The 144,179-nt window shown below is 33.2% G+C and overlaps 20 protein-coding genes and 5 pseudogenes across 25 annotated transcripts, besides 9 other annotated features; 12 read left to right on the forward strand and 13 right to left on the reverse strand.

Annotated features, from left to right (window-relative positions):
• Positions 1-816: 816 nt before the first annotated feature.
• TVAGG3_0488020 (regulation of choline O-acetyltransferase protein) lies at positions 817-1,308 on the forward strand (the record flags this gene model as incomplete). The annotated part of the gene is made up of 1 exon (XM_051236076.1): positions 817-1,308. One exon carries the CDS (start codon positions 817-819, stop codon positions 1,306-1,308), a length of 492 nt encoding a protein of 163 aa, XP_051093900.1.
• A 9,581-nt stretch (positions 1,309-10,889) lies between these two features.
• TVAGG3_0488030 (regulation of choline O-acetyltransferase protein) lies at positions 10,890-11,381 on the forward strand (the record flags this gene model as incomplete). The annotated part of the gene is made up of 1 exon (XM_051236077.1): positions 10,890-11,381. One exon carries the CDS (start codon positions 10,890-10,892, stop codon positions 11,379-11,381), a length of 492 nt encoding a protein of 163 aa, XP_051093901.1.
• Positions 11,382-20,963: 9,582 nt separating this feature from the next.
• TVAGG3_0488040 (regulation of choline O-acetyltransferase protein) lies at positions 20,964-21,449 on the forward strand (the record flags this gene model as incomplete). Its single annotated transcript, XM_051236078.1, has 1 exon — positions 20,964-21,449. One exon carries the CDS (start codon positions 20,964-20,966, stop codon positions 21,447-21,449), a length of 486 nt encoding a protein of 161 aa, XP_051093902.1.
• A 3,851-nt stretch (positions 21,450-25,300) lies between these two features.
• Positions 25,301-49,674: a mobile genetic element.
• Positions 27,570-28,556, forward strand: TVAGG3_0488060 (protein of unknown function, DUF4106 family; the record flags this gene model as incomplete). The annotated part of the gene is made up of 1 exon (XM_051236079.1): positions 27,570-28,556. A coding segment is annotated over one exon (987 nt), but the record flags the coding sequence as incomplete, so codon positions are not given.
• Positions 33,508-34,314, forward strand: TVAGG3_0488070 (uncharacterized protein; the record flags this gene model as incomplete). The annotated part of the gene is made up of 1 exon (XM_051236080.1): positions 33,508-34,314. A coding segment is annotated over one exon (807 nt), but the record flags the coding sequence as incomplete, so codon positions are not given.
• TVAGG3_0488080 lies at positions 34,779-35,197 on the forward strand (annotated as a pseudogene). The gene has a single exon. A coding segment is annotated over exon 1 (419 nt).
• On the reverse strand, positions 35,214-35,500 carry TVAGG3_0488090 (annotated as a pseudogene). Its single transcript has one exon. A coding segment is annotated over exon 1 (287 nt).
• Positions 36,540-36,686, reverse strand: TVAGG3_0488100 (uncharacterized protein; the record flags this gene model as incomplete). The annotated part of the gene is made up of 1 exon (XM_051236081.1): positions 36,540-36,686. The coding sequence occupies one exon, from the start codon at positions 36,684-36,686 to the stop codon at positions 36,540-36,542; it is 147 nt and encodes a 48-aa protein (XP_051093905.1).
• On the reverse strand, positions 37,035-37,490 carry TVAGG3_0488110 (uncharacterized protein; the record flags this gene model as incomplete). Its single annotated transcript, XM_051236082.1, has 1 exon — positions 37,035-37,490. The coding sequence occupies one exon, from the start codon at positions 37,488-37,490 to the stop codon at positions 37,035-37,037; it is 456 nt and encodes a 151-aa protein (XP_051093906.1).
• On the reverse strand, positions 37,951-38,100 carry TVAGG3_0488120 (KilA, N-terminal/APSES-type HTH, DNA-binding family; the record flags this gene model as incomplete). The annotated part of the gene is made up of 1 exon (XM_051236083.1): positions 37,951-38,100. One exon carries the CDS (start codon positions 38,098-38,100, stop codon positions 37,951-37,953), a length of 150 nt encoding a protein of 49 aa, XP_051093907.1.
• Positions 38,867-39,424, reverse strand: TVAGG3_0488130 (organellar and viral DNA polymerase type B; the record flags this gene model as incomplete). Its single annotated transcript, XM_001286004.2, has 1 exon — positions 38,867-39,424. One exon carries the CDS (start codon positions 39,422-39,424, stop codon positions 38,867-38,869), a length of 558 nt encoding a protein of 185 aa, XP_001286005.2.
• Positions 39,467-39,781, reverse strand: TVAGG3_0488140 (organellar and viral DNA polymerase type B; the record flags this gene model as incomplete). The annotated part of the gene is made up of 1 exon (XM_051236084.1): positions 39,467-39,781. A coding segment is annotated over one exon (315 nt), but the record flags the coding sequence as incomplete, so codon positions are not given.
• Positions 40,163-40,825, reverse strand: TVAGG3_0488150 (uncharacterized protein; the record flags this gene model as incomplete). The annotated part of the gene is made up of 1 exon (XM_051236085.1): positions 40,163-40,825. The coding sequence occupies one exon, from the start codon at positions 40,823-40,825 to the stop codon at positions 40,163-40,165; it is 663 nt and encodes a 220-aa protein (XP_051093909.1).
• On the forward strand, positions 41,282-41,554 carry TVAGG3_0488160 (annotated as a pseudogene). Its single transcript has one exon. A coding segment is annotated over exon 1 (273 nt).
• TVAGG3_0488170 (His-Me finger endonucleases family) lies at positions 41,949-42,533 on the reverse strand (the record flags this gene model as incomplete). The annotated part of the gene is made up of 1 exon (XM_051236086.1): positions 41,949-42,533. The coding sequence occupies one exon, from the start codon at positions 42,531-42,533 to the stop codon at positions 41,949-41,951; it is 585 nt and encodes a 194-aa protein (XP_051093910.1).
• Positions 43,464-43,865, reverse strand: TVAGG3_0488180 (uncharacterized protein; the record flags this gene model as incomplete). The annotated part of the gene is made up of 1 exon (XM_051236087.1): positions 43,464-43,865. One exon carries the CDS (start codon positions 43,863-43,865, stop codon positions 43,464-43,466), a length of 402 nt encoding a protein of 133 aa, XP_051093911.1.
• Positions 47,503-47,799, reverse strand: TVAGG3_0488190 (uncharacterized protein; the record flags this gene model as incomplete). Its single annotated transcript, XM_051236088.1, has 1 exon — positions 47,503-47,799. A coding segment is annotated over one exon (297 nt), but the record flags the coding sequence as incomplete, so codon positions are not given.
• A 315-nt stretch (positions 49,675-49,989) lies between the features above and the next one.
• TVAGG3_0488200 (regulation of choline O-acetyltransferase protein) lies at positions 49,990-52,466 on the forward strand (the record flags this gene model as incomplete). Its single annotated transcript, XM_001291419.2, has 1 exon — positions 50,045-51,964. The coding sequence occupies one exon, from the start codon at positions 50,045-50,047 to the stop codon at positions 51,962-51,964; it is 1,920 nt and encodes a 639-aa protein (XP_001291420.2).
• Positions 52,467-55,430: 2,964 nt separating this feature from the next.
• On the forward strand, positions 55,431-55,922 carry TVAGG3_0488210 (regulation of choline O-acetyltransferase protein; the record flags this gene model as incomplete). The annotated part of the gene is made up of 1 exon (XM_051236089.1): positions 55,431-55,922. The coding sequence occupies one exon, from the start codon at positions 55,431-55,433 to the stop codon at positions 55,920-55,922; it is 492 nt and encodes a 163-aa protein (XP_051093913.1).
• Positions 55,923-64,503: 8,581 nt separating this feature from the next.
• TVAGG3_0488220 (regulation of choline O-acetyltransferase protein) lies at positions 64,504-64,995 on the forward strand (the record flags this gene model as incomplete). Its single annotated transcript, XM_051236090.1, has 1 exon — positions 64,504-64,995. One exon carries the CDS (start codon positions 64,504-64,506, stop codon positions 64,993-64,995), a length of 492 nt encoding a protein of 163 aa, XP_051093914.1.
• A 12,457-nt stretch (positions 64,996-77,452) lies between these two features.
• On the forward strand, positions 77,453-79,577 carry TVAGG3_0488230 (regulation of choline O-acetyltransferase protein; the record flags this gene model as incomplete). Its single annotated transcript, XM_051236091.1, has 1 exon — positions 78,943-79,434. One exon carries the CDS (start codon positions 78,943-78,945, stop codon positions 79,432-79,434), a length of 492 nt encoding a protein of 163 aa, XP_051093915.1.
• A 6,971-nt stretch (positions 79,578-86,548) lies between these two features.
• Positions 86,549-86,983: a mobile genetic element.
• Positions 86,984-99,205: 12,222 nt separating this feature from the next.
• On the reverse strand, positions 99,206-105,448 carry TVAGG3_0488250 (annotated as a pseudogene). Its single transcript has one exon — positions 99,206-101,861. A coding segment is annotated over exon 1 (2,656 nt).
• A 47-nt stretch (positions 105,449-105,495) lies between these two features.
• Positions 105,496-108,953: a mobile genetic element.
• Positions 108,954-112,590: 3,637 nt separating this feature from the next.
• Positions 112,591-113,332: a mobile genetic element.
• Positions 113,333-114,100: 768 nt separating this feature from the next.
• Positions 114,101-114,533: a mobile genetic element.
• A 2,219-nt stretch (positions 114,534-116,752) lies between these two features.
• Positions 116,753-117,185: a mobile genetic element.
• Positions 117,186-120,105: 2,920 nt separating this feature from the next.
• TVAGG3_0488300 (uncharacterized protein) lies at positions 120,106-120,387 on the reverse strand (the record flags this gene model as incomplete). The annotated part of the gene is made up of 1 exon (XM_051236092.1): positions 120,106-120,387. The coding sequence occupies one exon, from the start codon at positions 120,385-120,387 to the stop codon at positions 120,106-120,108; it is 282 nt and encodes a 93-aa protein (XP_051093916.1).
• A 3,439-nt stretch (positions 120,388-123,826) lies between these two features.
• TVAGG3_0488310 lies at positions 123,827-130,082 on the reverse strand (annotated as a pseudogene). The gene has a single exon: positions 123,827-126,483. A coding segment is annotated over exon 1 (2,657 nt).
• A 40-nt stretch (positions 130,083-130,122) lies between these two features.
• Positions 130,123-134,774: a mobile genetic element.
• Positions 133,982-134,263, forward strand: TVAGG3_0488330 (uncharacterized protein; the record flags this gene model as incomplete). Its single annotated transcript, XM_051236093.1, has 1 exon — positions 133,982-134,263. One exon carries the CDS (start codon positions 133,982-133,984, stop codon positions 134,261-134,263), a length of 282 nt encoding a protein of 93 aa, XP_051093917.1.
• Positions 134,775-138,546: 3,772 nt separating the features above from the next.
• Positions 138,547-139,352: a mobile genetic element.
• Positions 139,353-140,056: 704 nt separating this feature from the next.
• Positions 140,057-140,490: a mobile genetic element.
• The last annotated feature ends 3,689 nt before the right edge of the window (positions 140,491-144,179 follow it).

The raw sequence follows: 144,179 nt of genomic DNA on the forward strand, positions 1-144,179 counted from the left end.
CATGCACTTGGTGTTACTGATTCAATGTTTTCTTGGTATCATCCTTATGAGAACTCACAACCATATAACAATCCAACATGTCAACTTACAATACACAAGAAGTCTTTCACATTCTTAACAACTCCTTATTCTCACATCTTCGCGAAGAAACGATATGGTGTTGAAACATTCTCAAATGGAACTCACAGTTGTCCATCAGGTATCGAAATTGAAGACGGTGGCGGTTACGGAACAGCCGGTTCCCACCTTGAAGGACGTGCTTTCTATTCAGAGTTAATGACAGGAAGTTCGATGTCTGATGCATCAGGTCCATTTGAGAGACTTACAGATGCAGTGATGGCAATATTACAAGATACAGGAAATTACAAGTGTGATTGGAGATATGCACAACCACTTGTTTGGGGTAATCCAGAATCAACAATTGGTGGCCAACCAATCAATGACTTTGCAACAGGTCCTCCATCTAAAGTTTTCCCCGATCACTACATGAAGAAACCAAATGGTGACAATCTTGGTGCCACAGGCTTCAACTTCAAGACATGGGGAAGTTGGCTTCCATTAAAAGCTGATTCTGAAATTTCATGTCCAAGCCAATTCATTAACTATCAACAATATTGTGGTCCAGCACGTTATGAGTTTTATAATCCGTTGAAAGCAGATTTTCAATACAACAAATATATTTTTGACTTCATCAATGTAACATATCCTTCCAATAGTTGCCCAGATGGTCAAGCAATTTTACCTGGAGCATCTGAGTATGGAAATGTATACGATGTTTGTGGAACATATAAATGCAACAAATATGATAGTTACACGATGAATGTAACTACATTTGAAAAAACAACCACAATCACATGCAATAAGAGCAATGTCGGTCAAGCATTCTATTATTATATTCCTGCCAGCTATGGTTATGTGTTAAGAGCAGCATATTGTGTCCATCCAGAAATATTCTGCAGAACAGTTAAACTTCATGAAATGAATTTTGTTGCTGATCCATTCGATCCAAATTCAGTCCAACTTCAAGATCCATATAAAACACCAACTCCAACACCAAAGCCAACACCGAATACACAATCTTCAGGAGACTCAACATCAAGCACAAATGGATCAGGTGAATCAGGCAACAATGACTCCAAATCAAATAATGGAAAGAAAGGAATCTCATCTAAGGTGTGGATCATCGTTGGCGTCATTATCGGTGTAGTTGTTATTATCGCCCTTATTGTCACTATTATTGTTTGCAAAGCCAAAGGCAGTAAGGAAACAGCAAGCGATGACAAAATTAATAAGGATTTCTTAGTATAAATTTAATAATTTTTTTTGACATGCAAGCTTTATCTCCCAATTTTCTATAATAAAAAGTTAATATTTTATAAATCTCTGCTTAGTTCCTAACATGGCTATTATACTCTTTTGCCATTAGAATAAAGATATGTTGATATTATCGGAGCGTTTAAAGAATAAAAATTTTAAGTCTTCAATTTTGGTTTGGTTTAAGTGCTTCTATCTCTCAATCTAAAAAAGATTGTAGCTATATATACTCGCATGGACTCATGCATAGAATTAGTATATTTTCACTGAATGAAAACAAATCTATCTCCAGGAAAAAACCGAAAATTAGAGATTACAAAATTTTTTATGAACGACTAATGAAAGTCTCTAAATTTTAATTTTTATAGTATATTGCTCTAAACAATGTTTGTAAAATTTATTGATATGTAATGATTTCATGATATTGTGATATCAATGTGTTTTGAATTAAAATTTGCTTGAAAACTAATAATCTGGACAAAAGAATTGTGAAACAAAGTTTATTAATATTTTATAGAAGGATTATATAATAGAAATTGGTTATACTTACATTTTTGGTCAATCAATTTTGAAAACAAGAAGATTTTAACGATGCTAAAATATTAAAGCTTATAAGATATTGTGCTTATTTATGATTCTTTTTTGGATGTAATTCATGAATAAAAAAATTGATATCATTCTTTTTATTTTTTCTTTAATCATTGGAGTAAATTAAGGGTTTCGTTTTGCTAAAATTGTCACTTTTATAGCATATTTGTTTTTGGATGTTTTGCGAAACCAAAAAAAAACTATGATATACAATGTGTGTGTAAAGAAAATACTTTATTTACTAGTTAAAAAATCATTTGGTATTGATCAAGTTATTTTTTCTGGATAAGATATTATATGGATAATTGGATAGAAAATACAATTATATAATCTTGTACCTGGTTTAATTAAGCTAATTGTCATCAGAAACTTGTAATTTTTATGAATTTCAGATTTTCTTTTCATTACTGCTTTTCTTAATAGGTCAAGTTCTTATTTACGTTATAAAGTATGATATTTACAAATATCAAGTTATCATGCTTTTTGAGAAATTATGAGAAACAAACAAAAATGAAAAAGATAGGAATAGCAATGAATAGTGATGTGGGTATAGAAAATGTAAGAGATATGAATGCAAAGCAATCAGTATTTAGGACATTGACCATAGATTTCGAAAAAAAAATGCTGCATATTGAGCAAAAACTATGATTATATTATAAGGCTGTCATTTAAAGCATAATGAAACTATTCCCTTTTCATTTTAATCGAATAAGATAGTAAAGATTTTTGAATTAGCTAGAAACTGATGAGATGTTTTCACAAATCAGATTTTTAATCTCTATAATGCATAATTCACTCAATATCTCAATTTTGATATTGCGAGATATTTTTGCTATCGGTTTCGCAATTTTGACACAATAGCAAGAGGGTTCTATAAGCATTATTATCAACGTAGAATCTGAATATCATATCAGAAAATGTCGCAAATCTGACATTTACCCGACCAAATAGCAAAAATAATTGAATACTTTTCGCCAAAACTTTAAAAATCGATAAAAATATGAAATATAGATATTAAAGAGACTTTTTATATAATATTCATAAAGATTTTCCAAAAATATGATACCGCAAAATTAAAAAAGTGACGTCTTGAGTGGAGTCAAAGGTCGAAATTGCTAGCTAAATGTTTTTTTAGCGAAATTGCGTATTGTACGTTTTTTCGCAAAACGAAACCCTTATTTTGAATGATTAATAAATTTTATACATCAAGGTTTTCAAAAGATTACAAAACCGCATGATCAAATTTTATATATTATGCCAATACTAATATTTAATCCAATTTTTCCATAAAATTTTCCATACGATAGAGATGCATTTTTTAAAGAATGACAGCACAAAAATGATGGCTCTAAGTAACAAAAAGTTTCAAGTAGCAGCGCACTCAGTATTTTTAAAGTGTTGTTTCATTTAATTAACAAGAAGTTCAAAGACGACTTACGATTTATATCAAATTGCAAATATTTTATCGAAAAATCTCATACATGCTTAAGTTTGTTTGTAATTTGTGATTTTATGTGAACACATATGTTATTTGCATCTAGAAATTCCTTGATTAATCAGAAAATATTAATAACTCTATCTTTCATTTAACACACGCACCTAATATTCCTTTTAGGTTCAATAAACTAATCACATTAAAATGTTCTTTATATAATATTTTTTCATTAATCCATCTGTATACTTTGATATCTTCTTGATAAATTTAAATGTTTCAATGTTAAAAATAAAATTATTTTCATAATTAGATTCTACACGAGATCTGGACGCAAATAGCAAGATTGCTCACATAAGTTATATTATTTAATGATTTACGCTATGTAAAGAAATAATGTAAAGAAATTCACACGGTTGATTGATTAGTGTTAACCATTCATGCTATATAATATCGAATACAGATTAAAAGGTACATGTGAAGTACTTCACTATTTCAGCATCATTTTTCGTCTTCATTTAATCTTAAAAATGAAAACCATTATTTGTTACCAATTATTGTATTATATGGGTGTTTAATTTATACCATAAGGGTTTCGTTTTGCGAAAAAAACGTACAATACGCAATTTCGCTAAAAAAACATTTAGCTAGCAATTTCGACCTTTGACTCCACTCAAGACGTCACTTTTTTAATTTTGCGGTATCATATTTTTGGAAAATCTTTATGAATATTATATAAAAAGTCTCTTTAATATCTATATTTCATATTTTTATCGATTTTTAAAGTTTTGGCGAAAAGTATTCAATTTTTTTGCTATTTGGTCGGGTAAATGTCAGATTTGCGACATTTTCTGATATGATATTCGGATTCTACGTTGATAATAATGCATATAGAATAAGGGTTTCGTTTTTGCTAAAATTGTCACTTTTATAGCATATTTGTTTTTGGATGTTTTGCGAAACCAAAAAAAAAAAAAACTATGATATACAATGTGTGTGTAAAGAAAATACTTTATTTACTAGTTAAAAAATCATTTGGTATTGATCAAGTTATTTTTTCTGGATAAGATATTATATGGATAATTGGATAGAAAATACAATTATATAATCTTGTACCTGGTTTAATTAAGCTAATTGTCATCAGAAACTTGTAATTTTTATGAATTTCAGATTTTCTTTTCATTACTGCTTTTCTTAATAGGTCAAGTTCTTATTTACGTTATAAAGTATGATATTTACAAATATCAAGTTATCATGTTTTTTGAGAAATTATGAGAAACAAACAAAAATGAAAAAGATAGGAATAGCAATGAATAGTGATGTGGGTATAGAAAATGTAAGAGATATGAATGCAAAGCAATCAGTATTTAGGACATTGACCATAGATTTCGAAAAAAAAATGCTGCATATTGAGCAAAAACTATGATTATATTATAAGGCTGTCATTTAAAGCATAATGAAACTATTCCCTTTTCATTTTAATCGAATAAGATAGTAAAGATTTTTGAATTAGCTAGAAACTGATGAGATGTTTTCACAAATCAGATTTTTAATCTCTATAATGCATAATTCACTCAATATCTCAATTTTGATATTGCGAGATATTTTTGCTATCGGTTTCGCAATTTTGACACAATAGCAAGAGGGTTCTATAAGCATTATTATCAACGTAGAATCTGAATATCATATCAGAAAATGTCGCAAATCTGACATTTACCCGACAAATAGCAAAAATAATTGAATACTTTTCGCCAAAACTTTAAAAATCGATAAAAATATGAAATATAGATATTAAAGAGACTTTTTATATAATATTCATAAAGATTTTCCAAAAATATGATACCGCAAAATTAAAAAAGTGACGTCTTGAGTGGAGTCAAAGGTCGAAATTGCTAGCTAAATGTTTTTAGCGAAATTGCGTATGTACGTTTTTTCGCAAAACGAAACCCTTAAGTAAATACTTATATTACTTCTTTTGCAATATGTAAAGATGATATATAATTAACCATTAAAAATTGTCATTTTTATCGGATAATTGAAATTTAAAAATAAACAAATTATAACACAAATCAATAATATATTTAATTGACAAATTATCAAGAATAATTGAATGATTATTTTTTGAAGTTTAATTGAAATTATTCAATTAAATCAATTATTTCAATTTTTTTCAAATGTTTTTCTGTTTGTTCTAGCGAATTCACACGCATTTCAATGTATGCATAATGAAAATGAGTACTGGCTTGTTCCCAAAATAGATCTTGCTTCAATAAAGCATCAAAAGAGAAAATTAACAGAATCTTCATGGCGAAACATTCGTATTAAAATCGTCACAGACTTTATCACATGGGAACTCGATGATGAATTTAAATGTAAGACCGTTGGGCAAACAATTTCATGGGAGCGTGGGACACATCTATGTACGGAAGATGATTTTTTAAATGCTTCACGAAGAGCGAATCTTTTAAGGACATTGGATAATGTTAGAATATATATAGAGAAGTTACTCAAAGTGATACCCGTTACAGGATCGATTACTATGGATTCGGCTGGTTCATATACTTTTACGTATTCTCCATTGAAAAGTTATACAGGCTATGATTTAATATTACCAGTCGTTCTTAAGAATTTCGGTGGTGATAGTCCTCTTGCAATGGCTGGTCCAACTGGTTATGAAAGAACATACAAGCGTCCAATTAGTGGAATTATATACTTAAATACAAAGAAAATTCCAGATAATACACAAAGTGAGTCAACATGGCAACGTTGGTACTTCCAAGTTTTAATTCACGAAATTTGTCATGCACTTGGTGTTACTGATTCAATGTTTTCTTCGTATCATCCATATGAGAACTCACAACCATATAGCAATCCAACATGTCAACTTACAATACACAAGAAGTCTTTCACATTCTTAACAACTCCTTATTCTCACATCTTCGCGAAGAAACGATATGGTGTTGAAACATTCTCAAATGGAACTCACAGTTGTCCATCAGGTATCGAAATTGAAGACGGTGGTGGTGAAGGCACATCTGGTTCCCACCTTGAAGGACGTGTTTTTTACTCAGATTTAATGACGGGAACTGTGATGTCTGATGCATCAGGGCCATTTCAACGACTTACAGATGCAGTGATGGCAATATTACAAGATACAGGAAATTACAAGTGTGATTGGAAATATGCACAACCACTTGTATGGGGTAATCCAGAATCAACAATTGGTGGCCAACCAATCAATGACTTTGCAACAGGTGTTCCGTCTAAAGTTTTCCCGATCACTACATGAAGAAACCAACCGTGACAATCTTGGTGGAACGGGTTTTGACTTCAAAACATGGGGGAGTTCGTCGAGTGTTGTGAAAGACTCTGAGATTTCATGTCCAAGTAATGACATTAAATATCAGCAATATTGTGGTCCGGCTCGTTATGAATTTTATAATCCATCAAAAGCTGATTTGCCTGCAAAGAGATATCTTTATGACTATATAAATGTTGCATATCCCCAAGATAGCTGTCCTGATGGTCAAGCAATTTTGCCTGGAGCCACTCAATTTAGCAATGTTTTTGAATTATGTGCTCCATACAAATGTAATAAATATGATAGCTTTACACTGAACGTAACAAACTCTCGGAAAAAAACTACTATAGAATGTAATAAGAGCAATGTTGGTGCAGCTTTTTCTTACGAAGTGCCTTCCTCATTTATTTCATATCCAAGAACAGCATATTGTGTTCATCCAGAAATATTCTGCAGATCAGTTAAACTTAATGAAATGAATTTTGTTGCAGATCCATTCGATCCAAACACAGTCCAACTTCAAGATCCATATAAAACGCCATCTCCAACACCAAATACACCTGCGCTGAGCTCCCAAATAGAACCAACACCTGATCCAAATGAACCAAGTGAATCCGATGATTCTAAGTCAGATTCAGGTAAGAAAGGACTCTCAACCAAGATGTGGATCATCATTGGTGCATCGGTTGGGGCTGTTATTCTGATAATCCTTATTGTAACCATTATTGTGTGCAAGGTCAAAGTAGTAAAGAGACGTCCAGTGATCATGATCAAGATTTATTTGTTTGAATATCTTTTTTTGACCTTTTATTTAATTTATGATGCGTTAACTAAAATGAATTATGATTTATAATAAAATATCAATTATTTATGTCAAAACAAAATATCCATCTCGAGTTTTTCCATCTCATTACATGAAGAAACCAACCGGTGACAATCTTGGTGAATCAGGTTTTGACTTCAAGACATGGGAGTCTTCACCAGCTCTTATGAAAGACTCTGAAAATTCATGTCCAAGCAAACGTTTGCAGGAATCATATTAATCACTTTGAACGGCGTGTGGGCAATTTTAACGACATTTTTTACGCGATACGAGCGTAAGTCCATAGAATGTGTTTTGAGGGAAACTATAAAAATCCAAAATAGAGGTAAGTGCGCCATTATTACCTGCGAAGTTACATGGAATAAATCGAAGAGTAAGTACAAGATGATCTTGCATCTTTCCAAGTAAATGAAATTTTAAAAATTAAGATGATAATATTCATTTATAGTATGTGTATGATGTTTTTCAAAAATTTCTTCAAATAAAATGCAGAGAGAGGGTCAAAGTTGCTATTTTGTCACTTTTCCACAAGAATATAATGGGGACAAAGTTATCATATAGTTGATCTCATTCACTGAGGTGAGAGATGGCGTGTAGTGTAATGGGATAAACAGTGGATTGCTGCTCTAAGTCCTAGGTTCGAGACACCATTGGCTTCATTTTTCTCTTTTTTATTGAGTAAACTATTCAATTTTTGTGTTTCTCATTCAAATTTCAGAATTTTTTTTTGCAGATTTCACGCTAGCATTCGAAGTTACCTTTTGTAACAACCACCACTGCCTACGAAAGACGAAAGTGTGTCACGATTTCACCCGGAAATCCGACGGTTGTTTAAGAGTAAGCACTTTTGGTCGTATATTAATTTAACTAATATGAATTTGGATTGTGCTTTCCTTATTGATGTAATGATATTTTCACTAATAAAAAATGAAATATACACAAGAAAAAAATTATTCAAAAATTATCATTGCATTTTATTTGAAGAAATTTTGAAAAAACATCATACACATACTATAAATGAATATTATCATCTTAATTTTAATAAATTTCATTTACTTGGAAAGATGCAAGATCATCTTGTACTTACTCTTCGATTTATTCCATGTAACTTCGCAGGTAATAATGGCGCACTTACCTCTATTTTGGATTTTTATAGTTTCCCTCAAAACACATTCTATGGACTTACGCTCGTATCGCGTTAAAAAATGTCGTTAAAATTGAACCGCGCCCACTTTGAACAAATCCGATTTATGCATTGAACTACACTACATAGAGATAAAATTAATAATTTTCATTTGAAATGTTGGTTATATGTCTAATTATATGGTATATAACATTTAACTCAACTTATGATAAAATAATGTTTTAAGATTAAGAAAATTTCTAACTATTTGCCCAAAGGTATGCACTACATAAACTATATCGACAAAATAATGATTTCAAATGAACATTAAATTTAAATGAATAAGAGAGAAAAAATAAGTGAAATGTGATTAAAAATACTATACTACATAGTTGCTGACTGCGTAAGGAAGTGAGATGTACTTATCAATAGCACATCGTCAAGACAAGAGTGACTGATTTGACAGAATGTAACTTTTATGACAACGATCAATTAATTTTTAATAATTTGTATACCAATATAGTAAATTTACTATTTAATCAACAACCGATTATCATAAATACAATTTTTTGTTTAAATTGAACAATTGAATTATGCAAATTTATAAAAAAAGGTTTGTTTGTTCCATTTATATTAAAATTTTTACCTTCAAAAAAATTGAATGATATTCGTCTAAAAAGATAATTTAATGAAATCGAATATTAATATGAACTCGGATATAATTTACGATACATCCCATTTGAAATTCAAAGGTTGTAAAAATTGTTGTTCGATATATTCAAGCAAATATTGTTTAATATATTGAATTGAACAAGCCATAACACTTCCGCATTTTTTGAAGGTATGCAACAAATTCAATTTTATAATGTTTTTGTTGCTTTTTTTAGCCAATTCTCATGAATTTAGATGCATGCATAATGAGAATGAAGATTGGCTCGTTCCAAAAATAGATCCTTCTTCAATAAAGCATCAAAAGAGAAAATTGCAAGAATCTTCATGGCAAAACATTCGTATTAAAATTGTTACAGATTTCATCACAGGTGAACTCGATGATGATCTTAAATGTAAAAGTATCGGACAACAAATTTCATGGAGATACGGCACAATTACATGTACAGAAGAAGATTTTTTAAATGCGTCACGAAAAGCGAATCTTTTAAGGACATTGGATAATGTTAGAATATATTTAGAGAAGTTGCTTAAAGTAATACCTGTTTCAGGCCCAATTACAATGGAGACTTCTTCATCGAACTCTTTTACATACTCTCCAAAGAAAAGTTATACAGGCTATGATTTAATATTACCAGTTGTTCTTAGGAATTTCGGTAGTGATAGTCCTCTTGCAATGGCTGGCCCTACTGATTATGATTCTGTCTATAGTCGTCCAATCAGTGGCATTGTATACTTAAATACGAAGCAAATACCAGACAATACTCAAAGCGAATCAACATGGCAACGTTGGTTCTTCCAAGTTTTAATTCATGAAATTTGTCATGCACTTGGTGTTACTGATTCAATGTTTTCTTGGTATCATCCTTATGAGAACTCACAACCATATAACAATCCAACATGTCAACTTACAATACACAAGAAGTCTTTCACATTCTTAACAACTCCTTATTCTCACATCTTCGCGAAGAAACGATATGGTGTTGAAACATTCTCAAATGGAACTCACAGTTGTCCATCAGGTATCGAAATTGAAGACGGTGGCGGTTACGGAACAGCCGGTTCCCACCTTGAAGGACGTGCTTTCTATTCAGAGTTAATGACAGGAAGTTCGATGTCTGATGCATCAGGTCCATTTGAGAGACTTACAGATGCAGTGATGGCAATATTACAAGATACAGGAAATTACAAGTGTGATTGGAGATATGCACAACCACTTGTTTGGGGTAATCCAGAATCAACAATTGGTGGCCAACCAATCAATGACTTTGCAACAGGTCCTCCATCTAAAGTTTTCCCCGATCACTACATGAAGAAACCAAATGGTGACAATCTTGGTGCCACAGGCTTCAACTTCAAGACATGGGGAAGTTGGCTTCCATTAAAAGCTGATTCTGAAATTTCATGTCCAAGCCAATTCATTAACTATCAACAATATTGTGGTCCAGCACGTTATGAGTTTTATAATCCGTTGAAAGCAGATTTTCAATACAACAAATATATTTTTGACTTCATCAATGTAACATATCCTTCCAATAGTTGCCCAGATGGTCAAGCAATTTTACCTGGAGCATCTGAGTATGGAAATGTATACGATGTTTGTGGAACATATAAATGCAACAAATATGATAGTTACACGATGAATGTAACTACATTTGAAAAAACAACCACAATCACATGCAATAAGAGCAATGTCGGTCAAGCATTCTATTATTATATTCCTGCCAGCTATGGTTATGTGTTAAGAGCAGCATATTGTGTCCATCCAGAAATATTCTGCAGAACAGTTAAACTTCATGAAATGAATTTTGTTGCTGATCCATTCGATCCAAATTCAGTCCAACTTCAAGATCCATATAAAACACCAACTCCAACACCAAAGCCAACACCGAATACACAATCTTCAGGAGACTCAACATCAAGCACAAATGGATCAGGTGAATCAGGCAACAATGACTCCAAATCAAATAATGGAAAGAAAGGAATCTCATCTAAGGTGTGGATCATCGTTGGCGTCATTATCGGTGTAGTTGTTATTATCGCCCTTATTGTCACTATTATTGTTTGCAAAGCCAAAGGCAGTAAGGAAACAGCAAGCGATGACAAAATTAATAAGGATTTCTTAGTATAAATTTAATAATTTTTTTTTGACATGCAAGCTTTATCTCCCAATTTTCTATAATAAAAAGTTAATATTTTATAAATCTCTGCTTAGTTCCTAACATGGCTATTATACTCTTTTGCCATTAGAATAAAGATATGTTGATATTATCGGAGCGTTTAAAGAATAAAAATTTTAAGTCTTCAATTTTGGTTTGGTTTAAGTGCTTCTATCTCTCAATCTAAAAAAGATTGTAGCTATATATACTCGCATGGACTCATGCATAGAATTAGTATATTTTCACTGAATGAAAACAAATCTATCTCCAGGAAAAAACCGAAAATTAGAGATTACAAAATTTTTTATGAACGACTAATGAAAGTCTCTAAATTTTAATTTTTATAGTATATTGCTCTAAACAATGTTTGTAAAATTTATTGATATGTAATGATTTCATGATATTGTGATATCAATGTGTTTTGAATTAAAATTTGCTTGAAAACTAATAATCTGGACAAAAGAATTGTGAAACAAAGTTTATTAATATTTTATAGAAGGATTATATAATAGAAATTGGTTATACTTACATTTTTGGTCAATCAATTTTGAAAACAAGAAGATTTTAACGATGCTAAAATATTAAAGCTTATAAGATATTGTGCTTATTTATGATTCTTTTTTGGATGTAATTCATGAATAAAAAAATTGATATCATTCTTTTTATTTTTTCTTTAATCATTGGAGTAAATTAAGGGTTTCGTTTTGCTAAAATTGTCACTTTTATAGCATATTTGTTTTTGGATGTTTTGCGAAACCAAAAAAAAACTATGATATACAATGTGTGTGTAAAGAAAATACTTTATTTACTAGTTAAAAAATCATTTGGTATTGATCAAGTTATTTTTTCTGGATAAGATATTATATGGATAATTGGATAGAAAATACAATTATATAATCTTGTACCTGGTTTAATTAAGCTAATTGTCATCAGAAACTTGTAATTTTTATGAATTTCAGATTTTCTTTTCATTACTGCTTTTCTTAATAGGTCAAGTTCTTATTTACGTTATAAAGTATGATATTTACAAATATCAAGTTATCATGCTTTTTGAGAAATATGAAAACAAACAAAAATGAAAAAGATAGATAGGAGCAATGAATAGTGATGTGGGTATAGAAAATGTAAGAGATATGAATGCAAAGCAATCAGTATTTAGGACATTGACCATAGATTTCGAAAAAAAATGCTGCATATTGAGCAAAAACTATGATATATATTATAAGGCTGTCATTTAAAGCATAATGAAACTATTCCCTTTTCATTTTAATCGAATAAGATAGTAAAGATTTTGAATTTAGCTAGAAACTGATGAGATGTTTCACAAATCAGATTTTTAATCTCTATAATGCATAATTCACTCAATATCTCAATTTTGATATTGCGAGATATTTTTGCTATCGGTTTCGCAATTTTGACACAATAGCAAGAGGGTTCTATAAGCATTATTATCAACGTAGAATCTGAATATCATATCAGAAAATGTCGCAAATCTGACATTTACCCGACCAAATAGCAAAAATAATTGAATACTTTTCGCCAAAACTTTAAAAATCGATAAAAATATGAAATATAGATATTAAAGAGACTTTTTATATAATATTCATAAAGATTTTCCAAAAATATGATACCGCAAAATTAAAAAAGTGACGTCTTGAGTGGAGTCAAAGGTCGAAATTGCTAGCTAAATGTTTTTTTAGCGAAATTGCGTATTGTACGTTTTTTTCGCAAAACGAAACCCTTATTTTGAATGATTAATAAATTTTATACATCAAGGTTTTCAAAAGATTACAAAACCGCATGATCAAATTTTATATATTATGCCAATACTAATATTTAATCCAATTTTTCCATAAAATTTTCCATACGATAGAGATGCATTTTTTAAAGAATGACAGCACAAAAATGATGGCTCTAAGTAACAAAAAGTTTCAAGTAGCAGCGCACTCAGTATTTTTAAAGTGTTGTTTCATTTAATTAACAAGAAGTTCAAAGACGACTTACGATTTATATCAAATTGCAAATATTTTATCGAAAAATCTCATACATGCTTAAGTTTGTTTGTAATTTGTGATTTTATGTGAACACATATGTTATTTGCATCTAGAAATTCCTTGATTAATCAGAAAATATTAATAACTCTATCTTTCATTTAACACACGCACCTAATATTCCTTTTAGGTTCAATAAACTAATCACATTAAAATGTTCTTTATATAATATTTTTTCATTAATCCATCTGTATACTTTGATATCTTCTTGATAAATTTAAATGTTTCAATGTTAAAAATAAAATTATTTTCATAATTAGATTCTACACGAGATCTGGACGCAAATAGCAAGATTGCTCACATAAGTTATATTATTTAATGATTTACGCTATGTAAAGAAATAATGTAAAGAAATTCACACGGTTGATTGATTAGTGTTAACCATTCATGCTATATAATATCGAATACAGATTAAAAGGTACATGTGAAGTACTTCACTATTTCAGCATCATTTTTCGTCTTCATTTAATCTTAAAAATGAAAACCATTATTTGTTACCAATTATTGTATTATATGGGTGTTTAATTTATACCATAAGGGTTTCGTTTTGCGAAAAAACGTACAATACGCAATTTCGCTAAAAAAACATTTAGCTAGCAATTTCGACCTTTGACTCCACTCAAGACGTCACTTTTTTAATTTTGCGGTATCATATTTTTGGAAAATCTTTATGAATATTATATAAAAAGTCTCTTTAATATCTATATTTCATATTTTTATCGATTTTTAAAGTTTTGGCGAAAAGTATTCAATTATTTTTGCTATTTGGTCGGGTAAATGTCAGATTTGCGACATTTTCTGATATGATATTCGGATTCTACGTTGATAATAATGCATATAGAATAAGGGTTTCGTTTTGCTAAAATTGTCACTTTTATAGCATATTTGTTTTTGGATGTTTTGCGAAACCAAAAAAAAAAAAAACTATGATATACAATGTGTGTGTAAAGAAAATACTTTATTTACTAGTTAAAAAATCATTTGGTATTGATCAAGTTATTTTTTCTGGATAAGATATTATATGGATAATTGGATAGAAAATACAATTATATAATCTTGTACCTGGTTTAATTAAGCTAATTGTCATCAGAAACTTGTAATTTTTATGAATTTCAGATTTTCTTTTCATTACTGCTTTTCTTAATAGGTCAAGTTCTTATTTACGTTATAAAGTATGATATTTACAAATATCAAGTTATCATGTTTTTTGAGAAATTATGAGAAACAAACAAAAATGAAAAAGATAGGAATAGCAATGAATAGTGATGTGGGTATAGAAAATGTAAGAGATATGAATGCAAAGCAATCAGTATTTAGGACATTGACCATAGATTTCGAAAAAAAAATGCTGCATATTGAGCAAAAACTATGATTATATTATAAGGCTGTCATTTAAAGCATAATGAAACTATTCCCTTTTCATTTTAATCGAATAAGATAGTAAAGATTTTTGAATTAGCTAGAAACTGATGAGATGTTTTCACAAATCAGATTTTTAATCTCTATAATGCATAATTCACTCAATATCTCAATTTTGATATTGCGAGATATTTTTGCTATCGGTTTCGCAATTTTGACACAATAGCAAGAGGGTTCTATAAGCATTATTATCAACGTAGAATCTGAATATCATATCAGAAAATGTCGCAAATCTGACATTTACCCGACCAAATAGCAAAAATAATTGAATACTTTTCGCCAAAACTTTAAAAATCGATAAAAATATGAAATATAGATATTAAAGAGACTTTTTATATAATATTCATAAAGATTTTCCAAAAATATGATACCGCAAAATTAAAAAAGTGACGTCTTGAGTGGAGTCAAAGGTCGAAATTGCTAGCTAAATGTTTTTTTAGCGAAATTGCGTATTGTACGTTTTTTTCGCAAAACGAAACCCTTAAGTAAATACTTATATTACTTCTTTTGCAATATGTAAAGATGATATATAATTAACCATTAAAAATTGTCATTTTTATCGGATAATTGAAATTTAAAAATAAACAAATTATAACACAAATCAATAATATATTTAATTGACAAATTATCAAGAATAATTGAATGATTATTTTTTGAAGTTTAATTGAAATTATTCAATTAAATCAATTATTTCAATTTTTTTCAAATGTTTTTCTTGTTTGTTCTAGCGAATTCACACGCATTTCAATGTATGCATAATGAAAATGAGTACTGGCTTGTTCCCAAAATAGATCTTGCTTCAATAAAGCATCAAAAGAGAAAATTAACAGAATCTTCATGGCGAAACATTCGTATTAAAATCGTCACAGACTTTATCACATGGGAACTCGATGATGAATTTAAATGTAAGACCGTTGGGCAAACAATTTCATGGGAGCGTGGGACACATCTATGTACGGAAGATGATTTTTTAAATGCTTCACGAAGAGCGAATCTTTTAAGGACATTGGATAATGTTAGAATATATATAGAGAAGTTACTCAAAGTGATACCCGTTACAGGATCGATTACTATGGATTCGGCTGGTTCATATACTTTTACGTATTCTCCATTGAAAAGTTATACAGGCTATGATTTAATATTACCAGTCGTTCTTAAGAATTTCGGTGGTGATAGTCCTCTTGCAATGGCTGGTCCAACTGGTTATGAAAGAACATACAAGCGTCCAATTAGTGGAATTATATACTTAAATACAAAGAAAATTCCAGATAATACACAAAGTGAGTCAACATGGCAACGTTGGTACTTCCAAGTTTTAATTCATGAAATTTGTCATGCACTTGGTGTTACTGGTTCAATGTTTTCTTGGTATCATCCTTATGAGAACTCACAACCATATAACAATCCAACATGTCAACTTACAATACACAAGAAGTCTTTCACATTCTTAACAACTCCTTATTCTCACATCTTCGCGAAGAAACGATATGGTGTTGAAACATTCTCAAATGGAACTCACAGTTGTCCATCAGGTATCGAAATTGAAGACGGTGGTGGTGAAGGCACATCTGGTTCCCACCTTGAAGGACGTGTTTTTTACTCAGATTTAATGACGGGAACTGTGATGTCTGATGCATCAGGGCCATTTCAACGACTTACAGATGCAGTGATGGCAATATTACAAGATACAGGAAATTACAAGTGTGATTGGAAATATGCACAACCACTTGTATGGGGTAATCCAGAATCAACAATTGGTGGCCAACCAATCAATGACTTTGCAACAGGTGTTCCGTCTAAAGTTTTCCCGATCACTACATGAAGAAACCAACCGGTGACAATCTTGGTGGAACGGGTTTTGACTTCAAAACATGGGGGAGTTCGTCGAGTGTTGTGAAAGACTCTGAGATTTCATGTCCAAGTAATGACATTAAATATCAGCAATATTGTGGTCCGGCTCGTTATGAATTTTATAATCCATCAAAAGCTGATTTGCCTGCAAAGAGATATCTTTATGACTATATAAATGTTGCATATCCCCAAGATAGCTGTCCTGATGGTCAAGCAATTTTGCCTGGAGCCACTCAATTTAGCAATGTTTTTGAATTATGTGCTCCATACAAATGTAATAAATATGATAGCTTTACACTGAACGTAACAACTCTCGGAAAAACAACTATTATAGAATGTAATAAGAGCAATGTTGGTGCAGCTTTTTCTTACGAAGTGCCTTCCTCATTTATTTCATATCCAAGAACAGCATATTGTGTTCATCCAGAAATATTCTGCAGATCAGTTAAACTTAATGAAATGAATTTTGTTGCAGATCCATTCGATCCAAACACAGTCCAACTTCAAGATCCATATAAAACGCCATCTCCAACACCAAATACACCTGCGCTGAGCTCCCAAATAGAACCAACACCTGATCCAAATGAACCAAGTGAATCCGATGATTCTAAGTCAGATTCAGGTAAGAAAGGACTCTCAACCAAGATGTGGATCATCATTGGTGCATCGGTTGGGGCTGTTATTCTGATAATCCTTATTGTAACCATTATTGTGTGCAAGGTCAAAGGTAGTAAAGAGACGTCCAGTGATCATGATCAAGATTTATTTGTTTGAATTATCTTTTTTTGACCTTTTATTAATTTATGATGCGTTAACTAAAATGAATTATGATTTATAATAAAATATCAATTATTTATGTCAAAACAAAATATCCATCTCGAGTTTTTCCATCTCATTACATGAAGAAACCAACCGGTGACAATCTTGGTGAATCAGGTTTTGACTTCAAGACATGGGAGTCTTCACCAGCTCTTATGAAAGACTCTGAAAATTCATGTCCAAGCAAACGTTTGCAGGAATCATATTAATCACTTTGAACGGCGTGTGGGCAATTTTAACGACATTTTTTAACGCGATACGAGCGTAAGTCCATAGAATGTGTTTTGAGGGAAACTATAAAAATCCAAAATAGAGGTAAGTGCGCCATTATTACCTGAAGTTACATGGAATAAATCGAAGAGTAAGTACAAGATGATCTTGCATCTTTCCAAGTAAATGAAATTTATTAAAATTAAGATGATAATATTCATTTATAGTATGTGTATGATGTTTTTTCAAAATTTCTTCAAATAAAATGCAGAGAGAGGGTCAAAGTTGCTATTTGTCACTTTTCCACAAGAATATAATGGGGACAAAGTTATCATATAGTTGATCTCATTCACTGAGGTGAGAGATGCGTGTAGTGTAATGGGATAAACAGTGGGATTGCTGCTCTAAGTCCTAGGTTCGAGACACATTGGCTTCATTTTTCTCTTTTTTATTGACGTAAACTATTCAATTTTTGTGTTCTCCATTCAAATTTCAGAATTTTTTTTGCAGATTTCACGCTACATTCGAAGTTACCTTTTGTAACAACCACTGCCTACGAAAGACGAAAGTGTGTCACGATTTCACCCGGAAATCCGACGGTTGTTTAAGAGTAAGCACTTTTGGTCGTATATTAATTTAACTAATATGAATTTGGATTGTGCTTTCCTTATTGATGTAATGATATTTTCACTAATAAAAAATGAAATATACACAAGAAAAAAATTATTCAAAAATTATCATTGCATTTTATTTGAAGAAATTTTGAAAAAACATCATACACATACTATAAATGAATATTATCATCTTAATTTTAATAAATTTCATTTACTTGGAAAGATGCAAGATCATCTTGTACTTACTCTTCGATTTATTCCATGTAACTTCGCAGGTAATAATGGCGCACTTACCTCTATTTTGGATTTTTATAGTTTCCCTCAAAACACATTCTATGGACTTACGCTCGTATCGCGTTAAAAAATGTCGTTAAAATTGAACCGCGCCCACTTTGAACAAATCCGATTTATGCATTGAACTACACTACATAGAGATAAAATTAATAATTTTCATTTGAAATGTTGGTTATATGTCTAATTATATGGTATATAACATTTAACTCAACTTATGATAAAATAATGTTTTAAGATTAAGAAAATTTCTAACTATTTGCCCAAAGGTATGCACTACATAAACTATATCGACAAAATAATGATTTCAAATGAACATTAAATTTAAATGAATAAGAGAGAAAAAATAAGTGAAATGTGATTAAAAATACTATACTACATAGTTGCTGACTGCGTAAGGAAGTGAGATGTACTTATCAATAGCACATCGTCAAGACAAGAGTGACTGATTTGACAGAATGTAACTTTTATGACAACGATCAATTAATTTTTAATAATTTGTATACCAATATAGTAAATTTACTATTTAATCAACAACCGATTATCATAAATACAATTTTTTGTTTAAATTGAACAATTGAATTATGCAAATTTATAAAAAAAGGTTTGTTTGTTCCATTTATATTAAAATTTTTACCTTCAAAAAAATTGAATGATATTCGTCTAAAAAGATAATTTAATGAAATCGAATATTAATATGAACTCGGATATAATTTACGATACATCCCATTTGAAATTCAAAGGTTGTAAAAATTGTTGTTCGATATATTCAAGCAAATATTGTTTAATATATTGAATTGAACAAGCCATAACACTTCCGCATTTTTTGAAGGTATGCAACAAATTCAATTTTATAATGTTTTTGTTGCTTTTTTTAGCCAATTCTCATGAATTTAGATGCATGCATAATGAGAATGAAGATTGGCTCGTTCCAAAAATAGATCCTTCTTCAATAAAGCATCAAAAGAGAAAATTGCAAGAATCTTCATGGCAAAACATTCGTATTAAAATTGTTACAGATTTCATCACAGGTGAACTCGATGATGATCTTAAATGTAAAAGTATCGGACAACAAATTTCATGGAGATACGGCACAATTACATGTACAGAAGAAGATTTTTTAAATGCGTCACGAAAAGCGAATCTTTTAAGGACATTGGATAATGTTAGAATATATTTAGAGAAGTTGCTTAAAGTAATACCTGTTTCAGGCCCAATTACAATGGAGACTTCTTCATCGAACTCTTTTACATACTCTCCAAAGAAAAGTTATACAGGCTATGATTTAATATTACCAGTTGTTCTTAGGAATTTCGGTAGTGATAGTCCTCTTGCAATGGCTGGCCCTACTGATTATGATTCTGTCTATAGTCGTCCAATCAGTGGCATTGTATACTTAAATACGAAGCAAATACCAGACAATACTCAAAGCGAATCAACATGGCAACGTTGGTTCTTCCAAGTTTTAATTCATGAAATTTGTCATGCACTTGGTGTTACTGATTCAATGTTTTCTTGGTATCATCCTTATGAGAACTCACAACCATATAACAATCCAACATGTCAACTTACAATACACAAGAAGTCTTTCACATTCTTAACAACTCCTTATTCTCACATCTTCGCGAAGAAACGATATGGTGTTGAAACATTCTCAAATGGAACTCACAGTTGTCCATCAGGTATCGAAATTGAAGACGGTGGCGGTTACGGAACAGCCGGTTCCCACCTTGAAGGACGTGCTTTCTATTCAGAGTTAATGACAGGAAGTTCGATGTCTGATGCATCAGGTCCATTTGAGAGACTTACAGATGCAGTGATGGCAATATTACAAGATACAGGAAATTACAAGTGTGATTGGAGATATGCACAACCACTTGTTTGGGGTAATCCAGAATCAACAATTGGTGGCCAACCAATCAATGACTTTGCAACAGGTCCTCCATCTAAAGTTTTCCCCGATCACTACATGAAGAAACCAAATGGTGACAATCTTGGTGCCACAGGCTTCAACTTCAAGACATGGGGAAGTTGGCTTCCATTAAAAGCTGATTCTGAAATTTCATGTCCAAGCCAATTCATTAACTATCAACAATATTGTGGTCCAGCACGTTATGAGTTTTATAATCCGTTGAAAGCAGATTTTCAATACAACAAATATATTTTTGACTTCATCAATGTAACATATCCTTCCAATAGTTGCCCAGATGGTCAAGCAATTTTACCTGGAGCATCTGAGTATGGAAATGTATACGATGTTTGTGGAACATATAAATGCAACAAATATGATAGTTACACGATGAATGTAACTACATTTGAAAAAACAACCACAATCACATGCAATAAGAGCAATGTCGGTCAAGCATTCTATTATTATATTCCTGCCAGCTATGGTTATGTGTTAAGAGCAGCATATTGTGTCCATCCAGAAATATTCTGCAGAACAGTTAAACTTCATGAAATGAATTTTGTTGCTGATCCATTCGATCCAAATTCAGTCCAACTTCAAGATCCATATAAAACACCAACTCCAACACCAAAGCCAACACCGAATACACAATCTTCAGGAGACTCAACATCAAGCACAAATGGATCAGGTGAATCAGGCAACAATGACTCCAAATCAAATAATGGAAAGAAAGGAATCTCATCTAAGGTGTGGATCATCGTTGGCGTCATTATCGGTGTAGTTGTTATTATCGCCCTTATTGTCACTATTATTGTTTGCAAAGCCAAAGGCAGTAAGGAAACAGCAAGCGATGACAAAATTAATAAGGTTTTTTAATATAAATTTAATAATTTTTTTTTGACATGCAAGCTTTATCTCCCAATTTTCTATAATAAAAAGTTAATATTTTATAAATCTCTGCTTAGTTCCTAACATGGCTATTATACTCTTTTGCCATTAGAATAAAGATATGTTGATATTATCGGAGCGTTTAAAGAATAAAAATTTTAAGTCTTCAATTTTGGTTTGGTTTAAGTGCTTCTATCTCTCAATCTAAAAAAGATTGTAGCTATATATACTCGCATGGACTCATGCATAGAATTAGTATATTTTCACTGAATGAAAACAAATCTATCTCCAGGAAAAAACCGAAAATTAGAGATTACAAAATTTTTTATGAACGACTAATGAAAGTCTCTAAATTTTAATTTTTATAGTATATTGCTCTAAACAATGTTTGTAAAATTTATTGATATGTAATGATTTCATGATATTGTGATATCAATGTGTTTTGAATTAAAATTTGCTTGAAAACTAATAATCTGGACAAAAGAATTGTGAAACAAAGTTTATTAATATTTTATAGAAGGATTATATAATAGAAATTGGTTATACTTACATTTTTGGTCAATCAATTTTGAAAACAAGAAGATTTTAACGATGCTAAAATATTAAAGCTTATAAGATATTGTGCTTATTTATGATTCTTTTTTGGATGTAATTCATGAATAAAAAAATTGATATCATTCTTTTTATTTTTTCTTTAATCATTGGAGTAAATTAAGGGTTTCGTTTTGCTAAAATTGTCACTTTTATAGCATATTTGTTTTTGGATGTTTTGCGAAACCAAAAAAAAACTATGATATACAATGTGTGTGTAAAGAAAATACTTTATTTACTAGTTAAAAAATCATTTGGTATTGATCAAGTTATTTTTTCTGGATAAGATATTATATGGATAATTGGATAGAAAATACAATTATATAATCTTGTACCTGGTTTAATTAAGCTAATTGTCATCAGAAACTTGTAATTTTTATGAATTTCAGATTTTCTTTTCATTACTGCTTTTCTTAATAGGTCAAGTTCTTATTTACGTTATAAAGTATGATATTTACAAATATCAAGTTATCATGCTTTTTGAGAAATTATGAGAAACAAACAAAAATGAAAAAGATAGGAATAGCAATGAATAGTGATGTGGGTATAGAAAATGTAAGAGATATGAATGCAAAGCAATCAGTATTTAGGACATTGACCATAGATTTCGAAAAAAAAATGCTGCATATTGAGCAAAAACTATGATTATATTATAAGGCTGTCATTTAAAGCATAATGAAACTATTCCCTTTTCATTTTAATCGAATAAGATAGTAAAGATTTTTGAATTAGCTAGAAACTGATGAGATGTTTTCACAAATCAGATTTTTAATCTCTATAATGCATAATTCACTCAATATCTCAATTTTGATATTGCGAGATATTTTTGCTATCGGTTTCGCAATTTTGACACAATAGCAAGAGGGTTCTATAAGCATTATTATCAACGTAGAATCTGAATATCATATCAGAAAATGTCGCAAATCTGACATTTACCCGACCAAATAGCAAAAATAATTGAATACTTTTCGCCAAAACTTTAAAAATCGATAAAAATATGAAATATAGATATTAAAGAGACTTTTTATATAATATTCATAAAGATTTTCCAAAAATATGATACCGCAAAATTAAAAAAGTGACGTCTTGAGTGGAGTCAAAGGTCGAAATTGCTAGCTAAATGTTTTTTTAGCGAAATTGCGTATTGTACGTTTTTTTCGCAAAACGAAACCCTTATTTTGAATGATTAATAAATTTTATACATCAAGGTTTTCAAAAGATTACAAAACCGCATGATCAAATTTTATATATTATGCCAATACTAATATTTAATCCAATTTTTCCATAAAATTTTCCATACGATAGAGATGCATTTTTTAAAGAATGACAGCACAAAAATGATGGCTCTAAGTAACAAAAAGTTTCAAGTAGCAGCGCACTCAGTATTTTTAAAGTGTTGTTTCATTTAATTAACAAGAAGTTCAAAGACGACTTACGATTTATATCAAATTGCAAATATTTTATCGAAAAATCTCATACATGCTTAAGTTTGTTTGTAATTTGTGATTTTATGTGAACACATATGTTATTTGCATCTAGAAATTCCTTGATTAATCAGAAAATATTAATAACTCTATCTTTCATTTAACACACGCACCTAATATTCCTTTTAGGTTCAATAAACTAATCACATTAAAATGTTCTTTATATAATATTTTTTCATTAATCCATCTGTATACTTTGATATCTTCTTGATAAATTTAAATGTTTCAATGTTAAAAATAAAATTATTTTCATAATTAGATTCTACACGAGATCTGGACGCAAATAGCAAGATTGCTCACATATATTATATTATTTAATGATTTACGCTATGTAAAGAAATAATGTAAAGAAATTCACACGGTTGATTGATTAGTGTTAACCATTCATGCTATATAATATCGAATACAGATTAAAAGGTACATGTGAAGTACTTCACTATTTCAGCATCATTTTTCGTCTTCATTTAATCTTAAAAATGAAAACCATTATTTGTTACCAATTATTGTATTATATGGGTGTTTAATTTATACCATAAGGGTTTCGTTTTGCGAAAAAAACGTACAATACGCAATTTCGCTAAAAAAACATTTAGCTAGCAATTTCGACCTTTGACTCCACTCAAGACGTCACTTTTTTAATTTTGCGGTATCATATTTTTGGAAAATCTTTATGAATATTATATAAAAAGTCTCTTTAATATCTATATTTCATATTTTTATCGATTTTTAAAGTTTTGGCGAAAAGTATTCAATTATTTTTGCTATTTGGTCGGGTAAATGTCAGATTTGCGACATTTTCTGATATGATATTCGGATTCTACGTTGATAATAATGCATATAGAATAAGGGTTTCGTTTTGCTAAAATTGTCACTTTTATAGCATATTTGTTTTTGGATGTTTTGCGAAACCAAAAAAAAAAAAAAACTATGATATACAATGTGTGTGTAAAGAAAATACTTTATTTACTAGTTAAAAAATCATTTGGTATTGATCAAGTTATTTTTTCTGGATAAGATATTATATGGATAATTGGATAGAAAATACAATTATATAATCTTGTACCTGGTTTAATTAAGCTAATTGTCATCAGAAACTTGTAATTTTTATGAATTTCAGATTTTCTTTTCATTACTGCTTTTCTTAATAGGTCAAGTTCTTATTTACGTTATAAAGTATGATATTTACAAATATCAAGTTATCATGTTTTTTGAGAAATTATGAGAAACAAACAAAAATGAAAAAGATAGGAATAGCAATGAATAGTGATGTGGGTATAGAAAATGTAAGAGATATGAATGCAAAGCAATCAGTATTTAGGACATTGACCATAGATTTCGAAAAAAAAATGCTGCATATTGAGCAAAAACTATGATTATATTATAAGGCTGTCATTTAAAGCATAATGAAACTATTCCCTTTTCATTTTAATCGAATAAGATAGTAAAGATTTTTGAATTAGCTAGAAACTGATGAGATGTTTTCACAAATCAGATTTTTAATCTCTATAATGCATAATTCACTCAATATCTCAATTTTGATATTGCGAGATATTTTTGCTATCGGTTTCGCAATTTTGACACAATAGCAAGAGGGTTCTATAAGCATTATTATCAACGTAGAATCTGAATATCATATCAGAAAATGTCGCAAATCTGACATTTACCCGACCAAATAGCAAAAATAATTGAATACTTTTCGCCAAAACTTTAAAAATCGATAAAAATATGAAATATAGATATTAAAGAGACTTTTTATATAATATTAAAAAAAAAAAAAAAAAAAAAAAAAAAAGGGAGTGGGGCTTCCAGGCACTTCGTGCCTTCTAGCCCTGAAGATGTTTAGTATAAATGAAGTCTTAGAGGACAAACATGACTATGAGTTTTGATATGACAAGATAGAATATGAGAGAGGTCCTATAAACCGGAGAAAGTGTTATATAAACATCTGTCATATTACTCAGAATATTATACAGAATTCAATAAAAATATATTTTAGGTGAAGAGGTGAGATTTCACCTGTTTTTTCACCTCATTTTTCACCTCTTGAATTTTCATGAATTTCATCGTAAAGACTTTGTCAAGATTTCATCGTAAAGACTTTGTCAAGACTTCTTCGTAAAGACTTTGTCAAGACTTCTTCTTCGTAAATGTTTTGTCAAGACTTCTTCGTAATGTTTGTCAAGACTTCTTCTTCGTAAATGTTTTGTCAAGACTTCTTCGTAAATGTTTGTCAAGACTTCTTCTTCGTAAAGACTTTGTCAAAAATTCATCGTAATGAGCGTAAATCAGACAAAAATATATTTTAGGGTAGAAGGGTATATCTACCCCGTTTTCTACCCTCTTTTCTACCCCATATGTACTTACTGAAAAAGTATGTGGTTCCATCTGTCATTTTACTCAGAATTTTACACCAAAAATAATGTTTAGGTGAAGAGGTGAGATTTCACCTGTTTTTTCACCTCTTTTCTACTCTTGAATTTTCATGAAATTTACACCAAAATAATGTTTAGGTGAAGAGGTGAGATTTCACCTGTTTTTTCACACCTCTTTTCTCACCCTCTTGAATTTTCATGAAATTTACACCAAAAATATACTACTAGGGTCATTTACGAAGAAATCTCAACAAAGTCTTTACGATGAAATCTTGACAAAGTCTTTACGAAGAAATCTCAACAAAGTCTTTACGAAGAAATTCATGAAATTCAAGAGGTGAGAAATGAGGTGAAAAAAGAGGTGAAATCTCACCTCTTCACCTAAAATATATTTTTGGGTCATTTACGAAGAAATCTCAACAAAGTCTTTACGAAGAAATCTCAACAAAGTCTTTACGAAGAAGTCTTAACAAAGTCTTTACGAAGAAGTCTTAACAAAGTCTTTACGAAGAAATTCATGAAAATTCAAGAGGTGAAAAAAGAGGTGAAAAAAGAGGTGAAATCTCACCTCTTCACCTAAAATATATTTTTGGGTCATTTACACTCATTTACGAAGAAATTTCAACAAAGTCTTTACGAAGAAGTCACAATAAACATCTGTCAAAAGCCGCTTTTTAACTTCACTTAAAATGCCACGTAAGCTACGTAAGAATATACGTAAGAGGAAGAGAGCATTGAAACATCCAATAGTAAAACTGACACCACAACAACAGTTGCAACAACAAATGCTGAATGACCCCACTATGTTGCAACAAATGTCAAGCAATCCTATGCTTTTAAACGAGTTGTTGGTGCACAGAGTGGAGGTTTAAGAGCGGCACTTTTAGCGAAAATGGCAGGCTATGGTGGAGCTGCAGACGGAACAGCCTATAACCTCAAAGTCAAATGAATTTGAGTTCACTCAAAAATCAAATAACAGATGTCAAAAAGTCAAACATAGACATACAGAGCAAATAAGTGAAAACGAAAAGAAACTAGAATACGACAGACACACAAGAAACTCAATGAGTTAACGTAGAGAAAAAGAAGAAAGAAGAACAACTGAAAGAACTAAGTACAGAGGAATATGCGAAAAAAGTGTCAGAAAAAGCAACAGAAGTAGCAAAAATGGAACAAGATGTCATAAATTTGAAAAAACCATACTACTCAATATAAAATACTGAAAGATGAAGAGATAAAACAAAAAGCCCTGAAGACATATATGGATAGCGATGAGTATAAAAAAGAAGTTGAAGCAAATGTAAAGGCAGAAAAATTTTTACAGTTGCAAAACCAACCCGTACAGTATGAAAACTTAGCACAAGGAAGTAAAAATAACGACGCGGCTATGCAAAAGGCAATGAAAAGCGCAGAATATATTAAAAGCTAACAATGACTGGTTAGATGCCCAAGCCAACGCTAAAGCAGCCCAACTCATAGGGTCAATAAGGACAAAAATACAAGCGGATGAAGACAGTTCAAATGAAGCTTTAACAAATGCTGACTTTAAGAACGCCTTCGAAGCTCTTCATAGTAAGGTGAAACAAGTGAACGACTTCTCATCTGGAAAGAAACTGAAGTCTGAAGGTTTCGACAAAGAGTTAAAAGAAGTAGCACAAAATATGACGAAAATAACAGATGCAGCAACGAGACAGGCAGTTCAAAGTGCCTATGACGCCGTTAGAGCAACTGTTGTGAAAAGTCAAGAAAAAGAGTTACAACAGACCAAAACAGACCTAGTAAATGCTTTCTTAAAAACGAAAAGTCAGGTAGGACATTACGCTGCAGATGGAACATATGTGCCAGCTGGTGGAACTTATATACCACCAAACCCTCCAAGAGAAGCACCTGCACCAGGACTACCTAGAACATTTACATCGTCACATGGACATAGACACAGGCATGCACCAAAACCAACACAACAACCAACAGTTCAAAATCCAGCACAACAACAACAACCAAAACCAACAGTTCAAAAACCAGCACAGCAACCAACAGTTCAAAATCCAGCACAACAACAACCACAAACAGAGCAAGGACATAAAAGAAGTAGAGAACAAGGAAACCAAGAATTCTTAAAAATGCTTAAAGAAGAGTGTGGTTTCCCAGATACTGTTGACTTTAGTGACAGATATAAAGAAGCTATTGGAAAGTTCAAGGATGGAAATACTGACCCGAACCTATTTAGCTTTATGGCTCAGCACCAAAACGGATATAATCTCAAACCTGGAAAATACAAGCTCGCTAAGGGATATGATTTAATAGCATATCATCCAAATGACATGGATGAATTTACTCCGAGATATTTGATGTCAGAGCTAAATGACAATTCAACTTTCGTCATGAAACGCGTAAAAAATAGAGACGGAACGAAAGAACAAAAGCTTATGAATGCGGATGACGTAGATAGGGAAATTGTTAAAAACGGTCTCGGAATATATGAAATGCCAGCAGATGAGGTACAAGAAACTCCACAGGAAGAAGTTCAGATACAACCAGACATGGAAGAAATAGTTCAGCAACAACAGCTAGAAGAGCCTGAAGGAAACGAACAAGTCCTTCCTTTGGAAACTAACTTCACAGAACTAGATGAAGATTTGGAACAGCCGAAAAATCTTGACCCTCAACAAGAGTATGCGGAGAATATGGAATATTTCCAAGAGTCTAAAAAAAATTCGGCTGACATAGTAGAAGAATATCGAAAAATGTTTGCCGACATACAAAAGACTCCAGCACCAGATGAAATATTCAGCATAGAATGGAAGCACTGAAAGAAAATGTACACAAATACAACAACCCTTTTTACTTACGAGCATTTAACGTTCAATCTTCGGATGAACTCGGTGAAGATAAAAGGTTAAATTTCAAGAAAACATATAGAAATGAAACATTGTTTAAAGTTCATTCGAAACCTAACCAAGATGGAAACAAACCTACTTTTGTTTCTGCAGACGATGGAACTACAATGAGATGGGGTCATAAAGCTAACCCGGATAGGTGTTCATAAACTTACAACCTCAATTCCAAGAAGTTGTAGACGCAATGGAAGTGAATGGTGAACCAGATATAGCTGGTATTTTCAGCGCGGCTTTAATGCCATTGAAAGATATGAAAGATGCAGATATTTTGGACCAGTATGAAATGAACATGGCTGATGGAAATATAACACCTGACGTTCTAGAACATTTATCTCAAAGAACTACACAGAACCATAGAGATGGTATATTTGGTGAAGAGTTTAGAAAGAAAGTTAGGGAGAGAGAAGGAAAGAGAACCTATTGTACATGACCTTGCAAACGAAGTTTACAAAATGTCATAAAAACTTACTTTGCAGACAATGAACCGAGAAGGATGAATATTTAAGAAAACTCAAATGGACAGTACCAAATGAAATGTTAGTATTGAAAAACATGTTCCTTGACAAAATAAAACCAACTACAGAAATAAACGACGCAAGACTGAAAGATTGGGTAGAAGCTTTCCCATTCACAAAAGATATTATTGGTAACATGGAAAGAAAACCAGAATGGCTACAAAAACATATATTTGGAAACGAGCATATTCCATATGGACAGGCACTGTTTGAAGAGCTTGAACCGGAAACTCAGGAAAGAGTCATGCAAACAATACGCGAAGACTCAAATTACAGACTATGACAAACTCTTTCTAGGATATAGGTTACCTGAGATGGGCGACCAGAGCCCAAAGGCAAAAAGGACATGGGAAATTTACAACATACTAGGTGAACATGAGGCAAAGATGCAACAACTTGAAGCAGAGGGCAAGTTACCAAAAGCGACACCAAAGAAGAAGAGAAGAGTAGAACAAAGTGAAAGTAGTGAAGAAGTAACTTCATCTAGTGAAAGTAGTGGCAATGAAGGAAAAAGAAGAGTTAAAAACTCAGTCAGGAAGAAAGTAAAGCTTGGTCCACGTGGGTTCTATTATGACATATAAATCCAAACTATTCTATATTTTTACTCATAGAAATGTACGCCGCTCAGAATATAACGCCAACAGTTTTGGATGCTATGAACGGAAATGTTTCCGAATGGTATAACGAATGCGACAATGCCATTAGAAGGTCAGAAATAGTTCCTGGAACTTACGAATATACAACTGCTGTTTCTTATGGAAACGTAGGTGAGTTTGGAGAAGGTTCTTCAACAACAGTAGATATTGCTTGCGACAGGTTTCATATAATTTCTATTGACAACTCTTTCTTATACGTGGAACAAGACATTAAATAAAACCTTCTGCCAAGTTGTCTGACAAGAAAGGTTGCAATGGAATTTTCTATGTCGGATACCAATATGCTCCAGAAGTTTTCATGGGATATAAGATATATTCTAACTCTGACTTAGTTCAAACAGTAACATGGCAAACTATGAATGGTTCGCTTTGAGAAACTCAGTACAACCACAAGCTAGAGAACAAACAGACCAGTATGCAACTATTGAGAAAAATAAGAAGACTTGACCCTAACGTTCAGGAGTTTATGTTAACCTTTCTGGACAAACTGCAGCAGCAGTAACCAAAGTAAAATTGAAACTTAGAGTTCCTTTGTCATCTTTCCTCATCTTCAGGTTTTTAAGATACTTGCCAAACTGGGCAGGAAAAATTTCTATCGAACTTACTCCAAGCAAAAATAACTTAGTCATTGCACCAACACAAGACCCATTCACTCTTACAGACGTAAAGGGAGCAAATCAAACGTCATTCGCCGAATTTGCAAAGACAAAGTTGACTTAGACTTTGGTTTCTCAAACCTCAACACTGAAGTAAAACTACTACTTCAATGCTGCTGGAACTGCTTGGGACCCAGTTAAGTTCACATGCGAAAAGTTTGAATGCAAGAGAATAGAAAGCAGACTTGCAGTCTATATGTTGGACCCAGAATATTTCAAATGCTTTAGCTGCCAAATATATTGCAGTTCCACTTATGTTCCCTATACACCAAATATCTGTCAAAGACTTTGCAGGTGAAGTTGGAAACCAAAGTGCTGACCCAGGTGCAAGAACAGATATTGCCTTAACAACTGCAATGAAACATGCAGATACTATGTTTGTACTGTTCAGACGAACTATAAATGACTATTCTTGCTTCTACAACCCTGGTATTAAATACCATATAAACATAGATGGCAAATACTATCCAAGAGAAGAATATTCTACAGTTGAGGATATGAGGTCATACAACTTGACATTAGATGCTATGAACTTTAACAACAACTTCACAACAACCATTAACCCTGAAATGCAAAGTTCTATTATGCCATATGTGAAAGTATGGACCCATACAGGAGCTCAAAAAACTCAATATACAAATGGAGACCGTTCAAACTTTTGGCTTGGCATTCCATTTGCTGACTCAGAAGACTTTATGGTGGTATTTCAACTGTTGGTACTGTACAAATACAATATACTGGTGACAGAAGACGGTCCAGATGAACTGAGAGCAAAGAAGTTTACAAAACCAATAGCACTTTTCACGGAAGATGCTCTTTTGAAAATTCGTTCGATGAAACCTGCTGGGCTCCTCAGATTGGCATAACGACAGCTTCCATCGAGCAGATTTTGCAGCAGGTCAGTAAGTTGTTCTTGAACTGACTTCTCTCCGTCAAATATTGACAGTACGCCAGTTTTGACATAAAATTGTAAGATAAACTTACCTTTAGAAATATCTGTAAGTTTTGAAGTTATATTTTGTCTGCTTCAAGAACTTTCACCATTTCAGTTATACCAACTTTCTTTGCTTTATGAAAATATTTTGGTTCAGCAAATATTGCTATTCTATAACATTTTCCATTGTTTGTGTAAAGAACTACTCTGTCAATGAACTTGTATTGTTTGTGTGTGTAACTTTGTTTGCTTCAATTCGAAGAGATACTCGAATACGTCCATCTTTTTATTCTAAGTAAAATGTCATTTCCGAAAATAGAAGCGTAAGTGTTTCAAAAAGGTTTAATGGCGGTGGCAGATGTGAAGTTAAATTCACCAACTCAAACAAACAGTCAAAGTTGTTGTCAATGTCAAAGAAAGAGATGTTGAAGTGGGGAAACCATACGAAGACGAAGATGGTATAACAATTGTTCCTGTAAAAGAACAACCAACATATCCTGAAGTTAGCAGAGACTTAAGTTCTGTTGCAATATTCGAAATGACTACCAACAACTTAAAGACAAACTTAAACTCAGGAGAAGATTTGTCAGCTTTGGGTATAATGTTAAACTTGGTCGAACACAACCCTGTAAAAGTGAACTCATATGTCATCGCACCTCATGAAATTTTGAAAAACTATTGAAACTTTTGACAGAGGCAGACGATATAAACATCAAAGAAATAGAACCCGACATTGCTTGTGGTGTTTCATACAATGTCATTGACAAGATATACGTTATGAAAGGAGGTGAAACGTTGAACTTAAAATATAGTTTCCCAGACGTCATAAAAATATTGACGACCACAATCATTCATTAAAATTTAGTTGCTAAGTAAAAATGTCAAAACTTCTTGAAAGATGTTTGAAGAAAAAATAATATAGACTTTATTTCATGTAAAGGACTTTACACACTTTTGAACGATATGAAAGACCCTGTTTTGTTTTTCGTGTAGACAAAGGAAAGTTCTATGTCTTTACAAATATTTGAACTTCTTAGACAGAGAACTTCAAGAAACGCCATGTGAAAGTTTAGATGAAGTTCTTCTCCACTTTCAGAAAAACTTTTAAAATATATGTAAATGGCAGAAGACATAGTGGTTTATACTATTACGACTAAAAACCCTGATCATATAATTCTATAACAACAAACTTACAAAGTCCTCAAGGACGATATTGTAAACGACCTTAAACACGATGACGACTAAAGCCTGTTTTGCTCTTTTGACACCAGAAGACTTTGTTGTTGTGAATGGTAAAAAATACTCTTTGAAGATACTTACTCAGATATACCACCAACAGTTTTGTTGACTTATTTAATACTTTAAGGACGGATGTAACATGTGCTGCAACTAGAGCAGGTTTCATTATGTTTGGATGTCCGACTGAGTTTAGTATAAACGATATGAGCTATAATACAAAACTTATATCTGTTTTTACTACCAACAGTTTCCTATAACAGGAAAAGGTGTCATACAAGGTTTGTCTGTTCCATTGACTTTAAGTACACCTATTTTATATATTGTTTCAAACTTAGGTTCAAAGTGCTATTCGAATGTCGACAGAAACTACTATGACCAAAAGATACTCATGCGTATAAACAAACTTTCTCTGCTGGTTTGCCTATTGTTCATTCGAATGCAGAATTTTCAGCTTTAGTAAACTCAAACACTTTAGCAAACATAAACTTAACCTTAGTCGACGCAAACTTTGTTCCTGTAAAACTTTTATGTCCTATGTATTTGTCAATGACGGCAGAAAGTTTCGAATTGGAAGATGCAACTGGTGAAAGTATTGTATTACAAGAACAACTTCAACAACAAATAGCTCAAGAACAACAAATGCAACAAATGCAACAACAAAGTCAAGAATAAAAAAAATATTTTTTTTTTATTTTTATAAAAATGTACAGAATAGACGTTTCAGATTTTTATGACTTCCAAGCGTTCAGAAATATGTGTCCATTTAGAGACTATAACAAAGCAGTCGAGAATTTGAAACGTTTAGTCATTTATGTCGACTCTGCCCCAGAATGTTATGTCATGAAAGAATGGGATGTTGTCTTTAACAAACCAAGAGCAACCATAGTGTCTGAACAAGAATGTAGACAGAAACTTAAGAAAATAAAAGTCGTACAGGTTGGCATGAAAATGTTAGATGCTTGGGATATCTTATTGTCGAAGTTAGAAGATTTTTCAGTTCGTGGTATAAAGTTCTATACACCTTCTCCAAACTTCTATTCTATCTTCACTGGATATAAATACGAACAAGTAGAATGGAAAGAAAGTGTTATAGAAGCTTGGTTAGACCATGTCAAAGAAATTATATGCAATGGAAACGAAAAGGTTTATGAGTATATCTTATGTTGGTTTGCAAACATCTTACAATATCCAAGTGCTAAAAATGAAACTGCTCTCATTATAATTGGAAAACAAGGAACTGGTAAGAACACTTTCTTTACAGATATCTTATGCAAACTGTTAGAAGGTTATTCGAACCCGAATATGACAAACTTAGAAAACATCTGCGGTAAATTTAACTCTTCAATAGAGAATATGAAACTTATAGTATGTAACGAACTTCAAAGTATAGATACAACAAAGGTTTTAAACTCAGATGCTTTGAAGAGTCTTATAACAGACAAAGTTGGAGTTGTTGAAAGAAAATATAAAGACCAAAGAGTTTGTGAAAATGTTGCAAATTTCATCATGGTTTCAAACAACGCCGTTCCGATGAAGTTAGAAAGTTCTGACAGAAGATATGTAGTTGTCAGAACGTCAGAAGCTCATATGCAAGATACAGAATATTTTGACGCTTTGTCAGAAACTTTGACACCTAACTTTTACAACCACTTGTTCTCATATTTCATGACATTAGATATTTCAAAGTTCAATCCAAGACAAATTCCACATACCGAAGAGAGACAAACATTGTTAGAAGCAAACAAGAGTGTATATGAACTGTTTATAGATGAGACTAACTTTGAGTGTTTAGATGAAAGGTCATTGTACGATGAATATAAACAATATTGCCAAGAGTATGGTTATATGACAGCGTCTAAACGAACATTCTTGGCAAATGTCAAAAATCTTTTAGATGTTCAGAACGGCGTATATACAAAGAAAAATTTTTCTGAGTAAATTTTAAAAAAATATTTTTTTATCCGATAGAAAAGATGGCAAAATTCATCTCAGTAAACAAGTACATGTCAGGACTTAAAGAAGAACTAGACCCATTCGCTTATTTGAATGTTTACTTCTACCATTTTGAAAAGTCTACATATGACAAAGTTTGGAACATCGAACCCGTTAAGTTTGCTATTGTGACTAAAAATGGTGCGAAATTTTGAAGACTTAGACATAGAAGGTTTGTTAGCAGTCAAAGAAATTTGACAGAAGGTTCTCAAACCTTAAAGAAGGCAAAGCATACAAACTTGTTATACCTTATGAACCAAAGAAGACAGACGACTATGAATATTATGAGTCTAAGATAGTTGAAGTTCAAGGTAAATTGGGTAAAAAGATTTTAGAGTCTAAACCAGTGTTTGCTCCTAAAGAGGAAGAGAACATTGACATTGACCCAGAAATGTTCTAAAAATAAAATTTTATTTTTACATGTCAAATTTCTTTTTCTCTGGCTCTGGCTCTGGTTCTTTCTTCTCTTCTTCTACTTTCTTTTCTTCTACTTTCTTTTCTTTCTTTTCTCTCTTCTTCTTCTTCTCTGGTGGAGTTATGTCAAATTTGGCGCAACCATATTTTTGTAAAAGTTCTTTGTCCTTTAATAGCTCATCTATTCTGTTTTCTATTTCATCTTCAAGAACAGCGCATGTGCCTTCTTTGCATTCTAAGAACTTTTGTTGACTTCATCTTTCCAATCGGCGTCATCTCTGTCAACAAGTCTGTCATTGACAAATTTTAAGACTGCTCTGCTTAATGTTTTATGGTTCTTGTCATATTCCCAGAAACAGAACTTTAGAACAAATTCACCTTTCTTGTTTACACTATGTAAGATTTATGGTCTACAGATGTTTTGCTGTCGAAAAGCTTGTCTCGAATATAGATAGCGAAATCGCTAGACATTTTCCTAAAAGATAAAATTTTTAATTTTTCTAAAAATATGTTAGAAAAAAAGTTTGCTGACATTGACAAGAAATTTGAGAATGTTTTAAATAAGAACAAGAGGAAGTTGGAAAATGCTCAGATAAAGCCTATACATGACAAGTTCTATTTGCTCAGAATGGTATAAACAGGTCTAATCGCACCACCTGGGTCGGGTAAGACTTTCACTTATCTTAAAATGGCTGCACAACAACAAGAACTAGATGAGAAGAACCCATTCTATGAGTTAGTAGTCATTTGTAGTACTTCTGGTCAATTTGACCAAACCGTAAATTCGTTCAAAGATATTATAAAAAGTCTAAGTTAGTATGTATAAAAGACTCTGAGTTGTTAGATTGGATAAAGAAGTACCAAAGAAGAGTTTTGAAGTACAATGCTATAAATGAGTATGTCAATTCGAGGTTTAAAGACCCAAATGAGGAAATGCAGAGAATATTAGAGAAGAAACCCTTCAGAAACAACCAGAAAGAGATAGAATCCCTTTCGAAGAAATTGCAATCTACGATTGGAAGACTTACCCTCACAGATGTCTTCTTATCTTAGATGACTTTGCTTCTCATCCTTTGTTAAAGAACAGAGAACAAGACATGTGTCGAATTCTTAAGAAGCTCAACACTTTAACATCTCAGTTGTCATTTGTGTACAGACAGCAAAGAGTTTAAGTAAGGATGTTAAAAGAATACTTACTGATATCATACTTTTCCCTGGATTGTCCGAAGACGATTTCATGGAACTTATGAAAGAGTCCATGGCAGGTAAGTTTGACAGACATGAACTATGGGAGAAGTACAAAGTCATACAAGACCCTCATACTTCTTTCAGAATTCACATCTACGCGAACAAAGTTCAAATTGTAAAAAGTCAAGCTTGAAAAATGTAAGTGTTTGAGTCTTAGTCTGTTGTGGTGCTGGGGCTGTCGGTTCTTCTGGCTTTGGAATGGACTCGGTTGGTGGTACGTCGGACATTCGTTTGTGTCCTGTCGGATGGAAGGACTTTTCCTGTCGGAAGGAAGGACTTTTCCTGTCGGAAGGAAGGACTTTTCCTGTCGGAAAGAAAAACTTTTCCTGAAGTTCGACCAAAAAGTTCTCAATTTTCGAAAATTTGAATGGTTTACGGACGGACAACAGAAAAAATTTTTCCTGTCGGAAAGAAAAACTTTTCCTGTCGGAAAGAAAAACTTTTCCAGTTGTCGGGAAATTTTTTTCTTGTCGGAAGGAAGGACTCGGAATGCCAGAAGGATTTGACAAGACAATTTACCTTATAGAGCTACCTGAGCCATCTTTGGTGTCAAGCTTGAAAAATAAATGGTTCATCTACTCTGCTTGTTTGAAGTTGTCAAAATACTCTGTTATTTTTTCTTTCAGTAGCGGCAAATCTTCTTTGAATGTAAGTATTGTACAACCTTTCATATCATAGTGTGTTTGAGGTAACGTATCTTGAACTATCTGTTTAACATCTTCATTCGGTGTCATTGAAATCGGTAAGTTTTCGCGATAGAACCAATTTCTGTCAGATTTGTAAATCTTAGCTAAGTCGTAAAAGCTTTTGTTGTTTCTTCTGACTAAATGCAACATAACCATATCTCTGTCTTCTTCATTTTCCATCTCTTCAGTGTAAATCATATACTTATAGTTCTTTTCCTTTCCTTTTGGTACCGAACGTGGTATTCTTTTCTGAATGTTTTTATCTTTTGCTTCAATGACTTCATCTTTTGCTTGAAGTTTCTTTTCCATCTCTTCACGTTCTTGTCTATGAATTTCATCTAACATCATGAAAATATAACAAGCGTAACGAGGCGAAGCCCACATTGCAACAGCATTTACAAGAAGTCTATGAACATAATATCCTTTCAAACTATTTGGCAAATTTTTACGATTTTCGTACGGAATCTCGTTCCTCGGTTTTCCGAGGAACGCAAACATATGAGGAAATTCTTCTAAAAGTTCTTTTGCCTGCTGGTTTTCAAACCAATGATATGCTTGCTTTGTAGAACGAAGAGCTGTCAAAATACTTTGCATTTGGTACATATCGTCTTTGACCGAACGAATGAGACGTAACTGTTTGTTATATTGTATGTACTCATATTCTTCATTTATGGCTTCATGAACGATAGCAGTTGTTGTGTTCTCTGATGTTGACATATCTGTCTTTACATACAAAATAAAAAAAATATTTTATAAAAAACTAGCGTTATTTTCTATCTTGTATAAAAGACCAAAAATAAACGCTTTACATGTATTTTTCAGCAACTTCGTCAAGAAGTCTGTAAATATACCAAGCATAGCGAGGCGAAGCCCACATTGCTATTGAACTAACTAGGAACTTATGAACATATATACCTTTTAGATGTGATGGTAAGTTTTGTCTGTCTTGGTACATCTTTTTAAGTTCTACATGTTCAAACTCACTGAGGAGTTCATGAGTGCTATTTAATTCAAACCAGTCTTGTGGTTTCTTAGTATCTGGAGCAAAACATGCTGTCAAAATACTTTGCATTTGGTACATGTCATCTTTGACCGAACGAATGAGACGGAGTTGTTTGTTAAACTGTATGTACTCATATTCTTCATTTATGGCTTCATGAACGATAGCAGTTGTTGTGTTCTCTGATGTTGACATATCTGTCTTTACATACAAAATAAAAAAAATATTTTATAAAAAACTAGCGTTATTTTTTCTGTCTTAAGGAAATTCATGAAATTTGGTCATTTTTTTCAGCAAAAATATATTTTAGGTGAAGAGGTGAGATTTCACCTGTTTTTTCACCTCTTTTTTCACCTCATGAATTTTCATGATTTCATCGTAAATGTTTTGTCAAGACTTCTTCGTATATGTTTTGTCAAGACTTCTTCGTATATGTTTTGTCAAGACTTCTTCGTATATGTTTTGTCAAGACTTCATCGTATATGTTTTGTCAAGACTTTAATCGTCAATGAGTGTAAAACAGACAAAAATATATTTTAGGGTAGAAGGGTATATCTACCCCGTTTTCTACCCTCATTTCTACCCCATATGTCCTTACTGAAAAAGTATGTGTTCCATATGTCATTTTACTCAGAATTTTATACAGAATTCAATAAAAATATATTTTAGGTGAAGAGGTGAGATTTCACCTCTTTTTTCACCTCTTTTTTCACCTGTTATTTTATAAGCGTTTTACATGAATTGTATGATGTATATTTGAAATCCTAAACAATTTCGTAGCTTCTATTTCTTCTGTCAGTACATCGAATGTTTTAACGATACCGAAAGTTTCTTTATACTTCTTCTTGACATCTGAAAGAAGGAAATCTTCTGCTGTTGGATAGTTTTTGTTCAGAAATTCTAACATGTCCATTTTATCTTCTGCTGGTTTTTCTGCTTCTTTCTTTAAATCTGCATAGTCGTTTCTCATACGTTCTATCTCTTTGACTGAGTAGTTATATTTCCTCATTGCTGCTTTACATTTTGAACATTGCGGGTTCATTTTTGCGTTATATTCTGAAACCTTACCTGCTAAAACAACTAAGGCGTCAATTGCTCTCTTCATCTCGAACATAGCGGGTTTTATTTGTTCGTTCCATACCTTACCCCTACTATCTTTATCTCTTATTTCCCAAACACATTTTGCAACTAACGAAACAAAGTTGTCGTAGGTCTTAAACTCCCCAGATTTGTATATGTCAGAGATGTTCTTATATACCATATCGCAATCTTTGTCCATGACTTTATGGTTGCAATGAAAACCAAGGAATTCATAATTTACCTTTCGTATGAACTTCTTTATTTCTACTGAGTCAGTTGCTTTGACTTCTATTTCATCGAATTCTGGAATAGTAAGCTTTTGTTGTTGGATTTCAGGAAGTTTAGGTAGATGGTCAATAATATCCTGCATTTCATAAAGATATTCTTCATTTGTTTCATCTTTCGCAGTGCAATCTAAATCTCCTTGGAGAAGTTCTTGCTTTATCTTCTGGATTGTTGTTTCGAAAGTATATGAAGAAGGAATGAAGCTTTTCATCTCTACTAACATAGATGTTGGGTTCATGACTAACGAGTTTGGTGCTGTTGTTGCTAACATGTTCTTACAATAAAAATAAAAAATATTTTTTTTAAAAACTAACTTTTTTTATGTTTTTTGTGAAAGTGTCAAAATTCATGAAAATTCAAGAGGTGAAAAAACAGGTGAAAAAAGAGGTGAAATCTCACCTCTTCACCTAAAATATATTTTTATTGAATTCAGAACAAAACTCAAGAATTTTGGTTGAAAGAATACGATGGAGCCAAAAGTGGCTCGACCTCAAAACAAGCATTTTGTGAAGAATATACCAACCGCCGGAATTCCGCGGGTTGCTTTTATACAAAATTCAACGGGTGAGAAAACAGGTGAAAAAAGAGGTGAAATCTCACCTCTTCACCTAAACATTATTTTTGCTGAATTCAATAAAAAAAAATGGTTCATTTACTCACAATATTTTTGTACAAAACGACCCCAAACTTTTAACCTCTCTTCTGCAGCTTCTAATGAAACTTTAGCGAGTTCATATTCTCTAAATTCTCTCTTTAAATCTTCTTGTTCCCATTGGTCTAGTTCGTATGGAGAATCTCTATAACCAGAACATATCTCACGTTCATGTTCTATTTGTTTTTCATGCATTTTTCTAACTTCTTCTTCGAACAAAGGTTTTGCATTCTCTACTGTATCTTCAAGTTCTTCTTCATCTAATTTCTCATGAACTTTCTTGTCTATGGAGTCCAGAATTTTTCCAACTGCTATACAATATTTTGGAGAAGCCCACATTGCAATATAGTTTACAAGTCTTGGGTCTACATACATTCCTCTAACCTGTTTGATTTCATCAGGAATTCCTGCATGAATTTTGTATAAAAAGCAACCCGCTGTTTTCCGCGGGTTGGTATATTCTTCACAAAATGCCTTAAAATACTCTTCCCAGGACTTATTTTCCAACAACCTTCTAAAGTCTTTCCTAAACTGCTGACACATATTTGTTGCATTTATATAACCATCCTTGTCTCTACGTAAGACTTCAATACCGTTGTAAGTGCCTTTTGTGAATGTTTCGCCATTAGATTTGTTCGTGAACGTTTTTGCTTCGACTGTCATTTTCAGTTCTTACAATAAAAATAAAAAATATTTTTGGCTTAACCGTCGGACATTCGTTTGTGGCTTAACCGTCGGACATTGTCTTGAAACAGTACAAATATTGTCTTGAAACAGTACAAATATTGTCTTGAAACAGTACAAGACTTGTTCTGAAACAGTACAAATATTGTTCTGAAACAGTACAAATATTGTTCTGAAACAGTACAAATATTGTTCTGAAACAGTACAAATATTGTTCTGAAACAGAACAAATATTGTTCTGAAACAGAAAATTTTTCTCTCAAATTGAGAGCTTTTACGGGAAATTTGTTCTGAAAAAGTACAAGACTAGTTCTGAAAAAGTACAAGACTAGTTCTGAAAAAGTACAAGACTAGTTCTGAAACAGAACAAGACTAGTTCTGAAAAAGTACAAGACTAGTTCTGAAACAGAACAAGACTAGTTCTGAAACAGAACAATGGACAGCATCGAGCCATTAGATGAGGCAATTTACCTTATAGAGATAAATGAAGTTGTTAAGCAGTACTTGGGCAAGGACAAAGCCAACAAGTCCCTCGGCTGCTGGTTGTCTGGAAGAGGTGCGCTGAAAATCGAGATTTCGACTGGAATTCCAATTCAAATACCAAAAACAGAAACACTCCTGTAGACGACATAAAGGAGATGAAGAAAGAAGCTCTTCTCAAGTTCTTTGCAAAGCGCCCATGGATACAACTTCCAAACAGAGAGAGTCCAATTCCACGAATTATACAAATTCTCAGAGCACTATTCCACTTCTCTGGTCTGCCGTTCTACATAACCTGTGAAGGCGACATCCAACCAGTTCAGTAAACATCTCATTTTAACTCACTTTTTTTCTATCTTAAGGAAATTCATGAAAATTCAAGAGGGTGAAAAAACAGGTGAAAAAAGAGGTGAAATCTCACCTCTTCACCTAAACATTATTTTTCAATACTTTTTCAGCACTTCTCCGTAGTTATATATGAAAGACAATTCGAGATAAAATTTCTTCATCTGATATAGTCCTACCAGCGTTTGTAAAGATATAGTCTAACGGTTTTGTATCTGCTACTTTTGTTCTTTGTTTTTCAACCTGAAGCATTTAATATATGTAAAAATATACTGTTTTAAAATGGTATGCCATATAGCTTCTTGAATTTGTTAAGAAGTATTTTAACGTGTTTTCCATCTGTATCTCTAGTGTTTACATAAGCATAGCCTTCCTTAGTAAAACATACTTGTAATTTCCTATAGTTTACGCCGGTATAAAAGTAGAAAGAGTCCTGTTCTTCGCTATAGTAGTAAAACTCAAACGTATGCTTGCCATAGTCTGTAATTTCAATTGCTTCATCTTCTAGTTCGTCGACAAATTCGAATACTATATCTCCAAATTTGCCTCTGTTCTTATTGTTTTCAGAACGAGTGACCCAGCGTAAGTTTTCAAGTCTATTGTCGTTTCTTATACGGTTTATATGGTCTACAAAAGGTAGATTGTTAGGGTTCGGTATAAAATGAGTTGCAATGACAATATGTTTAAAATAGCATTTCTCACCAATCCTCATCCTAGCATATCCGTCATTTCGCTCACATTCGCTTAAAACTCTTTTTGTCTTTTTGTTTCTGACTTCAAATGACTCACAACAGTGAATTTCATATTTCTCATCTAACAAACAAGTTTCCCAACGGTCCTCTCCAACAAACTCAGCGTACATTTCAAATAAAATAAAAAAATATTTTTTTTGAAAAATGTTGTTTAAAATGGTATGCCATTTCATATTTCTCATCTAACAAACAAGTTTCCCAACGGTCCTCTCCAACAAACTCAGCGTACATTTCAAATAAAATAAAAAAATATACTGTTTTCTTTACTTTACGTAACCACCCGCTGCCAAAAGTCTTTGACGCCAACCCATACCAGCTAATGAAGGTTGACTTGGTTTAGTCTGGAGACTAAACTTTGGTTTTGGTTTATCTTCAGTTTTTGGCTCCCCTTCTTCTATCGGTTTTTCGTCACTTTTCGGTTCCTCTGACTTTACTTCACTTGCAGGTATGGTTGTGTTGTCAACATCTTCATAAATATCATATGCCATTTGTTTTTGTTTTCCTTTCAACTTTTTGTGTTTGTTGTAAAGTTTAGAATATTTCGACTCTAAGTCAATGAGATGTTCTATAATGAACTGTTGGTCGGTGAAGAATACCTTCCCATCTGTTGTCTCGAAAGCTCCTTCAGACTTCAATATTTTATTTGTGAGAGTCTGTTTCTTTTTTGAGATACTAGCCGTTCCATTTCTATGAAAAGTGACTTTATAGTTAGGGTTTGTATTTCCAGACCTGGCACTTTCTATTATTGAATTTTTCTCTTATCTGTAAGTTCTTTGACAGGTTTTGACAATGGTTCTGAACTTTTTGTTTGTGGTGTCAAATCTACCGTTTCAACTTCTTCGGTCATTTCATCTCAGTAAAAAATTTTAGTTTGGTTTGTTTTCAACTGGTTGTTTAGGTTTTTTAAGTCGGTCTAAAACTTCTTGAGGTATAGGAAGAACTTGACAAACACGTGGTTGTGTAACTGCTGGAAGTCGACAAATCCATCTTGAACCATTTGTCTCAATGCTGTATTGTTCATTTCATCTCAGTAAAAAATTTTACATTCCCCACGTTTGAGGCGGTTGAGGTTGGTTGTTGTTTACCCACTGTTGTGCATGGTTATATCCTCTGTTAAAGAATCTTTCACCTTGGTCCATATAGTGTCCTGCTTGGTTATAGTAGTCATTTGCTTTGTTATAGTAGTTTCCTGCTTCTCTTCCTACATTGTCCATCCATCCTTGAACTTTTCCTCTTGTTTCAGGATTTGGAATAAGATTTGCTGCATCTCGTGCTACCTCCCAACCTTTCTGTACGGTTTGTATAATAGGTTGCGCTTTCTCTTTCAGTATACCTAATGTACTCAAAATCTTCCTTCCAATTCCAAATGCACCTCTGGCTATTGTTCCCACTGCGGGTAAAAATCTAGATGCGACTCCTGCTAATGCGCCAAATAAACCCATTTCTTATGGGGTAAAAATGACGAATCCAAACAAGGACCCCTATGTTTCTAAGGCAACAAAGAAAGCACTCATGGTAAAAATCTTTAGTTCAACACCAAATGCTTGGTTTATGGATATCTTGGAAAACATTCCGAGGTATAGAGAAGATGGACCTCCATACTGGCTAATATTTGTCGGTCAAAACACAAGATACTGTGAAGCTATACCATTACAGTCCAAAAATATTTTAGATGTAAAAACTGCTTTGACAATATTCGTTGACAAATACCATCCAACAAAACTGACATCTGACTGTGAACGTTCTTTCAAATCAGACGATATTAAAAACTATCTGCGTTCAAAAAATGTAAACCAATATTTCATTGTCGACCAAAACCATTCTGCTCTTGGTGTCATTGACAGTTGTATAAAAATCTTAAGAGACTTAAACCAACCACAAGGTGGTGAGGTAGATGAAATGTCATATGACGACAAGTATAGACATTTCTCCATGGCAAAGATGAGACAAGTTTTAAATATTTACAATACCCGTAAACAAAAAGGTTTGGGAAACCACTCCCCCGAAGAAATGAAAAACAACCCTGACTTAGAGAAAGACTATATATTTAATAGTTTAGTCAAAAGAGACAAACAAGAAAGAATGCCAGGCTTCAAACTTAAGAAAGGTGACAAAGTAAAAATAGAAATACCTAAACGCGACCCATATGAAAATACTATTGACTATGACAACAATGGGAACTCGACAGGTACTCACGTTCGTGTTCGTAAAAATAGAAGAAAGTATACAAGAGAATATTATGAAGTTTTAGGCAAACATGGCAAAATGTACAGACTGCAAGCAGAAGATAAAACTACTATTGTCAGACCTCGTTTCAAACTTGTCAAAGTTCAAGGTGGTATACTTTCAAAGACAGTTCCTAACAAATATAAGACAACTCCTGACGAATATGCTAAAGAAGTTGAAAATGACGACTAAGCATTTCTATACCATGCGTAAACTGTCATGTAAGGTGGCATGTAGTCTTTACTTTGTCCCGTTGTTTCCGAATATCCTGAAACGCGATGTGTATGGCTTCCTCCTCCCTGAGTGTCATCCCAGTAACAATTTATAGCAAAATCAACGTCGTCTTTAACATCATATCCTTTACCTTTTGTCATTCTTGACCAATCCCAATATCTATGCTTATGCCAACCTTCTAGAGATGTAGTTAAATCTACGTAGTGACTATGCGCAGGTAAGTTTTCACCTGAAATCGTTTTACTTCCACCTGTTTCCTTTGAAGAGTTTGCACAATACAAAAACCTGTCGACTATTTGAGTCCAAGTTCCAAAACCAAGTACTACTTCTGGTTTGGTAGAGTTCATTGAAACATACAATGAGCCAACCGGGTAAATAAGATTCGGCAAAATTTGTTTAAGCACATTGAGTTCCTGTCTTAGATGTATAATACTATTGTCATTAGATATCAAAGTATCTACAAGACTTGTTGCCGGTGGTATTGTTGGAGCTTTACTTGGCAAGGTTGTGTTTAGTGTAATATCATCTGCTGTAAAAGTTGTAAAACTTGTATGTGTATGTCCAACGTCACTTTTCCTGTTTAAGGTTTCTTGTAAGTTTGTAATATTTGCAATGGTATGTGTATGTCCAACGTCACTTTTCCTGTTTAAGGTTTCTTGTAAGTTTGTAATATTTGCAATGGTATGTGTATGTCCAACGTCACTTTTACTGTTTAAGGTTTCTTGTAAGTTTGTAATATTTGCAATGGTATGTGTATGTCCAACGTCACTTTTACTGTTTAAGGTTTCTTGTAAGTTTGTAATATTTGCAATGGTATGTGTATGTCCAACGTCACTTTTCCTGTTTAAGGTTTCTTGTAAGTTTGTAATATTTGCAATGGTATGTGTATGAGTCTTTTTAGAATATTCTTTGTCAGCTCTTGTCACTTCACTTGACATTTTATTGTCAACATATGTTTTGTCCGCTAGTTCAGGATGAGTATGTTCTTTTGTTGCATATGTTGCATCTGCTCTGTCATGTTCTTCTTGAACTTTTTCAATGACATACTCTTTGTCAGCTTTGTTGTCAACATCTGCTTTCGTTGCATATGTTGCATCTGCTCTGTCATGTTCTTCTTGAACTTTTTCAATGACATACTCTTTGTCAGCTTTGTTGCCAACATCTGCTTTCAAAAGAAGTTCATCTATAGGTTTCTCGTTTAAAGTTCCTTTTGTTGGATTTACACAGACAGTATGGTTCTTATTGTCTTGAAACAGAAACTCGTCTGTCATTGGGTTTATCGTCAGTTTTAAGTTTCCTTCTTTCAATGACTCAGATATCTTAGAATAGTTTGAAAAGTTTGTTGTGTTCTTATTTAGAGCTTGCAAAATGAGTTGTCGGTTGTGTTTTATTTCTCTCATAGACGCTGTTTCATTTGACATTTTTATTCTAGATAAAATATGCTTTCAATAGAAAAAGAAAATTCTAGAGTTGCTACAACTAAACCATTAGATGAACTTTTTACGAATGTCGGTCAAAAGTTTGAGACAGAGACCGTAAAGCATGAAGGCTATCGTTTTGACTACCCGTTAAGATGGCTAAGAGACCCATCCGTCACAAAAGCTATTGGCTTTCGTAGAATGAAGTTCATTTCAGAAGCCATACATGGTTTCCCATTTACGGTCGCTTTTGAAGTTCGATACTATAACAAAGAAAAACGTACGTATGAGAAATTTGAACAGGGAAAACTTTTACAAGTTAGTTTGCTTGTAAACTTAGAAACAACTCTTCAAGCTTTTCAAGAAAAAATAAACGATATCTATCTCGAATATGCAAAACAGTACAACATTGACGAAGGAGAGTACCATCTCGATATTATATATGACAGGAAAAATGCAACTGTTAAAATCAATAGAATAGAAGACCTTGGAGAAGACGTTTATATTTCTACAAAATATAACAACTTGGCATGGTATAGATTTTTGAGGATGTTAAATCAGCCTGCAGAATATCCAGTACACCCGAACTTTTATGAAGTCGAAAACCCTAATGGAACATATGAAAATGTTTTCGACTCAGATGCTATTATAGTTCATGCTTCATTTTCTGGTGCACAAAACTCTTTTTTATGCTTGGCAAATGACTTTTACGAAAAACCTACAAAGCTATACGAACCACCGAGTGGAAGTATTTCGGATTTTCAAGTATGGTTTACTACAGATGGAAGAAAGAGAATAATTCCATTATACCACGCGTTTTACTTAGAACTTAGTTTCATATACAACTACTATCGAACGGTAAAAATATGATTTTTTAATACGGTTGAGGTGTTGGATTTGGTTGCCAACTAGACTGTGGTGCAGGTTCAGGCTGTTGTATAACAGGAGCTTGCTCTTCTGGTTCAGGGTCTTTAGGTATAATACCAACGAACTGACCTACTCTTTTGCCAATATTTTTGACTCCGTTCCAAATTCCTCTTCCGACGGTTTTTATTCCATTCCATATACCTCTTCCAACATTTCGAAAGAAGTTTCCTATTCTTCCAAAGAAACCCATTTTACTATATGTAAAAATCTAATGTCCGCCTAGTCTCTTACGTTTCCTGTTGAGTTCCATAGCATTCTTTAACTGGAGCTCATACATTCTGTTTCTCCTCTGGTAGAAAACATACTCTGGGTCAACTCCTGTGTTCGCGTCATCTGCATAAAGTTGTTTATATCCCACTTCAGGGTTTGTATAAAACTCTTTCCATCTCATATTTGCATACCATGGTGGCAAACCTAACGCAGCGTCATTTGACATGGCAGTTTGCATTTGTACATCTGTTGGCACTTGACCATAGTTTGCCATTGCAGTTTGTATTCTAACTTCATTTGGAATATTCTCTGGGTTTGGTTGTCCAGGTTGCTGTGCATTCGCTAAGTTCTGTGCGTCCATTTAATATTAGATAAAAATATCTCTTACGAGTACATATGCTGAACATTTGCTGGTATTGGTTCATCTTCATATTCTCTATATCTTTCTGCCACGTCAAATAAGTAAATGACACAATGGAAAAAACCTAAAACAAGTAGTCCTATTTCAAACCACATTTACTTACCAATAAAATTTCTTTGTTATGACACTTTTTTCCGGTTTATAGGACCTCTCTCATATTCTATCTTATCGTATCTAAACTCATAGTCATGTATGTCCTCTAACCATCTCATGACACTTTCCAAACCACTTTTATCGGATGTAAAGTAAAAGCATGGATGGTTATGTAAAACGTCTAAAGTTTCTAAAGAGTCTCTCAAAGTCCAGTCTACTTGGTATTGAAAATCCCATGTGTTATAGAACGGCGGGTCCACTATAAAGAAAACATTTTCCTTGTCTTTATATTTTTCATACAACTCTGTCCAATGACATCTCACAAACTCTATACCCTCAATATATTTTTCTATGTCCTCTTTGAAAACATTTGTATAGTTAAGATATAAAACTTTTGACATAAGTGTTTCAATGTCATGAACTCTTATAGAACCACTATATAATAGTCTAGCAGATATACTATCCCAGTCAATATACTCTGCCTTTTTCAAAACCTCTCTGACAGTATTTTTCTTATCTAATGGTATACGTTCCATCTTACCTATAGGTATCTTTTCTTTTAACTCTTTCAATATTTTGTTTGTGTCTGGTATATGTTTGAGACGGTTCATATAGTTGTCGAAGTCATTGCATATAATCTTTGAGTCAGGAAATACAGTATGGCACAAATGGGATATATAGAAACTTCCACCGAACAAATCTACAAATGTTAGACCATTCGGTAGTTTCTTAAGTTCTCTCAATAGAATATCTTTACATCTACTCTTATTTCCAAAGAAGGGTAACGGTGGTTTTGTAAAATTCATTTTATATATATAATAAAAAATGTTTTTTCCTGAAAAGTGACAGATGTTTTATTGAGATTTCTTCGTAAAGACTTTGTTGAGATTTCTTCGTAAAGACTTTGTTAAGACTTCTTCGTAAATGACCAAAAATATATTTTAGGTGAAGAGGTGAGATTTCACCTCTTTTTTCACCTCATTTCTCACCTCTTGAATTTTCATGAATTTCTTCGTAAAGACTTTGTTAAGACTTCTTCATCTAATTTCTCATGAACTTTCTTGTCTATGTTTTGTCAAGATTTCATCGTAAAGACTTTGTTGAGATTTCTTCGTAAATGACCCTAGTAGTATATTTTTGGTGTAAATTTCATGAAAATTCAAAGAGTGAAAATTCAGAGGTGAAAAAAACAGGTGAAATCTCACCTCTTCACCTAAAATATATTTTTGGTGTAAATTTCATGAAAATTCAAGAGGTGAGAAATGAGGTGAAAAAACAGGTGAAATCTCACCTCTTCACCTAAAATATATTTTTGTCTGATTTTACGAAGAAGTCTTGACAAAACATTTACGAAGAAGTCTTGACAAAACATTTACGAAGAAGTCTTGACAAAACATTTACGAAGAAGTCTTGACAAAACATTTACGAAGAAGAAGTCTTGACAAAACATTTACGAAGAAGTCTTGACAAAACATTTACGAAGAAGTCTTGACAAAACATTTACGAAGAAGTCTTGACAAAACATTTACGAAGAAGTCTTGACAAAACATGAAAACATATATAATTTGTGAAAAGTGAAACATTATATAATGTTTTCGACCAAGAAGACTAACAATTTTCCGAATAAAAACTTCATTTATACTAAACATCTTCGGGGCTAGAAGGCACGAAGTGCCTGGAAGCCCCACTGCCCTTTTTTTTTTTTTTTTTTTTTTTTTTTTTTTTATATTCATAAAGATTTTCCAAAAATATGATACCGCAAAATTAAAAAAGTGACGTCTTGAGTGGAGTCAAAGGTCGAAATTGCTAGCTAAATGTTTTTTTAGCGAAATTGCGTATTGTACGTTTTTTTCGCAAAACGAAACCCTTAAGTAAATACTTATATTACTTCTTTTGCAATATGTAAAGATGATATATAATTAACCATTAAAAATTGTCATTTTTATCGGATAATTGAAATTTAAAAATAAACAAATTATAACACAAATCAATAATATATTTAATTGACAAATTATCAAGAATAATTGAATGATTATTTTTTGAAGTTTAATTGAAATTATTCAATTAAATCAATTATTTCAATTTTTTTCAAATGTTTTTCTTGTTTGTTCTAGCGAATTCACACGCATTTCAATGTATGCATAATGAAAATGAGTACTGGCTTGTTCCCAAAATAGATCTTGCTTCAATAAAGCATCAAAAGAGAAAATTAACAGAATCTTCATGGCGAAACATTCGTATTAAAATCGTCACAGACTTTATCACATGGGAACTCGATGATGAATTTAAATGTAAGACCGTTGGGCAAACAATTTCATGGGAGCGTGGGACACATCTATGTACGGAAGATGATTTTTTAAATGCTTCACGAAGAGCGAATCTTTTAAGGACATTGGATAATGTTAGAATATATATAGAGAAGTTACTCAAAGTGATACCCGTTACAGGATCGATTACTATGGATTCGGCTGGTTCATATACTTTTACGTATTCTCCATTGAAAAGTTATACAGGCTATGATTTAATATTACCAGTCGTTCTTAAGAATTTCGGTGGTGATAGTCCTCTTGCAATGGCTGGTCCAACTGGTTATGAAAGAACATACAAGCGTCCAATTAGTGGAATTATATACTTAAATACAAAGAAAATTCCAGATAATACACAAAGTGAGTCAACATGGCAACGTTGGTACTTCCAAGTTTTAATTCATGAAATTTGTCATGCACTTGGTGTTACTGGTTCAATGTTTTCTTGGTATCATCCTTATGAGAACTCACAACCATATAACAATCCAACATGTCAACTTACAATACACAAGAAGTCTTTCACATTCTTAACAACTCCTTATTCTCACATCTTCGCGAAGAAACGATATGGTGTTGAAACATTCTCAAATGGAACTCACAGTTGTCCATCAGGTATCGAAATTGAAGACGGTGGTGGTGAAGGCACATCTGGTTCCCACCTTGAAGGACGTGTTTTTTACTCAGATTTAATGACGGGAACTGTGATGTCTGATGCATCAGGGCCATTTCAACGACTTACAGATGCAGTGATGGCAATATTACAAGATACAGGAAATTACAAGTGTGATTGGAAATATGCACAACCACTTGTATGGGGTAATCCAGAATCAACAATTGGTGGCCAACCAATCAATGACTTTGCAACAGGTGTTCCGTCTAAAGTTTTCCCCGATCACTACATGAAGAAACCAACCGGTGACAATCTTGGTGGAACGGGTTTTGACTTCAAAACATGGGGGAGTTCGTCGAGTGTTGTGAAAGACTCTGAGATTTCATGTCCAAGTAATGACATTAAATATCAGCAATATTGTGGTCCGGCTCGTTATGAATTTTATAATCCATCAAAAGCTGATTTGCCTGCAAAGAGATATCTTTATGACTATATAAATGTTGCATATCCCCAAGATAGCTGTCCTGATGGTCAAGCAATTTTGCCTGGAGCCACTCAATTTAGCAATGTTTTTGAATTATGTGCTCCATACAAATGTAATAAATATGATAGCTTTACACTGAACGTAACAACTCTCGGAAAAACAACTATTATAGAATGTAATAAGAGCAATGTTGGTGCAGCTTTTTCTTACGAAGTGCCTTCCTCATTTATTTCATATCCAAGAACAGCATATTGTGTTCATCCAGAAATATTCTGCAGATCAGTTAAACTTAATGAAATGAATTTTGTTGCAGATCCATTCGATCCAAACACAGTCCAACTTCAAGATCCATATAAAACGCCATCTCCAACACCAAATACACCTGCGCTGAGCTCCCAAATAGAACCAACACCTGATCCAAATGAACCAAGTGAATCCGATGATTCTAAGTCAGATTCAGGTAAGAAAGGACTCTCAACCAAGATGTGGATCATCATTGGTGCATCGGTTGGGGCTGTTATTCTGATAATCCTTATTGTAACCATTATTGTGTGCAAGGTCAAAGGTAGTAAAGAGACGTCCAGTGATCATGATCAAGATTTATTTGTTTGAATTATCTTTTTTTGACCTTTTATTTAATTTATGATGCGTTAACTAAAATGAATTATGATTTATAATAAAATATCAATTATTTATGTCAAAACAAAATATCCATCTCGAGTTTTTCCATCTCATTACATGAAGAAACCAACCGGTGACAATCTTGGTGAATCAGGTTTTGACTTCAAGACATGGGAGTCTTCACCAGCTCTTATGAAAGACTCTGAAAATTCATGTCCAAGCAAACGTTTGCAGGAATCATATTAATCACTTTGAACGGCGTGTGGGCAATTTTAACGACATTTTTTAACGCGATACGAGCGTAAGTCCATAGAATGTGTTTTGAGGGAAACTATAAAAATCCAAAATAGAGGTAAGTGCGCCATTATTACCTGCGAAGTTACATGGAATAAATCGAAGAGTAAGTACAAGATGATCTTGCATCTTTCCAAGTAAATGAAATTTATTAAAATTAAGATGATAATATTCATTTATAGTATGTGTATGATGTTTTTTCAAAATTTCTTCAAATAAAATGCAGAGAGAGGGTCAAAGTTGCTATTTGTCACTTTTCCACAAGAATATAATGGGGACAAAGTTATCATATAGTTGATCTCATTCACTGAGGTGAGAGATGCGTGTAGTGTAATGGGATAAACAGTGGGATTGCTGCTCTAAGTCCTAGGTTCGAGACACATTGGCTTCATTTTTCTCTTTTTTATTGACGTAAACTATTCAATTTTTGTGTTCTCCATTCAAATTTCAGAATTTTTTTTGCAGATTTCACGCTACATTCGAAGTTACCTTTTGTAACAACCACCACTGCCTACGAAAGACGAAAGTGTGTCACGATTTCACCCGGAAATCCGACGGTTGTTTAAGAGTAAGCACTTTTGGTCGTATATTAATTTAACTAATATGAATTTGGATTGTGCTTTCCTTATTGATGTAATGAATATTTTCACTAATAAAAAATGAAATATACACAAGAAAAAAATTATTCAAAAATTATCATTGCATTTTATTTGAAGAAATTTTGAAAAAACATCATACACATACTATAAATGAATATTATCATCTTAATTTTAATAAATTTCATTTACTTGGAAAGATGCAAGATCATCTTGTACTTACTCTTCGATTTATTCCATGTAACTTCGCAGGTAATAATGGCGCACTTACCTCTATTTTGGATTTTTATAGTTTCCCTCAAAACACATTCTATGGACTTACGCTCGTATCGCGTTAAAAAATGTCGTTAAAATTGAACCGCGCCCACTTTGAACAAATCCGATTTATGCATTGAACTACACTACATAGAGATAAAATTAATAATTTTCATTTGAAATGTTGGTTATATGTCTAATTATATGGTATATAACATTTAACTCAACTTATGATAAAATAATGTTTTAAGATTAAGAAAATTTCTAACTATTTGCCCAAAGGTATGCACTACATAAACTATATCGACAAAATAATGATTTCAAATGAACATTAAATTTAAATGAATAAGAGAGAAAAAATAAGTGAAATGTGATTAAAAATACTATACTACATAGTTGCTGACTGCGTAAGGAAGTGAGATGTACTTATCAATAGCACATCGTCAAGACAAGAGTGACTGATTTGACAGAATGTAACTTTTATGACAACGATCAATTAATTTTTAATAATTTGTATACCAATATAGTAAATTTACTATTTAATCAACAACCGATTATCATAAATACAATTTTTTGTTTAAATTGAACAATTGAATTATGCAAATTTATAAAAAAAGGTTTGTTTGTTCCATTTATATTAAAATTTTTACCTTCAAAAAAATTGAATGATATTCGTCTAAAAAGATAATTTAATGAAATCGAATATTAATATGAACTCGGATATAATTTACGATACATCCCATTTGAAATTCAAAGGTTGTAAAAATTGTTGTTCGATATATTCAAGCAAATATTGTTTAATATATTGAATTGAACAAGCCATAACACTTCCGCATTTTTTGAAGGTATGCAACAAATTCAATTTTATAATGTTTTTGTTGCTTTTTTTAGCCAATTCTCATGAATTTAGATGCATGCATAATGAGAATGAAGATTGGCTCGTTCCAAAAATAGATCCTTCTTCAATAAAGCATCAAAAGAGAAAATTGCAAGAATCTTCATGGCAAAACATTCGTATTAAAATTGTTACAGATTTCATCACAGGTGAACTCGATGATGATCTTAAATGTAAAAGTATCGGACAACAAATTTCATGGAGATACGGCACAATTACATGTACAGAAGAAGATTTTTTAAATGCGTCACGAAAAGCGAATCTTTTAAGGACATTGGATAATGTTAGAATATATTTAGAGAAGTTGCTTAAAGTAATACCTGTTTCAGGCCCAATTACAATGGAGACTTCTTCATCGAACTCTTTTACATACTCTCCAAAGAAAAGTTATACAGGCTATGATTTAATATTACCAGTTGTTCTTAGGAATTTCGGTAGTGATAGTCCTCTTGCAATGGCTGGCCCTACTGATTATGATTCTGTCTATAGTCGTCCAATCAGTGGCATTGTATACTTAAATACGAAGCAAATACCAGACAATACTCAAAGCGAATCAACATGGCAACGTTGGTTCTTCCAAGTTTTAATTCATGAAATTTGTCATGCACTTGGTGTTACTGATTCAATGTTTTCTTGGTATCATCCTTATGAGAACTCACAACCATATAACAATCCAACATGTCAACTTACAATACACAAGAAGTCTTTCACATTCTTAACAACTCCTTATTCTCACATCTTCGCGAAGAAACGATATGGTGTTGAAACATTCTCAAATGGAACTCACAGTTGTCCATCAGGTATCGAAATTGAAGACGGTGGCGGTTACGGAACAGCCGGTTCCCACCTTGAAGGACGTGCTTTCTATTCAGAGTTAATGACAGGAAGTTCGATGTCTGATGCATCAGGTCCATTTGAGAGACTTACAGATGCAGTGATGGCAATATTACAAGATACAGGAAATTACAAGTGTGATTGGAGATATGCACAACCACTTGTTTGGGGTAATCCAGAATCAACAATTGGTGGCCAACCAATCAATGACTTTGCAACAGGTCCTCCATCTAAAGTTTTCCCCGATCACTACATGAAGAAACCAAATGGTGACAATCTTGGTGCCACAGGCTTCAACTTCAAGACATGGGGAAGTTGGCTTCCATTAAAAGCTGATTCTGAAATTTCATGTCCAAGCCAATTCATTAACTATCAACAATATTGTGGTCCAGCACGTTATGAGTTTTATAATCCGTTGAAAGCAGATTTTCAATACAACAAATATATTTTTGACTTCATCAATGTAACATATCCTTCCAATAGTTGCCCAGATGGTCAAGCAATTTTACCTGGAGCATCTGAGTATGGAAATGTATACGATGTTTGTGGAACATATAAATGCAACAAATATGATAGTTACACGATGAATGTAACTACATTTGAAAAAACAACCACAATCACATGCAATAAGAGCAATGTCGGTCAAGCATTCTATTATTATATTCCTGCCAGCTATGGTTATGTGTTAAGAGCAGCATATTGTGTCCATCCAGAAATATTCTGCAGAACAGTTAAACTTCATGAAATGAATTTTGTTGCTGATCCATTCGATCCAAATTCAGTCCAACTTCAAGATCCATATAAAACACCAACTCCAACACCAAAGCCAACACCGAATACACAATCTTCAGGAGACTCAACATCAAGCACAAATGGATCAGGTGAATCAGGCAACAATGACTCCAAATCAAATAATGGAAAGAAAGGAATCTCATCTAAGGTGTGGATCATCGTTGGCGTCATTATCGGTGTAGTTGTTATTATCGCCCTTATTGTCACTATTATTGTTTGCAAAGCCAAAGGCAGTAAGGAAACAGCAAGCGATGACAAAATTAATAAGGATTTCTTAGTATAAATTTAATAATTTTTTTTTGACATGCAAGCTTTATCTCCCAATTTTCTATAATAAAAAGTTAATATTTTATAAATCTCTGCTTAGTTCCTAACATGGCTATTATACTCTTTTGCCATTAGAATAAAGATATGTTGATATTATCGGAGCGTTTAAAGAATAAAAATTTTAAGTCTTCAATTTTGGTTTGGTTTAAGTGCTTCTATCTCTCAATCTAAAAAAGATTGTAGCTATATATACTCGCATGGACTCATGCATAGAATTAGTATATTTTCACTGAATGAAAACAAATCTATCTCCAGGAAAAAACCGAAAATTAGAGATTACAAAATTTTTTATGAACGACTAATGAAAGTCTCTAAATTTTAATTTTTATAGTATATTGCTCTAAACAATGTTTGTAAAATTTATTGATATGTAATGATTTCATGATATTGTGATATCAATGTGTTTTGAATTAAAATTTGCTTGAAAACTAATAATCTGGACAAAAGAATTGTGAAACAAAGTTTATTAATATTTTATAGAAGGATTATATAATAGAAATTGGTTATACTTACATTTTTGGTCAATCAATTTTGAAAACAAGAAGATTTTAACGATGCTAAAATATTAAAGCTTATAAGATATTGTGCTTATTTATGATTCTTTTTTGGATGTAATTCATGAATAAAAAAATTGATATCATTCTTTTTATTTTTTCTTTAATCATTGGAGTAAATTAAGGGTTTCGTTTTGCTAAAATTGTCACTTTTATAGCATATTTGTTTTTGGATGTTTTGCGAAACCAAAAAAAAACTATGATATACAATGTGTGTGTAAAGAAAATACTTTATTTACTAGTTAAAAAATCATTTGGTATTGATCAAGTTATTTTTTCTGGATAAGATATTATATGGATAATTGGATAGAAAATACAATTATATAATCTTGTACCTGGTTTAATTAAGCTAATTGTCATCAGAAACTTGTAATTTTTATGAATTTCAGATTTTCTTTTCATTACTGCTTTTCTTAATAGGTCAAGTTCTTATTTACGTTATAAAGTATGATATTTACAAATATCAAGTTATCATGCTTTTTGAGAAATTATGAGAAACAAACAAAAAAAAAATAGGAATAGCAATGAATAGTGATGTGGGTATAGAAAATGTAAGAGATATGAATGCAAAGCAATCAGTATTTAGGACATTGACCATAGATTTCGAAAAAAAAATGCTGCATATTGAGCAAAAACTATGATTATATTATAAGGCTGTCATTTAAAGCATAATGAAACTATTCCCTTTTCATTTTAATCGAATAAGATAGTAAAGATTTTTGAATTAGCTAGAAACTGATGAGATGTTTTCACAAATCAGATTTTTAATCTCTATAATGCATAATTCACTCAATATCTCAATTTTGATATTGCGAGATATTTTTGCTATCGGTTTCGCAATTTTGACACAATAGCAAGAGGGTTCTATAAGCATTATTATCAACGTAGAATCTGAATATCATATCAGAAAATGTCGCAAATCTGACATTTACCCGACCAAATAGCAAAAATAATTGAATACTTTTCGCCAAAACTTTAAAAATCGATAAAAATATGAAATATAGATATTAAAGAGACTTTTTATATAATATTCATAAAGATTTTCCAAAAATATGATACCGCAAAATTAAAAAAGTGACGTCTTGAGTGGAGTCAAAGGTCGAAATTGCTAGCTAAATGTTTTTTTAGCGAAATTGCGTATTGTACGTTTTTTTCGCAAAACGAAACCCTTATTTTGAATGATTAATAAATTTTATACATCAAGGTTTTCAAAAGATTACAAAACCGCATGATCAAATTTTATATATTATGCCAATACTAATATTCAATCCAATTTTTCCATAAAATTTTCCATACGATAGAGATGCATTTTTTAAAGAATGACAGCACAAAAATGATGGCTCTAAGTAACAAAAAGTTTCAAGTAGCAGCGCACTCAGTATTTTTAAAGTGTTGTTTCATTTAATTAACAAGAAGTTCAAAGACGACTTACGATTTATATCAAATTGCAAATATTTTATCGAAAAATCTCATACATGCTTAAGTTTGTTTGTAATTTGTGATTTTATGTGAACACATATGTTATTTGCATCTAGAAATTCCTTGATTAATCAGAAAATATTAATAACTCTATCTTTCATTTAACACACGCACCTAATATTCCTTTTAGGTTCAATAAACTAATCACATTAAAATGTTCTTTATATAATATTTTTTCATTAATCCATCTGTATACTTTGATATCTTCTTGATAAATTTAAATGTTTCAATGTTAAAAATAAAATTATTTTCATAATTAGATTCTACACGAGATCTGGACGCAAATAGCAAGATTGCTCACATAAGTTATATTATTTAATGATTTACGCTATGTAAAGAAATAATGTAAAGAAATTCACACGGTTGATTGATTAGTGTTAACCATTCATGCTATATAATATCGAATACAGATTAAAAGGTACATGTGAAGTACTTCACTATTTCAGCATCATTTTTCGTCTTCATTTAATCTTAAAAATGAAAACCATTATTTGTTACCAATTATTGTATTATATGGGTGTTTAATTTATACCATAAGGGTTTCGTTTTGCGAAAAAAACGTACAATACGCAATTTCGCTAAAAAAACATTTAGCTAGCAATTTCGACCTTTGACTCCACTCAAGACGTCACTTTTTTAATTTTGCGGTATCATATTTTTGGAAAATCTTTATGAATATTATATAAAAAGTCTCTTTAATATCTATATTTCATATTTTTATCGATTTTTAAAGTTTTGGCGAAAAGTATTCAATTATTTTTGCTATTTGGTCGGGTAAATGTCAGATTTGCGACATTTTCTGATATGATATTCGGATTCTACGTTGATAATAATGCATATAGAATAAGGGTTTCGTTTTGCTAAAATTGTCACTTTTATAGCATATTTGTTTTTGGATGTTTTGCGAAACCAAAAAAAAAAAAAACTATGATATACAATGTGTGTGTAAAGAAAATACTTTATTTACTAGTTAAAAAATCATTTGGTATTGATCAAGTTATTTTTTCTGGATAAGATATTATATGGATAATTGGATAGAAAATACAATTATATAATCTTGTACCTGGTTTAATTAAGCTAATTGTCATCAGAAACTTGTAATTTTTATGAATTTCAGATTTTCTTTTCATTACTGCTTTTCTTAATAGGTCAAGTTCTTATTTACGTTATAAAGTATGATATTTACAAATATCAAGTTATCATGTTTTTTGAGAAATTATGAGAAACAAACAAAAATGAAAAAGATAGGAATAGCAATGAATAGTGATGTGGGTATAGAAAATGTAAGAGATATGAATGCAAAGCAATCAGTATTTAGGACATTGACCATAGATTTCGAAAAAAAAATGCTGCATATTGAGCAAAAACTATGATTATATTATAAGGCTGTCATTTAAAGCATAATGAAACTATTCCCTTTTCATTTTAATCGAATAAGATAGTAAAGATTTTTGAATTAGCTAGAAACTGATGAGATGTTTTCACAAATCAGATTTTTAATCTCTATAATGCATAATTCACTCAATATCTCAATTTTGATATTGCGAGATATTTTTGCTATCGGTTTCGCAATTTTGACACAATAGCAAGAGGGTTCTATAAGCATTATTATCAACGTAGAATCTGAATATCATATCAGAAAATGTCGCAAATCTGACATTTACCCGACCAAATAGCAAAAATAATTGAATACTTTTCGCCAAAACTTTAAAAATCGATAAAAATATGAAATATAGATATTAAAGAGACTTTTTATATAATATTCATAAAGATTTTCCAAAAATATGATACCGCAAAATTAAAAAAGTGACGTCTTGAGTGGAGTCAAAGGTCGAAATTGCTAGCTAAATGTTTTTTTAGCGAAATTGCGTATTGTACGTTTTTTTCGCAAAACGAAACCCTTAAGTAAATACTTATATTACTTCTTTTGCAATATGTAAAGATGATATATAATTAACCATTAAAAATTGTCATTTTTATCGGATAATTGAAATTTAAAAATAAACAAATTATAACACAAATCAATAATATATTTAATTGACAAATTATCAAGAATAATTGAATGATTATTTTTTGAAGTTTAATTGAAATTATTCAATTAAATCAATTATTTCAATTTTTTTCAAATGTTTTTCTTGTTTGTTCTAGCGAATTCACACGCATTTCAATGTATGCATAATGAAAATGAGTACTGGCTTGTTCCCAAAATAGATCTTGCTTCAATAAAGCATCAAAAGAGAAAATTAACAGAATCTTCATGGCGAAACATTCGTATTAAAATCGTCACAGACTTTATCACATGGGAACTCGATGATGAATTTAAATGTAAGACCGTTGGGCAAACAATTTCATGGGAGCGTGGGACACATCTATGTACGGAAGATGATTTTTTAAATGCTTCACGAAGAGCGAATCTTTTAAGGACATTGGATAATGTTAGAATATATATAGAGAAGTTACTCAAAGTGATACCCGTTACAGGATCGATTACTATGGATTCGGCTGGTTCATATACTTTTACGTATTCTCCATTGAAAAGTTATACAGGCTATGATTTAATATTACCAGTCGTTCTTAAGAATTTCGGTGGTGATAGTCCTCTTGCAATGGCTGGTCCAACTGGTTATGAAAGAACATACAAGCGTCCAATTAGTGGAATTATATACTTAAATACAAAGAAAATTCCAGATAATACACAAAGTGAGTCAACATGGCAACGTTGGTACTTCCAAGTTTTAATTCATGAAATTTGTCATGCACTTGGTGTTACTGGTTCAATGTTTTCTTGGTATCATCCTTATGAGAACTCACAACCATATAACAATCCAACATGTCAACTTACAATACACAAGAAGTCTTTCACATTCTTAACAACTCCTTATTCTCACATCTTCGCGAAGAAACGATATGGTGTTGAAACATTCTCAAATGGAACTCACAGTTGTCCATCAGGTATCGAAATTGAAGACGGTGGTGGTGAAGGCACATCTGGTTCCCACCTTGAAGGACGTGTTTTTTACTCAGATTTAATGACGGGAACTGTGATGTCTGATGCATCAGGGCCATTTCAACGACTTACAGATGCAGTGATGGCCAATATACAAGATACAGGAAATTACAAGTGTGATTGGAAATATGCACAACCACTTGTATGGGGTAATCCAGAATCAACAATTGGTGGCCAACCAATCAATGACTTTGCAACAGGTGTTCCGTCTAAAGTTTTCCCCGATCACTACATGAAGAAACCAACCGGTGACAATCTTGGTGGAACGGGTTTTGACTTCAAAACATGGGGGAGTTCGTCGAGTGTTGTGAAAGACTCTGAGATTTCATGTCCAAGTAATGACATTAAATATCAGCAATATTGTGGTCCGGCTCGTTATGAATTTTATAATCCATCAAAAGCTGATTTGCCTGCAAAGAGATATCTTTATGACTATATAAATGTTGCATATCCCCAAGATAGCTGTCCTGATGGTCAAGCAATTTTGCCTGGAGCCACTCAATTTAGCAATGTTTTTGAATTATGTGCTCCATACAAATGTAATAAATATGATAGCTTTACACTGAACGTAACAACTCTCGGAAAAACAACTATTATAGAATGTAATAAGAGCAATGTTGGTGCAGCTTTTTCTTACGAAGTGCCTTCCTCATTTATTTCATATCCAAGAACAGCATATTGTGTTCATCCAGAAATATTCTGCAGATCAGTTAAACTTAATGAAATGAATTTTGTTGCAGATCCATTCGATCCAAACACAGTCCAACTTCAAGATCCATATAAAACGCCATCTCCAACACCAAATACACCTGCGCTGAGCTCCCAAATAGAACCAACACCTGATCCAAATGAACCAAGTGAATCCGATGATTCTAAGTCAGATTCAGGTAAGAAAGGACTCTCAACCAAGATGTGGATCATCATTGGTGCATCGGTTGGGGCTGTTATTCTGATAATCCTTATTGTAACCATTATTGTGTGCAAGGTCAAAGGTAGTAAAGAGACGTCCAGTGATCATGATCAAGATTTATTTGTTTGAATTATCTTTTTTTGACCTTTTATTTAATTTATGATGCGTTAACTAAAATGAATTATGATTTATAATAAAATATCAATTATTTATGTCAAAACAAAATATCCATCTCGAGTTTTTCCATCTCATTACATGAAGAAACCAACCGGTGACAATCTTGGTGAATCAGGTTTTGACTTCAAGACATGGGAGTCTTCACCAGCTCTTATGAAAGACTCTGAAAATTCATGTCCAAGCAAACGTTTGCAGGAATCATATTAATCACTTTGAACAAATCCGATTTATGCATTGAACTACACTACATAGAGATAAAATTAATAATTTTCATTTGAAATGTTGGTTATATGTCTAATTATATGGTATATAACATTTAACTCAACTTATGATAAAATAATGTTTTAAGATTAAGAAAATTTCTAACTATTTGCCCAAAGGTATGCACTACATAAACTATATCGACAAAATAATGATTTCAAATGAACATTAAATTTAAATGAATAAGAGAGAAAAAATAAGTGAAATGTGATTAAAAATACTATACTACATAGTTGCTGACTGCGTAAGGAAGTGAGATGTACTTATCAATAGCACATCGTCAAGACAAGAGTGACTGATTTGACAGAATGTAACTTTTATGACAACGATCAATTAATTTTTAATAATTTGTATACCAATATAGTAAATTTACTATTTAATCAACAACCGATTATCATAAATACAATTTTTTGTTTAAATTGAACAATTGAATTATGCAAATTTATAAAAAAAGGTTTGTTTGTTCCATTTATATTAAAATTTTTACCTTCAAAAAAATTGAATGATATTCGTCTAAAAAGATAATTTAATGAAATCGAATATTAATATGAACTCGGATATAATTTACGATACATCCCATTTGAAATTCAAAGGTTGTAAAAATTGTTGTTCGATATATTCAAGCAAATATTGTTTAATATATTGAATTGAACAAGCCATAACACTTCCGCATTTTTTGAAGGTATGCAACAAATTCAATTTTATAATGTTTTTGTTGCTTTTTTTAGCCAATTCTCATGAATTTAGATGCATGCATAATGAGAATGAAGATTGGCTCGTTCCAAAAATAGATCCTTCTTCAATAAAGCATCAAAAGAGAAAATTGCAAGAATCTTCATGGCAAAACATTCGTATTAAAATTGTTACAGATTTCATCACAGGTGAACTCGATGATGATCTTAAATGTAAAAGTATCGGACAACAAATTTCATGGAGATACGGCACAATTACATGTACAGAAGAAGATTTTTTAAATGCGTCACGAAAAGCGAATCTTTTAAGGACATTGGATAATGTTAGAATATATTTAGAGAAGTTGCTTAAAGTAATACCTGTTTCAGGCCCAATTACAATGGAGACTTCTTCATCGAACTCTTTTACATACTCTCCAAAGAAAAGTTATACAGGCTATGATTTAATATTACCAGTTGTTCTTAGGAATTTCGGTAGTGATAGTCCTCTTGCAATGGCTGGCCCTACTGATTATGATTCTGTCTATAGTCGTCCAATCAGTGGCATTGTATACTTAAATACGAAGCAAATACCAGACAATACTCAAAGCGAATCAACATGGCAACGTTGGTTCTTCCAAGTTTTAATTCATGAAATTTGTCATGCACTTGGTGTTACTGATTCAATGTTTTCTTGGTATCATCCTTATGAGAACTCACAACCATATAACAATCCAACATGTCAACTTACAATACACAAGAAGTCTTTCACATTCTTAACAACTCCTTATTCTCACATCTTCGCGAAGAAACGATATGGTGTTGAAACATTCTCAAATGGAACTCACAGTTGTCCATCAGGTATCGAAATTGAAGACGGTGGCGGTTACGGAACAGCCGGTTCCCACCTTGAAGGACGTGCTTTCTATTCAGAGTTAATGACAGGAAGTTCGATGTCTGATGCATCAGGTCCATTTGAGAGACTTACAGATGCAGTGATGGCAATATTACAAGATACAGGAAATTACAAGTGTGATTGGAGATATGCACAACCACTTGTTTGGGGTAATCCAGAATCAACAATTGGTGGCCAACCAATCAATGACTTTGCAACAGGTCCTCCATCTAAAGTTTTCCCCGATCACTACATGAAGAAACCAAATGGTGACAATCTTGGTGCCACAGGCTTCAACTTCAAGACATGGGGAAGTTGGCTTCCATTAAAAGCTGATTCTGAAATTTCATGTCCAAGCCAATTCATTAACTATCAACAATATTGTGGTCCAGCACGTTATGAGTTTTATAATCCGTTGAAAGCAGATTTTCAATACAACAAATATATTTTTGACTTCATCAATGTAACATATCCTTCCAATAGTTGCCCAGATGGTCAAGCAATTTTACCTGGAGCATCTGAGTATGGAAATGTATACGATGTTTGTGGAACATATAAATGCAACAAATATGATAGTTACACGATGAATGTAACTACATTTGAAAAAACAACCACAATCACATGCAATAAGAGCAATGTCGGTCAAGCATTCTATTATTATATTCCTGCCAGCTATGGTTATGTGTTAAGAGCAGCATATTGTGTCCATCCAGAAATATTCTGCAGAACAGTTAAACTTCATGAAATGAATTTTGTTGCTGATCCATTCGATCCAAATTCAGTCCAACTTCAAGATCCATATAAAACACCAACTCCAACACCAAAGCCAACACCGAATACACAATCTTCAGGAGACTCAACATCAAGCACAAATGGATCAGGTGAATCAGGCAACAATGACTCCAAATCAAATAATGGAAAGAAAGGAATCTCATCTAAGGTGTGGATCATCGTTGGCGTCATTATCGGTGTAGTTGTTATTATCGCCCTTATTGTCACTATTATTGTTTGCAAAGCCAAAGGCAGTAAGGAAACAGCAAGCGATGACAAAATTAATAAGGATTTCTTAGTATAAATTTAATAATTTTTTTTTGACATGCAAGCTTTATCTCCCAATTTTCTATAATAAAAAGTTAATATTTTATAAATCTCTGCTTAGTTCCTAACATGGCTATTATACTCTTTTGCCATTAGAATAAAGATATGTTGATATTATCGGAGCGTTTAAAGAATAAAAATTTTAAGTCTTCAATTTTGGTTTGGTTTAAGTGCTTCTATCTCTCAATCTAAAAAAGATTGTAGCTATATATACTCGCATGGACTCATGCATAGAATTAGTATATTTTCACTGAATGAAAACAAATCTATCTCCAGGAAAAAACCGAAAATTAGAGATTACAAAATTTTTTATGAACGACTAATGAAAGTCTCTAAATTTTAATTTTTATAGTATATTGCTCTAAACAATGTTTGTAAAATTTATTGATATGTAATGATTTCATGATATTGTGATATCAATGTGTTTTGAATTAAAATTTGCTTGAAAACTAATAATCTGGACAAAAGAATTGTGAAACAAAGTTTATTAATATTTTATAGAAGGATTATATAATAGAAATTGGTTATACTTACATTTTTGGTCAATCAATTTTGAAAACAAGAAGATTTTAACGATGCTAAAATATTAAAGCTTATAAGATATTGTGCTTATTTATGATTCTTTTTTGGATGTAATTCATGAATAAAAAAATTGATATCATTCTTTTTTTTTTTCTTTAATCATTGGAGTAAATTAAGGGTTTCGTTTTGCTAAAATTGTCACTTTTATAGCATATTTGTTTTTGGATGTTTTGCGAAACCAAAAAAAAACTATGATATACAATGTGTGTGTAAAGAAAATACTTTATTTACTAGTTAAAAATCATTTGGTATTGATCAAGTTATTTTTTCTGGATAAGATATTATATGGATAATTGGATAGAAAATACAATTATATAATCTTGTACCTGGTTTAATTAAGCTAATTGTCATCAGAAACTTGTAATTTTTATGAATTTCAGATTTTCTTTTCATTACTGCTTTTCTTAATAGGTCAAGTTCTTATTTACGTTATAAAGTATGATATTTACAAATATCAAGTTATCATGCTTTTTGAGAAATTATGAGAAACAAACAAAAATGAAAAAGATAGGAATAGCAATGAATAGTGATGTGGGTATAGAAAATGTAAGAGATATGAATGCAAAGCAATCAGTATTTAGGACATTGACCATAGATTTCGAAAAAAAAATGCTGCATATTGAGCAAAAACTATGATTATATTATAAGGCTGTCATTTAAAGCATAATGAAACTATTCCCTTTTCATTTTAATCGAATAAGATAGTAAAGATTTTTGAATTAGCTAGAAACTGATGAGATGTTTTCACAAATCAGATTTTTAATCTCTATAATGCATAATTCACTCAATATCTCAATTTTGATATTGCGAGATATTTTTGCTATCGGTTTCGCAATTTTGACACAATAGCAAGAGGGTTCTATAAGCATTATTATCAACGTAGAATCTGAATATCATATCAGAAAATGTCGCAAATCTGACATTTACCCGACCAAATAGCAAAAATAATTGAATACTTTTCGCCAAAACTTTAAAAATCGATAAAAATATGAAATATAGATATTAAAGAGACTTTTTATATAATATTCATAAAGATTTTCCAAAAATATGATACCGCAAAATTAAAAAAGTGACGTCTTGAGTGGAGTCAAAGGTCGAAATTGCTAGCTAAATGTTTTTTTAGCGAAATTGCGTATTGTACGTTTTTTTCGCAAAACGAAACCCTTATTTTGAATGATTAATAAATTTTATACATCAAGGTTTTCAAAAGATTACAAAACCGCATGATCAAATTTTATATATTATGTTGCATGCTAAGTTCGGTCAACGATAGAAATTGAGTGAAAATTAATCGTCGAGGAAGTACGATTATGTAGTAAAAATGTGTGGGATTTTTAATATTATATATTATTTATATAAATTTTTTGAGTCATTTTTAAGAAGCACATATAATTTTTTGAATTTAAATTAAAGTAGTGTCAAACGAATTTATCACTTAATTTAATACTCAGATTTCTTAAAATTAATGAAAAAAAGGTTTTCTGAGAACTTTTGAGAATGGTTTTCAAATTCCATTATTGAAAATATATAGGTATTGTATGAAATTCAAACTCTATATTTATTAAAATTCTAAATTTTTAATAAAATAACTTTTCAGAGGAATATGATTTTGAATGGTTGATTAATAAGTATAAAAATGTCTACGATTTTAAGGAGGGAATTGTTCCTTATGAGGTATACATCATAACTATATACCTCATAAGGAACAATTCCCTCTTGATAGCTGGGAAACTTTCTCTGAATAACTTATCATTTGGAGAAAGTTTCCCAGCTATCTATTAGAAACTAAAGGCTGTGAGGCACTAATATATAATCAGTGCCTCATAGCCTTTAGTTTCTTATTAAAAACGAGAAAACTTGTTCGAAATGATAAACAATTTCGAACAAGTTTTCTCGTTTTAAGGAGGGAATTGTTCCTTATGAGGTATACATCATAACTATATACCTCATAAGGAACAATTCCCTCTTGATATCCTGGATATTTTTGAATATATTTTTTTAATTAAAGTTCTCAAAAGTATTATCAAAAGTGATTTTTAAAAAATATCTCCAATGAATTAACTAATTAAAAGTATTATATTTTTAAAATTAAATAGTTTTTCAATTTTTTTGAAGGAATTGAGATACTTCCCACGACAATAAAATTGAGAGGTTTACATTATGACTGATCTTAGCATGCAACAATTATGCCAATACTAATATTTAATCCAATTTTTCCATAAAATTTTCCATACGATAGAGATGCATTTTTTAAAGAATGACAGCACAAAAATGATGGCTCTAAGTAACAAAAAGTTTCAAGTAGCAGCGCACTCAGTATTTTTAAAGTGTTGTTTCATTTAATTAACAAGAAGTTCAAAGACGACTTACGATTTATATCAAATTGCAAATATTTTATCGAAAAATCTCATACATGCTTAAGTTTGTTTGTAATTTGTGATTTTATGTGAACACATATGTTATTTGCATCTAGAAATTCCTTGATTAATCAGAAAATATTAATAACTCTATCTTTCATTTAACACACGCACCTAATATTCCTTTTAGGTTCAATAAACTAATCACATTAAAATGTTCTTTATATAATATTTTTTCATTAATCCATCTGTATACTTTGATATCTTCTTGATAAATTTAAATGTTTCAATGTTAAAAATAAAATTATTTTCATAATTAGATTCTACACGAGATCTGGACGCAAATAGCAAGATTGCTCACATAAGTTATATTATTTAATGATTTACGCTATGTAAAGAAATAATGTAAAGAAATTCACACGGTTGATTGATTAGTGTTAACCATTCATGCTATATAATATCGAATACAGATTAAAAGGTACATGTGAAGTACTTCACTATTTCAGCATCATTTTTCGTCTTCATTTAATCTTAAAAATGAAAACCATTATTTGTTACCAATTATTGTATTATATGGGTGTTTAATTTATACCATAAGGGTTTCGTTTTGCGAAAAAAAACGTACAATACGCAATTTCGCTAAAAAAACATTTAGCTAGCAATTTCGACCTTTGACTCCACTCAAGACGTCACTTTTTTAATTTTGCGGTATCATATTTTTGGAAAATCTTTATGAATATTATATAAAAAGTCTCTTTAATATCTATATTTCATATTTTTATCGATTTTTAAAGTTTTGGCGAAAAGTATTCAATTATTTTTGCTATTTGGTCGGGTAAATGTCAGATTTGCGACATTTTCTGATATGATATTCGGATTCTACGTTGATAATAATGCATATAGAATAAGGGTTTCGTTTTGCTAAAATTGTCACTTTTATAGCATATTTTTTTTGGATGTTTTTGGGAAACCAAAAAAAAAAAAAAACTATGATATACAATGTGTGTGTAAAGAAAATACTTTATTTACTAGTTAAAAAATCATTTGGTATTGATCAAGTTATTTTTTCTGGATAAGATATTATATGGATAATTGGATAGAAAATACAATTATATAATCTTGTACCTGGTTTAATTAAGCTAATTGTCATCAGAAACTTGTAATTTTTATGAATTTCAGATTTTCTTTTCATTACTGCTTTTCTTAATAGGTCAAGTTCTTATTTACGTTATAAAGTATGATATTTACAAATATCAAGTTATCATGTTTTTTGAGAAATTATGAGAAACAAACAAAAATGAAAAAGATAGGAATAGCAATGAATAGTGATGTGGGTATAGAAAATGTAAGAGATATGAATGCAAAGCAATCAGTATTTAGGACATTGACCATAGATTTCGAAAAAAAAATGCTGCATATTGAGCGAAAACTATGATTATATTATAAGGCTGTCATTTAAAGCATAATGAAACTATTCCCTTTTCATTTTAATCGAATAAGATAGTAAAGATTTTTGAATTAGCTAGAAACTGATGAGATGTTTTCACAAATCAGATTTTTAATCTCTATAATGCATAATTCACTCAATATCTCAATTTTGATATTGCGAGATATTTTTGCTATCGGTTTCGCAATTTTGACACAATAGCAAGAGGGTTCTATAAGCATTATTATCAACGTAGAATCTGAATATCATATCAGAAAATGTCGCAAATCTGACATTTACCCGACCAAATAGCAAAAATAATTGAATACTTTTCGCCAAAACTTTAAAAATCGATAAAAATATGAAATATAGATATTAAAGAGACTTTTTATATAATATTCATAAAGATTTTCCAAAAATATGATACCGCAAAATTAAAAAAGTGACGTCTTGAGTGGAGTCAAAGGTCGAAATTGCTAGCTAAATGTTTTTTTAGCGAAATTGCGTATTGTACGTTTTTTTCGCAAAACGAAACCCTTATTTTGAATGATTAATAAATTTTATACATCAAGGTTTTCAAAAGATTACAAAACCGCATGATCAAATTTTATATATTATGCCAATACTAATATTTAATCCAATTTTTCCATAAAATTTTCCATACGATAGAGATGCATTTTTTAAAGAATGACAGCACAAAAATGATGGCTCTAAGTAACAAAAAGTTTCAAGTAGCAGCGCACTCAGTATTTTTAAAGTGTTGTTTCATTTAATTAACAAGAAGTTCAAAGACGACTTACGATTTATATCAAATTGCAAATATTTTATCGAAAAATCTCATACATGCTTAAGTTTGTTTGTAATTTGTGATTTTATGTGAACACATATGTTATTTGCATCTAGAAATTCCTTGATTAATCAGAAAATATTAATAACTCTATCTTTCATTTAAACACACGCACCTAATATTCCTTTTAGGTTCAATAAACTAATCACATTAAAATGTTCTTTATATAATATTTTTTCATTAATCCATCTGTATACTTTGATATCTTCTTGATAAATTTAAATGTTTCAATGTTAAAAATAAAATTATTTTCATAATTAGATTCTACACGAGATCTGGACGCAAATAGCAAGATTGCTCACATAAGTTATATTATTTAATGATTTACGCTATGTAAAGAAATAATGTAAAGAAATTCACACGGTTGATTGATTAGTGTTAACCATTCATGCTATATAATATCGAATACAGATTAAAAGGTACATGTGAAGTACTTCACTATTTCAGCATCATTTTTCGTCTTCATTTAATCTTAAAAATGAAAACCATTATTTGTTACCAATTATTGTATTATATGGGTGTTTAATTTATACCATAAGGGTTTCGTTTTGCGAAAAAAACGTACAATACGCAATTTCGCTAAAAAAACATTTAGCTAGCAATTTCGACCTTTGACTCCACTCAAGACGTCACTTTTTTAATTTTGCGGTATCATATTTTTGGAAAATCTTTATGAATATTATATAAAAAGTCTCTTTAATATCTATATTTCATATTTTTATCGATTTTTAAAGTTTTGGCGAAAAGTATTCAATTATTTTTGCTATTTGGTCGGGTAAATGTCAGATTTGCGACATTTTCTGATATGATATTCGGATTCTACGTTGATAATAATGCATATAGAATAAGGGTTTCGTTTTGCTAAAATTGTCACTTTTATAGCATATTTGTTTTTGGATGTTTTGCGAAACCAAAAAAAAAAAACTATGATATACAATGTGTGTGTAAAGAAAATACTTTATTTACTAGTTAAAAAATCATTTGGTATTGATCAAGTTATTTTTTCTGGATAAGATATTATATGGATAATTGGATAGAAAATACAATTATATAATCTTGTACCTGGTTTAATTAAGCTAATTGTCATCAGAAACTTGTAATTTTTATGAATTTCAGATTTTCTTTTCATTACTGCTTTTCTTAATAGGTCAAGTTCTTATTTACGTTATAAAGTATGATATTTACAAATATCAAGTTATCATGTTTTTTGAGAAATTATGAGAAACAAACAAAAATGAAAAAGATAGGAATAGCAATGAATAGTGATGTGGGTATAGAAAATGTAAGAGATATGAATGCAAAGCAATCAGTATTTAGGACATTGACCATAGATTTCGAAAAAAAAATGCTGCATATTGAGCAAAAACTATGATTATATTATAAGGCTGTCATTTAAAGCATAATGAAACTATTCCCTTTTCATTTTAATCGAATAAGATAGTAAAGATTTTTGAATTAGCTAGAAACTGATGAGATGTTTTCACAAATCAGATTTTTAATCTCTATAATGCATAATTCACTCAATATCTCAATTTTGATATTGCGAGATATTTTTGCTATCGGTTTCGCAATTTTGACACAATAGCAAGAGGGTTCTATAAGCATTATTATCAACGTAGAATCTGAATATCATATCAGAAAATGTCGCAAATCTGACATTTACCCGACCAAATAGCAAAAATAATTGAATACTTTTCGCCAAAACTTTAAAAATCGATAAAAATATGAAATATAGATATTAAAGAGACTTTTTATATAATATTCATAAAGATTTTCCAAAAATATGATACCGCAAAATTAAAAAAGTGACGTCTTGAGTGGAGTCAAAGGTCGAAATTGCTAGCTAAATGTTTTTTTAGCGAAATTGCGTATTGTACGTTTTTTTCGCAAAACGAAACCCTTATTTTGAATGATTAATAAATTTTATACATCAAGGTTTTCAAAAGATTACAAAACCGCATGATCAAATTTTATATATTATGCCAATACTAATATTTAATCCAATTTTTCCATAAAATTTTCCATACGATAGAGATGCATTTTTTAAAGAATGACAGCACAAAAATGATGGCTCTAAGTAACAAAAAGTTTCAAGTAGCAGCGCACTCAGTATTTTTAAAGTGTTGTTTCATTTAATTAACAAGAAGTTCAAAGACGACTTACGATTTATATCAAATTGCAAATATTTTATCGAAAAATCTCATACATGCTTAAGTTTGTTTGTAATTTGTGATTTTATGTGAACACATATGTTATTTGCATCTAGAAATTCCTTGATTAATCAGAAAATATTAATAACTCTATCTTTCATTTAACACACGCACCTAATATTCCTTTTAGGTTCAATAAACTAATCACATTAAAATGTTCTTTATATAATATTTTTTCATTAATCCATCTGTATACTTTGATATCTTCTTGATAAATTTAAATGTTTCAATGTTAAAAATAAAATTATTTTCATAATTAGATTCTACACGAGATCTGGACGCAAATAGCAAGATTGCTCACATAAGTTATATTATTTAATGATTTACGCTATGTAAAGAAATAATGTAAAGAAATTCACACGGTTGATTGATTAGTGTTAACCATTCATGCTATATAATATCGAATACAGATTAAAAGGTACATGTGAAGTACTTCACTATTTCAGCATCATTTTTCGTCTTCATTTAATCTTAAAAATGAAAACCATTATTTGTTACCAATTATTGTATTATATGGGTGTTTAATTTATACCATAAGGGTTTCGTTTTGCGAAAAAAACGTACAATACGCAATTTCGCTAAAAAAACATTTAGCTAGCAATTTCGACCTTTGACTCCACTCAAGACGTCACTTTTTTAATTTTGCGGTATCATATTTTTGGAAAATCTTTATGAATATTATATAAAAAGTCTCTTTAATATCTATATTTCATATTTTTATCGATTTTTAAAGTTTTGGCGAAAAGTATTCAATTATTTTTGCTATTTGGTCGGGTAAATGTCAGATTTGCGACATTTTCTGATATGATATTCGGATTCTACGTTGATAATAATGCATATAGAATAAGGGTTTCGTTTTGCTAAAATTGTCACTTTTATAGCATATTTGTTTTTGGATGTTTTGCGAAACCAAAAAAAAAAAAAAACTATGATATACAATGTGTGTGTAAAGAAAATACTTTATTTACTAGTTAAAAAATCATTTGGTATTGATCAAGTTATTTTTTCTGGATAAGATATTATATGGATAATTGGATAGAAAATACAATTATATAATCTTGTACCTGGTTTAATTAAGCTAATTGTCATCAGAAACTTGTAATTTTTATGAATTTCAGATTTTCTTTTCATTACTGCTTTTCTTAATAGGTCAAGTTCTTATTTACGTTATAAAGTATGATATTTACAAATATCAAGTTATCATGTTTTTTGAGAAATTATGAGAAACAAACAAAAATGAAAAAGATAGGAATAGCAATGAATAGTGATGTGGGTATAGAAAATGTAAGAGATATGAATGCAAAGCAATCAGTATTTAGGACATTGACCATAGATTTCGAAAAAAAAATGCTGCATATTGAGCAAAAACTATGATTATATTATAAGGCTGTCATTTAAAGCATAATGAAACTATTCCCTTTTCATTTTAATCGAATAAGATAGTAAAGATTTTTGAATTAGCTAGAAACTGATGAGATGTTTTCACAAATCAGATTTTTAATCTCTATAATGCATAATTCACTCAATATCTCAATTTTGATATTGCGAGATATTTTTGCTATCGGTTTCGCAATTTTGACACAATAGCAAGAGGGTTCTATAAGCATTATTATCAACGTAGAATCTGAATATCATATCAGAAAATGTCGCAAATCTGACATTTACCCGACCAAATAGCAAAAATAATTGAATACTTTTCGCCAAAACTTTAAAAATCGATAAAAATATGAAATATAGATATTAAAGAGACTTTTTATATAATATTCATAAAGATTTTCCAAAAATATGATACCGCAAAATTAAAAAAGTGACGTCTTGAGTGGAGTCAAAGGTCGAAATTGCTAGCTAAATGTTTTTTTAGCGAAATTGCGTATTGTACGTTTTTTTCGCAAAACGAAACCCTTAAGTAAATACTTATATTACTTCTTTTGCAATATGTAAAGATGATATATAATTAACCATTAAAAATTGTCATTTTTATCGGATAATTGAAATTTAAAAATAAACAAATTATAACACAAATCAATAATATATTTAATTGACAAATTATCAAGAATAATTGAATGATTATTTTTTGAAGTTTAATTGAAATTATTCAATTAAATCAATTATTTCAATTTTTTTCAAATGTTTTTCTTGTTTGTTCTAGCGAATTCACACGCATTTCAATGTATGCATAATGAAAATGAGTACTGGCTTGTTCCCAAAATAGATCTTGCTTCAATAAAGCATCAAAAGAGAAAATTAACAGAATCTTCATGGCGAAACATTCGTATTAAAATCGTCACAGACTTTATCACATGGGAACTCGATGATGAATTTAAATGTAAGACCGTTGGGCAAACAATTTCATGGGAGCGTGGGACACATCTATGTACGGAAGATGATTTTTTAAATGCTTCACGAAGAGCGAATCTTTTAAGGACATTGGATAATGTTAGAATATATATAGAGAAGTTACTCAAAGTGATACCCGTTACAGGATCGATTACTATGGATTCGGCTGGTTCATATACTTTTACGTATTCTCCATTGAAAAGTTATACAGGCTATGATTTAATATTACCAGTCGTTCTTAAGAATTTCGGTGGTGATAGTCCTCTTGCAATGGCTGGTCCAACTGGTTATGAAAGAACATACAAGCGTCCAATTAGTGGAATTATATACTTAAATACAAAGAAAATTCCAGATAATACACAAAGTGAGTCAACATGGCAACGTTGGTACTTCCAAGTTTTAATTCATGAAATTTGTCATGCACTTGGTGTTACTGGTTCAATGTTTTCTTCGTATCATCCTTATGAGAACTCACAACCATATACAATCCAACATGTCAACTTACAATACACAAGAAGTCTTTCACATTCTTAACAACTCCTTATTCTCACATCTTCGCGAAGAAACGATATGGTGTTGAAACATTCTCAAATGGAACTCACAGTTGTCCATCAGGTATCGAAATTGAAGACGGTGGTGGTGAAGGCACATCTGGTTCCCACCTTGAAGGACGTGTTTTTTACTCAGATTTAATGACGGGAACTGTGATGTCTGATGCATCAGGGCCATTTCAACGACTTACAGATGCAGTGATGGCAATATTACAAGATACAGGAAATTACAAGTGTGATTGGAAATATGCACAACCACTTGTATGGGGTAATCCAGAATCAACAATTGGTGGCCAACCAATCAATGACTTTGCAACAGGTGTTCCGTCTAAAGTTTTCCGATCACTACATGAAGAAACCAACCGGTGACAATCTTGGTGGAACGGGTTTTGACTTCAAAACATGGGGGAGTTCGTCGAGTGTTGTGAAAGACTCTGAGATTTCATGTCCAAGTAATGACATTAAATATCAGCAATATTGTGGTCCGGCTCGTTATGAATTTTATAATCCATCAAAAGCTGATTTGCCTGCAAAGAGATATCTTTATGACTATATAAATGTTGCATATCCCCAAGATAGCTGTCCTGATGGTCAAGCAATTTTGCCTGGAGCCACTCAATTTAGCAATGTTTTTGAATTATGTGCTCCATACAAATGTAATAAATATGATAGCTTTACACTGAACGTAACAACTCTCGGAAAAACAACTATTATAGAATGTAATAAGAGCAATGTTGGTGCAGCTTTTTCTTACGAAGTGCCTTCCTCATTTATTTCATATCCAAGAACAGCATATTGTGTTCATCCAGAAATATTCTGCAGATCAGTTAAACTTAATGAAATGAATTTTGTTGCAGATCCATTCGATCCAAACACAGTCCAACTTCAAGATCCATATAAAACGCCATCTCCAACACCAAATACACCTGCGCTGAGCTCCCAAATAGAACCAACACCTGATCCAAATGAACCAAGTGAATCCGATGATTCTAAGTCAGATTCAGGTAAGAAAGGACTCTCAACCAAGATGTGGATCATCATTGGTGCATCGGTTGGGGCTGTTATTCTGATAATCCTTATTGTAACCATTATTGTGTGCAAGGTCAAAGGTAGTAAAGAGACGTCCAGTGATCATGATCAAGATTTATTTGTTTGAATTATCTTTTTTTGACCTTTTATTTAATTTATGATGCGTTAACTAAAATGAATTATGATTTATAATAAAATATCAATTATTTATGTCAAAACAAAATATCCATCTCGAGTTTTTCCATCTCATTACATGAAGAAACCAACCGGTGACAATCTTGGTGAATCAGGTTTTGACTTCAAGACATGGGAGTCTTCACCAGCTCTTATGAAAGACTCTGAAAATTCATGTCCAAGCAAACGTTTGCAGGAATCATATTAATCACTTTGAACAAATCCGATTTATGCATTGAACTACACTACATAGAGATAAAATTAATAATTTTCATTTGAAATGTTGGTTATATGTCTAATTATATGGTATATAACATTTAACTCAACTTATGATAAAATAATGTTTTAAGATTAAGAAAATTTCTAACTATTTGCCCAAAGGTATGCACTACATAAACTATATCGACAAAATAATGATTTCAAATGAACATTAAATTTAAATGAATAAGAGAGAAAAAATAAGTGAAATGTGATTAAAAATACTATACTACATAGTTGCTGACTGCGTAAGGAAGTGAGATGTACTTATCAATAGCACATCGTCAAGACAAGAGTGACTGATTTGACAGAATGTAACTTTTATGACAACGATCAATTAATTTTTAATAATTTGTATACCAATATAGTAAATTTACTATTTAATCAACAACCGATTATCATAAATACAATTTTTTGTTTAAATTGAACAATTGAATTATGCAAATTTATAAAAAAAGGTTTGTTTGTTCCATTTATATTAAAATTTTTACCTTCAAAAAAATTGAATGATATTCGTCTAAAAAGATAATTTAATGAAATCGAATATTAATATGAACTCGGATATAATTTACGATACATCCCATTTGAAATTCAAAGGTTGTAAAAATTGTTGTTCGATATATTCAAGCAAATATTGTTTAATATATTGAATTGAACAAGCCATAACACTTCCGCATTTTTTGAAGGTATGCAACAAATTCAATTTTATAATGTTTTTGTTGCTTTTTTTAGCCAATTCTCATGAATTTAGATGCATGCATAATGAGAATGAAGATTGGCTCGTTCCAAAAATAGATCCTTCTTCAATAAAGCATCAAAAGAGAAAATTGCAAGAATCTTCATGGCAAAACATTCGTATTAAAATTGTTACAGATTTCATCACAGGTGAACTCGATGATGATCTTAAATGTAAAAGTATCGGACAACAAATTTCATGGAGATACGGCACAATTACATGTACAGAAGAAGATTTTTTAAATGCGTCACGAAAAGCGAATCTTTTAAGGACATTGGATAATGTTAGAATATATTTAGAGAAGTTGCTTAAAGTAATACCTGTTTCAGGCCCAATTACAATGGAGACTTCTTCATCGAACTCTTTTACATACTCTCCAAAGAAAAGTTATACAGGCTATGATTTAATATTACCAGTTGTTCTTAGGAATTTCGGTAGTGATAGTCCTCTTGCAATGGCTGGCCCTACTGATTATGATTCTGTCTATAGTCGTCCAATCAGTGGCATTGTATACTTAAATACGAAGCAAATACCAGACAATACTCAAAGCGAATCAACATGGCAACGTTGGTTCTTCCAAGTTTTAATTCATGAAATTTGTCATGCACTTGGTGTTACTGATTCAATGTTTTCTTGGTATCATCCTTATGAGAACTCACAACCATATAACAATCCAACATGTCAACTTACAATACACAAGAAGTCTTTCACATTCTTAACAACTCCTTATTCTCACATCTTCGCGAAGAAACGATATGGTGTTGAAACATTCTCAAATGGAACTCACAGTTGTCCATCAGGTATCGAAATTGAAGACGGTGGCGGTTACGGAACAGCCGGTTCCCACCTTGAAGGACGTGCTTTCTATTCAGAGTTAATGACAGGAAGTTCGATGTCTGATGCATCAGGTCCATTTGAGAGACTTACAGATGCAGTGATGGCAATATTACAAGATACAGGAAATTACAAGTGTGATTGGAGATATGCACAACCACTTGTTTGGGGTAATCCAGAATCAACAATTGGTGGCCAACCAATCAATGACTTTGCAACAGGTCCTCCATCTAAAGTTTTCCCCGATCACTACATGAAGAAACCAAATGGTGACAATCTTGGTGCCACAGGCTTCAACTTCAAGACATGGGGAAGTTGGCTTCCATTAAAAGCTGATTCTGAAATTTCATGTCCAAGCCAATTCATTAACTATCAACAATATTGTGGTCCAGCACGTTATGAGTTTTATAATCCGTTGAAAGCAGATTTTCAATACAACAAATATATTTTTGACTTCATCAATGTAACATATCCTTCCAATAGTTGCCCAGATGGTCAAGCAATTTTACCTGGAGCATCTGAGTATGGAAATGTATACGATGTTTGTGGAACATATAAATGCAACAAATATGATAGTTACACGATGAATGTAACTACATTTGAAAAAACAACCACAATCACATGCAATAAGAGCAATGTCGGTCAAGCATTCTATTATTATATTCCTGCCAGCTATGGTTATGTGTTAAGAGCAGCATATTGTGTCCATCCAGAAATATTCTGCAGAACAGTTAAACTTCATGAAATGAATTTTGTTGCTGATCCATTCGATCCAAATTCAGTCCAACTTCAAGATCCATATAAAACACCAACTCCAACACCAAAGCCAACACCGAATACACAATCTTCAGGAGACTCAACATCAAGCACAAATGGATCAGGTGAATCAGGCAACAATGACTCCAAATCAAATAATGGAAAGAAAGGAATCTCATCTAAGGTGTGGATCATCGTTGGCGTCATTATCGGTGTAGTTGTTATTATCGCCCTTATTGTCACTATTATTGTTTGCAAAGCCAAAGGCAGTAAGGAAACAGCAAGCGATGACAAAATTAATAAGGATTTCTTAGTATAAATTTAATAATTTTTTTTTGACATGCAAGCTTTATCTCCCAATTTTCTATAATAAAAAGTTAATATTTTATAAATCTCTGCTTAGTTCCTAACATGGCTATTATACTCTTTTGCCATTAGAATAAAGATATGTTGATATTATCGGAGCGTTTAAAGAATAAAAATTTTAAGTCTTCAATTTTGGTTTGGTTTAAGTGCTTCTATCTCTCAATCTAAAAAAGATTGTAGCTATATATACTCGCATGGACTCATGCATAGAATTAGTATATTTTCACTGAATGAAAACAAATCTATCTCCAGGAAAAAACCGAAAATTAGAGATTACAAAATTTTTTATGAACGACTAATGAAAGTCTCTAAATTTTAATTTTTATAGTATATTGCTCTAAACAATGTTTGTAAAATTTATTGATATGTAATGATTTCATGATATTGTGATATCAATGTGTTTTGAATTAAAATTTGCTTGAAAACTAATAATCTGGACAAAAGAATTGTGAAACAAAGTTTATTAATATTTTATAGAAGGATTATATAATAGAAATTGGTTATACTTACATTTTTGGTCAATCAATTTTGAAAACAAGAAGATTTTAACGATGCTAAAATATTAAAGCTTATAAGATATTGTGCTTATTTATGATTCTTTTTTGGATGTAATTCATGAATAAAAAAATTGATATCATTCTTTTTATTTTTTCTTTAATCATTGGAGTAAATTAAGGGTTTCGTTTTGCTAAAATTGTCACTTTTATAGCATATTTGTTTTTGGATGTTTTGCGAAACCAAAAAAAAACTATGATATACAATGTGTGTGTAAAGAAAATACTTTATTTACTAGTTAAAAAATCATTTGGTATTGATCAAGTTATTTTTTCTGGATAAGATATTATATGGATAATTGGATAGAAAATACAATTATATAATCTTGTACCTGGTTTAATTAAGCTAATTGTCATCAGAAACTTGTAATTTTTATGAATTTCAGATTTTCTTTTCATTACTGCTTTTCTTAATAGGTCAAGTTCTTATTTACGTTATAAAGTATGATATTTACAAATATCAAGTTATCATGCTTTTTGAGAAATTATGAGAAACAAACAAAAATGAAAAAGATAGGAATAGCAATGAATAGTGATGTGGGTATAGAAAATGTAAGAGATATGAATGCAAAGCAATCAGTATTTAGGACATTGACCATAGATTTCGAAAAAAAAATGCTGCATATTGAGCAAAAACTATGATTATATTATAAGGCTGTCATTTAAAGCATAATGAAACTATTCCCTTTTCATTTTAATCGAATAAGATAGTAAAGATTTTTGAATTAGCTAGAAACTGATGAGATGTTTTCACAAATCAGATTTTTAATCTCTATAATGCATAATTCACTCAATATCTCAATTTTGATATTGCGAGATATTTTTGCTATCGGTTTCGCAATTTTGACACAATAGCAAGAGGGTTCTATAAGCATTATTATCAACGTAGAATCTGAATATCATATCAGAAAATGTCGCAAATCTGACATTTACCCGACCAAATAGCAAAAATAATTGAATACTTTTCGCCAAAACTTTAAAAATCGATAAAAATATGAAATATAGATATTAAAGAGACTTTTTATATAATATTCATAAAGATTTTCCAAAAATATGATACCGCAAAATTAAAAAAGTGACGTCTTGAGTGGAGTCAAAGGTCGAAATTGCTAGCTAAATGTTTTTTTAGCGAAATTGCGTATTGTACGTTTTTTTCGCAAAACGAAACCCTTATTTTGAATGATTAATAAATTTTATACATCAAGGTTTTCAAAAGATTACAAAACCGCATGATCAAATTTTATATATTATGCCAATACTAATATTTAATCCAATTTTTCCATAAAATTTTCCATACGATAGAGATGCATTTTTTAAAGAATGACAGCACAAAAATGATGGCTCTAAGTAACAAAAAGTTTCAAGTAGCAGCGCACTCAGTATTTTTAAAGTGTTGTTTCATTTAATTAACAAGAAGTTCAAAGACGACTTACGATTTATATCAAATTGCAAATATTTTATCGAAAAATCTCATACATGCTTAAGTTTGTTTGTAATTTGTGATTTTATGTGAACACATATGTTATTTGCATCTAGAAATTCCTTGATTAATCAGAAAATATTAATAACTCTATCTTTCATTTAACACACGCACCTAATATTCCTTTTAGGTTCAATAAACTAATCACATTAAAATGTTCTTTATATAATATTTTTTCATTAATCCATCTGTATACTTTGATATCTTCTTGATAAATTTAAATGTTTCAATGTTAAAAATAAAATTATTTTCATAATTAGATTCTACACGAGATCTGGACGCAAATAGCAAGATTGCTCACATAAGTTATATTATTTAATGATTTACGCTATGTAAAGAAATAATGTAAAGAAATTCACACGGTTGATTGATTAGTGTTAACCATTCATGCTATATAATATCGAATACAGATTAAAAGGTACATGTGAAGTACTTCACTATTTCAGCATCATTTTTCGTCTTCATTTAATCTTAAAAATGAAAACCATTATTTGTTACCAATTATTGTATTATATGGGTTTTAATTTATACCATAAGGGTTTCGTTTTGCGAAAAAAACGTACAATACGCAATTTCGCTAAAAAAACATTTAGCTAGCAATTTCGACCTTTGACTCCACTCAAGACGTCACTTTTTTAATTTTGCGGTATCATATTTTTGGAAAATCTTTATGAATATTATATAAAAAGTCTCTTTAATATCTATATTTCATATTTTTATCGATTTTTAAAGTTTTGGCGAAAAGTATTCAATTATTTTTGCTATTTGGTCGGGTAAATGTCAGATTTGCGACATTTTCTGATATGATATTCGGATTCTACGTTGATAATAATGCATATAGAATAAGGGTTTCGTTTTGCTAAAATTGTCACTTTTATAGCATATTTGTTTTTGGATGTTTTGCGAAACCAAAAAAAAAAAAAACTATGATATACAATGTGTGTGTAAAGAAAATACTTTATTTACTAGTTAAAAAATCATTTGGTATTGATCAAGTTATTTTTTCTGGATAAGATATTATATGGATAATTGGATAGAAAATACAATTATATAATCTTGTACCTGGTTTAATTAAGCTAATTGTCATCAGAAACTTGTAATTTTTATGAATTTCAGATTTTCTTTTCATTACTGCTTTTCTTAATAGGTCAAGTTCTTATTTACGTTATAAAGTATGATATTTACAAATATCAAGTTATCATGTTTTTTGAGAAATTATGAGAAACAAACAAAAAGAAAAAGATAGGAATAGCAATGAATAGTGATGTGGGTATAGAAAATGTAAGAGATATGAATGCAAAGCAATCAGTATTTAGGACATTGACCATAGATTTCGAAAAAAAAATGCTGCATATTGAGCAAAACTATGATTATATTATAAGGCTGTCATTTAAAGCATAATGAAACTATTCCCTTTTCATTTTAATCGAATAAGATAGTAAAGATTTTTGAATTAGCTAGAAACTGATGAGATGTTTTCACAAATCAGATTTTTAATCTCTATAATGCATAATTCACTCAATATCTCAATTTTGATATTGCGAGATATTTTTGCTATCGGTTTCGCAATTTTGACACAATAGCAAGAGGGTTCTATAAGCATTATTATCAACGTAGAATCTGAATATCATATCAGAAAATGTCGCAAATCTGACATTTACCCGACCAAATAGCAAAAATAATTGAATACTTTTCGCCAAAACTTTAAAAATCGATAAAAATATGAAATATAGATATTAAAGAGACTTTTTATATAATATTCATAAAGATTTTCCAAAAATATGATACCGCAAAATTAAAAAAGTGACGTCTTGAGTGGAGTCAAAGGTCGAAATTGCTAGCTAAATGTTTTTTTAGCGAAATTGCGTATTGTACGTTTTTTTCGCAAAACGAAACCCTTATTTTGAATGATTAATAAATTTTATACATCAAGGTTTTCAAAAGATTACAAAACCGCATGATCAAATTTATATATTATGCCAATACTAATATTTAATCCAATTTTTCCATAAAATTTTCCATACGATAGAGATGCATTTTTTAAAGAATGACAGCACAAAAATGATGGCTCTAAGTAACAAAAAGTTTCAAGTAGCAGCGCACTCAGTATTTTTAAAGTGTTGTTTCATTTAATTAACAAGAAGTTCAAAGACGACTTTACGATTTATATCAAATTGCAAATATTTTATCGAAAAATCTCATACATGCTTAAGTTTGTTTGTAATTTGTGATTTTATGTGAACACATATGTTATTTGCATCTAGAAATTCCTTGATTAATCAGAAAATATTAATAACTCTATCTTTCATTTAACACACGCACCTAATATTCCTTTTAGGTTCAATAAACTAATCACATTAAAATGTTCTTTATATAATATTTTTCATTAATCCATCTGTATACTTTGATATCTTCTTGATAAATTTAAATGTTTCAATGTTAAAAATAAAATTATTTATAATTAGATTCTACACGAGATCTGGACGCAATAGCAAGATTGCTCACATAAGTTATATTATTTAATGATTTACGCTATGTAAAGAAATAATGTAAAGAAATTCACACGGTTGATTGATTAGTGTTAACCATTCATGCTATATAATATCGAATACAGATTAAAAGGTACATGTGAAGTACTTCACTATTTCAGCATCATTTTTCGTCTTCATTTAATCTTAAAAATGAAAACCATTATTTGTTACCAATTATTGTATTATATGGGTGTTTAATTTATACCATAAGGTTTCGTTTTGCGAAAAAAACGTACAATACGCAATTTCGCTAAAAAAACATTTAGCTAGCAATTTCGACCTTTGACTCCACTCAAGACGTCACTTTTTTAATTTTGCGGTATCATATTTTTGGAAAATCTTTATGAATATTATATAAAAAGTCTCTTTAATATCTATATTTCATATTTTTATCGATTTTTAAAGTTTTGGCGAAAAGTATTCAATTATTTTTGCTATTTGGTCGGGTAAATGTCAGATTTGCGACATTTTCTGATATGATATTCGGATTCTACGTTGATAATAATGCATATAGAATAAGGGTTTCGTTTTGCTAAAATTGTCACTTTTATAGCATATTTGTTTTTGGATGTTTTGCGAAACCAAAAAAAAAAAACTATGATATACAATGTGTGTGTAAAGAAAATACTTTATTTACTAGTTAAAAAATCATTTGGTATTGATCAAGTTATTTTTTCTGGATAAGATATTATATGGATAATTGGATAGAAAATACAATTATATAATCTTGTACCTGGTTTAATTAAGCTAATTGTCATCAGAAACTTGTAATTTTTATGAATTTCAGATTTTCTTTTCATTACTGCTTTTCTTAATAGGTCAAGTTCTTATTTACGTTATAAAGTATGATATTTACAAATATCAAGTTATCATGTTTTTTGAGAAATTATGAGAAACAAACAAAAATGAAAAAGATAGGAATAGCAATGAATAGTGATGTGGGTATAGAAAATGTAAGAGATATGAATGCAAAGCAATCAGTATTTAGGACATTGACCATAGATTTCGAAAAAAAAATGCTGCATATTGAGCAAAAACTATGATTATATTATAAGGCTGTCATTTAAAGCATAATGAAACTATTCCCTTTTCATTTTAATCGAATAAGATAGTAAAGATTTTTGAATTAGCTAGAAACTGATGAGATGTTTTCACAAATCAGATTTTTAATCTCTATAATGCATAATTCACTCAATATCTCAATTTTGATATTGCGAGATATTTTTGCTATCGGTTTCGCAATTTTGACACAATAGCAAGAGGGTTCTATAAGCATTATTATCAACGTAGAATCTGAATATCATATCAGAAAATGTCGCAAATCTGACATTTACCCGACCAAATAGCAAAAATAATTGAATACTTTTCGCCAAAACTTTAAAAATCGATAAAAATATGAAATATAGATATTAAAGAGACTTTTTATATAATATTCATAAAGATTTTCCAAAAATATGATACCGCAAAATTAAAAAAGTGACGTCTTGAGTGGAGTCAAAGGTCGAAATTGCTAGCTAAATGTTTTTTTAGCGAAATTGCGTATTGTACGTTTTTTTCGCAAAACGAAACCCTTATTTTGAATGATTAATAAATTTTATACATCAAGGTTTTCAAAAGATTACAAAACCGCATGATCAAATTTTATATATTATGCCAATACTAATATTTAATCCAATTTTTCCATAAAATTTTCCATACGATAGAGATGCATTTTTTAAAGAATGACAGCACAAAAATGATGGCTCTAAGTAACAAAAAGTTTCAAGTAGCAGCGCACTCAGTATTTTTAAAGTGTTGTTTCATTTAATTAACAAGAAGTTCAAAGACGACTTACGATTTATATCAAATTGCAAATATTTTATCGAAAAATCTCATACATGCTTAAGTTTGTTTGTAATTTGTGATTTTATGTGAACACATATGTTATTTGCATCTAGAAATTCCTTGATTAATCAGAAAATATTAATAACTCTATCTTTCATTTAACACACGCACCTAATATTCCTTTTAGGTTCAATAAACTAATCACATTAAAATGTTCTTTATATAATATTTTTTCATTAATCCATCTGTATACTTTGATATCTTCTTGATAAATTTAAATGTTTCAATGTTAAAAATAAAATTATTTTCATAATTAGATTCTACACGAGATCTGGACGCAAATAGCAAGATTGCTCACATAAGTTATATTATTTAATGATTTACGCTATGTAAAGAAATAATGTAAAGAAATTCACACGGTTGATTGATTAGTGTTAACCATTCATGCTATATAATATCGAATACAGATTAAAAGGTACATGTGAAGTACTTCACTATTTCAGCATCATTTTTCGTCTTCATTTAATCTTAAAAATGAAAACCATTATTTGTTACCAATTATTGTATTATATGGGTGTTTAATTTATACCATAAGGGTTTCGTTTTGCGAAAAAAACGTACAATACGCAATTTCGCTAAAAAAACATTTAGCTAGCAATTTCGACCTTTGACTCCACTGGCGGAGGTTTTTGTGATATGGAAAAATGTTAGTTGCTCAATTATCTCACTATTGGATGGACTTTTATCGAGCGAAATTTTGGCTGTAAAGACAATTCTGATATTGGTAACATGGTGATAAGAACAAATAGTCAGTTTGCGTGGTTTATGATGAGATAATTTCGATTTAAAAAAAAACATAAAAATTGATTTTAATGAGCGATTATATTTGAATATGCTCTCCTAATTTGAAGGAACTGGTTAAATCATGAATTGATCATGAATAATTTTTTTTCAAAATAACAATTATAATTTCATATTCATTATAAGTTGAAAATATATCATAAAGACTTTATGAATGATAAATTCGTAAAAAACAAGTTAGTTTGTTTCTGAAAATAATAATAATAAAAACCAATTTAGACCCAATAATTTTTGGCGGGATAATTGAGATGTTACGATTGAATTAAAAAAAAAGCGGTAATACATTTTTACAATGATGAAGAGGCTGGCAACCTCTGAGTCAAAGCACTTGTTAATGCAATGATGAAGAGGCTGGCAACCTCTGAGTCAAAGCACTTGTTAATGCAATGATGAAGAGGCTGGCAACCTCTGAGTCAAAGCACTTGTTAATGCAATGATGAAGAGGCTGGCAACCTCTGAGTCAAAGCACTTGTTAATGCAATGATGAAGAGGCTGGCAACCTCTGAGTCAAAGCACTTGTTAATGCAATGATGAAGAGGCTGGCAACCTCTGAGTCAAAGCACTTGTTAATGCAATGATGAAGAGGCTGGCAACCTCTGAGTCAAAGCACTTGTTAATGCAATGATGAAGAGGCTGGCAACATCTGAGTTAAAATACTTTTCCCAGTGTGGGAGTAATTTGAAAAAAAAAAATTTAGTTCATATATTGAAAAAAACAAAAGTAAAAATTAAAGTTTATAGGTTGTGTTTTGATGAGCTAATTGTTAAGATATTGTAGTTCTAAAGAAAAATTGGAGTTTCGAGGAAGTTTCTCGACAGAGGAAACTTTCATATCGAATGTTGCCTCTGTCGAGATGTATGTGACAGGCAAAGTGCAATCACCTATCAATATTGCACTTTGCCTGTCAAAAGTTCTTCGCATCTCTTGAGGTGTGAGGAAGTTTCTCGACAGAGGAAACTTTCATATCGAATGTTGCCTCTGTCGAGATGTATGTGACAGGCAAAGTGCAATCACCTATCAATATTGCACTTTGCCTGTCAAAAGTTCTTCGCATCTCTTGAGGTGTGAGGAAGTTTCTCGACAGAGGAAACTTTCATATCGAATGTTGCCTCTGTCGAGATGTATGTGACAGGCAAAGTGCAATCACCTATCAATATTGCACTTTGCCTGTCAAAAGTTCTTCGCATCTCTTGAGGTGTGAGGAAGTTTCTCGACAGAGGAAACTTTCATATCGAATGTTGCCTCTGTCGAGATGTATGTGACAGGCAAAGTGCAATCACCTATCAATATTGCACTTTGCCTGTCAAAAGTTCTTCGCATCTCTTGAGGTGTGAGGAAGTTTCTCGACAGAGGAAACTTTCATATCGAATGTTGCCTCTGTCGAGATGTATGTGACAGGCAAAGTGCAATCACCTATCAATATTGCACTTTGCCTGTCAAAAGTTCTTCGCATCTCTTGAGGTGTGAGGAAGTTTCTCGACAGAGGAAACTTTCATATCGAATGTTGCCTCTGTCGAGATGTATGTGACAGGCAAAGTGCAATCACCTATCAATATTGCACTTTGCCTGTCAAAAGTTCTTCGCATCTCTTGAGGTGTGAGGAAGTTTCTCGACAGAGGAAACTTTCATATCGAATGTTGCCTCTGTCGAGATGTATGTGACAGGCAAAGTGCAATCACCTATCAATATTGCACTTTGCCTGTCAAAAGTTCTTCGCATCTCTTGAGGTGTGAGGAAGTTTCTCGACAGAGGAAACTTTCATATCGAATGTTGCCTCTGTCGAGATGTATGTGACAGGCAAAGTGCAATCACCTATCAATATTGCACTTTGCCTGTCAAAAGTTCTTCGCATCTCTTGAGGTGTGAGGAAGTTTCTCGACAGAGGAAACTTTCATATCGAATGTTGCCTCTGTCGAGATGTATGTGACAGGCAAAGTGCAATCACCTATCAATATTGCACTTTGCCTGTCAAAAGTTCTTCGCATCTCTTGAGGTGTGAGGAAGTTTCTCGACAGAGGAAACTTTCATATCGAATGTTGCCTCTGTCGAGATGTATGTGACAGGCAAAGTGCAATCACCTATCAATATTGCACTTTGCCTGTCAAAAGTTCTTCGCATCTCTTGAGGTGTGAGGAAGTTTCTCGACAGAGGAAACTTTCATATCGAATGTTGCCTCTGTCGAGATGTATGTGACAGGCAAAGTGCAATCACCTATCAATATTGCACTTTGCCTGTCAAAAGTTCTTCGCATCTCTTGAGGTGTGAGGAAGTTTCTCGACAGAGGAAACTTTCATATCGAATGTTGCCTCTGTCGAGATGTATGTGACAGGCAAAGTGCAATCACCTATCAATATTGCACTTTGCCTGTCAAAAGTTCTTCGCATCTCTTGAGGTGTGAGGAAGTTTCTCGACAGAGGAAACTTTCATATCGAATGTTGCCTCTGTCGAGATGTATGTGACAGGCAAAGTGCAATCACCTATCAATATTGCACTTTGCCTGTCAAAAGTTCTTCGCATCTCTTGAGGTGTGAGGAAGTTTCTCGACAGAGGAAACTTTCATATCGAATGTTGCCTCTGTCGAGATGTATGTGACAGGCAAAGTGCAATCACCTATCAATATTGCACTTTGCCTGTCAAAAGTTCTTCGCATCTCTTGAGGTGTGAGGAAGTTTCTCGACAGAGGAAACTTTCATATCGAATGTTGCCTCTGTCGAGATGTATGTGACAGGCAAAGTGCAATCACCTATCAATATTGCACTTTGCCTGTCAAAAGTTCTTCGCATCTCTTGAGGTGTGAGGAAGTTTCTCGACAGAGGAAACTTTCATATCGAATGTTGCCTCTGTCGAGATGTATGTGACAGGCAAAGTGCAATCACCTATCAATATTGCACTTTGCCTGTCAAAAGTTCTTCGCATCTCTTGAGGTGTGAGGAAGTTTCTCGACAGAGGAAACTTTCATATCGAATGTTGCCTCTGTCGAGATGTATGTGACAGGCAAAGTGCAATCACCTATCAATATTGCACTTTGCCTGTCAAAAGTTCTTCGCATCTCTTGAGGTGTGAGGAAGTTTCTCGACAGAGGAAACTTTCATATCGAATGTTGCCTCTGTCGAGATGTATGTGACAGGCAAAGTGCAATCACCTATCAATATTGCACTTTGCCTGTCAAAAGTTCTTCGCATCTCTTGAGGTGTGAGGAAGTTTCTCGACAGAGGAAACTTTCATATCGAATGTTGCCTCTGTCGAGATGTATGTGACAGGCAAAGTGCAATCACCTATCAATATTGCACTTTGCCTGTCAAAAGTTCTTCGCATCTCTTGAGGTGTGAGGAAGTTTCTCGACAGAGGAAACTTTCATATCGAATGTTGCCTCTGTCGAGATGTATGTGACAGGCAAAGTGCAATCACCTATCAATATTGCACTTTGCCTGTCAAAAGTTCTTCGCATCTCTTGAGGTGTGAGGAAGTTTCTCGACAGAGGAAACTTTCATATCGAATGTTGCCTCTGTCGAGATGTATGTGACAGGCAAAGTGCAATCACCTATCAATATTGCACTTTGCCTGTCAAAAGTTCTTCGCATCTCTTGAGGTGTGAGGAAGTTTCTCGACAGAGGAAACTTTCATATCGAATGTTGCCTCTGTCGAGATGTATGTGACAGGCAAAGTGCAATCACCTATCAATATTGCACTTTGCCTGTCAAAAGTTCTTCGCATCTCTTGAGGTGTGAGGAAGTTTCTCGACAGAGGAAACTTTCATATCGAATGTTGCCTCTGTCGAGATGTATGTGACAGGCAAAGTGCAATCACCTATCAATATTGCACTTTGCCTGTCAAAAGTTCTTCGCATCTCTTGAGGTGTGAGGAAGTTTCTCGACAGAGGAAACTTTCATATCGAATGTTGCCTCTGTCGAGATGTATGTGACAGGCAAAGTGCAATCACCTATCAATATTGCACTTTGCCTGTCAAAAGTTCTTCGCATCTCTTGAGGTGTGAGGAAGTTTCTCGACAGAGGAAACTTTCATATCGAATGTTGCCTCTGTCGAGATGTATGTGACAGGCAAAGTGCAATCACCTATCAATATTGCACTTTGCCTGTCAAAAGTTCTTCGCATCTCTTGAGGTGTGAGGAAGTTTCTCGACAGAGGAAACTTTCATATCGAATGTTGCCTCTGTCGAGATGTATGTGACAGGCAAAGTGCAATCACCTATCAATATTGCACTTTGCCTGTCAAAAGTTCTTCGCATCTCTTGAGGTGTGAGGAAGTTTCTCGACAGAGGAAACTTTCATATCGAATGTTGCCTCTGTCGAGATGTATGTGACAGGCAAAGTGCAATCACCTATCAATATTGCACTTTGCCTGTCAAAAGTTCTTCGCATCTCTTGAGGTGTGAGGAAGTTTCTCGACAGAGGAAACTTTCATATCGAATGTTGCCTCTGTCGAGATGTATGTGACAGGCAAAGTGCAATCACCTATCAATATTGCACTTTGCCTGTCAAAAGTTCTTCGCATCTCTTGAGGTGTGAGGAAGTTTCTCGACAGAGGAAACTTTCATATCGAATGTTGCCTCTGTCGAGATGTATGTGACAGGCAAAGTGCAATCACCTATCAATATTGCACTTTGCCTGTCAAAAGTTCTTCGCATCTCTTGAGGTGTGAGGAAGTTTCTCGACAGAGGAAACTTTCATATCGAATGTTGCCTCTGTCGAGATGTATGTGACAGGCAAAGTGCAATCACCTATCAATATTGCACTTTGCCTGTCAAAAGTTCTTCGCATCTCTTGAGGTGTGAGGAAGTTTCTCGACAGAGGAAACTTTCATATCGAATGTTGCCTCTGTCGAGATGTATGTGACAGGCAAAGTGCAATCACCTATCAATATTGCACTTTGCCTGTCAAAAGTTCTTCGCATCTCTTGAGGTGTGAGGAAGTTTCTCGACAGAGGAAACTTTCATATCGAATGTTGCCTCTGTCGAGATGTATGTGACAGGCAAAGTGCAATCACCTATCAATATTGCACTTTGCCTGTCAAAAGTTCTTCGCATCTCTTGAGGTGTGAGGAAGTTTCTCGACAGAGGAAACTTTCATATCGAATGTTGCCTCTGTCGAGATGTATGTGACAGGCAAAGTGCAATCACCTATCAATATTGCACTTTGCCTGTCAAAAGTTCTTCGCATCTCTTGAGGTGTGAGGAAGTTTCTCGACAGAGGAAACTTTCATATCGAATGTTGCCTCTGTCGAGATGTATGTGACAGGCAAAGTGCAATCACCTATCAATATTGCACTTTGCCTGTCAAAAGTTCTTCGCATCTCTTGAGGTGTGAGGAAGTTTCTCGACAGAGGAAACTTTCATATCGAATGTTGCCTCTGTCGAGATGTATGTGACAGGCAAAGTGCAATCACCTATCAATATTGCACTTTGCCTGTCAAAAGTTCTTCGCATCTCTTGAGGTGTGAGGAAGTTTCTCGACAGAGGAAACTTTCATATCGAATGTTGCCTCTGTCGAGATGTATGTGACAGGCAAAGTGCAATCACCTATCAATATTGCACTTTGCCTGTCAAAAGTTCTTCGCATCTCTTGAGGTGTGAGGAAGTTTCTCGACAGAGGAAACTTTCATATCGAATGTTGCCTCTGTCGAGATGTATGTGACAGGCAAAGTGCAATCACCTATCAATATTGCACTTTGCCTGTCAAAAGTTCTTCGCATCTCTTGAGGTGTGAGGAAGTTTCTCGACAGAGGAAACTTTCATATCGAATGTTGCCTCTGTCGAGATGTATGTGACAGGCAAAGTGCAATCACCTATCAATATTGCACTTTGCCTGTCAAAAGTTCTTCGCATCTCTTGAGGTGTGAGGAAGTTTCTCGACAGAGGAAACTTTCATATCGAATGTTGCCTCTGTCGAGATGTATGTGACAGGCAAAGTGCAATCACCTATCAATATTGCACTTTGCCTGTCAAAAGTTCTTCGCATCTCTTGAGGTGTGAGGAAGTTTCTCGACAGAGGAAACTTTCATATCGAATGTTGCCTCTGTCGAGATGTATGTGACAGGCAAAGTGCAATCACCTATCAATATTGCACTTTGCCTGTCAAAAGTTCTTCGCATCTCTTGAGGTGTGAGGAAGTTTCTCGACAGAGGAAACTTTCATATCGAATGTTGCCTCTGTCGAGATGTATGTGACAGGCAAAGTGCAATCACCTATCAATATTGCACTTTGCCTGTCAAAAGTTCTTCGCATCTCTTGAGGTGTGAGGAAGTTTCTCGACAGAGGAAACTTTCATATCGAATGTTGCCTCTGTCGAGATGTATGTGACAGGCAAAGTGCAATCACCTATCAATATTGCACTTTGCCTGTCAAAAGTTCTTCGCATCTCTTGAGGTGTGAGGAAGTTTCTCGACAGAGGAAACTTTCATATCGAATGTTGCCTCTGTCGAGATGTATGTGACAGGCAAAGTGCAATCACCTATCAATATTGCACTTTGCCTGTCAAAAGTTCTTCGCATCTCTTGAGGTGTGAGGAAGTTTCTCGACAGAGGAAACTTTCATATCGAATGTTGCCTCTGTCGAGATGTATGTGACAGGCAAAGTGCAATCACCTATCAATATTGCACTTTGCCTGTCAAAAGTTCTTCGCATCTCTTGAGGTGTGAGGAAGTTTCTCGACAGAGGAAACTTTCATATCGAATGTTGCCTCTGTCGAGATGTATGTGACAGGCAAAGTGCAATCACCTATCAATATTGCACTTTGCCTGTCAAAAGTTCTTCGCATCTCTTGAGGTGTGAGGAAGTTTCTCGACAGAGGAAACTTTCATATCGAATGTTGCCTCTGTCGAGATGTATGTGACAGGCAAAGTGCAATCACCTATCAATATTGCACTTTGCCTGTCAAAAGTTCTTCGCATCTCTTGAGGTGTGAGGAAGTTTCTCGACAGAGGAAACTTTCATATCGAATGTTGCCTCTGTCGAGATGTATGTGACAGGCAAAGTGCAATCACCTATCAATATTGCACTTTGCCTGTCAAAAGTTCTTCGCATCTCTTGAGGTGTGAGGAAGTTTCTCGACAGAGGAAACTTTCATATCGAATGTTGCCTCTGTCGAGATGTATGTGACAGGCAAAGTGCAATCACCTATCAATATTGCACTTTGCCTGTCAAAAGTTCTTCGCATCTCTTGAGGTGTGAGGAAGTTTCTCGACAGAGGAAACTTTCATATCGAATGTTGCCTCTGTCGAGATGTATGTGACAGGCAAAGTGCAATCACCTATCAATATTGCACTTTGCCTGTCAAAAGTTCTTCGCATCTCTTGAGGTGTGAGGAAGTTTCTCGACAGAGGAAACTTTCATATCGAATGTTGCCTCTGTCGAGATGTATGTGACAGGCAAAGTGCAATCACCTATCAATATTGCACTTTGCCTGTCAAAAGTTCTTCGCATCTCTTGAGGTGTGAGGAAGTTTCTCGACAGAGGAAACTTTCATATCGAATGTTGCCTCTGTCGAGATGTATGTGACAGGCAAAGTGCAATCACCTATCAATATTGCACTTTGCCTGTCAAAAGTTCTTCGCATCTCTTGAGGTGTGAGGAAGTTTCTCGACAGAGGAAACTTTCATATCGAATGTTGCCTCTGTCGAGATGTATGTGACAGGCAAAGTGCAATCACCTATCAATATTGCACTTTGCCTGTCAAAAGTTCTTCGCATCTCTTGAGGTGTGAGGAAGTTTCTCGACAGAGGAAACTTTCATATCGAATGTTGCCTCTGTCGAGATGTATGTGACAGGCAAAGTGCAATCACCTATCAATATTGCACTTTGCCTGTCAAAAGTTCTTCGCATCTCTTGAGGTGTGAGGAAGTTTCTCGACAGAGGAAACTTTCATATCGAATGTTGCCTCTGTCGAGATGTATGTGACAGGCAAAGTGCAATCACCTATCAATATTGCACTTTGCCTGTCAAAAGTTCTTCGCATCTCTTGAGGTGTGAGGAAGTTTCTCGACAGAGGAAACTTTCATATCGAATGTTGCCTCTGTCGAGATGTATGTGACAGGCAAAGTGCAATCACCTATCAATATTGCACTTTGCTGTCAAAAGTTCTTCGCATCTCTTGAGGTGTGAGGAAGTTTCTCGACAGAGGAAACTTTCATATCGAATGTTGCCTCTGTCGAGATGTATGTGACAGGCAAAGTGCAATCACCTATCAATATTGCACTTTGCCTGTCAAAAGTTCTTCGCATCTCTTGAGGTGTGAGGAAGTTTCTCGACAGAGGAAACTTTCATATCGAATGTTGCCTCTGTCGAGATGTATGTGACAGGCAAAGTGCAATCACCTATCAATATTGCACTTTGCCTGTCAAAAGTTCTTCGCATCTCTTGAGGTGTGAGGAAGTTTCTCGACAGAGGAAACTTTCATATCGAATGTTGCCTCTGTCGAGATGTATGTGACAGGCAAAGTGCAATCACCTATCAATATTGCACTTTGCCTGTCAAAAGTTCTTCGCATCTCTTGAGGTGTGAGGAAGTTTCTCGACAGAGGAAACTTTCATATCGAATGTTGCCTCTGTCGAGATGTATGTGACAGGCAAAGTGCAATCACCTATCAATATTGCACTTTGCCTGTCAAAAGTTCTTCGCATCTCTTGAGGTGTGAGGAAGTTTCTCGACAGAGGAAACTTTCATATCGAATGTTGCCTCTGTCGAGATGTATGTGACAGGCAAAGTGCAATCACCTATCAATATTGCACTTTGCCTGTCAAAAGTTCTTCGCATCTCTTGAGGTGTGAGGAAGTTTCTCGACAGAGGAAACTTTCATATCGAATGTTGCCTCTGTCGAGATGTATGTGACAGGCAAAGTGCAATCACCTATCAATATTGCACTTTGCCTGTCAAAAGTTCTTCGCATCTCTTGAGGTGTGAGGAAGTTTCTCGACAGAGGAAACTTTCATATCGAATGTTGCCTCTGTCGAGATGTATGTGACAGGCAAAGTGCAATCACCTATCAATATTGCACTTTGCCTGTCAAAAGTTCTTCGCATCTCTTGAGGTGTGAGGAAGTTTCTCGACAGAGGAAACTTTCATATCGAATGTTGCCTCTGTCGAGATGTATGTGACAGGCAAAGTGCAATCACCTATCAATATTGCACTTTGCCTGTCAAAAGTTCTTCGCATCTCTTGAGGTGTGAGGAAGTTTCTCGACAGAGGAAACTTTCATATCGAATGTTGCCTCTGTCGAGATGTATGTGACAGGCAAAGTGCAATCACCTATCAATATTGCACTTTGCCTGTCAAAAGTTCTTCGCATCTCTTGAGGTGTGAGGAAGTTTCTCGACAGAGGAAACTTTCATATCGAATGTTGCCTCTGTCGAGATGTATGTGACAGGCAAAGTGCAATCACCTATCAATATTGCACTTTGCCTGTCAAAAGTTCTTCGCATCTCTTGAGGTGTGAGGAAGTTTCTCGACAGAGGAAACTTTCATATCGAATGTTGCCTCTGTCGAGATGTATGTGACAGGCAAAGTGCAATCACCTATCAATATTGCACTTTGCCTGTCAAAAGTTCTTCGCATCTCTTGAGGTGTGAGGAAGTTTCTCGACAGAGGAAACTTTCATATCGAATGTTGCCTCTGTCGAGATGTATGTGACAGGCAAAGTGCAATCACCTATCAATATTGCACTTTGCCTGTCAAAAGTTCTTCGCATCTCTTGAGGTGTGAGGAAGTTTCTCGACAGAGGAAACTTTCATATCGAATGTTGCCTCTGTCGAGATGTATGTGACAGGCAAAGTGCAATCACCTATCAATATTGCACTTTGCCTGTCAAAAGTTCTTCGCATCTCTTGAGGTGTGAGGAAGTTTCTCGACAGAGGAAACTTTCATATCGAATGTTGCCTCTGTCGAGATGTATGTGACAGGCAAAGTGCAATCACCTATCAATATTGCACTTTGCCTGTCAAAAGTTCTTCGCATCTCTTGAGGTGTGAGGAAGTTTCTCGACAGAGGAAACTTTCATATCGAATGTTGCCTCTGTCGAGATGTATGTGACAGGCAAAGTGCAATCACCTATCAATATTGCACTTTGCCTGTCAAAAGTTCTTCGCATCTCTTGAGGTGTGAGGAAGTTTCTCGACAGAGGAAACTTTCATATCGAATGTTGCCTCTGTCGAGATGTATGTGACAGGCAAAGTGCAATCACCTATCAATATTGCACTTTGCCTGTCAAAAGTTCTTCGCATCTCTTGAGGTGTGAGGAAGTTTCTCGACAGAGGAAACTTTCATATCGAATGTTGCCTCTGTCGAGATGTATGTGACAGGCAAAGTGCAATCACCTATCAATATTGCACTTTGCCTGTCAAAAGTTCTTCGCATCTCTTGAGGTGTGAGGAAGTTTCTCGACAGAGGAAACTTTCATATCGAATGTTGCCTCTGTCGAGATGTATGTGACAGGCAAAGTGCAATCACCTATCAATATTGCACTTTGCCTGTCAAAAGTTCTTCGCATCTCTTGAGGTGTGAGGAAGTTTCTCGACAGAGGAAACTTTCATATCGAATGTTGCCTCTGTCGAGATGTATGTGACAGGCAAAGTGCAATCACCTATCAATATTGCACTTTGCCTGTCAAAAGTTCTTCGCATCTCTTGAGGTGTGAGGAAGTTTCTCGACAGAGGAAACTTTCATATCGAATGTTGCCTCTGTCGAGATGTATGTGACAGGCAAAGTGCAATCACCTATCAATATTGCACTTTGCCTGTCAAAAGTTCTTCGCATCTCTTGAGGTGTGAGGAAGTTTCTCGACAGAGGAAACTTTCATATCGAATGTTGCCTCTGTCGAGATGTATGTGACAGGCAAAGTGCAATCACCTATCAATATTGCACTTTGCCTGTCAAAAGTTCTTCGCATCTCTTGAGGTGTGAGGAAGTTTCTCGACAGAGGAAACTTTCATATCGAATGTTGCCTCTGTCGAGATGTATGTGACAGGCAAAGTGCAATCACCTATCAATATTGCACTTTGCCTGTCAAAAGTTCTTCGCATCTCTTGAGGTGTGAGGAAGTTTCTCGACAGAGGAAACTTTCATATCGAATGTTGCCTCTGTCGAGATGTATGTGACAGGCAAAGTGCAATCACCTATCAATATTGCACTTTGCCTGTCAAAAGTTCTTCGCATCTCTTGAGGTGTGAGGAAGTTTCTCGACAGAGGAAACTTTCATATCGAATGTTGCCTCTGTCGAGATGTATGTGACAGGCAAAGTGCAATCACCTATCAATATTGCACTTTGCCTGTCAAAAGTTCTTCGCATCTCTTGAGGTGTGAGGAAGTTTCTCGACAGAGGAAACTTTCATATCGAATGTTGCCTCTGTCGAGATGTATGTGACAGGCAAAGTGCAATCACCTATCAATATTGCACTTTGCCTGTCAAAAGTTCTTCGCATCTCTTGAGGTGTGAGGAAGTTTCTCGACAGAGGAAACTTTCATATCGAATGTTGCCTCTGTCGAGATGTATGTGACAGGCAAAGTGCAATCACCTATCAATATTGCACTTTGCCTGTCAAAAGTTCTTCGCATCTCTTGAGGTGTGAGGAAGTTTCTCGACAGAGGAAACTTTCATATCGAATGTTGCCTCTGTCGAGATGTATGTGACAGGCAAAGTGCAATCACCTATCAATATTGCACTTTGCCTGTCAAAAGTTCTTCGCATCTCTTGAGGTGTGAGGAAGTTTCTCGACAGAGGAAACTTTCATATCGAATGTTGCCTCTGTCGAGATGTATGTGACAGGCAAAGTGCAATCACCTATCAATATTGCACTTTGCCTGTCAAAAGTTCTTCGCATCTCTTGAGGTGTGAGGAAGTTTCTCGACAGAGGAAACTTTCATATCGAATGTTGCCTCTGTCGAGATGTATGTGACAGGCAAAGTGCAATCACCTATCAATATTGCACTTTGCCTGTCAAAAGTTCTTCGCATCTCTTGAGGTGTGAGGAAGTTTCTCGACAGAGGAAACTTTCATATCGAATGTTGCCTCTGTCGAGATGTATGTGACAGGCAAAGTGCAATCACCTATCAATATTGCACTTTGCCTGTCAAAAGTTCTTCGCATCTCTTGAGGTGTGAGGAAGTTTCTCGACAGAGGAAACTTTCATATCGAATGTTGCCTCTGTCGAGATGTATGTGACAGGCAAAGTGCAATCACCTATCAATATTGCACTTTGCCTGTCAAAAGTTCTTCGCATCTCTTGAGGTGTGAGGAAGTTTCTCGACAGAGGAAACTTTCATATCGAATGTTGCCTCTGTCGAGATGTATGTGACAGGCAAAGTGCAATCACCTATCAATATTGCACTTTGCCTGTCAAAAGTTCTTCGCATCTCTTGAGGTGTGAGGAAGTTTCTCGACAGAGGAAACTTTCATATCGAATGTTGCCTCTGTCGAGATGTATGTGACAGGCAAAGTGCAATCACCTATCAATATTGCACTTTGCCTGTCAAAAGTTCTTCGCATCTCTTGAGGTGTGAGGAAGTTTCTCGACAGAGGAAACTTTCATATCGAATGTTGCCTCTGTCGAGATGTATGTGACAGGCAAAGTGCAATCACCTATCAATATTGCACTTTGCCTGTCAAAAGTTCTTCGCATCTCTTGAGGTGTGAGGAAGTTTCTCGACAGAGGAAACTTTCATATCGAATGTTGCCTTTCTCCAGATGTATTACAAATAAAAAAGAATTCCATCCCAATTACACTCTATAATACAACACTATCAATATGATCAAATCACCTCAATATTAAAAAAATTTTTTCTGCTTTATATAACTTATGGCGTGTACCAAACTCTTTTACAGACTCTCCTGAGCTATCCTCACATATAAACATATGATAATAACGCATACATACTCACTTCATATTCTGATCTCATGACATATTACCGCAAAAACTATAATTATACAACACACCTCATAAAGTCTCATTTTACACGTATCTACACGTTCAAAACCTATTTTTCTTCAAATTGCCAATTCCAAGATAAGGAGATATTTATTATATCTTCCGTTTTCTCTCACAAATATATTTAATTTTCTGAATAATGCGTATAATAAAATGAATATCTCAAAAACTAAAATACAAAATTAATATTGGGTTATGACTTGATATAATCTAAACTTTTGAATTCATTCATTTTTTGAAAAATGTGGATTTTTCAAAAATGATGTTGTTAAGTAATTTGCGTTTAACTTGTTATGTAATGCATATTTTCACGATCTGACAGCAGAAATCGAATCAGCGGAACCTGAAGAATCAGATTACGCGGGAAAAATAGGTTTTGAACGTGTAGATACGTGTAAAATGAGACTTTATGAGGTGTGTTGTATAATTATAGTTTTTGCGGTAATATGTCATGAGATCAGAATATGAAGTGAGTATGTATGCGTTATTATCATATGTTTATATGTGAGGATAGCTCAGGAGAGTCTGTAAAAGAGTTTGGTACACGCCATAAGTTATATAAAGCACAAAAAATAAAATTTAAATATTAATTAGGGAAAATTATATTTTAACGATTGAATGCAAAGTTGTTTTCTATAAAGCATAGTATATGACAAATGAGCGTGCATAACACACTCTTGTCGGTCAAAGTTCCGCATTCAAGTTATGAATGCGGAACTTTCTATCATTCTGGGAGACATGCACAGGCAATGTCTCCCGGAATGATATATGCAGAGCGGTAAGAGTGCATAACACACTCTTGTCGGTCAAAGTTCCGCATTCAAGTTATGAATGCGGAACTTTCTATCATTCTGGGAGACATGCACAGGCAATGTCTCCCGGAATGATATATGCAGAGCGGTAAGAGTGCATAACACACTCTTGTCGGTCATAGTTCTCCAATTTTATTCTTTTCACCACACATTTTCTCATTTCATTAGAAATTATCTATCACCCTTTTTCACTATTATACAAAACATCAAATACACATCCAATTTCAAACTACTTATTCTAATTTATTCATTCATTTTATTTATGCCTAACAATATACCATTCACTTACATTTGTACTATAATTCACTCATACAACCAAATATACTTAACAATATTATTCAATATTAATATTTCTTTTATTTTTTTCTATTTCTTTCTATTTCTTCAATTTTATTAAAAAAAATTATTCATTATTAATATAGTAATTCATTGGTAAACTTCCTTCTTATCTTCACTTGTGTTATTTGAAATCAAATATTAACCATATCAATAGCAGACTCAATGTAAAAATTTAGATATATTTTTTTTTTTCATTATTCAAACTTTGATAAATTTTAGTATAATGAATGATTTTGTTTCGTGTATGATACAGAAATGAAAAGCTTAATTAATATTATTTTGCATTTCTTCAAGAATGTTAGAGTATATCTACATTAAAAAATCAGATTCGAACTGCAATACTGCATCAAATTGTTGCACATCTGATAAGGATCTCAAAAGAGTAAAGTTAATTTTTTTGAGTTTTTTTAAGTTTTGAGCCTTAGTAAAACACCATCTCGAGCAATATTTTTGGGACGACGATAGGTCTTATTTGGCCTTACAGTGGACCCTTAAATCATATTAAAAATGTCTTTCGATCTGATAAAAAAATTAGATATACAAATCATTTTATTAAAATATAATTCTAGAGTTGCAAGGAAATTTTCATGTTCTTTGATATATATATCAATTTTTTGAATTGATTCTAATATAAAGTCAGAATACGCAATTCGACTTTCGAAGAAATTCGGAATATTATGTATTATTGTGTAAATCACATACGTCGCTCTAAATATGTCGCGTAGATTGAACTTAACCTGAACAAGTGAAGCGAGATCTTGAATATGGCAATCATGAATTATTATATCATCCACTTTTGGAAGTGGGGCAGGATTCTTTTCTTTTGCCTGGTCGGCCACTTTTGGATTATCAACTTCTGAAATCACAATTTCAGATTTTCCTCCTTTTTTGATTTTGTGGAATTTAAGGGCTGGAGGTGGACTTATCGTTGTATATAAATGGGCACAGTGCTGGCAAGGGATTGTTGTCAAATATTTCTCTTCCCAAATCTTCATTTTGTCTTGGCACTTTTGGCATATCATTGTTTTACAACGATTCTCCTCTTTCATAGACCCATTTTTCTTCTTGTTTTTTCGAAAGAGTTTTAATGCGCATTCATTCTCTGGTTTTCGAAGTTGATTTGCTCTTGCAATTATATAATTTAATGTTTCATTCATTTTACCTGCATATGACTTTACTCTTGACATAACTGCATTGTTATGGGAATGAAAACTTTCCACATGGTTTGAGCACGAAATCCTTGGTTTTCGCAAACAGAGTGCAAGATTTTTCTTCTGAGTTTTTAATTCGAGAAACGCTTCATACTGCGCACTATTGATGGCACCTGAGTTTTTGTAAATCTCAACAATTGGAAGAAATAATTCATACTTATAATCATATTCTTTTATATTCCACGCAAAAACAATTGTACTCGCAATTGCACAAATCCAGGTGCCTGCCCCAATCGATTTAAATAGTGTCTCAAGCAATAATACACAATCAAATGGTTGAATGATGTAAACGATTCCAAACCTTTTCTAAAATCGTTTATGAATGGGATTTTTTTGATAATACTTTCATCAACAATTGTCTTAAGTGTATCATAAATCAATTGATAAGATTTTGCCGACTCCGAGGGTCCTATAAATACACCCAACGGGAAACCCATGTTACCATATATAATATGGGGGTATATAGCTATATAATCATCAAGTGGAAATGTCGCGTCGAGTTCGATAGCTTGGGCATTTTCTATGAAAAGTTTCACTTCTGGATGGAGATATAAGAGCCATTGAATATTACTATTATTAAACTTGATTGGCATTTCATCACTAATTGAATGATATTTGACAAATCCAGGGATTAGATCAAAGAGATATGCAATATCATTTGAATTTCTGTGAAGATTAACATCATTTATATATTCATAATATAATGTCTTATCGAGTGCATTGTTTTTGAAGCTTGAATAGAATTCTTTTCCTAGAATTTTATTTACAAATTCAATATTGTCTTGAGATGAGTTTGTAGTTAAAACATGCTTTTTCATTTCAATATTAAAATAGATCTAACACATGCACATTCTGAGCAAATATAAATTGAAAATGATAAATAGCAATCCTCACTGACCAATTCAAATATTTTATCTTCCTCATTTAAGATCAAAATTTGAATACCACTTTCTGTATGTTTTTGTTTCAACTTTAAAAATGATGGCATATGTTTTACAAAATCAAGAATTTGCTGCAAAGTAAATTGAGAATGCATTTCATTGCCAATATAAATTGAGATGATTTTTTTCTATCGTAATTTATTGTATTTTTGGAAAATTCGATATAAACATTATGTTTATCTAACATAACATCATGAAATTCGGAACTCTGATACTTTTCGGGGATGTCATGGCTTTTTATCCATTTGCATTCTTTCATAATATTTGCTAAACCGTCGTATTTTTTTAAAGCTTTTTCAACATTTTTTGGTGATGCAAGAATTCTGTAAAAAGTGACATTTTGGTGAATGATTGATTCGTATAGTAAGGTTTCAGAATAATTCATAATAAATGATAAATAGAATGAATGTGGCTGATAAATAGATGTTATTCTATAAAGTTTTACAAAAAGTGGAATAATTTTCTGTGGTGTATAATAAAGCACTTCTTCACATACATTGCAATAGAGATATAAATAATTGCCAAGTAAATCAGGTGTAAGCTTTAATATTTTATTCACTTTTTCTCGAATAGCTTGATCTGGACTGATTGAAAATCATCGCCCTCTGACAATTAGTTAAATTCCTGAGTTTTGCAATAGTATTTTTAGCTTCAAATAGAATTACAATTTCGTTTATTTTAATTGAATGTTTTTTTCTTCTCCGATAAAAGTGATATTATATCCCTTATATTTTGGTACATCTAATGAATCGTTGATTAAATTATCATAAAAAGAGTGATCCAGTGGTGGATAAGATGAGAAATATGGTGAGTATATATTAGTTGTATCATTATGTAAATATTGATTAACAGACTGAACAAATGCTTTAATAAAATCATCACTATCGTTGAATTCTAAAAATAATTCTTGTTTCTGAATTAAGTGTGTTATAACCTTAATGGATTGACGTAAAAATTTTAATCTGCAAAATGCAAATCCAGCGACAAATTTGATTAGCTCTTTGGAATCGATAAAATCGGGAATTTCATTATTTGGTTCCTCATCATTTATTATATCTTTTTCAATTTCATTGAGATACTGAAGAGTGTTTTTGTCTTGATTATTTAAGAAAACATTTGTAAAGAGATGCTGTCGTGCTTCTGTAATATTGTTATTAGAGATCTCTAAAGCATTTCTTACTTGAGTTTCAGTGTAACCTAGAGATGTCAAAGACAAAAAGAGTTTCTGATTTATTTCCATTTGAAAAAAATTAAAACGTGACATTTTTCGCAGAGGAATGAGTTTCGAAATCAGTCAAATTTATGGAGAGTCAAACAGAAGTAAGAATTGTAAAGTGAAAATACCTATAAGAATCGCAGAAAAAATTAATCATTGTCCAATGAATGCTCAAGAAATTCAAACATTTGCTTCTAGTAATATGTTTGAGCAACTTAATACTTTGGAATTATCTATTCAATTATATAAGAAGAATGTAATTGACTTTTTTAATCTGGTTGAACTATTAATTTATTTTTTACCAGATTATCAAGGACAAATTAGAACAGTTTATAAAGATCTTGAAAACATTCAAGAGAAATTACTTAATATGCTTAATTCAAACGAAATTACTCAGTTCCAAATTCAATTACTCTGTAAATTCTTCATAAATTACGCCAAGCAAAAAAAAATCATGTACAAAAGGCAATTAAATCTTATATTCAAGATAAATTATATAACTCGCCAAAGTGGAGAAATGAAATATTCAAATGAGAATAATATCCGCATTGAAGCTATGATCAAATCAAGTATTTTTGACTAGTGTAATATACGCAACGAATTAGTGTTCAAATTGCCTCTTCCAACTTTAAATATCGATGAAATAATTGAAATTTCAAATAGGAAGAAAATTACGTATTTTGAATGTTGTTTGGAATTACGGAATTCTATTGATGAAATCACCACATTTCAATACTATAAGAATTTTTTCAAATTTAATTTTAAGAGTGAAATGGCATTAGATTTCACAAAAAAAGTATTAAGTATAATTTGGGAGGGATCGGATGGTTCGTATTATATTACAATTGAAAATCTGGAAGAATTATGCGAAAAATTAAATCGAGATGAAGGAGAAAAGGTTTTTTCTCTTATCATAAAATGGTATAATTATATGTATTGCATTAAAAACTATGATTTTGAAGATGAAGAAATGAAAATTACAATCAAAATTGTTAAAAATGCAAAATATGTTATTATAAATGGGACAGGGAAGAAATAAACTTTATTGATTATCCTCCAATGCCGACATTTATTGAAAAAAAGAAGTTAGAGAAATTAATTAAATTTGAAGAAGTGAAAAAGGTATATGAAGATAATGTTTAATTGAAATGTAATTAGCATTTGGATTAAATGCAAGGTGAGATATAGAATAAGAATCAAACAGGGATTTTGCAAAATGAAAATTTAAAAAATTAAATACAATTTGAAATTTTAATGAAGAATTAAATGAATTGTTAATGGTTAATAAAAATTAAATGAATTTTAATTGTAATATGAACTTCCTCACACCTCAAAGATGCGAAGAACTTTTGACAGGCAAAGTGCAATATTGATAGGTGAATTGCCTGTCACATACATTTAAATTCGATATGAAAGTTTCCTCTGTCGAGAAACTTCCTCACACCTCAAGAGATGCGAAGAACTTTTGACAGGCAAAGTGCAATATTGATAGGTGATTGCACTTTGCCTGTCACATACATCTCGACAGAGGCAACATTCGATATGAAAGTTTCCTCTGTCGAGAAACTTCCTCACACCTCAAGAGATGCGAAGAACTTTTGACAGGCAAAGTGCAATATTGATAGGTGATTGCACTTTGCCTGTCACATACATCTCGACAGAGGCAACATTCGATATGAAAGTTTCCTCTGTCGAGAAACTTCCTCACACCTCAAGAGATGCGAAGAACTTTTGACAGGCAAAGTGCAATATTGATAGGTGATTGCACTTTGCCTGTCACATACATCTCGACAGAGGCAACATTCGATATGAAAGTTTCCTCTGTCGAGAAACTTCCTCACACCTCAAGAGATGCGAAGAACTTTTGACAGGCAAAGTGCAATATTGATAGGTGATTGCACTTTGCCTGTCACATACATCTCGACAGAGGCAACATTCGATATGAAAGTTTCCTCTGTCGAGAAACTTCCTCACACCTCAAGAGATGCGAAGAACTTTTGACAGGCAAAGTGCAATATTGATAGGTGATTGCACTTTGCCTGTCACATACATCTCGACAGAGGCAACATTCGATATGAAAGTTTCCTCTGTCGAGAAACTTCCTCACACCTCAAGAGATGCGAAGAACTTTTGACAGGCAAAGTGCAATATTGATAGGTGATTGCACTTTGCCTGTCACATACATCTCGACAGAGGCAACATTCGATATGAAAGTTTCCTCTGTCGAGAAACTTCCTCACACCTCAAGAGATGCGAAGAACTTTTGACAGGCAAAGTGCAATATTGATAGGTGATTGCACTTTGCCTGTCACATACATCTCGACAGAGGCAACATTCGATATGAAAGTTTCCTCTGTCGAGAAACTTCCTCACACCTCAAGAGATGCGAAGAACTTTTGACAGGCAAAGTGCAATATTGATAGGTGATTGCACTTTGCCTGTCACATACATCTCGACAGAGGCAACATTCGATATGAAAGTTTCCTCTGTCGAGAAACTTCCTCACACCTCAAGAGATGCGAAGAACTTTTGACAGGCAAAGTGCAATATTGATAGGTGATTGCACTTTGCCTGTCACATACATCTCGACAGAGGCAACATTCGATATGAAAGTTTCCTCTGTCGAGAAACTTCCTCACACCTCAAGAGATGCGAAGAACTTTTGACAGGCAAAGTGCAATATTGATAGGTGATTGCACTTTGCCTGTCACATACATCTCGACAGAGGCAACATTCGATATGAAAGTTTCCTCTGTCGAGAAACTTCCTCACACCTCAAGAGATGCGAAGAACTTTTGACAGGCAAAGTGCAATATTGATAGGTGATTGCACTTTGCCTGTCACATACATCTCGACAGAGGCAACATTCGATATGAAAGTTTCCTCTGTCGAGAAACTTCCTCACACCTCAAGAGATGCGAAGAACTTTTGACAGGCAAAGTGCAATATTGATAGGTGATTGCACTTTGCCTGTCACATACATCTCGACAGAGGCAACATTCGATATGAAAGTTTCCTCTGTCGAGAAACTTCCTCACACCTCAAGAGATGCGAAGAACTTTTGACAGGCAAAGTGCAATATTGATAGGTGATTGCACTTTGCCTGTCACATACATCTCGACAGAGGCAACATTCGATATGAAAGTTTCCTCTGTCGAGAAACTTCCTCACACCTCAAGAGATGCGAAGAACTTTTGACAGGCAAAGTGCAATATTGATAGGTGATTGCACTTTGCCTGTCACATACATCTCGACAGAGGCAACATTCGATATGAAAGTTTCCTCTGTCGAGAAACTTCCTCACACCTCAAGAGATGCGAAGAACTTTTGACAGGCAAAGTGCAATATTGATAGGTGATTGCACTTTGCCTGTCACATACATCTCGACAGAGGCAACATTCGATATGAAAGTTTCCTCTGTCGAGAAACTTCCTCACACCTCAAGAGATGCGAAGAACTTTTGACAGGCAAAGTGCAATATTGATAGGTGATTGCACTTTGCCTGTCACATACATCTCGACAGAGGCAACATTCGATATGAAAGTTTCCTCTGTCGAGAAACTTCCTCACACCTCAAGAGATGCGAAGAACTTTTGACAGGCAAAGTGCAATATTGATAGGTGATTGCACTTTGCCTGTCACATACATCTCGACAGAGGCAACATTCGATATGAAAGTTTCCTCTGTCGAGAAACTTCCTCACACCTCAAGAGATGCGAAGAACTTTTGACAGGCAAAGTGCAATATTGATAGGTGATTGCACTTTGCCTGTCACATACATCTCGACAGAGGCAACATTCGATATGAAAGTTTCCTCTGTCGAGAAACTTCCTCACACCTCAAGAGATGCGAAGAACTTTTGACAGGCAAAGTGCAATATTGATAGGTGATTGCACTTTGCCTGTCACATACATCTCGACAGAGGCAACATTCGATATGAAAGTTTCCTCTGTCGAGAAACTTCCTCACACCTCAAGAGATGCGAAGAACTTTTGACAGGCAAAGTGCAATATTGATAGGTGATTGCACTTTGCCTGTCACATACATCTCGACAGAGGCAACATTCGATATGAAAGTTTCCTCTGTCGAGAAACTTCCTCACACCTCAAGAGATGCGAAGAACTTTTGACAGGCAAAGTGCAATATTGATAGGTGATTGCACTTTGCCTGTCACATACATCTCGACAGAGGCAACATTCGATATGAAAGTTTCCTCTGTCGAGAAACTTCCTCACACCTCAAGAGATGCGAAGAACTTTTGACAGGCAAAGTGCAATATTGATAGGTGATTGCACTTTGCCTGTCACATACATCTCGACAGAGGCAACATTCGATATGAAAGTTTCCTCTGTCGAGAAACTTCCTCACACCTCAAGAGATGCGAAGAACTTTTGACAGGCAAAGTGCAATATTGATAGGTGATTGCACTTTGCCTGTCACATACATCTCGACAGAGGCAACATTCGATATGAAAGTTTCCTCTGTCGAGAAACTTCCTCACACCTCAAGAGATGCGAAGAACTTTTGACAGGCAAAGTGCAATATTGATAGGTGATTGCACTTTGCCTGTCACATACATCTCGACAGAGGCAACATTCGATATGAAAGTTTCCTCTGTCGAGAAACTTCCTCACACCTCAAGAGATGCGAAGAACTTTTGACAGGCAAAGTGCAATATTGATAGGTGATTGCACTTTGCCTGTCACATACATCTCGACAGAGGCAACATTCGATATGAAAGTTTCCTCTGTATAGAAATTCTTCTCATCTCAAATTTTTATGATTAAATTATCCCAATCATATCCCAATAATTTGATAAACATATTACAAATATATAAAACACTAAAATATCTTTATATATCCTTTCTTTTCTGATTATTCTTTATTAATTTTATTCATCTTTTGGCAAAATCTCAAAATTGAGGCGCAACATATATCGGATCATGCACCACTCATGGTACAAACTCAACTACGCATCTTTTTTTTTTGCATGTTTTTCGTCTCAAAGCATGGTCAATAGACCGTTTCAAAGACGAAAAACATGCAAAATGTGGATGCCTCTCATAATGACATATGGAAGATATGGGAGAGAAAACACCATATGGTGTTGCATAAATACTATATATTGAAAAGATATAAACTAAATTTTATTAAAATCATAATAAATATGTGTTTACTTAATGTGATAGATGTACCTAGTATAATTATTATTGAATGTACTAAGATATATTTAAATAAAGATATTTTTTGTATATTATATAAGATTGGAATTAGTATTTATGAAGAAATTGCAACAACGCGTTGTGATATGTGTGGATATATGATTTTGAGAGAGAATGATTTTGGATTTTTCATATTTTAATATGGATGTGATTTGATCATATTGATAGTGTTGTATTATAGAGTGTAATTGGGATGGAATTCTTTTTTATTTGTAATACATCTGGAGAAAGGCAACATTCGATATGAAAGTTTCCTCTGTCGAGAAACTTCCTCACACCTCAAGAGATGCGAAGAACTTTTGACAGGCAAAGTGCAATATTGATAGGTGATTGCACTTTGCCTGTCACATACATCTCGACAGAGGCAACATTCGATATGAAAGTTTCCTCTGTCGAGAAACTTCCTCACACCTCAAGAGATGCGAAGAACTTTTGACAGGCAAAGTGCAATATTGATAGGTGATTGCACTTTGCCTGTCACATACATCTCGACAGAGGCAACATTCGATATGAAAGTTTCCTCTGTCGAGAAACTTCCTCACACCTCAAGAGATGCGAAGAACTTTTGACAGGCAAAGTGCAATATTGATAGGTGATTGCACTTTGCCTCTCCAAACTCTCAAATATGCTTCTCACCATACATCAAACGGGCAAATTTCTCCTTAAATTTCTCTTTATTTGAAAGGTTTTCAACAAAGCTATACCTTAAAAATCTGTGCTTGTTATATCTGATCATTTGTGTGTTAGGGGAGGTAAATTTATTCCACTAGAGCAAATTTTTTCCGAGGTTTCTCATCGAATGAGAAACCTCGGAACAACTCTTCAATAGTGTAATGAATTTGTGGTATTTGTCCTGCAAACAGCGAGAGAACTTGTCTGTAATTCGTTTATGATGAAGTTATCTGGATGTCTCTCAGATGAGGAAGGAAGTCCAGAAAACTTCACCATAAGTTAATACTTGTGTATTTCTATGACTCTCTTCACGTCAGAGAATGTAAATTTACTCGAATAGGGCAAAGTTCTGCTCAAGTTTCTCATTTGATGAGAAACCTCGGAAGAACTTTGCCCTAAGGTAATGTATATGTGATTGTTGGCCCGCAGAGAAACAAGGAATCTGTTTGTATTTCGTTTATGGTGAAGTTCTCGGATGTTCTCTCAAATTATATGGAAAATCAAGATAACTTCACCATAATTTGTTGTAGTTGTGATTCTCTGGCTCTTTGCCGGCCAGAAAACTAGAAAATAGTTTATAGTGGGAGTATGCTCGATGAATACCTACTCACTAAAAATATACGTTATTTTTTTGTTTTCCTATGGGAAAATAGTTTTGATTTTTATACTATCGTATGCTTTGTTATTGCATGACTTGTCTATTTTCTTAATAAAAACTCATTTTTCCGTGTGATTCTGAATCAATGCATTCCAAAAAAGCGTTTTCCGCCTTTGAAACGTGAAAACACACATTGCATGAAGAATCAGAGAAGATTTTCTATCTTTCAATTTTTTAGACTTATTGAAATTTGATAATAACTCCAAATTAAGCTGATAAACTCATAGAGCACATAAAATAACACATGCCTATCATATTTGAATTTTCTAAAAATCTCCAAAAAATCGCGTTTTAAAAATTTCGTAGTTAAAAAGTAAATTTTTCACGATAAAAAAATATAATTGGTTTTTTTTGGAATTCTTCGAGTTAGAAAATCTTCTCTGATTCTTCATGCAATGTGTGTTTTCACGTTTCAAAGGCGGAAAACGCTTTTTTGGAATGCATTGATTCAGAATCACACGGAAAAATGAGTTTTTATTAAGAAAATAGACAAGTCATGCAATAACAAAGCATACGATAGTATAAAAATCAAAACTATTTTCCCATAGGAAAACAAAAAATAACGTATATTTTTAGTGAGTAGGTATTCATCGAGCATACTCCCACTATAAACTATTTTCTAGTTTTCTGGCCGGCAAAGAGCCAGAGAATCACAACTACAACAAATTATGGTGAAGTTATCTTGATTTTCCATATAATTTGAGAGAACATCCGAGAACTTCACCATAAACGAAATACAAACAGATTCCTTGTTTCTCTGCGGGCCAACAATCACATATACATTACCTTAGGGCAAAGTTCTTCCGAGGTTTCTCATCAAATGAGAAACTTGAGCAGAACTTTGCCCTATTCGAGTAAATTTACATTCTCTGACGTGAAGAGAGTCATAGAAATACACAAGTATTAACTTATGGTGAAGTTTTCTGGACTTCCTTCCTCATCTGAGAGACATCCAGATAACTTCATCATAAACGAATTACAGACAAGTTCTCTCGCTGTTTGCAGGACAAATACCACAAATTCATTACACTATTGAAGAGTTGTTCCGAGGTTTCTCATTCGATGAGAAACCTCGGAAAAAATTTGCTCTAGTGGAATAAATTTACCTCCCCTAACACACAAATGATCAGATATAACAAGCACAGATTTTTAAGGTATAGCTTTGTTGAAAACCTTTCAACGAATGAGAAAGTTAGGAAAAACTCTACCTTATAAGATCAACTATAGAATTCATAGCTCTTTGAATACTAGGAAACATTAATGCAGTAGTTTAAGGCAAAGTTTTTCCGAGATCTACGAAGGATAGAGAGATCTCGGAAGAACTTTGCTCTGCACAAGTAATTTCAGAATCTATGGTCCTCTAAGGACCAGAGGACGGTAATGTAAAAGAATGATGTCAATAGCAGATAAATAATAGCCTTAGAAGTTCAATACGTGCACAGTTTGACTACATTGCCCTAGTAGTTAGACTGTACAGGTATTGTACTTCTGGCCTAAAAAATCCTCATTGAAGACAATAGGTAGAAACTCAAATTGTTGATAAATATCCCAAAATATCATAAGAGAGCCCATTATTGTTACCTGGCTCCTTCCTGGCTTTCAAAGTCTGTAAACGAGAAGTCTTGGCTCTTGTGGTAATTGCTTCCAAGAGGTTTACTCAATTCGAGTAAAACTATAAACCCTGTAACTGACATGTACTTCCTTGAATGGGCATTAAAAGTAATTTAACCTAACGAATAGTAACATGACTCTCGTAAACGAAAAAGAGAATTTGACGCAGTCAAATCCTCTCTCTCAAAAAGTGGACTTTACATGGCAAATTTCAAATGCATGTAAGGTCCAATTTGATCAGTTTCAGGATGGAATTGGAGGCCATGAGGTACTGACATTGCATCAGTATCTCATAGCCTCCAATCCCTTCAAAAAATGGGAGAAACTTTGGTCGAATAATTTAACATTCGGCCAAAGTTTCTCCCATAATTAATGAGAATGAAAGGGTAAGAGGCATATAGGGTCACTATATACCTCTTACCCTTTCATTTTCATTTGGAGGTCAACAAACCCGGAGTTAATTGCAAACAATTAACTCCAAATTTGTTTATGTTAAGGAAGGAATTGGAGGGTAAGAGGTACATAGTATGAATATGTACCTCTTACCCTGCAATTCCTTCTAGAAAGTTCCAAAACTTTGGGTTAATTGCAAACTATTAACCCAAAGTTTTGGAACTTTCAAGTGGAGATGGAAGGCTTTGGGGTATATATTAATATAATATACCTCAAAGCCTTCCATCTCCACTACAAATGAGAGAAACTTTGTCCGAATAGTTTAACATTCGGACAAAGTTTCTCCCATTTTAAGAAGGAATTGGAGGGTAAGAGGTACATAGTATGAATATGTACCTCTTACCCTGCAATTCCTTCTAGAAAGTTCCAAAACTTTGGGTTAATTGCAAACTATTAACCCAAAGTTTTGGAACTTTCAAGTGGAGATGGAAGGCTTTGGGGTATATATTAATATAATATACCTCAAAGCCTTCCATCTCCACTACAAATGGGAAAAACTTTGTCCGAATAGTTTAACATTCGGACAAATTTCTCCCATCTTTCAATGTAATTGCTACCTGTGAGGTACTGACTTGAAGTCAGTGCTTCACAGGTAGCAATATCCAAAAATTTAAAAACATTTTATCAGTTCGTTAGAGAACTAGAGCCTCCTAGGTACTGAACCAGAATCAGTGCCTAGGGGACTCTAGTGATCTATATAAATCTGAGAAACTTTGAGGAAATTGTTCGACATTTCCTCAAAGTTTCTCAGCAATTTAGCGAGGAATGTTCGTTATCGTGTAGATATTTATAATATATACATGATAACAAACATTCCCCGCTAAAAGATGTAAAATCTTATAAGAAATAATTGCAAAAGAATAACAAATTGCAACAAATTTTATATGAAACTGAACCTTATGAGGTAGTGATTCAAGATCACCGCCTCATAAGATTCAGTTTCAATCTCAAGTATCTCAAAAGTAAGGCTCTATTTTTTGCCATGTAAAGTGTCACTTTACTGTCAAGCCGTTTTTATCGTTTTCGTTTACAACATGACCACTATTTTGATGACTAAGAAATGTAATTCATCAAATTGGCAGTTCGATGAATAATACCATGCAATCAACAACTGGTTTGTTACAATTTGGCTTGATTCATCAAATTGGCGGTTTGATGAACCGAATATTGTAATCCAGACTAGGTCAGTTACAATTTGGCTTGATTCATCAAATTGGCGGTTTGATGAACCGAATATTGTAATCCAGACTAGGTCAGTTGCTTGTTGGTCATAGATAATAATGACACCTTTCAGTTTTTGTTAAACATCTCAATTATCCCGCCAAAAATTATTGGGTCTAAATTGGTTTTTATTATTATTATTTTCAGAAACAAACTAACTTGTTTTTTACGAATTTATCATTCATAAAGTCTTTATGATATATTTTCAACTTATAATGAATATGAAATTATAATTGTTATTTTGAAAAAAAATTATTCATGATCAATTCATGATTTAACCAGTTCCTTCAAATTAGGAGAGCATATTCAAATATAATCGCTCATTAAAATCAATTTTTATGTTTTTTTTTAAATCGAAATTATCTCATCATAAACCACAAACTGACTATTTGTTCTTATCACCATGTTACCAATATCAGAATTGTCTTTACAGCCAAAATTTCGCTCGATAAAAGTCCATCCAATAGTGAGATAATTGAGCAACTAACATTTTTCCATATCACAAAAAACCTCCCCGACTCCACTCAAGACGTCACTTTTTTAATTTTGCGGTATCATATTTTTGGAAAATCTTTATGAATATTATATAAAAAGTCTCTTTAATATCTATATTTCATATTTTTATCGATTTTTAAAGTTTTGGCGAAAAGTATTCAATTATTTTTGCTATTTGGTCGGGTAAATGTCAGATTTGCGACATTTTCTGATATGATATTCGGATTCTACGTTGATAATAATGCATATAGAATAAGGGTTTCGTTTTGCTAAAATTGTCACTTTTATAGCATATTTGTTTTTGGATGTTTTGCGAAACCAAAAAAAAAAAAAAACTATGATATACAATGTGTGTGTAAAGAAAATACTTTATTTACTAGTTAAAAAATCATTTGGTATTGATCAAGTTATTTTTTCTGGATAAGATATTATATGGATAATTGGATAGAAAATACAATTATATAATCTTGTACCTGGTTTAATTAAGCTAATTGTCATCAGAAACTTGTAATTTTTATGAATTTCAGATTTTCTTTTCATTACTGCTTTTCTTAATAGGTCAAGTTCTTATTTACGTTATAAAGTATGATATTTACAAATATCAAGTTATCATGTTTTTTGAGAAATTATGAGAAACAAACAAAAATGAAAAAGATAGGAATAGCAATGAATAGTGATGTGGGTATAGAAAATGTAAGAGATATGAATGCAAAGCAATCAGTATTTAGGACATTGACCATAGATTTCGAAAAAAAAATGCTGCATATTGAGCGAAAACTATGATTATATTATAAGGCTGTCATTTAAAGCATAATGAAACTATTCCCTTTTCATTTTAATCGAATAAGATAGTAAAGATTTTTGAATTAGCTAGAAACTGATGAGATGTTTTCACAAATCAGATTTTTAATCTCTATAATGCATAATTCACTCAATATCTCAATTTTGATATTGCGAGATATTTTTGCTATCGGTTTCGCAATTTTGACACAATAGCAAGAGGGTTCTATAAGCATTATTATCAACGTAGAATCTGAATATCATATCAGAAAATGTCGCAAATCTGACATTTACCCGACCAAATAGCAAAAATAATTGAATACTTTTCGCCAAAACTTTAAAAATCGATAAAAATATGAAATATAGATATTAAAGAGACTTTTTATATAATATTCATAAAGATTTTCCAAAAATATGATACCGCAAAATTAAAAAAGTGACGTCTTGAGTGGAGTCAAAGGTCGAAATTGCTAGCTAAATGTTTTTTTTAGCGAATTGCGTATTGTACGTTTTTTTCGCAAAACGAAACCCTTATTTTGAATGATTAATAAATTTTATACATCAAGGTTTTCAAAAGATTACAAAACCGCATGATCAAATTTTATATATTATGCCAATACTAATATTTAATCCAATTTTTCCATAAAATTTTCCATACGATAGAGATGCATTTTTTAAAGAATGACAGCACAAAAATGATGGCTCTAAGTAACAAAAAGTTTCAAGTAGCAGCGCACTCAGTATTTTTAAAGTGTTGTTTCATTTAATTAACAAGAAGTTCAAAGACGACTTACGATTTATATCAAATTGCAAATATTTTATCGAAAAATCTCATACATGCTTAAGTTTGTTTGTAATTTGTGATTTTATGTGAACACATATGTTATTTGCATCTAGAAATTCCTTGATTAATCAGAAAATATTAATAACTCTATCTTTCATTTAACACACGCACCTAATATTCCTTTTAGGTTCAATAAACTAATCACATTAAAATGTTCTTTATATAATATTTTTTCATTAATCCATCTGTATACTTTGATATCTTCTTGATAAATTTAAATGTTTCAATGTTAAAAATAAAATTATTTTCATAATTAGATTCTACACGAGATCTGGACGCAAATAGCAAGATTGCTCACATAAGTTATATTATTTAATGATTTACGCTATGTAAAGAAATAATGTAAAGAAATTCACACGGTTGATTGATTAGTGTTAACCATTCATGCTATATAATATCGAATACAGATTAAAAGGTACATGTGAAGTACTTCACTATTTCAGCATCATTTTTCGTCTTCATTTAATCTTAAAAATGAAAACCATTATTTGTTACCAATTATTGTATTATATGGGTGTTTAATTATACCATAAGGTTTCGTTTTGCGAAAAAAACGTACAATACGCAATTTCGCTAAAAAAACATTTAGCTAGCAATTTCGACCTTTGACTCCACTGGCGGAGGTTTTTGTGATATGGAAAAATGTTAGTTGCTCAATTATCTCACTATTGGATGGACTTTTATCGAGCGAAATTTTGGCTGTAAAGACAATTCTGATATTGGTAACATGGTGATAAGAACAAATAGTCAGTTTGCGTGGTTTATGATGAGATAATTTCGATTTAAAAAAAAACATAAAAATTGATTTTAATGAGCGATTATATTTGAATATGCTCTCCTAATTTGAAGGAACTGGTTAAATCATGAATTGATCATGAATAATTTTTTTTCAAAATAACAATTATAATTTCATATTCATTATAAGTTGAAAATATATCATAAAGACTTTATGAATTAAATTCGTAAAAAACAAGTTAGTTTGTTTCTGAAAATAATAATAATAAAAACCAATTTAGACCCAATAATTTTTGGCGGGATAATTGAGATGTTACGATTGAATTAAAAAAAAAGCGGTAATACATTTTTACAATGATGAAGAGGCTGGCAACCTCTGAGTCAAAGCACTTGTTAATGCAATGATGAAGAGGCTGGCAACCTCTGAGTCAAAGCACTTGTTAATGCAATGATGAAGAGGCTGGCAACCTCTGAGTCAAAGCACTTGTTAATGCAATGATGAAGAGGCTGGCAACCTCTGAGTCAAAGCACTTGTTAATGCAATGATGAAGAGGCTGGCAACCTCTGAGTCAAAGCACTTGTTAATGCAATGATGAAGAGGCTGGCAACCTCTGAGTCAAAGCACTTGTTAATGCAATGATGAAGAGGCTGGCAACCTCTGAGTCAAAGCACTTGTTAATGCAATGATGAAGAGGCTGGCAACATCTGAGTTAAAATACTTTTCCCAGTGTGGGAGTAATTTGAAAAAAAAAAATTTAGTTCATATATTGAAAAAAACAAAAGTAAAAATTAAAGTTTATAGGTTGTGTTTGATGAGCTAATTGTTAAGATTTGTAGTTCTAAAGAAAAATTGGAGTTTCGAGGAAGTTTCTCGACAGAGGAAACTTTCATATCGAATGTTGCCTCTGTCGAGATGTATGTGACAGGCAAAGTGCAATCACCTATCAATATTGCACTTTGCCTGTCAAAAGTTCTTCGCATCTCTTGAGGTGTGAGGAAGTTTCTCGACAGAGGAAACTTTCATATCGAATGTTGCCTCTGTCGAGATGTATGTGACAGGCAAAGTGCAATCACCTATCAATATTGCACTTTGCCTGTCAAAAGTTCTTCGCATCTCTTGAGGTGTGAGGAAGTTTCTCGACAGAGGAAACTTTCATATCGAATGTTGCCTCTGTCGAGATGTATGTGACAGGCAAAGTGCAATCACCTATCAATATTGCACTTTGCCTGTCAAAAGTTCTTCGCATCTCTTGAGGTGTGAGGAAGTTTCTCGACAGAGGAAACTTTCATATCGAATGTTGCCTCTGTCGAGATGTATGTGACAGGCAAAGTGCAATCACCTATCAATATTGCACTTTGCCTGTCAAAAGTTCTTCGCATCTCTTGAGGTGTGAGGAAGTTTCTCGACAGAGGAAACTTTCATATCGAATGTTGCCTCTGTCGAGATGTATGTGACAGGCAAAGTGCAATCACCTATCAATATTGCACTTTGCCTGTCAAAAGTTCTTCGCATCTCTTGAGGTGTGAGGAAGTTTCTCGACAGAGGAAACTTTCATATCGAATGTTGCCTCTGTCGAGATGTATGTGACAGGCAAAGTGCAATCACCTATCAATATTGCACTTTGCCTGTCAAAAGTTCTTCGCATCTCTTGAGGTGTGAGGAAGTTTCTCGACAGAGGAAACTTTCATATCGAATGTTGCCTCTGTCGAGATGTATGTGACAGGCAAAGTGCAATCACCTATCAATATTGCACTTTGCCTGTCAAAAGTTCTTCGCATCTCTTGAGGTGTGAGGAAGTTTCTCGACAGAGGAAACTTTCATATCGAATGTTGCCTCTGTCGAGATGTATGTGACAGGCAAAGTGCAATCACCTATCAATATTGCACTTTGCCTGTCAAAAGTTCTTCGCATCTCTTGAGGTGTGAGGAAGTTTCTCGACAGAGGAAACTTTCATATCGAATGTTGCCTCTGTCGAGATGTATGTGACAGGCAAAGTGCAATCACCTATCAATATTGCACTTTGCCTGTCAAAAGTTCTTCGCATCTCTTGAGGTGTGAGGAAGTTTCTCGACAGAGGAAACTTTCATATCGAATGTTGCCTCTGTCGAGATGTATGTGACAGGCAAAGTGCAATCACCTATCAATATTGCACTTTGCCTGTCAAAAGTTCTTCGCATCTCTTGAGGTGTGAGGAAGTTTCTCGACAGAGGAAACTTTCATATCGAATGTTGCCTCTGTCGAGATGTATGTGACAGGCAAAGTGCAATCACCTATCAATATTGCACTTTGCCTGTCAAAAGTTCTTCGCATCTCTTGAGGTGTGAGGAAGTTTCTCGACAGAGGAAACTTTCATATCGAATGTTGCCTCTGTCGAGATGTATGTGACAGGCAAAGTGCAATCACCTATCAATATTGCACTTTGCCTGTCAAAAGTTCTTCGCATCTCTGAGGTAGGTGTGAGGAAGTTTCTCGACAGAGGAAACTTTCATATCGAATGTTGCCTCTGTCGAGATGTATGTGACAGGCAAAGTGCAATCACCTATCAATATTGCACTTTGCCTGTCAAAAGTTCTTCGCATCTCTTGAGGTGTGAGGAAGTTTCTCGACAGAGGAAACTTTCATATCGAATGTTGCCTCTGTCGAGATGTATGTGACAGGCAAAGTGCAATCACCTATCAATATTGCACTTTGCCTGTCAAAAGTTCTTCGCATCTCTTGAGGTGTGAGGAAGTTTCTCGACAGAGGAAACTTTCATATCGAATGTTGCCTCTGTCGAGATGTACATGTATGTGACAGGCAAAGTGCAATCACCTATCAATATTGCACTTTGCCTGTCAAAAGTTCTTCGCATCTCTTGAGGTGTGAGGAAGTTTCTCGACAGAGGAAACTTTCATATCGAATGTTGCCTCTGTCGAGATGTATGTGACAGGCAAAGTGCAATCACCTATCAATATTGCACTTTGCCTGTCAAAAGTTCTTCGCATCTCTTGAGGTGTGAGGAAGTTTCTCGACAGAGGAAACTTTCATATCGAATGTTGCCTCTGTCGAGATGTATGTGACAGGCAAAGTGCAATCACCTATCAATATTGCACTTTGCCTGTCAAAAGTTCTTCGCATCTCTTGAGGTGTGAGGAAGTTTCTCGACAGAGGAAACTTTCATATCGAATGTTGCCTCTGTCGAGATGTATGTGACAGGCAAAGTGCAATCACCTATCAATATTGCACTTTGCCTGTCAAAAGTTCTTCGCATCTCTTGAGGTGTGAGGAAGTTTCTCGACAGAGGAAACTTTCATATCGAATGTTGCCTCTGTCGAGATGTATGTGACAGGCAAAGTGCAATCACCTATCAATATTGCACTTTGCCTGTCAAAAGTTCTTCGCATCTCTTGAGGTGTGAGGAAGTTTCTCGACAGAGAAACTTTCATATCGAATGTTGCCTCTGTCGAGATGTATGTGACAGGCAAAGTGCAATCACCTATCAATATTGCACTTTGCCTGTCAAAAGTTCTTCGCATCTCTTGAGGTGTGAGGAAGTTTCTCGACAGAGGAAACTTTCATATCGAATGTTGCCTCTGTCGAGATGTATGTGACAGGCAAAGTGCAATCACCTATCAATATTGCACTTTGCCTGTCAAAAGTTCTTCGCATCTCTTGAGGTGTGAGGAAGTTTCTCGACAGAGGAAACTTTCATATCGAATGTTGCCTCTGTCGAGATGTATGTGACAGGCAAAGTGCAATCACCTATCAATATTGCACTTTGCCTGTCAAAAGTTCTTCGCATCTCTTGAGGTGTGAGGAAGTTTCTCGACAGAGGAAACTTTCATATCGAATGTTGCCTCTGTCGAGATGTATGTGACAGGCAAAGTGCAATCACCTATCAATATTGCACTTTGCCTGTCAAAAGTTCTTCGCATCTCTTGAGGTGTGAGGAAGTTTCTCGACAGAGGAAACTTTCATATCGAATGTTGCCTCTGTCGAGATGTATGTGACAGGCAAAGTGCAATCACCTATCAATATTGCACTTTGCCTGTCAAAAGTTCTTCGCATCTCTTGAGGTGTGAGGAAGTTTCTCGACAGAGGAAACTTTCATATCGAATGTTGCCTCTGTCGAGATGTATGTGACAGGCAAAGTGCAATCACCTATCAATATTGCACTTTGCCTGTCAAAAGTTCTTCGCATCTCTTGAGGTGTGAGGAAGTCTCGACAGAGGAAACTTTCATATCGAATGTTGCCTCTGTCGAGATGTATGTGACAGGCAAAGTGCAATCACCTATCAATATTGCACTTTGCCTGTCAAAAGTTCTTCGCATCTCTTGAGGTGTGAGGAAGTTTCTCGACAGAGGAAACTTTCATATCGAATGTTGCCTCTGTCGAGATGTATGTGACAGGCAAAGTGCAATCACCTATCAATATTGCACTTTGCCTGTCAAAAGTTCTTCGCATCTCTTGAGGTGTGAGGAAGTTTCTCGACAGAGGAAACTTTCATATCGAATGTTGCCTCTGTCGAGATGTATGTGACAGGCAAAGTGCAATCACCTATCAATATTGCACTTTGCCTGTCAAAAGTTCTTCGCATCTCTTGAGGTGTGAGGAAGTTTCTCGACAGAGGAAACTTTCATATCGAATGTTGCCTCTGTCGAGATGTATGTGACAGGCAAAGTGCAATCACCTATCAATATTGCACTTTGCCTGTCAAAAGTTCTTCGCATCTCTTGAGGTGTGAGGAAGTTTCTCGACAGAGGAAACTTTCATATCGAATGTTGCCTCTGTCGAGATGTATGTGACAGGCAAAGTGCAATCACCTATCAATATTGCACTTTGCCTGTCAAAAGTTCTTCGCATCTCTTGAGGTGTGAGGAAGTTTCTCGACAGAGGAAACTTTCATATCGAATGTTGCCTCTGTCGAGATGTATGTGACAGGCAAAGTGCAATCACCTATCAATATTGCACTTTGCCTGTCAAAAGTTCTTCGCATCTCTTGAGGTGTGAGGAAGTTTCTCGACAGAGGAAACTTTCATATCGAATGTTGCCTCTGTCGAGATGTATGTGACAGGCAAAGTGCAATCACCTATCAATATTGCACTTTGCCTGTCAAAAGTTCTTCGCATCTCTTGAGGTGTGAGGAAGTTTCTCGACAGAGGAAACTTTCATATCGAATGTTGCCTCTGTCGAGATGTATGTGACAGGCAAAGTGCAATCACCTATCAATATTGCACTTTGCCTGTCAAAAGTTCTTCGCATCTCTTGAGGTGTGAGGAAGTTTCTCGACAGAGGAAACTTTCATATCGAATGTTGCCTCTGTCGAGATGTATGTGACAGGCAAAGTGCAATCACCTATCAATATTGCACTTTGCCTGTCAAAAGTTCTTCGCATCTCTTGAGGTGTGAGGAAGTTTCTCGACAGAGGAAACTTTCATATCGAATGTTGCCTCTGTCGAGATGTATGTGACAGGCAAAGTGCAATCACCTATCAATATTGCACTTTGCCTGTCAAAAGTTCTTCGCATCTCTTGAGGTGTGAGGAAGTTTCTCGACAGAGGAAACTTTCATATCGAATGTTGCCTCTGTCGAGATGTATGTGACAGGCAAAGTGCAATCACCTATCAATATTGCACTTTGCCTGTCAAAAGTTCTTCGCATCTCTTGAGGTGTGAGGAAGTTTCTCGACAGAGGAAACTTTCATATCGAATGTTGCCTCTGTCGAGATGTATGTGACAGGCAAAGTGCAATCACCTATCAATATTGCACTTTGCCTGTCAAAAGTTCTTCGCATCTCTTGAGGTGTGAGGAAGTTTCTCGACAGAGGAAACTTTCATATCGAATGTTGCCTCTGTCGAGATGTATGTGACAGGCAAAGTGCAATCACCTATCAATATTGCACTTTGCCTGTCAAAAGTTCTTCGCATCTCTTGAGGTGTGAGGAAGTTTCTCGACAGAGGAAACTTTCATATCGAATGTTGCCTCTGTCGAGATGTATGTGACAGGCAAAGTGCAATCACCTATCAATATTGCACTTTGCCTGTCAAAAGTTCTTCGCATCTCTTGAGGTGTGAGGAAGTTTCTCGACAGAGGAAACTTTCATATCGAATGTTGCCTCTGTCGAGATGTATGTGACAGGCAAAGTGCAATCACCTATCAATATTGCACTTTGCCTGTCAAAAGTTCTTCGCATCTCTTGAGGTGTGAGGAAGTTTCTCGACAGAGGAAACTTTCATATCGAATGTTGCCTCTGTCGAGATGTATGTGACAGGCAAAGTGCAATCACCTATCAATATTGCACTTTGCCTGTCAAAAGTTCTTCGCATCTCTTGAGGTGTGAGGAAGTTTCTCGACAGAGGAAACTTTCATATCGAATGTTGCCTCTGTCGAGATGTATGTGACAGGCAAAGTGCAATCACCTATCAATATTGCACTTTGCCTGTCAAAAGTTCTTCGCATCTCTTGAGGTGTGAGGAAGTTTCTCGACAGAGGAAACTTTCATATCGAATGTTGCCTCTGTCGAGATGTATGTGACAGGCAAAGTGCAATCACCTATCAATATTGCACTTTGCCTGTCAAAAGTTCTTCGCATCTCTTGAGGTGTGAGGAAGTTTCTCGACAGAGGAAACTTTCATATCGAATGTTGCCTCTGTCGAGATGTATGTGACAGGCAAAGTGCAATCACCTATCAATATTGCACTTTGCCTGTCAAAAGTTCTTCGCATCTCTTGAGGTGTGAGGAAGTTTCTCGACAGAGGAAACTTTCATATCGAATGTTGCCTCTGTCGAGATGTATGTGACAGGCAAAGTGCAATCACCTATCAATATTGCACTTTGCCTGTCAAAAGTTCTTCGCATCTCTTGAGGTGTGAGGAAGTTTCTCGACAGAGGAAACTTTCATATCGAATGTTGCCTCTGTCGAGATGTATGTGACAGGCAAAGTGCAATCACCTATCAATATTGCACTTTGCCTGTCAAAAGTTCTTCGCATCTCTTGAGGTGTGAGGAAGTTTCTCGACAGAGGAAACTTTCATATCGAATGTTGCCTCTGTCGAGATGTATGTGACAGGCAAAGTGCAATCACCTATCAATATTGCACTTTGCCTGTCAAAAGTTCTTCGCATCTCTTGAGGTGTGAGGAAGTTTCTCGACAGAGGAAACTTTCATATCGATGTTGCCTTTCTCCAGATGTATTACAAATAAAAAAGAATTCCATCCCAATTACACTCTATAATACAACACTATCAATATGATCAAATCACCTCAATATTAAAAAAATTTTTCTTGCTTTATATAACTTATGGCGTGTGTACCAAACTCTTTTACAGACTCTCCTGAGCTATCCTCACATATAAACATATGATAATAACGCATACATACTCACTTCATATTCTGATCTCATGACATATTACCGCAAAAACTATAATTATACAACACACCTCATAAAGTTCATTTTACACGTATCTACACGTTCAAAAACCTATTTTTCTTCAAATTGCCAATTCCAAGATAAGGAGATTTATTATATCTTCCGTTTTCTCTCACAAATATATTTAATTTTCTGAATAATGCGTATAATAAAATGAATATCTCAAAAACTAAAATACAAAATTAATATTGGGTTATGACTTGATATAATCTAAACTTTTGAATTCATTCATTTTTTTGAAAAATGTGGATTTTTCAAAAATGATGTTGTTAAGTAATTTGCGTTTAACTTGTTATGTAATGCATATTTTCACGATCTGACAGCAGAAATCGAATCAGCGGAACCTGAAGAATCAGATTACGCGGGAAAAATAGGTTTTGAACGTGTAGATACGTGTAAAATGAGACTTTATGAGGTGTGTTGTATAATTATAGTTTTTGCGGTAATATGTCATGAGATCAGAATATGAAGTGAGTATGTATGCGTTATTATCATATGTTTATATGTGAGGATAGCTCAGGAGAGTCTGTAAAAGAGTTTGGTACACGCCATAAGTTATTATAAAGCACAAAAATAAAATTTAAATATTAATTAGGGAAAATTATATATTTAACGATTGAATGCAAAGTTGTTTTCTATAAAGCATAGTATATGACAAATGAGCGTGCATAACACACTCTTGTCGGTCAAAGTTCCGCATTCAAGTTATGAATGCGGAACTTTCTATCATTCTGGGAGACATGCACAGGCAATGTCTCCCGGAATGATATATGCAGAGCGGTAAGAGTGCATAACACACTCTTGTCGGTCAAAGTTCCGCATTCAAGTTATGAATGCGGAACTTTCTATCATTCTGGGAGACATGCACAGGCAATGTCTCCCGGAATGATATATGCAGAGCGGTAAGAGTGCATAACACACTCTTGTCGGTCATAGTTCTCCAATTTTATTCTTTTCACCACACATTTTCTCATTTCATTAGAAATTATCTATCACCCTTTTTCACTATTATACAAAACATCAAATACACATCCAATTTCAAACTACTTATTCTAATTTATTCATTCATTTTATTTATGCCTAACAATATACCATTCACTTACATTTGTACTATAATTCACTCATACAACCAAATATACTTAACAATATTATTCAATATTAATATTTCTTTTATTTTTTTCTATTTCTTTCTATTTCTTCAATTTTATTAAAAAAAATTATTCATTATTAATATAGTAATTCATTGGTAAACTTCCTTCTTATCTTCACTTGTGTTATTTGAAATCAAATATTAACCATATCAATAGCAGACTCAATGTAAAAATTTAGATATATTTTTTTTTTTCATTATTCAAACTTTGATAAATTTTAGTATAATGAATGATTTTGTTTCGTGTATGATACAGAAATGAAAAGCTTAATTAATATTATTTTGCATTTCTTCAAGAATGTTAGAGTATATCTACATTAAAAAATCAGATTCGAACTGCAATACTGCATCAAATTGTTGCACATCTGATAAGGATCTCAAAAGAGTAAAGTTAATTTTTTTGAGTTTTTTTAAGTTTTGAGCCTTAGTAAAACACCATCTCGAGCAATATTTTTGGGACGACGATAGGTCTTATTTGGCCTTACAGTGGACCCTTAAATCATATTAAAAATGTCTTTCGATCTGATAAAAAAATTAGATATACAAATCATTTTATTAAAATATAATTCTAGAGTTGCAAGGAAATTTTCATGTTCTTTGATATATATATCAATTTTTTGAATTGATTCTAATATAAAGTCAGAATACGCAATTCGACTTTCGAAGAAATTCGGAATATTATGTATTATTGTGTAAATCACATACGTCGCTCTAAATATGTCGCGTAGATTGAACTTAACCTGAACAAGTGAAGCGAGATCTTGAATATGGCAATCATGAATTATTATATCATCCACTTTTGGAAGTGGGGCAGGATTCTTTTCTTTTGCCTGGTCGGCCACTTTTGGATTATCAACTTCTGAAATCACAATTTCAGATTTTCCTCCTTTTTTGATTTTGTGGAATTTAAGGGCTGGAGGTGGACTTATCGTTGTATATAAATGGGCACAGTGCTGGCAAGGGATTGTTGTCAAATATTTCTCTTCCCAAATCTTCATTTTGTCTTGGCACTTTTGGCATATCATTGTTTTACAACGATTCTCCTCTTTCATAGACCCATTTTTCTTCTTGTTTTTTCGAAAGAGTTTTAATGCGCATTCATTCTCTGGTTTTCGAAGTTGATTTGCTCTTGCAATTATATAATTTAATGTTTCATTCATTTTACCTGCATATGACTTTACTCTTGACATAACTGCATTGTTATGGGAATGAAAACTTTCCACATGGTTTGAGCACGAAATCCTTGGTTTTCGCAAACAGAGTGCAAGATTTTTCTTCTGAGTTTTTAATTCGAGAAACGCTTCATACTGCGCACTATTGATGGCACCTGAGTTTTTGTAAATCTCAACAATTGGAAGAAATAATTCATACTTATAATCATATTCTTTTATATTCCACGCAAAAACAATTGTACTCGCAATTGCACAAATCCAGGTGCCTGCCCCAATCGATTTAAATATGTCTCAAGCAATAATACACAATCAAATGGTTGAATGATGTAAACGATTCCAAACCTTTTCCAAAATCGTTTATGAATGGGATTTTTTTGATAATACTTTCATCAACAATTGTCTTAAGTGTATCATAAATCAATTGATAAGATTTTGCCGACTCCGAGGGTCCTATAAATACACCCAACGGGAAACCCATGTTACCATATATAATATGGGGGTATATAGCTATATAATCATCAAGTGGAAATGTCGCGTCGAGTTCGATAGCTTGGGCATTTTCTATGAAAAGTTTCACTTCTGGATGGAGATATAAGAGCCATTGAATATTACTATTATTAAACTTGATTGGCATTTCATCACTAATTGAATGATATTTGACAAATCCAGGGATTAGATCAAAGAGATATGCAATATCATTTGAATTTCTGTGAGGATTAACATCATTTATATATTCATAATATAATGTCTTATCGAGTGCATTGTTTTTGAAGCTTGAATAGAATTCTTTTCCTAGAATTTTATTTACAAATTCAATATTGTCTTGAGATGAGTTTGTAGTTAAAACATGCTTTTTCATTTCAATATTAAAATAGGATCTAACACATGCACATTCTGAGCAAATATAAATTGAAAATGATAAATAGCAATCCTCACTGACCAATTCAAATATTTTATCTTCCTCATTTAAGATCAAAATTTGAATACCACTTTCTGTATGTTTTTGTTTCAACTTTAAAAATGATGGCATATGTTTTACAAAATCAAGAATTTGCTGCAAAGTAAATTGAGAATGCATTTCATTGCCAATATAAATTGAGATGATTTTTTTCTATCGTAATTTATTGTATTTTTGGAAAATTCGATATAAACATTATGTTTATCTAACATAACATCATGAAATTCGGAACTCTGATACTTTTCGGGGATGTCATGGCTTTTTATCCATTTGCATTCTTTCATAATATTTGCTAAACCGTCGTATTTTTTTAAAGCTTTTTCAACATTTTTTGGTGATGCAAGAATTCTGTAAAAAGTGACATTTTGGTGAATGATTGATTCGTATAGTAAGGTTTCAGAATAATTCATAATAAATGATAAATAGAATGAATGTGGCTGATAAATAGATGTTATTCTATAAAGTTTTACAAAAAGTGGAATAATTTTCTGTGGTGTATAATAAAGCACTTCTTCACATACATTGCAATAGAGATATAAATAATTGCCAAGTAAATCAGGTGTAAGCTTTAATATTTTATTCACTTTTTCTCGAATAGCTTGATCTGGACTGATTGAAATCATCGCCCTCTGACAATTAGTTAAATTCCTGAGTTTTGCAATAGTATTTTTAGCTTCAAATAGAATTACAATTTCGTTTATTTTAATTGAATGTTTTTTTTCTTCTCCGATAAAAGTGATATTATATCCCTTATATTTTGGTACATCTAATGAATCGTTGATTAAATTATCATAAAAAGAGTGATCCAGTGGTGGATAAGATGAGAAATATGGTGAGTATATATTAGTTGTATCATTATGTAAATATTGATTAACAGACTGAACAAATGCTTTAATAAAATCATCACTATCGTTGAATTCTAAAAATAATTCTTGTTTCTGAATTAAGTGTGTTATAACCTTAATGGATTGACGTAAAAATTTTAATCTGCAAAATGCAAATCCAGCGACAAATTTGATTAGCTCTTTGGAATCGATAAAATCGGGAATTTCATTATTTGGTTCCTCATCATTTATTATATCTTTTTCAATTTCATTGAGATACTGAAGAGTGTTTTTGTCTTGATTATTTAAGAAAACATTTGTAAAGAGATGCTGTCGTGCTTCTGTAATATTGTTATTAGAGATCTCTAAAGCATTTCTTACTTGAGTTTCAGTGTAACCTAGAGATGTCAAAGACAAAAAGAGTTTCTGATTTATTTCCATTTGAAAAAAATTAAAACGTGACATTTTTCGCAGAGGAATGAGTTTCGAAATCAGTCAAATTTATGGAGAGTCAAACAGAAGTAAGAATTGTAAAGTGAAAATACCTATAAGAATCGCAGAAAAAATTAATCATTGTCCAATGAATGCTCAAGAAATTCAAACATTTGCTTCTAGTAATATGTTTGAGCAACTTAATACTTTGGAATTATCTATTCAATTATATAAGAAGAATGTAATTGACTTTTTTAATCTGGTTGAACTATTAATTTATTTTTTACCAGATTATCAAGGACAAATTAGAACAGTTTATAAAGATCTTGAAAACATTCAAGAGAAATTACTTAATATGCTTAATTCAAACGAAATTACTCAGTTCCAAATTCAATTACTCTGTAAATTCTTCATAAATTACGCCAAGCAAAAAAAAAATCATGTACAAAAGGCAATTAAATCTTATATTCAAGATAAATTATATAACTCGCCAAAGTGGAGAAATGAAATATTCAAATGAGAATAATATCCGCATTGAAGCTATGATCAAATCAAGTATTTTTGACTAGTGTAATATACGCAACGAATTAGTGTTCAAATTGCCTCTTCCAACTTTAAATATCGATGAAATAATTGAAATTTCAAATAGGAAGAAAATTACGTATTTTGAATGTTGTTTGGAATTACGGAATTCTATTGATGAAATCACCACATTTCAATACTATAAGAATTTTTTCAAATTTAATTTTAAGAGTGAAATGGCATTAGATTTCACAAAAAAAGTATTAAGTATAATTTGGGAGGGATCGGATGGTTCGTATTATATTACAATTGAAAATCTGGAAGAATTATGCGAAAAATTAAATCGAGATGAAGGAGAAAAGGTTTTTTCTCTTATCATAAAATGGTATAATTATATGTATTGCATTAAAAACTATGATTTTGAAGATGAAGAAATGAAAATTACAATCAAAATTGTTAAAAATGCAAAATATGTTATTATAAATGGGGACAGGGAAGAAATAAACTTTATTGATTATCCTCCAATGCCGACATTTATTGAAAAAAAGAAGTTAGAGAAATTAATTAAATTTGAAGAAGTGAAAAAGGTATATGAAGATAATGTTTAATTGAAATGTAATTAGCATTTGGATTAAATGCAAGGTGAGATATAGAATAAGAATCAAACAGGGATTTTGCAAAATGAAAATTTAAAAAATTAAATACAATTTGAAATTTTAATGAAGAATTAAATGAATTTTGTTAATGGTTAATAATATAAATCGTAAATTGTAATATGAAATTTCACACCTCAAGAGATGCGAAGAACTTTTGACAGGCAAAGTGCAATATGATAGGTGAACTTTGCCTGTCACATACATCTCGACAGAGGCAACATTCGATATGAAACTGTCGAGAAACTTCCTCACACCTCAAGAGATGCGAAGAACTTTTGACAGGCAAAGTGCAATATTGATAGGTGATTGCACTTTGCCTGTCACATACATCTCGACAGAGGCAACATTCGATATGAAAGTTTCCTCTGTCGAGAAACTTCCTCACACCTCAAGAGATGCGAAGAACTTTTGACAGGCAAAGTGCAATATTGATAGGTGATTGCACTTTGCCTGTCACATACATCTCGACAGAGGCAACATTCGATATGAAAGTTTCCTCTGTCGAGAAACTTCCTCACACCTCAAGAGATGCGAAGAACTTTTGACAGGCAAAGTGCAATATTGATAGGTGATTGCACTTTGCCTGTCACATACATCTCGACAGAGGCAACATTCGATATGAAAGTTTCCTCTGTCGAGAAACTTCCTCACACCTCAAGAGATGCGAAGAACTTTTGACAGGCAAAGTGCAATATTGATAGGTGATTGCACTTTGCCTGTCACATACATCTCGACAGAGGCAACATTCGATATGAAAGTTTCCTCTGTCGAGAAACTTCCTCACACCTCAAGAGATGCGAAGAACTTTTGACAGGCAAAGTGCAATATTGATAGGTGATTGCACTTTGCCTGTCACATACATCTCGACAGAGGCAACATTCGATATGAAAGTTTCCTCTGTCGAGAAACTTCCTCACACCTCAAGAGATGCGAAGAACTTTTGACAGGCAAAGTGCAATATTGATAGGTGATTGCACTTTGCCTGTCACATACATCTCGACAGAGGCAACATTCGATATGAAAGTTTCCTCTGTCGAGAAACTTCCTCACACCTCAAGAGATGCGAAGAACTTTTGACAGGCAAAGTGCAATATTGATAGGTGATTGCACTTTGCCTGTCACATACATCTCGACAGAGGCAACATTCGATATGAAAGTTTCCTCTGTCGAGAAACTTCCTCACACCTCAAGAGATGCGAAGAACTTTTGACAGGCAAAGTGCAATATTGATAGGTGATTGCACTTTGCCTGTCACATACATCTCGACAGAGGCAACATTCGATATGAAAGTTTCCTCTGTCGAGAAACTTCCTCACACCTCAAGAGATGCGAAGAACTTTTGACAGGCAAAGTGCAATATTGATAGGTGATTGCACTTTGCCTGTCACATACATCTCGACAGAGGCAACATTCGATATGAAAGTTTCCTCTGTCGAGAAACTTCCTCACACCTCAAGAGATGCGAAGAACTTTTGACAGGCAAAGTGCAATATTGATAGGTGATTGCACTTTGCCTGTCACATACATCTCGACAGAGGCAACATTCGATATGAAAGTTTCCTCTGTCGAGAAACTTCCTCACACCTCAAGAGATGCGAAGAACTTTTGACAGGCAAAGTGCAATATTGATAGGTGATTGCACTTTGCCTGTCACATACATCTCGACAGAGGCAACATTCGATATGAAAGTTTCCTCTGTCGAGAAACTTCCTCACACCTCAAGAGATGCGAAGAACTTTTGACAGGCAAAGTGCAATATTGATAGGTGATTGCACTTTGCCTGTCACATACATCTCGACAGAGGCAACATTCGATATGAAAGTTTCCTCTGTCGAGAAACTTCCTCACACCTCAAGAGATGCGAAGAACTTTTGACAGGCAAAGTGCAATATTGATAGGTGATTGCACTTTGCCTGTCACATACATCTCGACAGAGGCAACATTCGATATGAAAGTTTCCTCTGTCGAGAAACTTCCTCACACCTCAAGAGATGCGAAGAACTTTTGACAGGCAAAGTGCAATATTGATAGGTGATTGCACTTTGCCTGTCACATACATCTCGACAGAGGCAACATTCGATATGAAAGTTTCCTCTGTCGAGAAACTTCCTCACACCTCAAGAGATGCGAAGAACTTTTGACAGGCAAAGTGCAATATTGATAGGTGATTGCACTTTGCCTGTCACATGCATCTCGACAGAGGCAACATTCGATATGAAAGTTTCCTCTGTCGAGAAACTTCCTCACACCTCAAGAGATGCGAAGAACTTTTGACAGGCAAAGTGCAATATTGATAGGTGATTGCACTTTGCCTGTCACATACATCTCGACAGAGGCAACATTCGATATGAAAGTTTCCTCTGTCGAGAAACTTCCTCACACCTCAAGAGATGCGAAGAACTTTTGACAGGCAAAGTGCAATATTGATAGGTGATTGCACTTTGCCTGTCACATACATCTCGACAGAGGCAACATTCGATATGAAAGTTTCCTCTGTCGAGAAACTTCCTCACACCTCAAGAGATGCGAAGAACTTTTGACAGGCAAAGTGCAATATTGATAGGTGATTGCACTTTGCCTGTCACATACATCTCGACAGAGGCAACATTCGATATGAAAGTTTCCTCTGTCGAGAAACTTCCTCACACCTCAAGAGATGCGAAGAACTTTTGACAGGCAAAGTGCAATATTGATAGGTGATTGCACTTTGCCTGTCACATACATCTCGACAGAGGCAACATTCGATATGAAAGTTTCCTCTGTCGAGAAACTTCCTCACACCTCAAGAGATGCGAAGAACTTTTGACAGGCAAAGTGCAATATTGATAGGTGATTGCACTTTGCCTGTCACATACATCTCGACAGAGGCAACATTCGATATGAAAGTTTCCTCTGTCGAGAAACTTCCTCACACCTCAAGAGATGCGAAGAACTTTTGACAGGCAAAGTGCAATATTGATAGGTGATTGCACTTTGCCTGTCACATACATCTCGACAGAGGCAACATTCGATATGAAAGTTTCCTCTGTCGAGAAACTTCCTCACACCTCAAGAGATGCGAAGAACTTTTGACAGGCAAAGTGCAATATTGATAGGTGATTGCACTTTGCCTGTCACATACATCTCGACAGAGGCAACATTCGATATGAAAGTTTCCTCTGTCGAGAAACTTCCTCACACCTCAAGAGATGCGAAGAACTTTTGACAGGCAAAGTGCAATATTGATAGGTGATTGCACTTTGCCTGTCACATACATCTCGACAGAGGCAACATTCGATATGAAAGTTTCCTCTGTCGAGAAACTTCCTCACACCTCAAGAGATGCGAAGAACTTTTGACAGGCAAAGTGCAATATTGATAGGTGATTGCACTTTGCCTGTCACATACATCTCGACAGAGGCAACATTCGATATGAAAGTTTCCTCTGTCGAGAAACTTCCTCACACCTCAAGAGATGCGAAGAACTTTTGACAGGCAAAGTGCAATATTGATAGGTGATTGCACTTTGCCTGTCACATGCATCTCGACAGAGGCAACATTCGATATGAAAGTTTCCTCTGTCGAGAAACTTCCTCACACCTCAAGAGATGCGAAGAACTTTTGACAGGCAAAGTGCAATATTGATAGGTGATTGCACTTTGCCTGTCACATACATCTCGACAGAGGCAACATTCGATATGAAAGTTTCCTCTGTCGAGAAACTTCCTCACACCTCAAGAGATGCGAAGAACTTTTGACAGGCAAAGTGCAATATTGATAGGTGATTGCACTTTGCCTGTCACATACATCTCGACAGAGGCAACATTCGATATGAAAGTTTCCTCTGTCGAGAAACTTCCTCACACCTCAAGAGATGCGAAGAACTTTTGACAGGCAAAGTGCAATATTGATAGGTGATTGCACTTTGCCTGTCACATACATCTCGACAGAGGCAACATTCGATATGAAAGTTTCCTCTGTCGAGAAACTTCCTCACACCTCAAGAGATGCGAAGAACTTTTGACAGGCAAAGTGCAATATTGATAGGTGATTGCACTTTGCCTGTCACATACATCTCGACAGAGGCAACATTCGATATGAAAGTTTCCTCTGTCGAGAAACTTCCTCACACCTCAAGAGATGCGAAGAACTTTGACAGGCAAAGTGCAATATTGATAGGTGATTGCACTTTGCCTGTCACATACATCTCGACAGAGGCAACATTCGATATGAAAGTTTCCTCTGTCGAGAAACTTCCTCACACCTCAAGAGATGCGAAGAACTTTTGACAGGCAAAGTGCAATATTGATAGGTGATTGCACTTTGCCTGTCACATACATCTCGACAGAGGCAACATTCGATATGAAAGTTTCCTCTGTCGAGAAACTTCCTCACACCTCAAGAGATGCGAAGAACTTTTGACAGGCAAAGTGCAATATTGATAGGTGATTGCACTTTGCCTGTCACATACATCTCGACAGAGGCAACATTCGATATGAAAGTTTCCTCTGTCGAGAAACTTCCTCACACCTCAAGAGATGCGAAGAACTTTTGACAGGCAAAGTGCAATATTGATAGGTGATTGCACTTTGCCTGTCACATACATCTCGACAGAGGCAACATTCGATATGAAAGTTTCCTCTGTCGAGAAACTTCCTCACACCTCAAGAGATGCGAAGAACTTTTGACAGGCAAAGTGCAATATTGATAGGTGATTGCACTTTGCCTGTCACATACATCTCGACAGAGGCAACATTCGATATGAAAGTTTCCTCTGTATAGAAATTCTTCTCATCTCAAATTTTTATGATTAAATTATCCCAATCATATCCCAATAATTTGATAAACATATTACAAATATATAAAACACTAAAATATCTTTATATATCCTTTCTTTTCTGATTATTCTTTATTAATTTTATTCATCTTTTGGCAAAATCTCAAAATTGAGGCGCAACATATATCGGATCATGCACCACTCATGGTACAAACTCAACTACGCATCTTTCGTTTTTTTGCATGTTTTTCGTCTCAAAGCATGGTCAATAGACCGTTTCAAAGACGAAAAACATGCAAAATGTGGATGCCCTCTCATAATGACATATGGAAGATATGGGAGAGAAAACACCATATGGTGTTGCATAAATACTATATATTGAAAAAGATATAAACTAAATTTTATTAAAATCATAATAAATATGTGTTTACTTAATGTGATAGATGTACCTAGTATAATTATTATTGAATGTACTAAGATATATTTAAATAAAGATATTTTTTGTATATTATATAAGATTGGAATTAGTATTTATGAAGAAATTGCAACAACGCGTTGTGATATGTGTGGATATATGATTTTGAGAGAGAATGATTTTGGATTTTTCATATTTTAATATGGATGTGATTTGATCATATTGATAGTGTTGTATTATAGAGTGTAATTGGGATGGAATTCTTTTTTATTTGTAATACATCTCGAGAGGCAACATTCGATATGAAAGTTTCCTCTGTCGAGAAACTTCCTCACACCTCAAGAGATGCGAAGAACTTTTGACAGGCAAAGTGCAATATTGATAGGTGATTGCACTTTGCCTGTCACATACATCTCGACAGAGGCAACATTCGATATGAAAGTTTCCTCTGTCGAGAAACTTCCTCACACCTCAAGAGATGCGAAGAACTTTTGACAGGCAAAGTGCAATATTGATAGGTGATTGCACTTTGCCTGTCACATACATCTCGACAGAGGCAACATTCGATATGAAAGTTTCCTCTGTCGAGAAACTTCCTCACACCTCAAGAGATGCGAAGAACTTTTGACAGGCAAAGTGCAATATTGATAGGTGATTGCACTTTGCCTGTCACATACATCTCGACAGAGGCAACATTCGATATGAAAGTTTCCTCTGTCGAGAAACTTCCTCACACCTCAAGAGATGCGAAGAACTTTTGACAGGCAAAGTGCAATATTGATAGGTGATTGCACTTTGCCTCTCCAAACTCTCAAATATGCTTCTCACCATACATCAAACGGGCAAATTTCTCCTTAAATTTCTCTTTATTTGAAAGGTTTTCAACAAAGCTATACCTTAAAAATCTGTGCTTGTTATATCTGATCATTTGTGTGTTAGGGGAGGTAAATTTATTCCACTAGAGCAAATTTTTTCCGAGGTTTCTCATCGAATGAGAAACCTCGGAACAACTCTTCAATAGTGTAATGAATTTGTGGTATTTGTCCTGCAAACAGCGAGAGAACTTGTCTGTAATTCGTTTATGATGAAGTTATCTGGATGTCTCTCAGATGAGGAAGGAAGTCCAGAAAACTTCACCATAAGTTAATACTTGTGTATTTCTATGACTCTCTTCACGTCAGAGAATGTAAATTTACTCGAATAGGGCAAAGTTCTGCTCAAGTTTCTCATTTGATGAGAAACCTCGGAAGAACTTTGCCCTAAGGTAATGTATATGTGATTGTTGGCCCGCAGAGAAACAAGGAATCTGTTTGTATTTCGTTTATGGTGAAGTTCTCGGATGTTCTCTCAAATTATATGGAAAATCAAGATAACTTCACCATAATTTGTTGTAGTTGTGATTCTCTGGCTCTTTGCCGGCCAGAAAACTAGAAAATAGTTTATAGTGGGAGTATGCTCGATGAATACCTACTCACTAAAAATATACGTTATTTTTTGTTTTCCTATGGGAAAATAGTTTTGATTTTTATACTATCGTATGCTTTGTTATTGCATGAATTGTCTATTTTCTTAATAAAAACTCATTTTTCCGTGTGATTCTGAATCAATGCATTCCAAAAAAGCGTTTTCCGCCTTTGAAACGTGAAAACACACATTGCATGAAGAATCAGAGAAGATTTTCTATCTTTCAATTTTTTAGACTTATTGAAATTTGATAATAACTCCAAATTAAGCTGATAAACTCATAGAGCACATAAAATAACACATGCCTATCATATTTGAATTTTCTAAAAATCTCCAAAAAAATCGCGTTTTAAAAATTTCGTAGTTAAAAAGTAAATTTTTCACGATAAAAAAATATAATTGGTTTTTTTTGGAATTCTTCGAGTTAGAAAATCTTCTCTGATTCTTCATGCAATGTGTGTTTTCACGTTTCAAAGGCGGAAAACGCTTTTTTGGAATGCATTGATTCAGAATCACACGGAAAAATGAGTTTTTATTAAGAAAATAGACAATTCATGCAATAACAAAGCATACGATAGTATAAAAATCAAAACTATTTTCCCATAGGAAAACAAAAAATAACGTATATTTTTAGTGAGTAGGTATTCATCGAGCATACTCCCACTATAAACTATTTTCTAGTTTTCTGGCCGGCAAAGAGCCAGAGAATCACAACTACAACAAATTATGGTGAAGTTATCTTGATTTTCCATATAATTTGAGAGAACATCCGAGAACTTCACCATAAACGAAATACAAACAGATTCCTTGTTTCTCTGCGGGCCAACAATCACATATACATTACCTTAGGGCAAAGTTCTTCCGAGGTTTCTCATCAAATGAGAAACTTGAGCAGAACTTTGCCCTATTCGAGTAAATTTACATTCTCTGACGTGAAGAGAGTCATAGAAATACACAAGTATTAACTTATGGTGAAGTTTTCTGGACTTCCTTCCTCATCTGAGAGACATCCAGATAACTTCATCATAAACGAATTACAGACAAGTTCTCTCGCTGTTTGCAGGACAAATACCACAAATTCATTACACTATTGAAGAGTTGTTCCGAGGTTTCTCATTCGATGAGAAACCTCGGAAAAAATTTGCTCTAGTGGAATAAATTTACCTCCCCTAACACACAAATGATCAGATATAACAAGCACAGATTTTTAAGGTATAGCTTTGTTGAAAACCTTTCAACGAATGAGAAAGTTAGGAAAAACTCTACCTTATAAGATCAACTATAGAATTCATAGCTCTTTGAATACTAGGAAACATTAATGCAGTAGTTTAAGGCAAAGTTTTTCCGAGATCTACGAAGGATAGAGAGATCTCGGAAGAACTTTGCTCTGCACAAGTAATTTCAGAATCTATGGTCCTCTAAGGACCAGAGGACGGTAATGTAAAAGAATGATGTCAATAGCAGATAAATAATAGCCTTAGAAGTTCAATACGTGCACAGTTTGACTACATTGCCCTAGTAGTTAGACTGTACAGGTATTGTACTTCTGGCCTAAAAAATCCTCATTGAAGACAATAGGTAGAAACTCAAATTGTTGATAAATATCCCAAAATATCATAAGAGAGCCCATTATTGTTACCTGGCTCCTTCCTGGCTTTCAAAGTCTGTAAACGAGAAGTCTTGGCTCTTGTGGTAATTGCTTCCAAGAGGTTTACTCAATTCGAGTAAAACTATAAACCCTGTAACTGACATGTACTTCCTTGAATGGGCATTAAAAGTAATTTAACCTAACGAATAGTAACATGACTCTCGTAAACGAAAAAGAGAATTTGACGCAGTCAAATCCTCTCTCTCAAAAAGTGGACTTTACATGGCAAATTTCAAATGCATGTAAGGTCCAATTTGATCAGTTTCAGGATGGAATTGGAGGCCATGAGGTACTGACATTGCATCAGTATCTCATAGCCTCCAATCCCTTCAAAAAATGGGAGAAACTTTGGTCGAATAATTTAACATTCGGCCAAAGTTTCTCCCATAATTAATGAGAATGAAAGGGTAAGAGGCATATAGGGTCACTATATACCTCTTACCCTTTCATTTTCATTTGGAGGTCAACAAACCCGGAGTTAATTGCAAACAATTAACTCCAAATTTGTTTATGTTAAGGAAGGAATTGGAGGGTAAGAGGTACATAGTATGAATATGTACCTCTTACCCTGCAATTCCTTCTAGAAAGTTCCAAAACTTTGGGTTAATTGCAAACTATTAACCCAAAGTTTTGGAACTTTCAAGTGGAGATGGAAGGCTTTGGGGTATATATTAATATAATATACCTCAAAGCCTTCCATCTCCACTACAAATGAGAGAAACTTTGTCCGAATAGTTTAACATTCGGACAAAGTTTCTCCCATTTTAAGAAGGAATTGGAGGGTAAGAGGTACATAGTATGAATATGTACCTCTTACCCTGCAATTCCTTCTAGAAAGTTCCAAAACTTTGGGTTAATTGCAAACTATTAACCCAAAGTTTTGGAACTTTCAAGTGGAGATGGAAGGCTTTGGGGTATATATTAATATAATATACCTCAAAGCCTTCCATCTCCACTACAAATGGAGAAACTTTGTCCGAATAGTTTAACATTCGGACAAATTTTCTCCCATCTTTCAATGTAATTGCTACCTGTGAGGTACTGACTTGAAGTCAGTGCTTCACAGGTAGCAATATCCAAAAATTTAAAAACATTTTATCAGTTCGTTAGAGAACTAGAGCCTCCTAGGTACTGAACCAGAATCAGTGCCTAGGGGACTCTAGTGATCTATATAAATCTGAGAAACTTTGAGGAAATTGTTCGACATTTCCTCAAAGTTTCTCAGCAATTTAGCGAGGAATGTTCGTTATCGTGTAGATATTTATAATATATACATGATAACAAACATTCCCCGCTAAAAGATGTAAAATCTTATAAGAAATAATTGCAAAAGAATAACAAATTGCAACAAATTTTATATGAAACTGAACCTTATGAGGTAGTGATTCAAGATCACCGCCTCATAAGATTCAGTTTCAATCTCAAGTATCTCAAAAGTAAGGCTCTATTTTTTGCCATGTAAAGTGTCACTTTACTGTCAAGCCGTTTTTATCGTTTTCGTTTACAACATGACCACTATTTTGATGACTAAGAAATGTAATTCATCAAATTGGCAGTTCGATGAATAATACCATGCAATCAACAACTGGTTTGTTACAATTTGGCTTGATTCATCAAATTGGCGGTTTGATGAACCGAATATTGTAATCCAGACTAGGTCAGTTACAATTTGGCTTGATTCATCAAATTGGCGGTTTGATGAACCGAATATTGTAATCCAGACTAGGTCAGTTGCTTGTTGGTCATAGATAATAATGACACCTTTCAGTTTTTGTTAAACATCTCAATTATCCCGCCAAAAATTATTGGGTCTAAATTGGTTTTTATTATTATTATTTTCAGAAACAAACTAACTTGTTTTTTACGAATTTATCATTCATAAAGTCTTTATGATATATTTTCAACTTATAATGAATATGAAATTATAATTGTTATTTTGAAAAAAATTATTCATGATCAATTCATGATTTAACCAGTTCCTTCAAATTAGGAGAGCATATTCAAATATAATCGCTCATTAAAATCAATTTTTATGTTTTTTTTTAAATCGAAATTATCTCATCATAAACCACGCAAACTGACTATTTGTTCTTATCACCATGTTACCAATATCAGAATTGTCTTTACAGCCAAAATTTCGCTCGATAAAAGTCCATCCAATAGTGAGATAATTGAGCAACTAACATTTTTCCATATCACAAAAAACCTCCCCGACTCCACTCAAGACGTCACTTTTTTAATTTTGCGGTATCATATTTTTGGAAAATCTTTATGAATATTATATAAAAAGTCTCTTTAATATCTATATTTCATATTTTTATCGATTTTTAAAGTTTTGGCGAAAAGTATTCAATTATTTTTGCTATTTGGTCGGGTAAATGTCAGATTTGCGACATTTTCTGATATGATATTCGGATTCTACGTTGATAATAATGCATATAGAATAAGGGTTTCGTTTTGCTAAAATTGTCACTTTTATAGCATATTTGTTTTTGGATGTTTTGCGAAACCAAAAAAAAAAAAAACTATGATATACAATGTGTGTGTAAAGAAAATACTTTATTTACTAGTTAAAAAATCATTTGGTATTGATCAAGTTATTTTTTCTGGATAAGATATTATATGGATAATTGGATAGAAAATACAATTATATAATCTTGTACCTGGTTTAATTAAGCTAATTGTCATCAGAAACTTGTAATTTTTATGAATTTCAGATTTTCTTTTCATTACTGCTTTTCTTAATAGGTCAAGTTCTTATTTACGTTATAAAGTATGATATTTACAAATATCAAGTTATCATGTTTTTTGAGAAATTATGAGAAACAAACAAAAATGAAAAAGATAGGAATAGCAATGAATAGTGATGTGGGTATAGAAAATGTAAGAGATATGAATGCAAAGCAATCAGTATTTAGGACATTGACCATAGATTTCGAAAAAAAAATGCTGCATATTGAGCGAAAACTATGATTATATTATAAGGCTGTCATTTAAAGCATAATGAAACTATTCCCTTTTCATTTTAATCGAATAAGATAGTAAAGATTTTTGAATTAGCTAGAAACTGATGAGATGTTTTCACAAATCAGATTTTTAATCTCTATAATGCATAATTCACTCAATATCTCAATTTTGATATTGCGAGATATTTTTGCTATCGGTTTCGCAATTTTGACACAATAGCAAGAGGGTTCTATAAGCATTATTATCAACGTAGAATCTGAATATCATATCAGAAAATGTCGCAAATCTGACATTTACCCGACCAAATAGCAAAAATAATTGAATACTTTTCGCCAAAACTTTAAAAATCGATAAAAATATGAAATATAGATATTAAAGAGACTTTTTATATAATATTCATAAAGATTTTCCAAAAATATGATACCGCAAAATTAAAAAAGTGACGTCTTGAGTGGAGTCAAAGGTCGAAATTGCTAGCTAAATGTTTTTTTTAGCGAATTGCGTATTGTACGTTTTTTTCGCAAAACGAAACCCTTAAGTAAATACTTATATTACTTCTTTTGCAATATGTAAAGATGATATATAATTAACCATTAAAAATTGTCATTTTTATCGGATAATTGAAATTTAAAAATAAACAAATTATAACACAAATCAATAATATATTTAATTGACAAATTATCAAGAATAATTGAATGATTATTTTTTGAAGTTTAATTGAAATTATTCAATTAAATCAATTATTTCAATTTTTTTCAAATGTTTTTCTTGTTTGTTCTAGCGAATTCACACGCATTTCAATGTATGCATAATGAAAATGAGTACTGGCTTGTTCCCAAAATAGATCTTGCTTCAATAAAGCATCAAAAGAGAAAATTAACAGAATCTTCATGGCGAAACATTCGTATTAAAATCGTCACAGACTTTATCACATGGGAACTCGATGATGAATTTAAATGTAAGACCGTTGGGCAAACAATTTCATGGGAGCGTGGGACACATCTATGTACGGAAGATGATTTTTTAAATGCTTCACGAAGAGCGAATTTTTAAGGACATTGGATAATGTTAGAATATATTTAGAGAAGTTACTCAAAGTGATACCCGTTACAGGATCGATTACTATGGATTCGGCTGGTTCATATACTTTTACGTATTCTCCATTGAAAAGTTATACAGGCTATGATTTAATATTACCAGTCGTTCTTAAGAATTTCGGTGGTGATAGTCCTCTTGCAATGGCTGGTCCAACTGGTTATGAAAGAACATACAAGCGTCCAATTAGTGGAATTATATACTTAAATACAAAGAAAATTCCAGATAATACACAAAGTGAGTCAACATGGCAACGTTGGTACTTCCAAGTTTTAATTCACGAAATTTGTCATATACTTGGTGTTACTGGTTCAATGTTTTCTTCGTATCATCCATATGAGAACTCACAACCATATAGCAATCCAACATGTCAACTTACAATACACAAGAAGTCTTTCACATTCTTAACAACTCCTTATTCTCACATCTTCGCGAAGAAACGATATGGTGTTGAAACATTCTCAAATGGAACTCACAGTTGTCCATCAGGTATCGAAATTGAAGACGGTGGTGGTGAAGGCACATCTGGTTCCCACCTTGAAGGACGTGTTTTTTACTCAGATTTAATGACGGGAACTGTGATGTCTGATGCATCAGGGCCATTTCAACGACTTACAGATGCAGTGATGGCAATATTACAAGATACAGGAAATTACAAGTGTGATTGGAAATATGCACAACCACTTGTATGGGGTAATCCAGAATCAACAATTGGTGGCCAACCAATCAATGACTTTGCAACAGGTGTTCCGTCTAAAGTTTTTCCATCACATTACATGAAGAAACCAACCGGTGACAATCTTGGTGGAACGGGTTTTGACTTCAAAACATGGGGGAGTTCGTCGAGTGTTGTGAAAGACTCTGAGATTTCATGTCCAAGTAATGACATTAAATATCAGCAATATTGTGGTCCGGCTCGTTATGAATTTTATAATCCATCAAAAGCTGATTTGCCTGCAAAGAGATATCTTTATGACTATATAAATGTTGCATATCCCCAAGATAGCTGTCCTGATGGTCAAGCAATTTTGCCTGGAGCCACTCAATTTAGCAATGTTTTTGAATTATGTGCTCCATACAAATGTAATAAATATGATAGCTTTACACTGAACGTAACAACTCTCGGAAAAACAACTATTATAGAATGTAATAAGAGCAATGTTGGTGCAGCTTTTTCTTACGAAGTGCCTTCCTCATTTATTTCATATCCAAGAACAGCATATTGTGTTCATCCAGAAATATTCTGCAGATCAGTTAAACTTAATGAAATGAATTTTGTTGCAGATCCATTCGATCCAAACACAGTCCAACTTCAAGATCCATATAAAACGCCATCTCCAACACCAAATACACCTGCGCTGAGCTCCCAAATAGAACCAACACCTGATCCAAATGAACCAAGTGAATCCGATGATTCTAAGTCAGATTCAGGTAAGAAAGGACTCTCAACCAAGATGTGGATCATCATTGGTGCATCGGTTGGGGCTGTTATTCTGATAATCCTTATTGTAACCATTATTGTGTGCAAGGTCAAAGGTAGTAAAGAGACGTCCAGTGATCATGATCAAGATTTATTTGTTTGAATTATCTTTTTTTGACCTTTTATTTAATTTATGATGCGTTAACTAAAATGAATTATGATTTATAATAAAATATCAATTATTTATGTCAAAACAAAATATCCATCTCGAGTTTTTCCATCTCATTACATGAAGAAACCAACCGGTGACAATCTTGGTGAATCAGGTTTTGACTTCAAGACATGGGAGTCTTCACCAGCTCTTATGAAAGACTCTGAAAATTCATGTCCAAGCAAACGTTTGCAGGAATCATATTAAT

This window comes from Trichomonas vaginalis, chromosome II, assembly GCF_026262505.1.
Source record: "Trichomonas vaginalis G3 chromosome II, whole genome shotgun sequence".
Lineage (NCBI taxonomy): Eukaryota > Parabasalia > Trichomonadida > Trichomonadidae > Trichomonas > Trichomonas vaginalis.